A 140,537-nucleotide genomic window follows, 5' to 3' on the forward strand; every position below is an offset into this window, starting at 1 on the left:
AACTAGAGACAGGTGGTGAAGAAAGTGGAACTCCTAGCAGCTAAAGAGCCAGATGCTTTTCTCAGGAGTTGGTGGAGACCAGAGCAGAGCTGAAAGGACAGCAGATAGTGGATTGACCAGGTGGACAGAAACAGGAATGAATGCTAATGTTGTTCTGAGTCTGCTGGATGTGAAAGGCATCTGTTCACCGTAACCACTTAATCAGGTTTTCTGTGTAGAATTTTTGGAAAAAAAAGTAGAATAAATAAATAAAGATGGAAATCAAAGCAGATTTCAAAGACAGAGACGAAGTTGCACAAAGGCCGTCTTGCTGCTAAAAGAAAAGCGAACACGTAAACACATTTAGTTTAATTTTATTCATTGGAAAGCCTGGAAACCAGTGTCCCCGACGGCATCCACGCGTCACATCTGCCACATGTAGAGCAGTGTCGCTGGTGGGCAGCGCTGTTGGTACCCTACTTTTCACATTTGCAAAACGTGTTATGCAGCCAGATTTTTTGTGCACAGTCCAATTCAAATTATTCAAATCTATTTTTATGCATTCACACATTAGCATTCATTTGTGTGTATCTGTCAGCACTGCGCTGTTCAGCTGCAGTCTGGATGATAGCAAACTGATCACAGTGTTGCATCAGGCCTCGCCCTCCGCTGCTCTGATCTGTCAGGTTTGACAGGATAACTGGCACATGCTGATTTTCTTTATTTGAACGTGCGCCTTTAAATTCACTGGATGTTTCTTAATGTACGCCAGCAGAAGTGAAATAAATCATCGTTTCAGGCAGATTACAGCTTTAGAGGAGTTACATATGCATTGCTTAAAACATGGCTTTGTTTTAATGTGTCATATACATTCAGTGGCCACATTATTAGGTACACCTGTACAATCTAATGCAATGGAATCCAGCCTCTCGGCCACACTTTCTACCTTTTCAAAGATACAGAAGGAGAGTTACTAGTGAGCCCACCTGGCAGATTACACAATGCAATATACAGTAAAACATTCCCCTCTCAAATAGGAATTACTTAAGTAAAATACAGGCACATCAAACTTGTACTTAAGTACCGTACTTGAGTAAATGTACATAGTTACTTTCCACCACTGCGGACGTCTCTCACCTCATAATCAGTCATTCAGTGAAGAGAGTCTCAGGAGCTGTTCAGACATCCAGAGTGCTACATTATAGTCCACTGATGGAGGCTATAATTGCAGCTCCATTCATGCCCCAAGCACATAAGATACCCATAATTAGCATTCACATTCTCCCCATCCAAGCCAGCAGGAGTCCTCAGCAGATACATTATCACCTCACAAAGTCTCCACACACTGTAAATTTGCTCATCTCCAAGCTGGAAAGCTCTGTGTCCCCCGTGACCTCCCATCACCACTTTCTTCCCACTCTCACCTCCCGGGCAGCGTGGCAGTAATGTGTGCAAGCATGCACATGTGAACAGTGGGACTAATGCAGCCTGTGAGCAATGTAATACCTCACTAGGCAGTGTGCCAAATCAAGCCAGGATTACACCACATGCTCCCAGCAGTCCATTACTATCCTGCTAGGATCAGTCAGATCCAACCCCACTGACTTCTATAAATGAGTGTGTGTGTGTGTGTGTGTGTGTGTGTGTGTGTGTGTGTGTGTGTGTGTGTGTCTGTCATGCCCTCCAGCAGTGGAAGAACAAGTATGCAGATCTTGCAGAAGTAAATGTTCTGCATTTAAAAGTATTTTCATCGTGTTGAGTCTCAGTGTGGAGGTACAGCTAACTGTGATTATACGTTTGCGTGAAAATCATAACGAGTAAATTAAAGCTAATGTAAAATGCATGTGTGTGGCCACCTGAGGGCAGCAGAAACAAATTGCTTTAACAAAATCGTTGGCAAACAGTTGCTTATTTCCACATCTAGCTCTTAAACATGATCATTCATGTTTCTGTCCACCTGATGAATCTAAGTCAGAGTTCTCTCTCTTTAAGCTCTGTTTTTGGTCTCCACCAGCTCCTGAGGGAAATATCTGTCTCTTTACCTGCTAAATGCTCCACTATGTTCACAGCTCGTCTCTAACTGTGTCTGTCTGCTGTTTGCTGCTCAGCAGGTAGTGGACGGAGGCTTTTTACAGCTTTCCCCCTGAAAACAGCTGCCTGCTGTGGCTGAAAATGATGCCCAGACCACACGTACATGAGTATTTTTGAAAACAGTGTTTTTCCTCTTTTGTTCTCAAAAAAGTCCTGTTCTCACAAGCACTATTTTAAAAACATCTCTGTCCAAATGCAAAAACGCAGGCAGGAATCACATGTGTGGAGTGATGGTGAACTGGAGTTCTTCCTCAATGTCACACTCGAATATGAAGTTAGCAGAACCCAGGAAAGTGTGAGCTGGGAGTCTTGCTCGTGCTCTAACATGTCGCCCGTTTTGCTTTCATTGTACCAAATGTTGCCTCATGTAACGTTAAACAATCGAACAAACAAACGGACGAAGGCTCCCCCGCCAACACGTCGGCTCTGGAAACAGATTCTGTATGGACGAAAGGCCAAAACACACAGAGAAGGCCACTTTGAAGAAATACCCTTTTACAGTACAGGGTAGGTGTACAAATACTGATTATCGCCAGTTTGGATAAAAGTGTAAACAGTACGATATTTACCTTTAAAATTTCATGTAATACTGTGTAAAAAATACTACATTATGGGCAAAATATACTGAGGTGAAGCAAATATTATCGACAGTAAAAGTACTTAACGCATAAAAATTAGTCCCTGATGTTATATCATTACATTATTATTAATTTTGTAGCGAGTTAGTTAGCTAATTACAGCTAATTATAGCTCTTATAGCTAATTACTTCACACTGGAAGAAATTGAACCACAGCAAAGCTACGCTAGCAAGAAATTCTAACAAAATAAAATGCAAAAACGTCACAAGTGAGCAAATATTTCGGAATTAATTTCCTGTTGTATCTTGTAAAACTACCGAACAGTAATGTTAGCGAGGACGTGGTTGAATGCTAACGTCAGCTGTTGCCTAACGGTAGCTAACGGGTTATCAAAAATGCTGTTTGACCTGAAAACATGGCTGGATTTTCACCGTACGCTGTCATTGTAGTTCCTAATCAATGAGGAAGCTCATGATGTGAAATGATACTGATTTGTCAGATTCTCAGCACTTTGCTTCACTACAGTAGTTGAGTAAATGTACTTAGTTACGTGTGTGTGTGTGTGTGTGTGTGTGTGGACTGAAGGTGGTGTAGTAATCTGGTTTTTCATCCGCTGAAATCTAGAGAGGAAAAGGTGCACAGAACGGGATTATTATCTGGAGACAGGGAGGATGATGATGAGGGTGGAGGGTGACAAAGAGGGAGAAAGTAAAGAGGAAGAAAAGAGGGGGGAGAGGTGCACGAGATGAACCCGTGTTTGGAGGAAGCAGAGAAACAGGGACAGCGGCGGGGAGGGATCCTACGCTCACAAGAGGAAGCATGATCCCGCTGTGAAGCCGAGCTGCCGGGGCTATATTTAGCTTCTGTTGCCATGTGCCGGGAATGTGCATGGCAGAGGGAGACACACACACACACACACACACACACACACACACACACACACACACACACACAGTGATAGGCCCACACACACACAATAGGTTTATTACCGGTCATGCACCCCTGCACGTGTGTGTGTGATGAGTTTCGGGGATGCAAGTTTCTCTCGTGATTTCCGACATGAGATCATAAGTCCTCGTTAGATGTGAGGTGATGCATGTGATGCATGCGTGTATATGTGCACACACAAACCTGGACGTTCACACACGCTGACACGTGATTTTTACATCTTTGGCGATCACTGAAGGTTTTGGAGCTGCAGGGTCTATAAATCATTGAGGTCTGGATCTTTGCAGCAGTGTTCTGTGCGCTCTGATGAGGCATCGGTGAGGATGACGACGTGAGAACGAAGGATGAAACACCACCAGCCGTGCGTGCTGTCATACAGATTTACTCTCTGGACCTCTTCGGCTTGTCGGCACCATTTTGCCCCTTTAAAGTTAAATGCACATCCCTCTATAATCTGCTTTAGGACGCCACAGTGCAGCGCAGAGCTACAGCTCAGCATCTCTCATTGGTGTGCAGTCAGTCAAGAAACAGCCCAAGGTGTCGCCATGCAAACCCGTGCAGGCTGTACCAATGAGAAGACGTCGACTTCCTGTGAACTGCCTCTGATTGGCTGAGTTTATTTAAGTCCGTCATTGTGAATGTGTATGAACAGATTGACATTCAATTTGGTGAGTGCAGGGAAATTCAGATTACAGGCTGTTATGCGTGTGTCTGTCATCAGGAAGGCTTCAAATCATGTGCTCCGAACTGAGTCACGAGCAGAAGACATTGTGCTTTTACAGCCTGGCACTAAATTATATTAGAACTGCTTACAGGTTGAAGTGGACCCAGTTATGTAACGTCACAGCTGTGAGCGAAGACACAGGTTTTAGGTTCCAGAAATGCTGGTTTTTATTGACCTTTTATTATTTACCTCAACAGAACTGAACTCTAAGAAACAGTTCAACATTTCTGCTTAGTTTAGCGTAGCTTAGCTTAGCATAAAGACTGGAAACAAGTGGAAACAGCTAGCCTAGCTCTGTTCAAGGTGACCAAACCCACCTACCTGCACCTGTGAAACCAGAACTTCTCCAGAAGTAGGAATTTATCGTTCAAGTTTTTTATGGGAGCTGTAGTTTTTTTCTGCGCTCACAGATTAATCGTTTGTTAAAACCACAGCGGTTCAGTTTCTGCTCGCAGTGGAGCTCATGAAAGGATGCCGAATGACCGAGTGAATATGACAGAAACGTTAAAGTGAGACCTGAAAAGATCAACGTATTACAGCAGCACATTTCTGACACTGCTAATCCATGCAAATTTAGGTTATTAATAATCCAGGTTATTAATTAAAGGAGAGAGGATGACTTTCAATCGTGTTCTCGCCTCATGTGTGCGGTGGGACCAGATGAGTTTAATTCCAAGGTCATTAACGTCCTCGCTGTCCTCTGGAGACTGAGATTAGCATGTTTTTAATCTGATAATTTCACCAGATTATGTGACATCTAAAGCCTGCAGCTCATTGAGTAACCGTGCAAATGTTTACTATGATAAAATCTTAATCTTGGTCGTTTTAGTTCCTAACCCACTGGCTGTTTGACCTCGCAGAGCAACAAGCCTGACTGACGTTTATTTGGGCCACAGCAGCTCAATTCATATTCCAGCAGCAGTGTGATGACTGCAGACACTACTCAGGGCTGAGAAAGTCCACTAACTTCTCCAAATGCTAAAAAACAATAATTTGCTGTTTTTAGTTATAGATAATTCTTCTAAAGAGACGCCGATCATCCATCAATGATAAATAAAGACAGTTCACCAGTGGATGGCGCTAAATACAAGCGTGAACGGCCACCAAGACGCACTGTGATCCAATCACTCACAGCGCTTGTCGAGGTCACTGTGTGGCCACATATCTTTTGTAGTGTGAACGTTAATGTGTCCACGTGCGTCATCGATAAGCTCGTAACAGGAACACACCTCATCAGCGCAGGATGTGGTGGTTGTTTTGGTTAGAACGTTCAACAAGACTGGAGAAGAGAGCTGGTTTAGGTGGAGTACAAGGTCCTGCTTGGTGTTGTCCTGCTTTCTGCGAGTCATGAATGTCTTTGACGTGTCAATCTCGTACACGTATGTTAGTTCTTGACACAGTTTTGTTTTCTTAGCTAGCTCTTAGCCAGCGTGAAGCAAACATGGCAGCTCATAATAACTGCGTGGGGCCCTTGGACCCTCTAGCCAAAGTGACGTAGGCAGGAATGAAATCTGAACACAGGTGGTCAGCGGGACACCTTGGAGACAGCGTGATAGACACAGGTGTGAACGCCGATGTGTCTCCGCCGTCCACTTCTGATTGGATCACCCACGCTGATGCCAGGTGTGAACAGGGTCAATGTTACGTTTGTAACCTAGAAACTCTCAGAAAACCACAACTTACTAACAGGACGTCGATCCTTCCAATGGCCGGTGACAATAGTTCCACACTCTGCCGCCATAATGCTGTAATGGTCAGCTATTTGCAACAGCTGATCCTTTTTACAGCCGCGGATGCATCAACAATCCCAAACAAGGAAGCCATAATTACAAATTACCCTTACAGACAGTAACGTGCTCACTGCCATACACGCACTTCGAGCAAATGACAACCCTCGGAGAATTTCCCCCTGACTGCTTCTTCCTGCGGTTCTGTGGTGGCTGTACTATAAGCAGGAACGCGGCGGGTATGTCGAGCGAACTGCAAGCAGGCAGCCTCACGAGATCGCACGACTGTGGCCTGGAGATGGCCTAGATGTCTGAAAACAACCAACACAACAACAAAAATGACACACGCCGAAGGGGAAGCATCTGGCAGCCTAACGAGAAATCTCTGTAGAAATCAACACAGTGACACTTAGACGACCTTCTGAATGACACACGACAATCCGACGTCCGGTCCAACGCTTCCAGAGAACAACAACACATTTCCTCAAACCAGAGCAAAACCAGAGACCAAAACAGCAACAAAGCACGCAGCCAAAACCGCCTAATTAGCATGTGCAGTTAACACCGTGCACCGCTGCTACCTGAGGCACAAAACCGTTCACCAAAATAACCTGAATCAACCACAGCTGGTAAAGGAAGGACGCAAGAGGGAAAAACTGTTAATCCTTCATGTGTGACGCTCAACCACGACTGCAATGTGATAACCTGCTAATCGTTTTTAACATAAACTCAACTGAAAACAGCACAAAGTCAATAATGTTTCTCCTCATCAGATTTACTGGTTTCTGTAAATATCTGCTTAATGTGAATGTGACGCAGCAACATGTTTCACAGACTGAAAGATGTGGAACGCTCCAAAAACACCTGTTTGGAACATTCCACAGGTGAACAGGCTCATTGGTAACAGGTGAGAGGATCATGGTTGGGTATGAAAGAGCATCCTGGAAAGGCTCAGTCGATCACAGCGAGGATGGAGGGAGGTTCACCACTTTGTGAACACATGACTGGATGAAGGAGATGAACACACACTGGGATCAAGAGTACACAGCAAACAAAAAACATTTCATATAACAATGATTCTTAAGAATAATATTTATTTTGCAGAGCCAGGTGTATTTAGCCAAACAAACTTTTAAAGTTTTTACATTCACATGTTTCCTGTTGCAAAAAACTGAACAACAAACAAAAACACATTTGTAATAACAGACAAGAGACAAATACACTGAATTTCAGGAATAATTAGAATGAATATCATATCCAAAAATACATGGATATAAATAATAAAAAAGAATATCCTTTTACAGGTTTCTCTATCAAATAAGACAAGATTAGCATATTGTTTATGAATAAAAATGATATAAAGCAAAACTCTTTTTAGTGCGTTACACTGATATATTAGTTACCTCACTGTCACAGCATCATCACTGCAGGCTGAGGGACGACTGCAGACAATCACGCCATCTAGTGGTGAGGCAGAAGAGGTAAAATACAAAAAGAGCCCTCATCATAAACATGGAGGCACTCAATCTGAACACACAGCAGTATTTTTTAGTTTAGTTTGAAGCTGGTGAGACGTCTGTAGGTGTCGGCTTCACACATCTCCACAGGCTGGTTTTCACCCTCGTAAGAAGTGCTGATGAACCAGCCGCGGCACGTGACCGACTCAAAAGAGGTTTCAGAGAGTCCCGTGGTTCGCTTGAAGAAGAGGAAACGATCCATGTCTCCGTCTTTGCTGATCGTTTTCAAGTTGTCCTCACTGCACTCCTGCCACGAGACACAAGAAGAGAAATCCTTTAACGTACGGAAGCACTTTACTGCCAGAAAAGCAAAAAATAAAATAACCAAAAAAACATTTTTGAGATCAGATCAACAAAAAGTAAAAACGATGAGATTGAAGCCAAAACGTTGATTTATTAAATAATGACGCTGTAAAAAGCCATAAAAAGGATGTACCTCCAGATTCAGCACCGCTCTGCCGTCTTTCATAGAGCAGGAAAGGTGGAGGTTGCTGCTGGAGATGGACAGAACGACGGTCTGACCTCCACCAGCGGAGGAGCAGGGAGTGATGTACCTCGACAGCTTGAAGCTCACTGAGGTGCAGACAGAAAAGATCTCATTTAAAGACACTGCAGTGTTGTTCAGCAGGACGTTTGTTTCAGTCCAAACTGTAGAAGAAGTCCTGCATTCAAATCTTAAAACTACAGAAGTACTATCAGCAACTTGCACTTAAAGTATTAGTAGTAAAACTATTCATTGTGCAGTAAAATGTACCCCACCAGAGGGTCACCACATAAATCTGAGAGGTCGTCAGATGGTTGATGGGAAAGAAGAAAAAGTGCTGATACATTAAATACAATAATAGAACACAATGTCTTTAGCGTATCGTAGATCTTTTCATGGAAAATCTTAAAATATGCCATAAAGTACAACATCATAGTGCAGTACTTGAGTAAATACTTCTTGGACTGGTGGTCCTCGTACCTTTGCGTTCACAATGTCCTCCTTGCAGAGTGATGGCCTGCAGATTTAAGGCTCCTGATTCGTGGACGATGTCTTTCTGTGACGAGTCGCACAGCGTGCACAGCCTCACGCTGTTCACACGCTGGAATTTACCTTGCGTCACCGCCGTGGAGACGTTCTCCGACGTCTTGACAATCGTTTCTGTGGAGAGATGGAGGCCGATGTCTTTCAGAGAGAAGACGTGACGTGACGTCGAGGCTAGCTTCTGTTGTAGCCTTTGTGATTTTAAGTTAAACGATTTCCTGTCCAATCAGAATTCAGAGGCGTGGCAGAGCGGGCGCTTGTGTCATGGTAACTTGGTTTCTTCCGCTCTCTTCTGAATTCGTTTTTCCGGCTCTGCATAGAAACTCATACAGCGTTCAGTCGTCTCCTGCTGCCCCTCTTGACTCATCCATGTACTCTTCTTTTTAGCCGTGACATTCAGCCCGGGAGCGTCTGTGGTCATTGTTTTTTAATGATCTGTCCATTTGAACTGAGCCACACGCGTTGAGAAAGACTCTATTCTTAGCCGTTAATGTAGTTACAAATGTCAGTGGGCTTTTGATGAGGCTATTATTTCTTTAGGAAGTTCTAATCTCACGTCGGCTTTGTTACACAATAAAAGGAACTTGTGAAACACTGATGTGAAACCGTGTTTTTACCCACCGTCCACTACGCTGTCCATGATCACGCTGCACAGCTCACCCTTGCTCAGCTCCCTGCTGCTGCTCGTGAGGGGCCTTTTCATCCTGCTCACGGCCAGCATCAGGTAGGCGACACGCTGCATGGTCTTTGGGTTGTGGGAAACCACCAGGTCCAGCCCGTCATCGAGTCTGAAGACCTCATCCTGAACCTCCTGCAGAGAGAAGAGAAACTATGCATCTCGTCCTCCGGCAGGTGCTTCCTCTTAGCTGAGTCACACAAAGTCAAAGCAGTGACATTTAAACAACCCGGTGAAAGTAAATCAGTAAATGCAAATCGCACTGCAGCTCAGGATACCGGGCACTCACATGCATGTAGAACCTCACACACACAACATTTTCAAACACGTATTATTATTATATATTCTTGTATTCATACATACACGTGTCCTGTATACATGTATTCTTTCTGATGCTCACTTAAGACATCTGAAAGTGGCAGTGCATGAAAGTGAAAATGCGAATCTCTATAATGAACATGAAGTGAATTATGGCCTGAACGGCGTTCCGTAAACACCAATCATCTTACCTTCATGTTAAAGCAGCGGGATTCAAATCCTCCGTCGTCTAGTTCAGTTGAGCTGAAACACAGAGCAGGCGAATATAAAATATGCCTTTCTAAATGCTCTTAATTAGAACTTTAATGACACGTACCTGTAACTAATCATTTTTACCAACCCAACTGCTAATTTTCACCGTTTTTTGTCCCGTTTTGTTCACCAGCACATGTACAGGATGCTGGAAGTCAGAAGTGAAACACATGTTCCACACAGGCTTCAACTCTTCCCTTTTTAGAGGCGGTCGCTTGGCATTTTGGGCTTTTTGCAAAATATTTTCAGAAACGAATCTCGATATTTTCAGTAGGTAGTGAAAAAAGCATTTAGTTAGATTTCCATCATGTAAAGTCACTTTCTTGAACTTACCCCTCCAGAGCTTGACGCAGATCGAAGTCGCACATTGTCTTGATGTAAACTGTTAAAGAATGATTAAATAGAAGAAGTTAAGTAATTTAAATGATTTCTTTTTTCACAGAAGCTTCCAGCTGATAGCCTCGTCCCACCTGCGTGCGCCTCAGTCTGAGCTATCTTATAGCAGCAGACTCTCAGCTTCCTTGTTGTGGCTTCACAAACGAACTTCCTCTGACATCAAAACCACATGAAGGTGCACGCCGGCTTCATCGAGCGAGAATAGAAAATATGAGACGCACTGCCCACTTGACACTTCTGGACAGTAAATACGAGACAGTCGGCAAAACCTGATGTGATGATTCCTTAAATCAGCTGGTTTCAGAATCAGAACCAGCTTTTTGGCCAAGTATGTGAAGAACTTTGCCTTTCGGTTGCTCTCAGTGTCGCACACAATAGAAATCCAGACAGAAATAGACATCCAGATGAAAACAAGGACAACAAAGCTGAACAAAAGTGACATATAACCCTTATATACATACAAACAGGGGGGAAATAGGTGTGTGTATATATATGAATATAAGAACGTTTCATTCATTTTTCTGTCACAGGAAACAATAACGTGACACTTTCCGGCCGACGGCAGTGGATTTTGTGGGCAGAGATGGTGACTGTCGCTAGCTGGCATAATCTAATGCTAACGCTGAAACTCTACACAAGGAGTTGGGGCGTGGGTGGAGCTGAGGTTGGCCACATTACGCCTGGTCGCTGAAACCTAGCAGCTACCTGTCACTCAGAGTGGCCATGTCCATAATTATGTATAACTTTAAGCCTTAATCTAATTTAAATGAGTGATATAAAGGTTCATGCAGTGTAGTTGTCATGAATGGTGAAATTATCTGTAGAGACCAAAACACTTGCTTGAACCAGGATGTTTATTTCTGCTGTAAATCGGGATATTGGAGGTCTATGGGGATGGACTCATTTGTAGATTTTGGCCCTTCAATTTTGGAGGTTTCTGCTTGGTTTGGCTGCATCCATGAGTTTTTAACTACTGAACTAGCAGTGGGTAAATGAGTTTGTAGAAAGATTCTTCCTTTTTTGCTGAAGTGTAGCTTCTGATTCACTGTTTGTGAATAGTTTTTTTTACGGCGTGACACCGGAGACGTGATTTTATGTGGTTTTGTTGTGCCTGCCAGTAACATGGACGTGTCTTCCCATAACATGAGCTCATTTGACCCAGAAAAATACTTCCTCCCACCCCTGGGCTCAAAGCACTGGCAGGTAGTTGATTATTGCAGGAAAAATGTTGTATTGTGTGTCCTATTATTGTATTGTGAATACTTACAATACAGTACTTGTTGCGGTACATTAGTTGTGAATGCTGGTGTAAAAAGACACACTAAACATGAGATAACCGATAACCTTATTACACATCCAACAGCAGTTTCTAACCACATATGTCAGATACAATCACCTCCAGAAGGTTTACTCATACAGATGAAGAAACAAGATGGGGGGATTCCCAAGTCTGGTCAAGCTGTGAGGATAAACCATTCGAGGGTTGACGTAATTAAGATTTTCATCAAAACACAGAGTTTCCATACGTTAACAGGAAAAACATTCATCCAATAAGCACCTGGTGAGACGGTGTTTAAAAGGACTGTAAAGCAAAAGAGCAGAAGAGGAAATACGAGAAATATTCACCACAGTATTTAATCAATTCAGCTTCTCTTCACACCTTTTGATGAAACAGCTACACAGTACTTCCTACTAGCATCACCGCGTGTTTCAGGTATATTTGCATTGAAAGTTGAAAGGTCTGGTGACCCAAATTACAATAAATACACTTCTGGTTTCATTGGCCGAAGCTCTGTAAAGTCTGCTTCCGACCCAAGAGCGTGGAAGTGAAGGGAATTTCCTGCTTTCAGAAATCCCGTCTGAACACGAGTCTCGGCTCTCTGAGGCTGAGCTAAATGCTAACGTAAGCATGCTAACACAGGCACAGCGGCAATGCTAACGTGTTGATGTTAAGCAGAAATAATACTTAGCATGTTCACGTATTAGTTTTGGGTGTTAGCATGCTAACTTTACTACTTAGAAGCAGTACTGTCACGATACCAACATTTTCACATGGATACCAAAACCACGTTTAGCATCACGATACCTGATACGGAGTGCTTTCATTTCTAATTCTCTGACTGAAAGTTCCTTCATTTTATGACGTAGCTGTGTCCCGAGTCCACTTTCTGGCTTTATATTAAAAAAAACATCTTCAACAGCCCAAAACTACAGACTGTTTGATTTTCATTTTGAGGGTATAAACCACCTGTCGGGTGTTTTGTTTATCTCTCTTCTTATTTCAATCACTTGCAAAAATGACAAATTACACACACACTTAAACTTATATATAAGAGTTAGCAGTCATACACACTTTGCAGGGTAATATTTCTAATATAAGGTTATGTTACAGCTTTAGTTCCTTGTCAGTTCTTCCCATTGTTAACATGCGCTCACACACTCTCATGCTCACCCTTCACCCCTGATTCCACTGACCTTCATTCTCCATGTGTTTTTGTACTTTTGTCATCATTAATCTCAGACTCTTTGATCATTCACAGCCTTTCGAGTCTTTCGGTTGTGATAAACGTGGCGTTCTTTGGAGATTAGCTTGTGTTGCGTTCAAGTACGTGCTGATTAGCTGGTCTGGGTGTGTTTGTGTGGCGATCCATCTTTGTGGATACTCCATCATGGTGGTTGTTTGATTGATGCAACAAAGAACAGCCGTTGACCGCTGCGGGTTTCTGGTGGTGGTTGCGGCTGTAAGGCTGACATTAAGGCTCTCAAAACTGCAGTTTTAGCTGATTTGCTCCTGCACAGACTTCACATTATTGTCATGGACAGACTTACTGGACGGATGGATGCCCTGTCCTCAGGTATGACTCTAGATGTTTGGGCTGTTTGTCCAGGCTGCTCTCGGGGTAAACGAGCTCCTGCTGAGGCCTGGAGAGGAGGTTAGCTGTCACTAACAGTGTGCCGCTCTTTTCCTGCAGGCACCTGTTCGCAGCTTTAGTTCCTCTTCAGTTCTTCCCTTTGCTTTGTTAGCATGCACCTCTCCTCTCTCATGCAAACCCCGCTCGACTGACTCCACCGATAACAAAGCTCGTTTTCTCAAATAAATCATTTTGGCCGTTCTCAGCTTCCGTAGCACAGTGAAAATCTTGAAGAAAGCGAGCAAGAGCTCAAAGTGCCTCTCATCAGTCACTGTTGTACAGTAATTAGACTTGCAAATGTTCATGTGTGTATATGAAATTTGTTTGTATGTATTAATTACTTTCACTGACACGTCTGTACAATACAATCCCAGCAAAAAGGCCGGAGAGGGCATCCGGAAACGCTCATGAAGCTCGACTCTTAACTGCTCAGACCTGAGTCCTGGTACATACTGCTTCAGGAAATAGCCATAGCCTCGCGCTCTGAGTCTGACATTGACCAAACCTCTCAGCTTCTCCCAACTTTTTGTTTTTTTATGTAAAATACCAAATTAACTGCCAGCGGTTATTATGACTGTGAAGAGCAGTTTGCTTTCAGCTGTCTTGGCTGCGACTGACTCCTTCGGGATTTATTGTTCATCGTGGCAAATCGTGCTATAGTCATTAAAATCCTAACTTTATGCTGGTGAACCAAATGAATTGATTGAGTTTCTGATGCCATTCTAATCTCTGATCATTTTTGGAGTGCAATTTGTTTTGCTGTGGTTGGAGGGGATTTTCAGTGGTTAGGTTTGTCGGTTTTGAAGAAGACTGATGATGCAACGTTTTGGGAAAATCCATGCCCTGGCCTACTAGTGGTGCCCCCACCTTCCTGTACTTTTCAATGACCACAAACATAATTTCACTTATGATGGTGTGAAAATACGACAGATATACACAGTGAGTAGAGTTCAGCTTGCTGGGTTTTTTTTTTTTTTATCAGTTTAGTTGATCTAGAAAGTTAAATTACAGGTTCAGATCTGTGACATTTAGGTCTGTGTAGTAGCAGGAAAAGAAGACCATTGTTTGATAGCAGAAAGAAAGCTGACAGATTAGGCAGCTGAGGTGAATGCTGCTGTGGCAGGAAGTGGTGCCGGTGGTCCGCAAAAAGGCAAACAGGGTGAAGATGTTGTTGAATTCACTTGAACTGTCAGACATGTGACAGTTTCACTCGCCTGCGGGTGGATGGAAAATCAAAACAGAGAAAGGAAAGGCGGAAAAGCTTCGCAGAGCTGAGAAAGTATTTCTGATAATTCCTCACCACAAGCGACCCACGTTCACGTTAGTCATTTCACCCACCACCAGTCAAAAACTCACACTGAAAACTAGAGAGACCTAAACATGTCTCAACATGTCTCATCTGAAAAAACCGAACGTTTCTTTGTGTTGTGTAGGAATCCCGTTACTCATAGTGAGAAGTTGCCCTCGTTTTTAAAATTCAGGCATCCTCCACCTCATTCTTTACGAAGCCTCCTGCAGCAGATCAACACCTTTAATTCAGGGTTTAATTCAGTTTCAGAGAGCAGACCAACAGATATAGTTTCCATGTTTTTTTTCTGTCTTTCAAGCTGTTTTTCTCCAAACTTTATTCTCTAAATAACCATGTGCAGATTAACATAGATACTGTTGATATGTAGTAGTGGACGCAACAATAAAAGACCAAGGAAAAGTTAATCATTTGTTGCTGTGACAGGCTGCATTCAGTCATGTGAATTTGAATTCATTTACATGCACGAACATTATATCGATCCATATTTCTGGTGACAAATCAATACAACTGTGTGCCATGAAGTCTGTGTGTGTGTATGTATGTATGTTTATGTATATATATATATATGTGTGTGTGTGTGTGTGTGTGTGTGTGTGTATGTGTGTATGTACACATATGTGTGTGTGCGTGTCTGTGTATGTATGTATATATGTGTGTGTATGTATGTAAGTATGTGTGCCTGTGTGTGTCTATGTATGTATGTATATGTGTGTGTGTGTGTGTGTCTATGTATGTATGTATATGTGTGTGTGTGTGTATGTGTGTATATGTGTGTGTATATATGTGTATGTGTGTATGTATATATGTATGTATGTGTGCCTGTGTGTATGTATATATGTGTGTGTGTGTCTATTTATGTATGTATATATGTGTGTGTGTGTGTGTGTGTGTGTGCGCGTGTCTATGTATGTATGTACGTATATATGTATAAATGTGTGTATGTATATGTGTGTATGTATATATGTGTGTATGTGTGCCTGTGTGTGTGTATGTATGTATGTATGTGTGTATATGTGTGTATATGTGTGTGCGTGTCTATGTATGTATGTGTGTATATGTATGTATATGTATATGTGTGTGTATGTATGTGTATATATGTGTGTGTGTGTGTGTGTATGTGTGTGTGTATGTATGTATGTATATATGTGTATGTGTGTATGTATGTGTGTATGTATACATGTGTGTGCGTGTCTATGTATGTATGTGTATATGTGTGTGTATGTATATATGTATGTATGTGTGCCTATGTGTGTGTGTGTGTCTATTTATGTATGTATATGTGTGTGTGTGTGTGTGTGTGTGTGTGTGTGTGTATGTATGTATGTATGTATGTATGTGTGTATATGTGTGTATGTATGTGTGTATGTATATATGTGTGTATGTGTGCCTGTGTGTGTGTGTATGTATGTATGTATGTGTGTATATGTGTGTATATGTGTGTACGTGTCTATGTATATGTATATATGTGTGTATGTATGTGTATATATGTGTGTGTGTGTGTGTGTATGTATGTATGTATATATGTGTATGTGTGTATGTATGTGTGTATGTATACATATGTGTGTGTGCGTGTCTATGTATGTATGTGTATATGTGTGTGTGTCTATGTATGTATATGTGTGTGTATGTATGTATGTATGTATGTATGTGTGTATATGTGTGTATGTATGTATGTGTGTGCGCGTGTCTGTGTGTATGTACGTATATATGTATAAATGTGTGTATGTATATGTGTATATATGTGTGTATGTGCGTATGTATGTATGTGCGTATGTGTGTATGTATATGTGTGTCTGTGTGTGTATGTATGTATGTATGTATGTGTGTATATGTGTGTATATGTGTGTGCGTGTCTATGTATATGTATATATGTGTGTATGTATGTGTATATATGTGTGTGTGTGTGTGTGTATGTATGTATGTATATATGTGTATGTGTGTATGTATGTGTGTATGTATACATATGTGTGTGTGCGTGTCTATGTATGTATGTGTATATGTGTGTGTGTCTATGTATGTATATGTGTGTGTATGTATGTATGTATGTATGTGTGTATATGTGTGTATGTATGTATGTGTGTGCGCGTGTCTGTGTGTATGTACGTATATATGTATAAATGTGTGTATGTATATGTGTATATATGTGTGTATGTGCGTATGTATGTATGTGCGTATGTGTGTATGTATATGTGTGTCTGTGTGTGTATGTATGTATATGTGTATGTATGTGTGTGTATATGTGTATGTATGTATATGTATATATGTGTGTATGTATGTATGTATGTATGTATGTATGTATGTATGTGTATATGTGTGTGTGTGTGTGTGTGTATGTATATGTATGTGTGTATATATATATGTGTGTGTGTATATATATGTGTGTGTATGTGCGTATGTGTGTATGTGTGTGTATGTATATGTGTGTGTATGTGCGTATGTGTGTATATGTGTGTTTGTGTATGTATATATGTATGTGTGTGTCTATGTATGTATATATGTATGTGTGTGTGTGTATGTATGTATGTATGTGTGTATGTATATGTGTATGTATACATGTATGTATGTGTGCCTATGTGTGTATGTGTATATGTGTGTGTGCTTGTCTATGTATGTATGTATGTGTTTATGTATGTATGTGTATATGTGTGTATGTATGTAAATATGTATGTGTGTGCCTATGTGTGTATATATATGTGTGTGTGTGTATGTGCGTGTCTATGTATGTATGTATGTATGTATGTTTGTGTGTGTGTGCGCGTCTATGTATGTATATATGTATGTATGTGTGTATATGTGTATGTATGTATATTTGTATGTATGTATGTATGTATGTATGTGTATATGTGTGTGTATGTATGTGTATATGTGTGTGTGTGCGTGTATGTGCGTATGTGTCTATGTATGTATGTGTGTATGTATATACATACATATATATGTGTGTATGTATGTGTATGTATATATGTGTGTGTGTCTATGTATGTATGTGTTTATGTATGTATGTGCATATGTGTGTCTATGTGTGTGTCTATGCATGTATGTATGTTTGTATTTATGTGTGTGTAAGTATGTATGTGTATGTATATATGTGTGTGTGTGTGTCTATGTATGTATATATGTATGTAAGTGTGTATGTGTGTGTATGTATGTATGTGTGTATGTGATGCAGGAGTCACTATTTCTATTAGAGACCAACACTTGATAATTGATAGTGTGAAATAATGGAGCCTGAGGTCAGTTGGAAGGTGACGGATGAAGAGGAGGCTGAGGGTGTACGCCAGACAAGAGAGGCTGGAAACCACCGATGTGAACTTTATGAATTTCACGCACAGATGCTTCGCTGAACATGCACTCACGTGCTCGCCGCCTCGTTCTTGCTACAGTTGCCTACTAACATGCGAGTGAAATGACCTTGCAGGGTCCGCTGTGGACTTCTGGTGATGTCAACTGAAAATGTCCTGGTTTGTAAACGCAGAGAGGAGCTCAACACCAAAACCTCTCAAGGCTTTTAAAAGTTCGAGCATCCGGTGAAAGCAGAGGTTATCAGCGTGTCGCTGTGGTTTTGGTTTGTGCTTTGTTTGTCAAAGTAAGCTACAGAAACGTGTCAGTCAGCGCGACTTAAAGAGGCTCTAATCACTATTTAGCTCGTAAAATGAGAGTTAGAAACCAAAGCGAGACAGCGAGCGACGTCCCTGGAGGTGGCGATCAGCTGAGGCTGCAGCGTCGCTCGGCTGCACGGAGCTTCAGCTCTTCTTCCTGTTGCACAGAAAAACGTTCACTGAAGGTGTTTTTCCAGTTCTCTACCTAATCTACTCTACTGGATATAAATATTAGAAACAGGTTTAATCTGCGCAGATCTACCTCATAAAGTGTATCTGTGTATTTCGATGTATATTTAAATAATATGTAATCCATAATGTGGTTTGTCAACCTTCATGGGTGGCTGGAAAATCCCCTTTACTCAAGCACAGTGCAGCACAGTTAAGTACAGTTCGAGGTACTTGTACTTCACTTGAGCCAAGTACATGTTTCTGTGAAACACGTATGTAAACAGGAACAGAAGAGGCAAACAACAATAACACGTTTAGAACAGGATTGAGTTTATTTCCTAAGAAACTTGATTATTGAAAGTGTTAAATGCGATGGAGCCTCAACGCACCGAAAACCGGCAGCATTCCCAAAATAATACAATAAAGAAGGTGAGATCTGTACAAATGTAACCTGGGCAGAAAGAGGAATTGATTAGATGGTTTAGTCCAACTCTTGTAGTAACAGCGCTGTACCTGAAAACTGAGACGATTACCTCTAAACTACAACCTCGAATTATTTTCTATCTTCTGTCACTACACACCATCAGCAGCCCGACACGTCTCCATCAGTATAAGTAGCACAAAGCAATGATTATCTTACATTCAGTCTTCTGATACCATAGAAACAAACTTATTACAACAAAGCAAAATATAAATGAAAAATATTTACTCAGAATCACACAGTTCAAAATTTCTCCTGGAATATGGCAACATGGTCGAGAGCGCCGATGGTGAACGAATCAAACGCACCGACGTGGAATCAAAATGCAAAGAGACAGAAAACATGTAACACAGCTGAACGGCGAGGGTGTCTTCAAGTCTGGTTAACGCAGTACTCACATGCAGTACTGCCTGTATACTGAGAGAACACTGAATATACAGCTGCACACACTGTGTACATTTACTCATGCACAGTACTGCAGTACGGTTGTACTTTGCTTGAGTAAAGTATGTTTTCATGTGTGTTGTGATACAGTCTGTCCGTGTGGGAAAAATAACCAAAACGACACATTAAGGAGGAAGAAAAACTCCATTATTTACATTTTTTTGCTGCTAATGTCCCCCAGTGGTCGCTCACGTTACTGCAATGAAAAAATCCCCTGCAGCCCAAACAGCATTTTCCCCATAGACCCCCACTTTAACAGAAACGTCTCTATTACTGATGAATTATCATCAATATAAAATCCATGGAGGTTTGATAAATTTTCCCAAAACCAGAAGTATTTGTGTGATGTCATCTCAAAGTCTACAGTCATCATCTTGTCCTCCACCTCTTGCAGTGTTGTTGCAGTACGAAGGAGTCGCTTCAGGCCGGCCAAAGTACATGTGGACATGTGAGTACTGCGTTAAAATAGACTTGAAGGACCCCAAAGCCCTCCTCTAAAACACTGATTTATTTTGTTTATCCTGTCAAACAGCTCTGGCTCTGATATATTAATGTACAAATACGGGGGGGGGCGGGGGGGTTCTGACTTATTCCACATGTTTACACACATGCAACAAGGACCAACAGATGCTTCAAACACATGTTATCAACATACAACAAGGGTGATGGAGGTACAGTGAAGGCTGGATGCTTGCTGACATGTACTGGTGAAATATTCTGTCTCACTCACACACTGTCACACACACACACACACACACACACACGGACGTGAACATGTACTGGAATGTTAACAGGACTCAAATACATGGATTAACACTGACAGCGTAACCAATGAATCTGACCACCGGCACCATTTTACAGTTAATCTGACGTCCAGTTCCAGGGTTTTAAGTTACAGTGCAGGTGTCAGATTCACGGCGCCCTCTGCTGGACTGTGTTAGTTAATGTGGCCTGTGGGCTCTCCTCAAACGTACATCACTGTGTGTGTGAGTGGATCTACTAACAGGGGCCGTGCGCCAATCACAGCCCGATCGATCTTCTTCCTCTGAGCCACTGACCTCCATTAAAAACACCCCAGTGAGCCTCACTGTGCCTCGCCTTCATCACCACGAACACACACACACACACACCGTCCTGCAGCCACAAACACTCACTACAGCACTAAATGAGGATTCATCCGCCGCTGAAAATAGTCCCCAACAAAAACACACTTTGTCCTCCTGTTTGAAACACAAAACTATAAATTTGTGAGCTGTTTTTAAAGATTTACGTCTTCAGCAGGAACCAATGGGCTTGGAGTTGCGAGCCACAGACAGGAAGTCAGAAATGAGTGCTTCCAAAGGCGACCGGACTCATTTGTGGTTCTGGAAGACGTTCCAGAGCTTCACAGATGTTAAGAAACGTGTTGTTGGTTTTGTTTTTTCATTGGATTTGTGGACAATATCAAAGCAAGTGCTAATTACTTTCATGAACTTCTAAGTTTTTAGCTGTTTAGACTATAAAAGATAAGAATACAGCGAAAAACACTCCTCTCTATTTCCTACAGCCCAAACTTCAGATGTCCAAAACCCAAAGATATTTAGTCTGATATCACATGAGACAAAGAACAGCAGCAAATCAATGAATCAATTATCAAGAGACTCAAACACTCTCAGGTTCATCTTCAGGCCTTTCTGAGCTTCTGCTAACTTGAGCATCAATAGAAAAAGCAAAAATCACTCTTTGTTTAATCTTTTCTTCACTTTGGTTTCAAGTCCTTCACTCCTCACCTTCTAATATTAAAGTATGAAATAAGCATTGGCCGCTAAAAGCTCAAAGCTGAAATGATTGACGCACACACACACACACGCGCACACAGCAGTGTTAAGTGAGGGTATAAAAGTCTGGACGTACCTGACAGCTTGTAAAATAGCTTCATACGATCAACAGTGCACAAATTAATGTGCAAATCTGCTTTAACCAACTCAGATCTGTGTTTTTAGTGTCAAACGGACGGATGCTTCAGTACACACAGACAACACACACACACACACACACACACACATTAACACATGTAGCTTTGGCACCCAGACAGGCAAAAGTGAGGAATGGCAATGCAGAGTTTAGTACGAAAGGCTAAACCTGGAAGAAAGGCACCGCCAAATTAAAATAAAATGTATTTATATATAATATTTATATATACACATATCGTCCAAAGTGTATAAAACAACATAAAATAATAGTTTCAATGAAGAGCAGGTGGAGGAATGGGGATGGAGACGAGGAGTGTGGAGCTACATAACAGACAAATAAAATCACTCTCACTCCAGTCTCGTCCAATAACTACGTTCCAGCCATAGATGATTCATCAATAACAACAAAAAACTAACATCCCTGCCCAGTCGGAGCAGGTCTTTGACAGCGGGCAGACAGAACCGCACTACCCATGAGCCTCCTCTTCTGTGGAGCTCTCCTGGGCTCTGCTGCCACCTGTGGAAACCCGACCAATGAGAGGAGAGCGGGGGTGAGCGAGGGATGACGACATCACACCGAGGCAAAGCACACGCAGGGTGTAAAAGGGATGGAAAGAGGAAAGGACATCGACTGCTGACGTGAAAGATGGCGCAAGAGGGACGAAGAAGAGCCGCAGTTTTGGGGAGAGAAGAAGAACGTAATCCTCCATTCAAAACCTCATTGACTTTTCTATCAATTCTAATAATTACACATCAGCCTCAGACCGGAGTCTTCTTCAGCAGGACGCCGTGAGGCGCGCTTCACGTGCTCAGATGAGAACGACTGTTTTTAACAAACTCCATTTCCCATAAGCCCCTGGGCCTCAACGTCACGTCTCAACAGAAGAGTTTTATGGATGAAACCGCATCACGATGATGAGCTAGTATTCATGGGAATTGTAGTTTTTTCTGTCCTCACAAAGTCATCATCGTTAAATTTCTACTAAGAACGTCTGTAATGGAGTTACTGAAGCGAGAGAACAGAGGCTACACAGGAAGTGACATCATGACCTTGGCTCTCTATGCTTCCAGATGAGGAAACATGTTCAAAACACGCCGAGTTACATTTTCACATCCGGCGGCTGATTGTGCTTCTTTTGGTTTCTCGTCACTTTTGCGCCATCTTGTCGCCGCCTCTCTCTTTACACCGGAGGCGACGTGAACAGCAGGATCAGATCGGACATGCAAGTGAGGTGATTTCAGGGCAAAGCGGGAAGGAGGAATGACAGGGGGTGAAGAAACCGTGGTTACACAGCCTCACAAACACACACACGTGTACACTAACACACACGGACACACAACCTGATTCAAGAAATCTGTCGCGTGAACATAAAATGCGCCCGCTGGGGCCGCTGATGTTACGAGGAAAAGGCTAAAAACAGTCCGGAGACCAACAGCAGGACATTATTCCACGTGTGTGTGTGTGTGTGTGTGTGTGTGTGTGTGTGTGAGAGAGAGAGAGAGACTGAGTGTGTGTGTGCAGTCGGCCTCATGCCACAGACAGGCTGCATCCCATTTACCTCATGCACAAAAATACTAACAGTAGTTCTCAATGGTATCAAAGAATGAAAAGTTTACAGGGAACTCTGGACGGCCAGAGGAGACGTGGAGGCAGGGAAGAGAGAGAGAGAGAGAGAGGAAATCATTTTAGTTCAGCTGAAGGCAAACAGGAAAGTACGCATTCAAGATACTACAAAGAGGAGTGAAGTATTCAGAGGAGTGTGTTCAGCGCGACTGGTCATCAGTGATAAGTGTGAGTGTGGGGGTCCGCGGGCAGCTCAGACCCTCAGCACAGATACCTTGTGTGGTGTTTCTGTCGTTGAGCAGCTTGGTCTGGCTGTTGGGCAGGATCTTGATCTCAGGAGGATCTGGACTCTGACCGACCCGCGACGCCATGAGAGCGTTCAAATACTGCAGGCGTGTCACCTGTCAATCAAACGAGACGCAACAGAGAGGCAGAGAATTAGGGACGGTGAGGCGTCGAGCTGCACAAACAGGAAATACTCAGAGTACACGTGCAGTGAAAGTACACACCATCCGGCTCAGAGTATACATCCATGTGGTGGACATGTTTCAGAATGACAACACACACACACGCACAGTATACACACAAACACATGCACACACACACACACACACACCCGTATGAGCTGCAGGTCAGTGAGAGCTCGGACGGTGTAGTCGGGACAATAGCTGGACGGGCTTGTAGCTTCTGCTGACTCAAAGGGATCCCTGGGGGAGTGACGCTGGGTCGACACTGGAGACTGGTGCACTGTAAACACACACACACGCACGCACGCACAGAGTCAGCACTTTATCCTGCAAACCTCAGCCACCGTGCTGCCGACTCACATGAACCTCAGTCATGTAAACACAGGGGAAATTTATTCCAAACACATTATTTCTTGTTCCTTAAATAAAGAAAATAAATGAAAATCCAACTGAACTGACGTCACAGATATTATTTCTTTAATGTTCAATGAGGCGTTAATGTTTTCCCACTGAAAGCTGGAAGTCTAACGTCCAAATAAAACTCGTGGATGTAACATCTGTGAATAAAAGTGTCCTCAGATGACATAATCAACTACAGAGCCGAGACTAAAATCACAGGAAAAGCTCAACCCAGAATCTGATTCATCATGATTTGAACGTCTTCCTGCTGTGCTTCGTCTCACCTGAAGATGGCAGCGTCAGCGCTGACACGCCGTAGTATGTGAATGCCCCGTTCTCAAACTTCAGCCCCTCTTTACCGATCTCCACCTCCACGCGGCCCTGAGGACAGACAGACGGGAAGCAGGGACATCTTATTGTCTCTCTGGAAAGAACATGTGACCTGTAAGCCACCAGATATCAGCTATCATGAAAATAAATAACCCAAAATGTCAGATTTTCTAGCTGATGGAGGCCACAGTGTTGGGTGGTTAGGTTTGTTTTACTGAGATTTAAGTTGATTTTGTGTAATAATAATAATAATAATAATAATAATAATAAACGTTTTGTGACATAAGATGAAGTGATATGTTTGTTATTCAGAATACAGAATATTTTGTAGAAGAAACACGTTTGAGCTGCTGTAGTTTCCTCATTTCCAGTCCAAGCTAAGCTAAGCTAAGCTAAGCTAACAGGCTGCTGGCTGTAGCTTCATATTCCTCTTCTCCTCCAACTCTCAGTAAGGAAATGAACGAGTTTATTTCCCTAAACACAGAATTATTTATTTCTGAGAAATTTTATTGAAAGTCTCACATGTGTATTGAAGATGAATTAAAGAGTGACGTGCTGAAGTCGTCTCTTGTGTGCTAAAGTGCTTTTTGTCTGCTCACATCTCGTCTGATTGTTTGTGGGTCCTTTTCTTGGACGGTTCGACTGTGAACATGTGACTTACAGGCCGAAGGTGAGGCAGGTGAGCACGTACCTGCAGCAGCAGGATGAAATAGTCCACCGGGTGGTTTCTTGTGTACAGATAGTGACCCGCGCTCAGCCGGTTGTTTGGGTCAAAGTGCACTTCCTGGTTGACGCTGGGGTGACGGAGCAGGTGGAACAAGACCTTCTCAGACACGCGACCGGGGCTGAAGTGCTCCACTTCTGTGGGGGTCAAAGGTCAGAGACGCAGTGATGTCTAGACTGTTGACCTCAGATTGATATCAGCAGCCTCAGACAGCGAGCCTGCACCCGTCAGCTCAGCTCTAATGTGTAACAGCAACATAATCATTACGTGTGTGTGTCGTTAAACTGTGACTGTGTCATCGGCGCCAGTTACAAGAACAACAAAACTCACTCACTGTTTCCTCATAGACGTTCATGTAAAGACTGACAGAACACACACACACACACACACACACACACACACACACACCTCTGGACAGGAAGCGGTGTGTAGCCAGCAGGAGCTGCGGTGACGTGCGGATCTTGGGTTCTCCTTCAGGAGGCTTGAACAGCGAGAACTCCTCGTGGGCGCTGCGAGGCTCCAGGGGAATCTCCATCGCCGTGAGGGGACGCTTCACCTTCCTGTCCACTGCAGGAGGAGGTGGACAGTCTGAGCAAAGATACCAGACGCTAAAGCTACAACCACATGTTCAGACACTCACAGTAGCCGTCAGACTCGTCCAGGATCTCTGACTTGATGATCTCCTCGATGACGTCCTCTAAGGTGACCAATCCCAGCACCTCGTAGAAAGGATCTCCCTCCCCCTCGTTGTTCACCTTCTGGACGATGGCCATGTGAGAGTTGCCTGACAGATAGAGGAAGAACCACAGGTCAGAGCTCCTTCAGGAAAGAGTATTTGACTTTAGAGAGATCAGTCCTCATTGAAAGGTTCAGTTCAGCCATAAGTACAAAAATTTGTTTTCAGATTTCTCTCTCAAATCCGACAAAACGGTCAGTTTTACAACTTTAACAGCAGCGTCTCTTTATAGAAACAGGGACGGCAGAGAAAGACATGAGTTAAAGGTTTTCCTCTCAACAACAGAACTTCCTTCAGACTCTTCATGCTTTAACTTTTCTTCCACAGCACAGTAATCCACTGATAGCCGTCTGAACATCCATGAGTACAACGCAAACAGGAGCTGCTTACAGCTAATTCGGCAGACTTTTAATGGTGCAGATATATCCCAAAAATCCAGGGCTTAGCTGTAGCCCACAGCCAACTCCCTGACTCCATGACAACGTGAGGTGCTGGGGGCTCACAGTGTGTCATCAGCAGACCTCACTGTGAACAGAATTCCATTTATCTCCACAGAACTGAGGTGGAGGCAGAAAGTCAACAACTCAAACGTGAGCATATAAAAGCAAAACTGCCTGCGCGGCTCGATTGGTTAGTCAGAAAATATGTTTTCCTCAGTTTATCTGAATCAAGCCTTTAATAATCCCGACGGAATGATCCTGTTTCCACACTGATCACAGTCTTCTGGTCTGTTAAACACTGTGCTACGACTGCAGCAGTATTTGTACAGGACTGTCTCTACCTGTCACTACCTGTGCATCATGAACGGTTAGCTGCCTCCGTCAGTGTCTGCAGACGGTCTGAAACATGTGATTTCATGTCATGTAAAGGTCCAGCGTGCAGGATTTAGTTCCCTCGCCTCCCTCGCCTCACCCCTCAGTGAAAAACATTAAAGGCGCCAATGTTTGGTTTGTCCCTTCAGGGCTACTGTAGAAACATGGACTCTGGAAGAGGACCTGCTCTCATTCTAAGGTAACAAAAACACAAGTCTTATTTTCACATGATTATACTCTAATGAAAACTGTTAATATTATGTTCCATTTCTGCCAATAGATCCCCAGAAATCCTCCAAACTGGACCCTGAAGACCTTTAAAGGTCCCCTCATGGCACCGACCAAACCCCCAAACTCGGCTCTGTTCCTTAGAAGTTTCTTCCATGAAACAAATGCATCTCCACACCTTTGCCTTCTTTTAGGGTGCAGTATGCGTTCATAGATGGTATCTGTGGGGGTGGTCCTCACCTCTGTCTCCACCCGCCGCTGCTCACCTGCACCAGCGATGTAACACCTGCTTCACCAACATCCCATGAAAGGAAACCAGTCAGGCCTAAAATGATTTAGTATTAATCTGCACTTCCCAGCCGTAATTATATAATTAACTTAATTAATTGGACCTGGACCCGGAAAAGCAGCATAAAACGGACGGATGGATTAACCAGTGAAAAGGGATTAACTCGTTTGAGCCCATTGTGAGTGGATCAGAGCTCTGTGGATGCAGCAGTGATGGTGCAAGTCTGACGGTGCTGACGGAAACAAAAAGCAGTGAACGGCCTCCTGCAGCAGAATCCACCATCACAACAACAACAACAACAACAACAACACTGTGAGCTGCTGCTCTACATCTGTCCGCCTGCAGCCTCACGCAGACAGTTTAAGACCAACAGCGCCGCTCACAGCAGGTAGGAGAAAACACGCCGGTCAAACTGGACCGAAAACCAAATGAAGGAGGAGTAAAAGAAGCCCTCGCTCTGATGTTTCTGAGTCAGCTCACCCTTCTTGAACTCCTCCAGCATGGCGTCCAGCTTGGTGTCGTTGAAGACAAAGTGCAGCGGGTGGTTGTAGAACTTGGTGATGGTCGTCATCGGGGTGCAGTCGTCCGGGTCCACCAGAGCCAAGTCCTTCACGTAGAGGATTTCCACGATGTTGGACCTGGAAAATCAGACATGTTTAAAAAAAAGTTTTAAATGTTTTGGTGTTTTTCTGCCTCGTGGCTGCAGTGAAGAGGCTTTACACAAGTTAAATGTATATTATGGAGGGAAATAACTGCTTCACATGTGATTTATATGTTATAGGGACATATTAGTTTAGTATTAGATGCAAAGACAGTTTGCACAAACCCTTAAAACAAAGACGTGTGACTCATCAGAGGCTGCAGAAGGTTCAACCAAACGGTGTCTTTTTTCTTTACTTTTGGTGAGTTAAAAATGTAAATGATGCTGCTAAAACAGCAGAAAACTGACACATCAAAGAGACGCCTGATAAAAACAAACAGGCAGAAATAAGGAGAGGAGACGGACAGCGTCAGGTCAAATGTCAAACTTCATGCAGAAAGACGCCGTCTGGACACACGGTGGCGCTACACCGAGACAGAAAACAGCCAAAACAAGCTTGAAAATAATCATTTATGTGCATTATATGAGTGTTTTGAGCTTCTTTTTAAGCCAGCTGTTTGTTATTTATGTTAACATTCACACATCTGTCACATCTGTGCAAATATCTTTGCAATATTACATATTTTTTTACTGTGTTTTCTCAGTCTTGTCTGTAACAAAATGTGGGATTAATAAAGTTTTTTTTTTTATCTTATGATGATTTGTACCTACAGCACCTAAAACCTCTCAGATCTGCAGGTTAAAACTGAGAAAATGTTGGTTTAACGCTGACGAGCGAAAACAATCAGTCGACAGGAAATCAATCAATTCTGTGATTTTATGTTGTTCTTTAAGCAAAAGCACCAAAATTTAATGATCAAAACTGAATATTTGCTGGTTTTTCTTCTGTAATAAACTGAATATCTTCTTCTTTTCTTCAGCTGTCATTTTTTTAACCACCTATTGACATTTTATACCAAAATATTGATCAATTTTGAAAATAATCTATTTTTCCATTTATGACACGTTTGCAACCGACAACACAAAAACACAAACAGCCAATCAGATGGCTTAGTTTTGATTTAACTGATAAATCACTGTGTTGATCGCTTTGATCACCTCCTCCTCCTCCTCCTCCTCCTCCACCCACCTCTCCTCCTCGTAGATGGGCACCCTCGTGTATCCACTCTGCATGATCTCAGACATGGTGGAGAAGTCCAGGACGGCCGAGCTGGGCAGCATGAAGCAGTCCTTCAGCGGGGTCAGGATGTCCTCCACCGTCTTTGTGCGCAGCGTCCCGCGGCTGAACTCCTCCTTCACAAACTCGCTGCACAGACAGGAAGCGGCGTGATGAGACGGCGAGCTTTCAATCAGCCGGTGAGCTGCGTGAGATTCGCTTCACTCACCTGTAAGGGTCGTTGACGCTCGTGCGGATCATCTCCATGGCCCTCTCTCTGATCCCACAGGTGCTGACGTCCCTCCTCAGAGCCAGGTCCAGGATCAGCCCCAGAGGGCAGGACAGGGGGCAGGTGAGCACCATGCACACCTGGGCCAGCCAGGTCAGAGAAGGCGCCAGCTGAAAGCCGTAACCGGAGCACAGGACGTGAGGGGCCAGCTCAGCCACGAAGAAGATGAGGAAGCCGCTGGTGAAAACCGCAGAGACGATGGAGCCCAGAGCCCGGTACAGGAGCACGCCGAGGACCGAGTGTCCCAGCACACACAGGAACAGCAGAGAACAGGTCTGCACGAGAGGGAGGAGAAAAACACAATAAAGAGCATCTTCATCTCATTCTCAGCCTGCCGTCACGTGGCTTTCATACCTATTTCCTGCAAACTTACCAAGAAGTTTCCCCTCCTCCTGATTGGCTCCAGGCGCTTGGCGGCCCGTTTCTCCTCCTCGGATCCACAACTGTGCAGGACATAAAGCTCCACGGGGTCCAGCCACAGCAGGCTCAGGTTCACTGTCCTCAGCACCCCGCAGACCACCAGCAGCGCCACGATCAGCACGCCCAGACCCCACGGCGGGATGTAGTCTGCGGGCAGACCCCTGTCGGTGTTTACCCGCAGCCTGTCCGGGCCCGCAGATGCCCATCTCCCTCCGCTCAGCACGCACAGGTGGTAGTAGGTCTGCTCGCTGCCAGCTGCACCCGCAGAGATGTTCCTCTGCCGGACCTCCACCGTTATCAGCCCGCTGTAGTCCTCGTCCCGGTGGAACTCTTTCGTTGTCACCTGGAAAGCGGACTCGTGACGTTTGGACTCCTCCCCGCACGGGTCAGGCGCATCCCCGACCGCCCCGGCCGCTCCGCCAGCTGCCCCTGCGAACGCCACCCACGGCCAGCTTCCATTCAGATCAGTTCCAAAGAGACGGAGCTTGAACGTGGCTCCTTCTGGCGCCAAGATGATCCGATCCTTCATGCACACCAGACCCGCCGGGTCTTCCAGTCGCAGCCCCAGGACCAGCGGAGCTTCCTGGCTGCAGGCGCCGTACCTGATCCCGCAGAACAACAATATCATCAACAGGAACCGTAGACCTGCCAAGCTGGCCACCATATTGGATTTGGTCAGCCTGGCTGCGCGCGGATCATGTGACTGTAGCCCGCAGCGGCCCCGCCCACCAGGGTCGAGCCAGCCAAACAAATCGAACGATGCAACTGAGCTGCTTGGCGGCCATTTTGGTTCTGCGCACACAGGCGGAGCTCCGGCCCTACTGGACATTTTGGGGCCTGAATCTTATGTTTTTGTTATTATCGCACCGCCCCTTCACAAAACCAGCCAATTGGAGTCAGTATGTGCTGACAGCCAATAAAACACGAGAAAACAAGAAGGAGCTCCCGCCCATCTTCTGTTAGATTTCATAACAACAAATCATTCATCAGTCCAGGCCTCAGTATGGAGCTAATTCACTGAATTAATGCAAATGTCATCAGAATGTACAAAATCTGAAACAAAGCCTTAAAACAGGACTCACATGCATAACTGAACAACTTATTCACTGTAATTATTCCTCCTCTGCATACAGGAAGTGAATGCAGCTGAACCAAAACTAATCAAAATCCTCAACAGTTACTCCAGTTTTGCTCTTTTTTGATGTGAAACTCCCTCTTTGTGTTAATATCATCAGACATGCAGCCCAGCAAAGAAAATGATGGAAACACAAAGATTCTCTGTGACTCTGGGACCCCCGGCAGGGCTAAAACTGCTAGCCAGATAACAGCTAACATGCTTGCTAACTAGGAAAATGCTAGCACTAGTCAATCATGAGCGCTATGTTTCGTGTTATTTTTTTCTTTTCTGGGCCATTTTATTTTCAGGATTGTACTTAATTTTACTGAATGATATTGTAATATTCAATAACGAGAGGAAAAAGCCTCTCTGAGCTAGTTAGCTAATTGAGCTAGTTAGCTAATTCTGCTAGGCCGAAGGGGGGATGATGGTGAGTATGTGAATATTATATTTAGACATGGTGTGAATTCCCCGTTATGTATTTGTAATGCTGTTTTTGTTTTCCTGCATGTAGTCAGTGAAGTACCAGTGAATTTGTAAATATAATAACCAGCTTCCATATCCTGTCAACACTTCTCACATCGGTTCATAAGTCAATCCTGCACACCGAAAAAAAAACTCAAGTCCATAGCAAACTTTGTCCATGAACCAAACAGAGACACATTTTCTGTAGAGAAATATATCTCAGGTTTATTAACCTCATAGAGTTCTTCAAATGCCTTACAGTAGTTATAAAACAGTATGTACACATTGCTTCAAATCCTTGTTCGGAAGTGCTCCTCCTCCTTTAACAATTGCAATAAAAGAAAAAACTCACAAGTCACACATCTTACAGCCATGTCTGAATATTAAAACCTGCTGTACATATCCTATGGAAATAACTTCCGTAACAGAGTTTATGGATCCAAGGCCAAACTGCCTGGATTTAAAGTATTGTTGCATTCCTTTCCTGTCAGTACTTTTATATTCCAGGTCCTTCAATTATCTCAAATCTGCACTGTGACTCTGCCAAACTTGACAAATACTGCCTGATCTCTCCGTGTGCACAGTAAGTACTGTAAATATATCTGAAAAGGATGATAGTAGATGCAAAAACATGTGGTGGGGCACCATTCTTCACTCTCCTAACCTTTGTTTCTGCATCGTTCCACATGCACGAAACCTCAAACAATTCAAACAATCCACTTGTGAATGATACACAGTGTGGAAAACTCACTGGCCTGAGAACGCTGCGTAAGAAAATATTTAACCTTCGTACAGGTCTAATCATCACACCGCTGCAGGGCTAAAAACAACACTGCAGGGGTTACTGATAAGCTCTGCTCCCCTGCTCCAGTCCCACCATAGAAAAAGGTCTGAACAATAAAAACGGCTTAGCAGATCGGACCGGCAGGAGGAATTTCAATACTTCAGAGCGGCGGGAGAGGAGTCCAGATAAGGGCAGGGTGAAAAATATAAGAGGAAAAAGGAGTGAAAAGTGAGGAGGAAGTGTGGGAGGAGAGAAGAAAAAGGGGGAGATACAGAATAGCCAAGGATGATAGGAAAGGGGGAGGATGGGAAAGGACAAGCCAAGGATTTTGGCTGAGAAAGAAACCTTTGGTTATCACGTCTAACGACAAAAGAGGGAAGCTACAGAAGATAGAAGGAGTAAATTATTATTTGAGGTCAACTCTGTGCAATGTTTATTGCTATTTAATGCTTTCCTAGCAAAACAATGGAAATAAAACGTGAAATTACATCTCATCTCTCTTTATAAATAGAGCTATTTTCAACATCTCTGTCAGCATCACGCAAATACCCTTCATGTACAGAGTATTGACAGTAACAGGACACAAACAGCAATCAGGGATCTGAACACAGTGTTTCTGGGTGAAGTCACCCATTAAAAGCTGTGTCTTACAGCTGGAAGCCCGTTTCACAGAACCACACCTTCAGGTGCACGCCTATAACAAAAAACAAAACAATAAATACAATGTTTACAATAAATACAACATGAATAAGTAGAACAATTGTTTTCACATTTCCCAGTACACAAACTGGTAGTCACACGGCCAACCAGTGGCTTTGCTGGAAACCAGTTTAAGACCAATTGCTACATGAGACCTATATGAACCAGCAGGCAGGTCTAAATATTCTTCAGATAGAGGGTAAGGCTACGACGACTATATATTTTCATGTCATTTTTCCTCGTGGATGGTCCTGCTCATTAAAATCTACGTTTTTTACAGAGTGATGAACTTCTTCATGGCTGGACTTAACTGGCAGGGGGGCCCTGGGGTAAAACTTAGCTTCTGGGCCCCCATTAACCCCCCCGGCCCCAGGTTTACTGCGTGGTCATTTGGGAAAAGGACAGATATATTCTGCAACATGCAACATGTAAGCACAAAACTGAAACAAAGACGGCCTTAAAACTAGATTTTGACACCAGGATCACCTTTAAGACACCAAGGTAAGAAAATAAACTTCCCTTATCTCCTAAACAGCTGGGCTTTAGTGGTGCATATGCCCATTTTTTTAAATAAATCAAGTAACCACACACCAGCTGACACTCAGGGAACCTGGAGCTTTAGGGGGACCCCGGTCCACTTTGCTCTGCTGTTAATCCACCTTTGATGGTCTCACTTTGGAAATCATCCCACAAAAGGAGGAAATGCTTTGGAATATTCACTTTTCAGACTTATGCTACGTAACTCACGAGTTTAAAGTGTTTTCAAATCAGTGCTAGCTTATACAACAATCTTTTCAAATAAATCGCTATATCATCAACGAAACAATCCGTCTCGACAGTCACTTAAAAGGTTTCCGTGTCACTGCATACGTAGGAGGAAAATAGGTAGATTACATGCTAGCAGCTTTAACATGTGAGCTCACCCCTCACCCACAGAGAGTGAGGGGTGAGCTGCTACAGTCGTCTTCATGTTAATCTCTTTATCTCGTCTTCAGTCCACTGGAACACAACCAACGTCCTCTCAGTCTGCTGTCAGCACGAGTTCAACAGTTTCATTTATACACACAAGAAAATCTACTTCACATTGTATTAAGTGACGTATATGAATTAATCCCTGGTTTGGAATGTCAAACGGACACACACACCATACGTATGTACATTTGTGAGGAACGCCGAGCAGTCACAGGAAACAACATGAGGGTTTCTCACGCCATGTTCAGCCCCGGGCGAGGACAGGGTTAACATCACGAGTGTCAATCAGTGTGAAGACATGCGGTGGAATGTTTGTTGTCCATTACATCTCATCGAGTTATTGTGCTGTGAGGGTTTTCAGTGTTCAAGTGTCAATGCTTAACGCTGGGCTTACCGCGAGCTCAAAGGTTAACAAACACATGCGTGAAACACAGGTTAAAGGAACAACTCGACATTTTTGGGAAACACAGCTTTCCTGCTATCAGTTCCACTCTCGAATCCGTCCGTCAAATATGAAGCTACAGGAAGGAGATGGTTAGCTTAGCCTAGGTTGACGACTGAAAGCTGAGGACAGCGTCGAAAAGCGCCTCTAAAGTTCACTAATAAACACATCTCGCAGTGTAAAAATGACACCTGGTGGTGGTTTGCGGGCGGTTACATGAGGTTGTTTCCCGGCAGCAGTGACTTCCTGAAGATTACTAACGTGGGTGTTTAAACACACACTGGTAGGTGGACTATGCTAACTATTTCCACCCTTTATGTTATACTAACCGTCTGCTGGCTGTGGCTTCATATTTACGCAGAGTTTCTTTGCAAGAAAGCAAACAAAGCTTTCTGTAGCCTGGAGTCTTTTTGTTTGTAAAATAATCAAACACACCACAAGGTTTCCTGTAATGACTCCACATAAAATAAGAAGCTAAGATGTAACTGTTGGACAGTTTGGACTGAATTAGTATGGAATTTCGGACACGGCCCATCTCTTCTGCCTTTTCTCTCTGGGAGAGTTTAGGTAAAAAAAAAAATGAAGAAATTACAAATTTTTTCCAATTATTTCAGTATTTTTAGTATTTGCCGGTGACATTAGTTTGTTTTTTGTTTGTTTTCTTGGTCTGTTAGATAAGAACGTCAATGCCACAATCATGTATCTGTATGCTAACTATGGAGCTAGCATCTGGTTAGCTTAGTTTAGCACAGAGATTGAAAAACGGGGGAGCAGCTAGCCTGGCTCTGTTCAAAGTTTAAATATCCACCTACCAGCATCTGCAAAGCTCACAAATTAACATGCCCCATCTGCTATTTCCTACGCATACCAATTTCCCTCTGTTCCAGTCTTCGTGCTAAGCTAAGCTAACTGCCTCGTAGCTCTAGCTTCATGCTTAGCAGACATGAAACATCTCATCTTTCAGCAAGAAAGCTCATTTCCCAAAATGTGGAACTTTGCTAATGACTGCTCCATTATACAGAAAACATTCAGTTTGAAAAATGAAAGACTTTCCTTTTTATGACATTGGGGGACTCGTGAACTCAGCATTTCTACGGCCCTGCTCAGGACCAGAACAGTCCAGAGCCTCTGGGAGAAACAGTTTGGTCTGTTGTTTACGATCAGACTCATCGTAACAGGAGTTTTGTGCAGAGAATATGTAGAAATGCCCTTATTAAACTTAAACAGCAGATGGTATTTAATAAAAAACCGCCAACTGTGCTGCGAACACACTTACTACTGAGCTAAACTTCTTGTTATTTGGTCTTCATATCACTTGTGAACTCAAATTTGCGTGCTTAGACAAACAATAACTGAGTGGAAGTAAATAAAAAAGCCCAGAGAAACCTCCAACCAAGAGTTCTGACATTAGTCCACAGTGTTACGACGACTCCAGATCCGGTTTGGTCAGCTCTTCATGTCCTGACATTGTGAAGCTTTGGGAATGAGCTCTGCTGAGCTCTGTTCACAGTGAGGAAGATTGATTTATTTTCACAATAAAGTGAAAGAACTGTCAAGTGTTTTCAAGAACCAAAAAGACAAATAATAAATAAAATCTCTAAAATATGAAACAACAAATGTCAACAAGGTCCAATATATATATATAAATGAACAGAATGTAAAATAAATAATCTTGGAAATTAAAAAACTTAAAACACGTTGCCTTGGTCAAGAAGAAGGCCGGGAAGACGCCCACCTTCACATCACTGCTGACGTCAACTTAAAGGAGCACACAGGTGCTTTGCTTCAGCCATTTAACTACAAATCGAGTGTCCTTAACATCACTGCTGACTTTCACTGCAGGCATGAATTTTTATTTTCTGTCCTGGTTTGTGAAGCACTTTGTAACATCATTACTGAAAGTGCTATAAACAGAAAGTTATTATCATTATTTCTACTTTTCAGGCAGCCAATGATTTTGATTCATTTGTTGGGTATAAAAATCAATCAATGGGTCAGAAATTCATAAAGGCAACAGGTTACTATTTCTTCATTAAGTAAATATGCATTTAAATTGTGCGTTGATAAGAAATAAAAAGGGCCATTATATTTGCTGGTTAATATTTCTGTTTCCTCAGTCTTCAAATGGCAAATTAATAGCTGTGTTTTCAATGGAAAAGCATAATTTAAGTTTATGTTATCCTGTTATATTGCACCTTTGACATAAACTAACACGCCTCAAGCAAATTTCCTGCCGTTCTGAAATGAATGGAAACCAAAGGATGCCGTGAAGTTGGTGAAATACATCCAGAAATATAGAAAACTGCAGTATTATTTGTGAAAGTAGCCAAATGCAAAGTATTCACGATTTGTATTAAATGGGCCAAAACATGCAGAATCACTGCTACGGTTGTTTAACCTTCACTCAGTGAATCTGGTCCATTTGCTGGTAGTTGAATTGACTCACCGACAGCTCAGCACAACTGGAACAAACTAACTATTTATAACTGACTGAAGTTTCACTCTTTGGAAAAATAATGGAAACTGAGAGTCTGACGAAATAAAATCAGCTGAAGTGACTCCTCACTACAGGAGCTTGAGTATTTGAGGGGATACAGCACTGATGTGGACACGTCAGCTGGGAATGTGTTGATTTAAAGGGTCAGTTCACGTTAATTAAAAACAATTCTGTTTGTGCTGCTCAAAATATTGAAAAATAGCACCTGACAAACTAAAGTCAGACATTGTGGCTCATATGCACATTTTTCCACTTTGCAGGAAGAGCTAGCTAGCATTAGCAGTCCTTCTTTCATGAAGAGAGACAGCTAATGCTAGTTATATAGCATTAGCTGTCTCGTGAAGAGATGGTCTAGCTAGCATTATCTGTCTCCTTCATGAAGAGGGTACAGCTAGCATTAGCTGTCTCTCGTGAGGACAGGGTCTAGTTTCTACTTTAATTGCCCTCCTCCGCACACATACCGAACAAACCAAATCATGAACGTTGTCCCGGTAATTCTGGATAATCCACAGATCTCAGAAAGCTCAAAACCTGGAGAAATAAAACCATCTGCAAGACTGGACACCAGCTGAGGTCTGTAGAAAGTGTCTTTCTGTAATATGGGTGAACTGATCCTTTAAGAACACACACACATTAGCCTGTCTTCAGTTCTAATCATACTCACTAGCGTTCCCTGTCTCTGCTGTCTTAGTCGTCTAGTCTTGATCTTTTTCAGTGTTGGGAGGGGGACATGCAGGAAGGGGTCCAGGAAGATCTCAGCATCCCTCAGACAGAAAGTTCAGAAGACAACAAGCACACAGGGACAGGAAGTAGTGCGAGTGTGTGTCATGTGAGTGAGTGCTCAGGTAGTTTAGTTTCCCCGCGGGGACTTTAGTTAGATGGTGCTTTCAGTGTGTGCGTGACTGATGGTGTGAACGTGGGGGTGGGGGTGTGCCTGGGTGTGGCTGGCCCTGCGAGGGCCCACGCAGTTCTGCTGCTCACTGAGCAGAGTGGTGGTCTCTCCCGGCCCGTTCTCCGGCCCAGCAGAGGACGGGGACTGCTGGGGCTTGGAGGAGGTCTGAGCCGGGTGGGGGTTAAAGGTGCATGTCGCTGTGCTCATGGAGGACGGAGGGGTATGGGAGAGGGGGGCGTGGTTGCTCGGAGGGGGGGTGGCTTGGGGCAGAGACTGGCTCGGTCTGCGGCTGGAGGAGGAGGCGGTCTGGGGCGGAGCGGCGCGGCTGCTCGCCGTCGTGGGCTGAGCGTTAGACGACTGGCGCCCTGCAGGAGGCGTGGCCAGCGGCAGTGGGCAGCGGGTCCCGGGTGGCGTCACTGGGGGCAAAGAGACAGACGTGTCCAGACGGGTGTGGCTGCCCTCTGGAGACTGAGGGGTGCTGTCCAGCTTGGACGCCAGGAGACCGTTCTGGTACTGAGCACGAGTGATCTGAGGAGAGCAAAACCATCATGAGGACGCTCAGCAGCAGAAGACGAAGATGAAGACGAAGACAGACATCCGGCCCACTGTCAAAGTGAGGCTGGTACATCAATCATGTGTTCACAAAGTGGTGAACCTCCCTTCATCCTCACTCGTGAACGACTGAGCCTTTCCAGGACGCCCCTTTCATACCCAATCATGATCCTCACACCTGTTACCAATGAGCCTGTTTACCTGTGGAATGTTCCAAACAGGTGTTTTTGGAGCGTTCCACATCTTTCCCAGACTTTGAAGCGTGTTGCTGCATCAGATTCACAATAAACACTACTGCACAGTTACTGCATGAATCTGACAGTACTGCTGTACTTTTACTGCATGAAGCTGACAGTACTGCTGTACTTTTACTGCATGAAGCTGACAGTACTGCTGTACTTTTACTGCATGAAACTGACAGTACTTCTGTATTTCTAGGTAGGATTGACTTGAGGATCTGAGTACTTCTTCCACCTTGTCTAAATGCAGTAGAGCTGGCTGCCTGGTGGGGGGTTACCTTGACAAACTGCAGGTCTGAGAGGGCTCGTACGCAGAAGTCTGGTATGTACTGGAACGGCGTTCCCGGGATCTGAGTGATGCTGCCGCAGACGGAGCCGCTTTCCGGAGCGCGCTCAGTGCAGCTCAGGGACGCCGAGCGGTTGAGGTTGCCCCCATGTGACGGGGAACGAAACTCTGGGGTCGAGAGAGAAAAGAGAGTGAGAGGGGGAGGAAGTAAAAAAAAAAAAAAAACAAGAGACACACACACACGATTAAACATTAACAAAAGCAGAAAACACACCGAGGAACAACAGGAAAAAAAATGAGGTGAAAACGTGAAGAAATGAAGGTCGGTGGTGAGAGCATGAACACACAGCAACACGTCACACAAACACACCGCATGACAAACAGATTCACGTCGACACTGACTGATGGACGGACGAGATTAGAGTTCGTGAAGCAATGCGACAAACATGCCATGCGACGAGGCAAAGTGCATCGTTTGAGCATTTCATGGCTACAACACGACTGTCTGAGCTCAGAGGAGGAAGAGCTCTCATTGGCTGGTTTTAGTGATGTCATGGAGGGTGACCTCGGGGCAGGAAGCCATCCTCGTAATCTCGTTTGAAGGGTTGTGTTAGAGGGGAGAGAGCGTCGGCGATGATCAGAGAACTTCAGCTGGAGGAGATCGAGTGGGAGGAGCAGGAGAGAACATCTGTGCTTAAAGGAAAAGTTCGACATTTTGGGAAATACTCTTATTTGCTTTCTTTCTTTCAGAGATTTAGACGAGAAGATTGGTATCACTCTCGTGTGTGTGGAGCAAGCCAGCAGCTAATTAGCTTAGCTTAGCATAAAGACAGGAAACAGCTAGCCTACCAGCACCGCTAAAGCTCCCAATCCACATGTTTCATCTTGTTTTCTTCTTGCAGATTACACAAACAAGATATAAGCCTTTACCTTTGAGGCAGGCGAGCTGTTTCCTGTCTTTATGCTAAGCTAAGCTAGCTGGCTGCCGGCTTTGTATTTAAAGGACAGACACGAGAGAGGTGTCCATCTTCTCGTCTACCTGTTGGAAAGAAAGAGAGCAAAGCAGCGAATTTCCCAAAATGATTCCATTAACCAGAGATCTCCAGTCAGATCAGGCTGCTCCTCTTGTTGGTAGAGAGAATAAAATCTGACCACAGATCAGTGGTTAAAGGCGAGCAGGTGGTGACAGGGTTAAAATAGTGGGGGCCACGCCCAGAGCCGCATCCAGCAAGTCTGTCGACTCCCTACAATTCCCGCACCTGTCTGTACGTCCTGACACTTGTCTGAACTTTCTGTTTGCACTTCCCGCCACCTACCTGTACTTCTTGTCACCTGTCTGTCCTTCCTTTCTGTACTTTGTGCCACTTGTCTGTACTTCCTGTCTGCTCTTCCCGCCACCTATCTGTACTTTCTGCCACCTGTCTGCACTTCCTGTCACCTGTCAGTACTTCCTGCCACCTGTCAGTACTTCCTGCCACCTGTCAGTACTTCCTGTCACCTGTCTGTACCTCCTTTCTGTACTTTGTGCCACCTGTCTGCACTTCCTGTCTGCACTTCCTGCCACCTGTCAGTGCTTCCTGCGGGCTCGTACTTGCTGGATCAGGGCTCTGACGATGATGAAAAAAAGGAAATGGAGCGACTGGTTTAAAGAGGAACCCCTCCCCCCCGCCCTCCTCTGGCCCATGCGAGTGTTTACCTGGGAAACGAGAGAACAGAGAAAACCTCTTAAGAGAGAGGCGTCGTGGAGGGGGGGACGCCACTGATGGGGAGAGAGGAGGGGTGACGGCTGAGAGAAGGAGGGGGAGGAAGGAGCAGAGAGAGAGAGATGAGCTGGTTTATTTCTTTGTCGTTTTCGCTGCGTTTTTTCTCTTTGGACGCAGCCGTTTGTCATCTTTTCACTCCAGCTGACTGCAGATCTGCAGAATCAGCCTCTGAGGTGAGCCACTCACAGAACCTCGTTCAACTTTCACACAGTTTATCTGCTGCAACAAAAACAAAAAATCAGACTCTTTCATTTCAGGGTTTCAAGCATGAATCCAGAGGCCAAGTAGGACGAGAACGTGGGACTCAGAACCAGTTCTACGTAAGGTCCAGGTCTCCAGACCTGACCTGAGACCACACATCCGTAAATCTGGATCATTAAAAATGTAACTTCCAGCTACAAAACAGACCAATAATGGATAATTAATGCTGATACGAGTCTTAAAAATCCAATAAAGTACTCAGAGTTTCCTAAAAAAAGAAGTGTAGTCTACTACAGTAGCTTTAAATTCAGAGGAGGGTCATTTGTCCTAAATATTGAGAAATTTTTCATCTAATTTCTACAACTGATTTCAGTTAACTGCTTTTAGTAACTTCACAGCAGAACCTGCAAAAAAGCCAAATTTCTCTACAGGCAACCAATAATTTCCAATAATAAATGCAAAATGAATAATCATTTAAATGGAGGATTGATTTCCAACAGCTTTTAAAACTTTACTGTCATAACAGTTTCTGAACATTATTAGTAAAATACAAACAAATTTAAATGAGGTTTGGCGACGCCGTTTAAAGCTCAAAGTGGGCGTTCGGGATGAGAAATGGTCGAGTGTTTGGCGTTTGATGCTGCACATGCAGAAACACTGAGCTGCACATGAAGAACAGACAGCAGTTCATCGGGGACGCAAACAGGAAGGAAGACAGGACAGCAGGGAGGAGGAGGAGGAGGAGGAGGAGGAGGAGGAGGAGGAGGAGAGAAGAGGAGCAACATCAGCAGTTACGATGCTCCGCCACTAGGAGTCACCAGTGCTACAACCACAGTGCGTCAGGTTTACAGACACTGCAGCTGCTCAGGTGGGCTGATGTCATCAAACACCTGCCTCACCTGACACCTGCAGAGTGCAGCCAATGATGCTGCAGGAAGCTTCACGTCATTTAGAAAAAAAAACATGTTAAAATCCACCAAAAGTCTGCAGTTTGAGCTCTCAGAGGATAAAAACACCTGGATCAGGCGTCACCTGTCGGCTCCGACGGAGTCGCGTCAGATTATTTCTCACGTGGACGCAGTTTTTTAACAACGTGGAAGTTCACTGTTAAACGACACATCAGCTTTTACTGCAACGAGAAAAGTTTAACGCTGAGTTTGTGGAGAAAGTTTCTAATTTGAACTTCCTCTAATTAGAATTTCTGAGCCCTGAACAAACAAAGACAGATGGAATCAGCACTAATGTGGAAACAGATAAAAGGACATTTTTAACACTTTGAACATTTAATGAGCTTTATTTATTCATCCGTTTATAAATGATTCTTCTTCCCTCCATGAACACAGAGTGAACTCCAGGTGCAGCGAGGCCCATGAGGAGGGGCTGAAAGCAGGAGGAGCAGGAGGAGGAGGAGGAGGAGGAGGAGGAGGAGGAGGAGGAGGAGGAGGTGAGGAAGCTCGACGTGTCTTCGTGTGTTCATGAACAGTTTCAACGTGTGAAACAGTCCAATGATGTTTGTTCCTGTGTTCAGTCGTACGTCATGTGATCACGGTGACGTTTCACTGCGTTATTGATCATTTCTGATCAGTTTATAGGTTCCTCACAGGAGGAGGACACACGAATAAACAGTTAAAAATGTCCTCTTATCCAATTAGAGCGACTTCATTACTGTTATCACGGCTCATAAAGGAGCATCACATCAGAGCAGCTGAACTGTTCTGGTTCAAGATAAAGCTTCACTCCAGCACTGCACTTAGGTACAAATCTGAGGTATTTGTACTTTACTCTTTACTATTTTTTATACTCATTTTGTGTAGAATGTCCACATATAGTTGATTTTTTTTCTTTTGTATGTTGTATTTTTATTCTCTTCCACGTCTCCTTATTACTCCCCCGACTCGTCTGTCGAGCCTCATTAAGTTATGTCTCATCTGATAATGAGACACTGGGCTCATCAGTTCCTTTGTAATGATCATCTCATGACACCAAAGCTAACGACCAACGCAGATGATCTTCATCATCATCATCATCATCATCATCATCATCATCATCACAGAGGAGGCACAGAGGCGTCAAGTGTTTCTGATCAAACTGCAGGTTCATCCTTTAGAAATGAAACCAAATTATTACTGCATGCGTGTGTGTGTTTGTGTGTGTGTGTGTGTGTGTGTGCGCGTGTGCGCGTGTGCATGCGCTGTCTCACCCAGCGATGGTGAGCTGAGAGCCATGACTCCGTAGTAGGAGAACGGGCCAGTTTCAAACTTCATGTTTTCATTTCCAGCTTCCACCTCCACTCGGCCCTGAAACACACACACACACACACACACACACACACACACACACACACACACATATAAATATATACACACACAGGACATTTTGTTCAAGAAGTCCATTTATCTGACAGTGTATATTAGAGTGAGTGTGTGTGTCTGCGGCAGGTAACAGAAACACTTTAACGTCCTATAAATATTACATTCTGCCACAGGTGCTCTGCTCCAGGGTCCAGTGTCTGCTCACCTCTCTCACACACACACACACACACACACACACACACACACACACACACACACACACACACACACTCACACACTCTCAGGTGTGTGTTTCAGCGGTGGAACAGGAGCTGCTGGGCTCAGGTTGCTCGCTGAGTGTCTGAAGTCATTTTATCCACACCTCAGGTGTCGACAACAAAGCCTCCGAGCACAAACACACACTTTCAAACACGACTCCACACAACGATAACCAACACGCACACACACACCGAGCTGGAGGAGATGGTGCATGACAGACCAGGTGTGTGTGTGCGTGTGTGGACACACTTCTGTTTATTCTGCATTAACAGACGGACGCAAAACTCCAAATCACATTCACACCAACCAACGATCCCACTGATCACAGGGTGATATTTACGATCAGACCTTCGTCTTTGAGAGGAGTTAGACTTCAGTCATGTCCTCAGTACTGAAACATGTCTGCCTGCAGCTGCTTCTCCGACAAACAGCGTCGGCACATTAAAACGTGCTGAAAGCTGCTCAGGCTCCTCCTCATCACCTTCACTTCTTCTGTCTAAACACAGGAGCGAGTTTGCAGAGCGTCAGTCAGTCACTGTGAGTCTCTCGTGCCTCAGAGGAACGAACGCAGCCTGAACGGAGCTGAAGGTTGTATTTTACTGTCGACGGTGAAGCTAGAATCAGTCACTTCCTGTCTCCGCTGACTTCCTGCTGCAGAGGAGGATTTACTGACCGTCTGCTCTGCGTCTGAACTCCGCCGCCGCTGGTTTGACTCTGCTGTCGCTCTGGAGCTGATTTCCGTCGTCTCATCTGCTTTTCTTTTCCATCCTCGTTAACCCTTCGATCCCGCGTTCGTCTCCCTCTTACATAAGAGGATCTATTAGTGAAGGTCGTGCAGAGCGAGGAGCCCCTCGACGTTGACGAGGAGCTGAACTGAGCTGCTCGCTGGATTTATCCTCCAAAACAACACTTCACTCTCAGCTTCTCTGCATCTTTACGACTGAGCTTTGACTCCCGATCGACTGAGGACAAAGACTCTGGAATACTTGCAGGCTTTGACGCAGTTTATGTCCAACAAATAGTAATAATAATAACGATAATAAATGTTATTTATACAGCAGCTGTTATAAATGTTTTGGATCATTTTTGGGACCAAAATGTTGAGTCACAGACAGAAAATCAACCCACGACAACACTGATGATCAATAACAGACAAAACTACCAAACATTTGCTTTTCTCTGGTTTCATGAAATGAATTTATGTTAGACTACATGAACAATCTGAAGACGTCCCTTTGGAGTTAAATCAATGAAAGGAAACAGGTTTGATTAATTGATAATGAAAATAATCAATATTTGCAGCTCTCGGTCTCAATCGATGGTGTTTTCCTGATGTTTTGACCGAACGCTGAACCGTCGGCTGTGACAGAGAACAAACGCATCCAGGTTGTTTTTTAGTGAAATAAATCCACTTAATGACCTTAAGTCAGGTGAGTCTTAAAAGGTCGAGCCGCACGCGTGCTAATTCTCCTCCAGACCGACGCGCTGACCCGGGATAAACCCGCGCTCGGCGGTTAGAACGGGTCAGCCTGCATCGTCTAATCTCGCGTCATCGTGACGTTTCCGCCGACCGCCGCTGCTCGGCCTCCACGCCGGACTGTGAGCCGGGATGTTTCTTTACCGCCATCGTTACTGTTTTAAACCACTCGTCTGTTCTTCGCCACAAAGAAAGCTTAAAAATGTGACTTTAAACATCCACATTTTCCCTGAAAGTGAAGAGTTATTTACATTTTCATGAATGTTTCTGTTGGTTAAAACTACTTTTATGTTGTGTTTAATTATTCTGTTTCATGTATTACTTCTAATTTAATTCAAACTTTTGCTTTTGGTAACTCAAGTATATTTTGTACTTTTACTCATATTAAATTTTGAATGCAGGACTATTACTCTTGACGAGTATTTCTACACTACACTGCCTTCAGCTCTGGTGAACCAATCACTGCTGCTTGATGTAAAACACATCGCAGCACGGGGACGACACTCAAATAAAGATTTGCCTGTGTGTGCATGTGTGTGCGTGTGTGTGTGTGTGTGTGTGTGTGCGTGTGCGTGTGCGTGTGCGTGTGCGTGTGCGTGTGCATACCTGCAGAATGAGGATGAAGTAGTCGACAGGTTTGCCTCGTTGGTACAGGAAGTGCTGCGGCGAGCGTTTGTCGCTTTCGTTGAACTTGAGCTCCTGGATGACGTCTGGGTGTCTGAGGACCCTCAGGAGGACTTTCTCTGTGATCTGGAAGGGGCTGAACAGGCTCACCTCTGGGGGAGGAAGGGGTGACGGGGGGGAGGGGGGGAGGGGGGACATGTTTGTGTCTTCAAAATCAAGACCATAAAAGTGAACACCAAGGTCAGCAGGTATCAGTCCCACAGTGACCGGTGCTAATCCTCCAGAGGCCGCGGAGACCTGCTGTGAGATTAGCCGCCGCCTCCTCAGAGCTCACCTGTAGCCAGGAAGCGATGAGCCGCCAGCATGAGCTGAGGAGAGATCTTCACTTTGCTGTCGGCGTCGTGCTTGAAGGCTGAGAAGTCGGGCTTGTTCTTATTGGGGTCGACCTTCTTCCTGTTTCTGTTGTCGGCTGCAAAAGAATGACAGACAGCTGAGAGAGAGCAGCGTCGGCAGCGTTCATTCGCCAAGATGTCGCAGAGGAACAATTTCACACAGCAGGCGAAAACAAATTCAGGCTCCGCTGGTTTGACAAGAGTCCAGGAAATATCACGTTAGTTAAGGAGCTCTGGAGGTGCTGTTACCTTTGGACAGAGCCAAGCTAGTTGTTCCCTCTGTTTTCAGTCTTTACGCTAAGATAAGCTAAGCTAAGCTAACATCTGTAGCTTCATATTTAGCATACAGATATCTAACTCTCCAAAATATCAAACTGTTCCTTCAGGACTGTCATGGACTCAAACCCTTCCTTTGTTTATGTATTTACATTCTCTAATTAACTCTGAGGTCGTTTTTATTGTCAGCGGCGGAGTCCGCCATTTGAGCGCTGGACTCAAATGACCTTCTTACACATGAGAGATTCACAGGAAACGATCAAAAATGTGTCTAAAAAACAAGCAACAGTCATTTTGGGCATTTTGTCATCAGTGGATCAGTTTTAAAAATGGAGGGCAGTGAAAGAGGAGTTGGGCTGCGCACCCCCGACGGGCAGATCACCTGCACATAACCTTCACTCAGAAAGTAATAATCCTGTTTTGAGTTCCATTAAACGCCACTTGGTTATTCTGGATGCGGTCCAACGTCTTGAGGCGTGATCGCGTGTTTGTGTGCGGACTCACTGTAAAGGTCAGATTCATCCAGGATCTCCGACTTGATGATCTCCTCGATGACGTCCTCCAGCGTGACCAATCCCAGCACCTCGTAGAACGGATCCCCCTCCCCCTCGTTGTTCACCTTCTGGACGATGGCCAGGTGGGATTTACCTGCAGAGGAGAGAGATCACCTGAAGGTTACAACCAGCCAGGAGTGCAGAGCTGAAGGCGTGCATCAACATTTCATGAGTTTAAAGTCCCCACATGCCCAAAAACTAGGCTGCTTAGAATTCAACTGCCGGGAAAGTAGGCCAGCATCAAACTCCAGGGAGGACAGAAGTTGGGCTTGATGGGAAGAAACTTCGGCGGCCGGCCTTCAAACAGATCCGGCCCCCGCTAGATGAAAACATCCTGTCTTGTTTTTCTGTTTGGGAGGCGGCGCAGCTTCAGTGACGCCGCTGTTCGATCTGTCGGTGGATTTATCCCGACTGCTGGGAGGACAGATTGATGCCTTAATATAGCACAGGCTGGACTAAGAGCTTTGGAGAGAAAAGAGCTGGAAGAACTGCCAAAACGAGATAAAGAGGAGGGAGAGGCAGCAGGAGGGCTGAGAAGAAAGAGGGATGCGGTAGAAAGAAGAGAAACGAGAGATTAATCTGCTCCCGGCTCTGTTCTCCTCATTAAAAGACCGTTTGCTTACGTTCGGGCTCAGCGTGCTCGTGAACTGCGGCGGCGAGCTAACAAACAAACCTGACGAGGCGTTCGCGGCCGAGTGCAGACACGTTATCTGCTGATCAGGACGTAAACCTGCCAGGTGTCGACACAGCAGCAGCGTCTATTTCTGGCCTCTTCGGTGATGCATGTATGTGCAATGTGACTGCGTGCAGCCCAAAGTGGCCAAAAACGTCCCTGGAAGGCTGCACGAAGTCAGCCGTCGAGTCACGTGACGGCTGCGCTGCTGAAGAGTCGCTGACACTATCTGACCACACATAAAGATGACCAAAGCAGTGATGACATCAGGTCACGTTCAGCTGCCTTCAGTGCCGCAAAACTAAGAACCTGCATGACATGAAACAAACATGAGAGTCATCCTCCATGTTTACATCAGCCCGGCGTGCGAGCGGTCACCAGCTCACACGGGAGCAGGCCTGCTGGCATCACAGTCACAGCACTGAAGCCGGCAGCCAGCGACACGATGACTCATCCTCATCCTCATCCTCATCCTCATCCTCAGCCGCTCAGACGGCAGAGCGCTGACCTCATGCTAAACTCTCCACAGAAAGGTCAGAGGTCACAGTCACTGCAGGGTCGCTTTAAGGCAGCAGGACCAACACTATGAGGCTGAAGTGACAAGTGAGCGAAGAGCTGAAACAATCCATCAATCGATTGATTGATTGATCGATTAACAGAAACTATTTTGATACATTTTCAAAGCCTAAAATCCAGCTATCAACCTCCTAAAATGTGAAGTTTTGATGCTTTTCTTCATCATTTGAGATCAGAAACTGAATGTCTTTGATGTTTTAGACTGATGGTCGGACAAAACAAAACATCTGAAGGTTTCTGACTGATTTCGTAGATGATTAATAGAAAGAATAACTAGAAAATAACTCAGAGTAATCAATGACGGAAAGCAGAAATGTCAGCAGCTGTCGACTGCCCGACCTTCGAAAAAGTTCCTCCACTTTAATCATTTATCACCTCTCCTCCAATCAGAGTGCGTCCTTCACTTGGTACCTGACAAAAGTTGGTATTTTGGGGATTTTTTGACTGCGTATTTTTATTATTCCACCGTAAAATTCTTATCTTATCTTTTCTTAAGCAGGAAGAACTCAGTTGCTGATGTTTCTCCAAATTATTTGTTTAAAACGTCGCGGTCGTCGTTATGAAAACTGAGGTGGGCTGAGAGGTGCAGAATGAGACGATGGACAAGGCCGTCATGATGCCTCACTGTTTACACACTACACCTCACACACACACACACACACACACACACACACACTTAAGTGTCTGCAGCGATCAAAGGCAAAACTGAGGAAGCTAAAAATAAAATGCTTTTCATGCAGGTTCTTTGGTTTTTGCAGATTATGGAGCGAAAGGCGCATTAATAACGTCTCTGTCATCAGTTATTCCATAAGTCTGTTTGGACATGAGCTCCACTGACTATTGATCACCTCTGTGATGTTTGATGCTGAGCGCTGAAACTACGATACTTCGTCTTATTGGTGATGAATTAATGATGCGTGCTATAAATAGGCACAGCTGAGTGTAATGACGGCTTCCCTTCACTTTTTCATTGAAGGTCTGGTGAAGCTGATGTGCAGACGGATGATTAAAGGCGTTTCTGCACATTTAGAACACACAGCCGTGCAAACACAAGGCCAATAAAAATACTGCATTTTCTGCCTCTGTGCCACGTTTTACTGCTTTTGAAGCAAATGTAAAGAAAAGGTCTGATGCCTTCAAACTGCATCATTATCAACATAATAAGCTTTAATCCTGTGCAGGTACCACACTGCTGTGATACCGGCTTTGTGTTCACGGTGTGGGTTTCGGCGCTGAGATTTCCAGCACTAATCCTGTGCGCCTGAATGTGCAGATTTTCATCCCATCAAACGTGATTACACAGCAGCTGATTTCACTGATTAGTTCCTGTTGTCTGGCTGAAGATGATCGCCGGCGAGCGTCGATGTGGAACAAAAACCTGCTGCCAGATCAGATGAAACGCTCGTGTCCAATAAATAAAACGCAGCATTATGCAGCACAGTGATTCTAAAGTCTGAGTCCAAACATAAAGAGGGTCACATGGTTTGTCTGGATAAACATCCTGATATGTGCGTCTGTGAAAATATCACATTTGTTCGATCTCTCTGCTTCTTCACGTGTTACTTGTATTGAGTGTCAGCAGGACATTTTCTCTCCATCGCCTGAGACGAAATAAGATCCAGCTGTGTCTCCTGGCTGTTAAGTGTTGAAACAATTAGACAAAGATGAGCAGCAGCTTCAGCGCGGGTCATTTTTCCTGGTTTTCTTATACGAGAGTAAACTGAGCAGCTTTAGGTTTTGAGTGTTCGGACAACAGAACGGAAACAAAACCCCGTCCAGCACCTCTGAAGAGCACGAATCAGCACGGTGCCTCTCGTTTGTTCAACAGCAAAGTACTCATTCAGCCTCTAAGCTAAGCTAAGCTAAGCTAAGCTAAGCTAACCAGCTGCTAGCTTCATCTTCAAACACATGAGCGCAGAATCAACACCCTGATGTAACTCTGCAGGAAGGTGAATGAACGTATTTCCCAGAATATCAAACTATTCCTTAAATCTGGAGATTTTCTAATGGGGCCTGGTGTCAAAACCTGTTTTGAATATATGAAAGTACTTTATTCAGTACTATATTCATCTCACGCTCTCTGCTCACAAACACTTTCCATGCTCATGTTGCAGAAACCGGCAGCTTTTACTCTGCAGTACACACAAGAAGTTTTCTTTTCTTTTCACCACTTTAAAAACTCCTTTTTCAGTCATGATGCTCACCTGGTGCAGATTCTTGAATAAATTACACCTTTTACTTCAGCAAAAGCAGCAGTACCACAGTGTAGAAATACTCTGTCACAAGTAAAAGTCCTGCATTCAAAACTTCAAATATCAGCATCAGGAAATACTTCAAGCACCAAAAGTAAAAGTACTCATTATGCAGAAAGGCCCTTTTCAGAATAATATATATTATCTAACTGGTTTTCCTCTCTCCAGTGAAAACCACGTATCTCCAGATGTGTTGAATGTTTGTTGAGTTCTTCCTTCATGTCTTGAGAAAATTCTCCTCCTTCTTCAGCTCAATAAACTCTTTAAAAAGCCTCTTGGATCAGCTGAAAATGCATCGTCAGCCTGTTTTTCTGAGCTCGTCAGACTTTTTGGAGATACGTGGTTCTCACAGGACGGCCACACTGCAAACATATGATGGTCTTCTAGAATCTGATGCATTGATGAAGATTAAAGCACCAACAGGATATAAAGGAGTTCAATGAGCTGAAACATCTACAGCAGAACATGAATCCACAGACAGCAGATAGAAACACACAGGACGAGTTTCACTTTGATCCTGAAGGTTCTGAATGCAGGACTTTTACTTGTGGTGTGGTAGTAGTACTTTTACGTGAGTAAAGGGTCTGACAGCTTCTTGCAGCACCGACCACAACTGAAGCCAACAGTCCTGTTAGCACCAGGATCAGAGGATGAAATGAGACACAGTTGTGTGTTTAAATGGAGGCTGGGATGTTTCCAGCCATCAATAGCTGTGATCAATGCAGACCCTGCTGCTGGGGGGGGGGGGTCTCTGAGTGTGTGTGTGTGTGTGTGTGTGTGTGTGTGTGTGTGTGTGTGTGTGTGTGTGTGTGTGTGCGTGCAGTGATGGCTGCAGGTTTGACACACCTTTCTTGAACTCCTCCAGCATGGCGTCCAGCTTGGTGTCGTGAAACACGAAGTGCACCGGGTGGTTGTAAAACTTGGTGATGGTCTTCAGGGTGGTGCAGTCGTCCGGGTCCACGAAGGCCAGGTCCTTCACGTACAGGATGTCCACGATGTTGGACCTCTCGTCGTCGTAGACGGGGATCCGCGTGTAGCCGCTCTCCATGATCTCCGACATGGTGTTGAAGTCCAGCACCGCGTCCGCTTGGATCATGAAGCAGTTCCCCAGCGGCGTCATCACGTCCTCCACGGTTTTGGTCCTGAGCTCCAGGGCGCCCTGGATCATGTTGAGCTCCTCTTTGACCAGGTCGTTGTAGGGCTCCGTCACTTTGAGCATCTCCACCAGCTTCTCCCTGTTGTACACGGTGCCGATCTCCTGGCCCAGCAGGACGTCCAGCAGCTTGCTGACGGGGAAGGACACCGGGAAGGTGAGGAACATGAACAGCTTGGTCACCAGGATGGTGTTGGCTCCGACGGCCAGCCCGTGGCGGGAGCACAGCGCCTGCGGGACGATCTCTCCGAAGATGACGATCCCGATGGTGGAGGCCACCACGGCGCCCAGACCAGACCCGATCAGGTCGTCCAGGTGGATGGTGAGGGTGGTGTTCACCAAGACGTTCCCCAGAAGCAGAGAGCAGAGCAGATAGTTCCCTTTGCTGCGGATGGGCTCGATTTTTCGTGCGTATTTCTTCTCCTTGTCGGTGCCACAGCTCTGGACGATGCGCAGCTCCATGGGGTCCAGCGCCATCAGCCCCAGGTTCAGGCCGCTGAACATCCCGGAGAGCACCAGCAGGCAGGAGACGAGGATGACCTGCAGCCACATGGGCAGCAGGGACTTCTTCTCCTCCACCACCAGCACCCTGCCATCGCTGTCCCCCAGCAGCACCCAGCCGCTCCCCTCCGCGTCCGGCGTGCACAGGGCGTACTCCTTCTGCGGCTCGCTCTTGCGGAGCGGCTTAATGTGCACGGTCAGCAGCCCCGACGTGCCGCGACTGCTGACGTTCATGAAGGTCCCGACGCTGATGTCCTTCGTGAAATCAGCACAAGTCCTCTCCGGCGCGTCCATCATGCCGCTGCCGCCCCGCGCCGCCGCCACCGCCTCCTCCTCTTCCTCCCCTTCGTCCCCCCCGCCGCCGTCCGTGAGCTCCGTGAAGCGGATTTGCGTCCAGGTGCCCGAGTGGAGCTGCACCCCGTAAAACCGGAGCTGCACGGAGCTCTCCTCAGTCACCTGGATGACACCGTCGTCATTGGTACTGGCCGGCTTGTCGCTCCTCTCCAGCCGCATGCCGAGCACCTGACTCCCGCTGCTGCCCCGGCCGCCGCTGACTCCGGACCCCGCCGCAGCCGCCGTCTCCGTCCGGCCGCCGACGGCGCTCCACAGGCAGATAATGACAGTGAGAATGTAACCCTGCTGCCCGCTCCATTCTGTCGCCATGTTTGTTTCACTGCTCGGCGACCTGAGGGCTGACGTCATTTACTCATGTCCGAGCGGCTCCGCCCCCCGCCGTCCATCACACACACCCCCGTTATCACCGCCTACCGGACGGCGACAGGTAGAGCTAATAAACAAACACTCCCTTCTTGCCTTCTCACACGCTTCGCCCTCCGTTACTTAGATGCAGCAAGTCAAGGGAAACAGCCCCAGATTATGCGCGTCCCCTGCGTCACCCTGCGCTCACCCCCACCTCCCGCGCCTCCCCCACCTCCCTGCGTGGCAGGCTCGGGGCAATGCGGCACACAGCGGGTGGATGCTGCTGCCGCTGCTGCGGCCAGCGGTTTCTCATCCAATTGTATCCGGAGCCAGCTGCTGTTATGTAAAGGCACATGGCATCTGTGCACCCCGATCACCTCCCCCGTCTTCTCTCCCCTCCTCCCTCCTCATCCTCATCCTGCACCATCCCGCATCCCTCTGGCACAGAGCCCGGCCGGCCTGCTGGCTGCAGACGCTCCGCATTTTCTCCAGAGATGAGCCCTCTGCAGCTGGGCTCTGATCTGTCTCCACAAACACCACCACCACCACCACAACAACAACAACAACAACAACAACAACAACAACCACAGAAACTGCGTGTCTTTGTGTAGGACTGTGCGTTGTCTGGTGGCAGAGACCTCTGACCTTTGTGTTTGTACATGAGGTTAAACTGATCATGTGTCCTGTAAACTGCTTTTAAGTGTCCATTAACCATCTTTATTTGTTATTAGGGCCTGATGTCCAGTGATCAGCCGTTATGTAACGCGGCCTGTCTCAGTCTCCTCTGTGCTGGCTTACTCTGCCACCTCGTGGTCAAACCAGTCCAAGTCATTCTGGTTTGAGGAGAAGCTGAAAATAACTGCAGTTCTCTCAGAAATGCACCAGTGGAATGTACTGCTACTGAAGTACTACTGAGTTTTACACATAAATATTTATAATCTATAATTGAATGCACAATTACAGGTGACATGTTCCCGACCTGCTGAGTTTCTACTTCATTTAACATATTTTACATTTTCGTTAAATCTTACAGAGCTGCATCACATAATACTGACAGACTACATAAAGAAAGGATGTGAAGCTTCATCGTGTTTATGATGAGGATGTTGAAGAACGTACAACAGAAGACAAAACCTCGTGCCATGAACAGACCTGATCCCCGCAGAAACCTTCTGCGTGTTACTGTAAGTACAAACTGACAGCTGGGAGTTAAACGCAGTGTTTTTGTAGTTGGGTTTGGTTCAGAGGCTCCTGCAGTTCAAAGGAGGATTGTTGCTCCACTTTTATACTGATATCTCTTCCTGATCCCATCCCAGGTCAAACAGTAGTACTTTAGAGTATTAGAAATATAACTGAAGTATAGAAAAGTCATTAGAAGTACCCTTTTACTGTTTGTGCTTGAAGTATGTTTGATATGTACTTTTTAAAAAGTGTACTTCTAAAAAGATGTCATTAGGTTCTACTTAAATGTATTAAAATTAATATACTAATTCTGCAGTACTAAAAGTGATATTTCAAACTACTTAGAAAAAGTGTACTTAATTGTAAGTGTATTATAAATTGTACTTATATACTTAATGTACATACACATAGTTGATAGCTGAGTTTTATTTTTTATTCTGTGTGCGTTTTATCTTGATTTTTTTTATGCGACTACTTTTGAATATCTGTATACTTTGCTGGCTGTAATAAAGTTTTCCCTTATCTTATCTCTTAAGTGTACTTTTAAAAAGTGTACTGAATTACAAGTTCTTTTAATAATTATAAAGTGTACTTGTGAAAACTGTACTTACTTTCAAGCCCCTTGTAAAACACTGTAAGCATGTTTCATTAAACTGTACTTCAATTTCACATCATTTGAAGTATATTTAAGTATATTTCCAACACATTGGTGATATAATATACTTGTACTGCAGACGTGCTTTGAATACTCATGAATCCTGATTTTGATCAGTATAATGTTCGTATTACATATTTTCTGCCTTCACAGAGTGCGTTCACTTGTCCTGTGCGTTGGTTTGGACATTTCATAGAAGAATTGGTGACTCGAGCAGAGGGGGGAGGTTTAGCGCCGCCTGGTGGCCCCTGATGAATCAGCTTCACAGTGAATAAAGTGCCATTCAGTGCTCCTGTCGTCCAAACAAACTGCCTCTGCAGGGGCCTGATGTGCGAGAAAAAGCCTCTAAGGTGTCGTTCCTGGAGGAAATGTGCTGCAGGCTGCTAGATCAGTAACAAACATCTGCTCCTTATCAATACACTGATTCAGCCTTTATTATGAGTAACTTTAATATACAGACAAAATGTAACTGAGTTTTCATAAATTAAAAATAAATCTTCTTAATTTACAGCATGAAGTCAATCGTCACAATGACTTCATCAGTGTTTTAAAGGCTGGATTTGGATAATGTGAGATTATTATCAGCATCCTTCATTTCAACAGATTATAGAACATCAGTCATTTTCACAGCGTCACTATTAAGGCCAAATCAGACACGAGCAGCAGAATTATACAATCATCAAACAGAGTCTGGCACAGAGCTCCAGCTGACCAATGACCCCAGAGACTAACTGTCCTCCATGTGGCCTCAGTGTGTGTGTGTGTGTGTGTGTGTGTGTGTGTGTGTGTGTGCGTGCGTGCGTGCGTGTGTGTGTGTTGTCCTTCATGTTAGCTTAGCACTGAATCTTCAGTCACACGTTGGGACGATTCAGATTCTCACAGTCTTTACATTTAACTACAAAAACTGCATCAAGCTTCAGAGAGTGATCCTAAATAAAATGAAAAATGATGAGCTTATACACTTAAAGTGGTTCTGGTTTGAAATGCCTCTTCCAAAATATTCTCTGTCATTGTTGTCCTGAACTGAGAATCTGTGAATCTTCACACATGGCTGGATTACCTGCCAGGAAACGGTCCCAGGCCCCAGACCAGCAGCTGGTTGGTTAAACATCACGTAGAGGAGAAAGCTGGTTTCTGTAAACTGGGTGGAGGATTACAGAAACCTGCTCCAAACATGCAGAAAGTTGGGTGTGGTTACATGAAACCTGGACACAGATGGCAGCAAAATGTTGCTTTTCAGCCTGATGCTGAGTTACTCTGTCAGTCAAGTCACCATAAACTAGCTGCTGCTGATGCACTGAACCTAAAGAGACAGAGGTTTGGTGGTTTTAGTGTCCACAGCTCAGTTCTGCCCCGGGGCCCCACAGGGGGTTAATGTGGCCCCGATGCAGAAGCATTGATTTTGCTGTCAATGATTGGAGAGGCTGTCACGCAGGGATCAGCACGCTCAGAGATGGACTTCATCACTGCAGCCTTCGGTCTCCTCTGCTGTGAGCACTCTGCATCGGTCCGTCCGGGGGAGGGAGGACCTCCACTTTGTAGCTCACCCTCTTGGACTGAAGGATGCTGTAGCTGTTATCAAAACACAGCACGTCTGCGCAGAGAGAAGGACACAGTTAGCCACAGCTAGCATCCTGCAGGAGTCTAAGTAAATGGTTCATTTTGGGAAATAAACTTGCAGAGAGATAGACGGGGTGGACCGTTAGCTTAGCTTAGCATAAAGACTGGAAACAGGGGGAAACAGCTAGCCTGGATCTGTCTGAAGGCATTCCCACCTCATCTATCTAAACTGGTTGGATACACAGGAAGTGATGCAGCAGATAACAAACAATCCTCCTCCTGTAACGCATGAACTCACAGACTCCGGGCTCAGGGCAGGTGAGGCAGCCGTCCTCAGGGACCAGGTGAGCATTGTAGCGTTCGCTGGGCAGAATCTGCAGCATCTCAGCCACTTTCTGACCGCCGCCCTCTTTGGTCCGTCTGTACACCCCGAAACCGATATCAGCTCCATCGCTGGCGAACCACCACCTGAGAGGAAACAGGGCCAAAGTTCACGGGACTGAATTAACAAACACATTTTAAATCATACCTGTAGCGTTTCATCAGGACCAACACGAGCATCGCACCCAAACCACCAGCCAGAGTTTGGAGCTGCACATTTCCAATGCAGGACTTACTTGTAGCAGAATACTTTCACAGTGTAGTATTTGTACTTTTACTGAAGTAAAGGATCTGAATACTTCCTCTAGCACTGCTACATAGATGTTACTCATGTTTTGGGTTAATTCGACCTCAGAGAGGTCTCTCCTGTGATAGAACTCAATTACAGAAATCCAAATGGACTCATTTGGGATTTGGGAGGTGCACTGCTGTTTCTAAACCAATCACAGGTCCCAAAACAGGAAACGAAGGTCATGGGTGTTCAGATTTTAAGCTAACTGTCTCTCAGCGTTGGACCCCTACGAGAAGGCTGCTGGTTGTTTTGTACCTCAGAAGGCTGCTGGCTGTGGTCACATCATATTCCAGCTGGTGGATGGAGCCGCGGCTGATGGTCACGCTGGCGTCGTAATCAACCTTCACCGAGTCCTGGACGTAGTACGACCTGGGAACCGTACCGCCGTATTTGAGCTGCAACAATGAGCACATCATTTCAGTCACGATCACTCAGAGAGACAACGCTCACCGGCCGCTCCACCGAGCTGGTCTTCACTCTCACCATGGTCCTGCAGCGAGGGTCTCCATCAGGATCGGTCAGGGTTCCTCCGTAAACCACAGGAAGCTGCTCGGGGTCGATGTGTTTGCGTAACACTTCCTGCCAGTTACCTGTAAACAGAATGCCGTACAGTTTAGTTAAAGGAGCTTTGATGAAATCGGTCCAGACAGAAACATCTCAGCAGCTGCTGGACGGATCACCATGAAACATGAGGACCTTCATGGCGTCCAGAGGATGAATGAAGTTGTCTTACTTCCTAAAACGATGATCTTCCGCCGCGTTTCCTCACACAGGAAGTGTTTGATTAGGTTGTAGGCCATCGGAAACATTTTGGGAGCTGCAGCGAAGATGGAAAATCAGCAAAGAACTGAAGATTAAACCCAAGATCACAAACACAACCTGGAACCAAATGAAAGCTGCAGACAAAGAGCCTCAAATGTACCTCTGATAAGAAACACTCTCTTCAGCCCCTCTGGATAGTTCTCCTCAAACATGGTGAGGATCTGCAGGAGTCATGATGAGATGCATTTGTTTAAGGTGCATCAGCTAAAAGCAGAAACGTGGTTATTACGACGTGAGTGACGACAAACCTCTCCATAAGTCTCAATCGCAGGTTTCCAGATGTGTTTCAGTCCGAGTCCTTCACAGTCATAGATCAGAGTGATGGCTTCAATGTTCTTCCCCAACTGAGACAGAGAGGAAAACATTTTTGTCAGAGAAGAGGAGGAGGAGGAAGGAGAGGAAAGAGGAGCAGAGGAGGAGAATCTGATCCAGACCTTCTCAGTCTGCCTCCGACACTCCCGCTGCAGCATCTCCGTGTGTCTGATCTTCGTCTTCAGGAAGTCCTGCTTGGTGGCCGACAGCAGCAGACCTTTAGGATCCAGAGGGCCGATCACGTCGTACCAGATGGGACTTCCCTCTTTGTCGTATCCACACATCCCTCCAGACACATACTTCTCAATCACCTGACGGCCACGCGAAGGAGAGGAGAACACACCAAGCTTCTGTTATTACAAGGACCCATGTTCAAAAAAACACGTCAACTGACGAAGAAAGAAGCACATTAAGCAAACGTTGTCACCAGTTTGACCAAAAGTACGCAGCATTTAGAAAAAATGTGAGAAAACACAAGCGAATCCTGAAACGCTGCGAGTAGCACTGACAACATCAGAAGCTGTTTCCAGGGGACAATAAAAGGTGTTGCACACGGCTGCCTTTAAGTTGCAGTGTATTGAGCTCTCAGGGCCACCATACTTTTCCTGTTTCGTCATCCCTCAAATCATAAGGGCAACTATAAAAAATGGTATTTAAGAAGCATTTTTCGTCACAGGTAAATATTTTATTTTGAGCGGTAAAATTCTTACGGAGCCATGAGAGAAAGTCGTGTAAATGTCTGGAAACACTTTGCTTTGTCGACTTTTGAATGTGGGACAAACAGAGCGTGAGCACCTCTGGAGGAGTCCAGTCAGATATGATGGTGTCCACTTTCATCTTCCTCCTGAACTCCAGGTGCTTTCTGATCATGGTTTCAGCCTTCTGGACGTTGAAGCTTCGGGCTGGGAAAAAGAAAGAAAAACTCCTGATGAGTAGCGATAACATTTAAAGGGACATTAAACCAATTTCAGCAGTGATGGAATGTAACTAAGTACATTTCCTATAATGTATGGATATTATATTCATTACATTACAGGCACAGCGCAGAACAACTGCACAACTGCACAATTAACCCAAACAGTGACACAAGAACTGCAGGAAGTTTGTTTAAAATGAGCGATTTGGATGAATTTTGAGCAGATTATTTCCTGTGAATCATCAGAGATCAGTATTCCTGATATTTTCTGGAACCTTTATGCAATTCTCTGTCTGTCTCATGCATTTTTGAAGTCATCCTGTGACGAGGCTCATTGAAGCTCTGTGACTGTAGCTTGTCTCCACTTAGGTAGTAGGTTTTCTTACACCCCTTAAAATCCAGAAGGCCTCGACCCCTGTCAAGCTTTGGCGACCTCTAGTGGGGTCATGACCCCCAGGTTGGGACCAGATCGATCCAGTTTGCCTGTTTTCAGTCAGAGCGTCTGAGGTTAACAGCTAATGCAAACATTGAAGTCCTCTATTGATCCGAACCTCCCTGAACTGTGGACCTCGACCCAAAACAAAACGTCCTGGATCACAAAAACCAGCTCAGCAACAGGAGCAGGTGATAGATAACATGAGGAACCGACTGACACGAATCACTGCAGTGAATCAGATGATTTTACTACGACAAGAGTTCCCCGTCAGATGACTTTATTTGTACTTCAGCTTATTTTTGCAGGTATGAACGTGCTACCTGCTACAAAGAAAAAGTACTTCATTCAAACCTCTGCCGTTTTACTGAGGGTCAGTTTTGCGCATCGTTAAACAAACATTTACTGTGGGATAAGATCACTGAGCTGAGGCGGTCCAAACCCTCCAGGCCGGTCGATGGTATGTGCTTTCACAGGGGCACGGGGGGAAATTATAGGAAATAAATGACTAATTAACCAAGAGAGCACTGGATCAGTTATGAAGCTTTTGTAAGAAGACATAAATCTCTTCTTAGAGAGAAAAAGTTCAGAAAAGATCAGAAATAAAGCAGCCTGACTTGATCTGCTGTGACCACTAGCTCACAGTGGCTAATATTAGCCAATGCTAGCGAACAGAGGATGCTCCTGTGTACCTGATATCACTGTGTGTTTGATTCTTTCTACTGTGTGCTTTAGCATTTACCATTAATCAGCTGTTCAAATACAAAAGAGTTCGTTATTTCGGGAAATTGGCCAGGGTTAGCCTAGCTTAGCATAAAGACAGGAAAAAACTAGCTTGACTCTCTGTCTCTGCTGTTTTTCTCAGCCTGGTGCTGCCACTGCTATTACCTTTGGGCAGAGCTAGGCTAGCTGTTTTCCACAATTTCCAGTCTCTATGCTAAGCTAAGCTAACAGGCTGCTGGCTGTAGCTTCATATTTAGTGGAAAGACATGAGAGTGGCATCAATCTGCTCATTGAACTCTTGGCAGAAACCGAATAAACACAAAAAGTCATAAGATCCTCTCAGCTGCCACTTTATTAGCCACAGCTAACGCTAATGCAGCTAACACAACAGTCCTTCTTCTATATGAAGGCTGCATTGAATCACACACACACACACACGCACAAAAAGGTGTTTCTGTTGTTCAGCCAACCATCACTGATACAAAAGGGGTGGACAAAATAATAGAAACACCTGTCAGTATACTGTAATTCGGGCACAAACTGATCGGACTGTTGAGTGAAGAGAAAGTGAACGTTGGTGAGAAAGCTGTTGGTGTGACTCCCACGTGCACGAACACTGTGCGTTCTCCGACTGGTTTTATTGTTCACTCTTGGTTTTAACTGCTGTTAACAGACTCTCAGCTCCATCTGAATCACTGGACCACAGAGACCAGGCGGACACGCCTCGCTCGCTTTAGTCATGCAAATTCTGACTTAATTGACATTTGAGGAATCAGTGACACAACGCCTGAAGTGATCTGGGTGGAGTGAGTCACGAGTGACTCAAAAACCTGCGATGAGTTCAAGTCCGTCGAGGTGAAGATGGCAAGCGGTCGTGTTTGTTGGCCCATCAGCTGACGCTGGAGCTGATCAGGTCAGATAATATGAACGCAGAGGAGCGGCCATGACGGTATCAAACATTTTGTTCTTACTGTCTGACTCAAGCTTGTCCTCATTATTCTGGTTGTTTTTAGTAAAGAAATACTTCACTGCTCCACTGCTGCAATTCACCTCAATGTCGTGGTCACAACTTAAACTTCTGCCACACAAAATGTGTTTTTGACTTTAATCTTTGTCTATTTTTTTACTCCAAATTGTCCAGTCTTTGGTTTACATGCTGTATAATCTGGGCTGAGGGGTCACAGGTGACTTAGTCTTAAAGGGAAATGATATAAAGAGATTGAGACACTCTGAGTTTTACAGAAAAGGATCAAATGAAACACAAGCCGAGTCTCTATCATGACGTCCTCTGACAGGTGTCGATACCGCTGCTCAGGTATTTCCTCACAGCCGTCCACTGAAACCGGCTGCAGTGTCAAAATGTGGGAACAGGTTTGTTTGAAGCAGCTTAAAGAGTGCGAGCGGCGCCTCGGGCGTTACCTCCCACAGACGTCTGACACACTCTGAATGATGGCGGCTGACACACAGCCGCAGTGCGTTCAGAGGGACGTTAACTGTTGTGTTTCCCGCTCAGTGTTTACATCACTGCTCTCACATCCTTTACTCAAGTAAAAGTAGCAGTACAGCAATGGACTGTGAGGAGTTTGGAGGGAAACTGGTAAAAACACCTGGTTTAAATGTTAATGATGCATCATCTGAGAAGCTGAAATTAGCCAAAATGGGGTAAAAAGTGCAGTATCTGCCTCTGAGATGTGGTGCAGTAAAGGTATAAAGCAGCACAAAACTACTTCAAACTTGTACTTCAGTACAGTTTTTAGTGTGCAGTATATATGTCGCTCCTCAAATGAGAGTAAACTGTTGTTTGTAGTGAAAACACTCATGTTGTATCTGATGCTCTGAGACTGAAAATGGACGAATCAGTGGACAAAGCTGGACGGAGATGAAAACGTCTCATGTTCTTCGTCTGTTACTTTTGTCTTTACACTGAAATTATCTGTCATTTCTTTGTCTAATCTGTCTCTCCACACAGAAAACCCTCAGCGAGCCTGTGCAGGTTTCAGGGTGTGTGGTGGTTTCTGCAGGTCTCACCTCTGAGCCAGCGGAGGAGGTAGTGGTCGTGCTGTGCAGGCAGGTCTGGGAGGATGTCCTGGATCCTCCCCCGAAACTGGAGGCAGAGACACAGGTCCACATTCAGGGAAATACACTCTGCTGTGAGTGTCGGATGAGAATATTGATTCCACCATCATCCCGGTTAGCTTAGCTTAGCATTAAGACTGGAAGCAGTGGGAAATGAGAACCAGGCTAGCTGTTCCCCTCTGTTTCCAGTCTTTGTGCTAAGCTATGCTAAGCAGCTGCTGATGGAGCATCAAGGTGTTTCTTAAAATATCGAACCTTTGGTGTGACCTAAAGTTAAGAGCCGGCCAATCGATTACAAGACTGACTGAAAAATGATCAATAACTATTTTAATAATCAATCTTTTTATAATTTCTCAAGCCGACTGCTCCTGGTTCCAGTTAGTTGGTGTCTGATTTACAGTCTTAAGCGACACTAAGTTCAGTCCTGTATTCAAAATTTTACTTAAGTAAAAGTACACAAGTATTACTAAAGTATAAACATGTGCTCTTCATACTGTTATATCACTACATCATCTATATGATTGGTTTATTACTGTCTGTTGAGGAAAACACAATAATTCCCCCTGAAATGTAATGAAGTACAAATTAGGATAGAAGTACTTCAAAACTGTATTGAGTACAGTACAAGTATTCAAACAGAGTAAATGTTCTTGAAACCACTGAGGTCAACAACATGAACACACAGCTGAAGTTACCATAGGACCAAAGTGTTACCACAACAAGAGCAGCCTCAGATACAGCACAAGAAACAAGTCCCTCATCAATACTTCAGACTCATCAATGCTCTGATTGATCGTATCGATCTGAATGTTTTACCTCCGTTAAGATTTCATCCTGCTTTGGGCTCAAGTCTCCAACTCGTCCGCTCATGTCTGCAGAGTCGTGTTGCTCCAACGGAGGATGTTTGTGAATGAGGTGAAGCTCAGAGAGGAGCAGGTAGAGCAGAGGAGGCCACGCCCCCTGCGCGCGCGCGCGCGCGCGCGCGCACACACACACACACACACACAGAGGCAGGCAGGAGCACACACACTAAACGAAATGAATGAACAGAAAGATCACAAACATCTTTTCTCATAAAACTCATTTTATTCTTTGACGAGCTCTTCAGATACTGATCAGGACCCAGATACCAGGTTCACCAAAATAAAGCTGGTGCTTATGAATAAATAGATGATTTACACAAAACAAGACGTCAAAAAGAGTCGCAGAGCAGAAGAGAACTTCTGAAAAAAAAAAAAAACCCACCTCCAAAGTTCAAAGAATAAGGTGGCGTTTTCACTCTGTGGAGATGGTTTCAGCTCCTCTGCACAGCAGGTGAAACATGTCTGAGCATCAAAACTCACATTTCACCCTTCAAACAGGCCTCGGCGTTGGTGTCGAGCACTTTTCTCAAAGCCTGCGTCACGACCTGCTTCACACCGAACCCGCATCCACACGGACCACCTCCACCTGTCAGGGGCTCCTGCTGGCTTTCTGAACGTCTGGAGTCAGTGATGGATTAGATCAACCGACTAAAGGGGGACCGAGAGGCTGCTTGAGTCCAGAATATGATCAGTTTATGGGAGCCTCAACACTGATTCGAGAGGGTCTGCAGCCATGCTGGCAGCTCTGGAGGCTGTACTGACATACAGCTAAATGCTAACATTAGCATGCTAACATTAGCTACGTAGCTCCAAGCACAAAGTGCAGCTGAGGCCGGAGGGAACATCAAGTCTGACTAAATCGACCGAACTACTGATTACCAAACTGACTAAAATACATCGTCAGCGTAACACCGGCACCTGTCAGCATGAACACGCAGTATATAGAGATTTAATATGGAGTTCATAACAGCTGTAAGAAGATAAAGTGTTTATCAAGACGTCTGTGGGCACCTTTCACTGGAGGCTGGTGGATAAACACAAAATTAATGACAATTTAGTAAAATTATGTCTCCATATGAAACACTGACAACCTCTGCATCAGTAAACACTTTGAAATGTCCTCACAGCTACACGTTCTTCACTATGTATTAAATGTTTATATACTGCTAATGTCCTCTAAATATCTGGAGCTAAGTGTTGCTAACGTCAGTGCGCTCGATGTCTCAGGAGGGCTGAACCACAGGATGCTGGACGTTTAGCCTCTCATACACCTGAGCCTCCCCACCTGTCAGGCAGAGCTACAACCAGGTCCAGCCGGCTGTGGTTCAGCCCTCTCTGGACGACCACGACCGGGATTCACGTCCAGTAGATGACGCGTAGGGTTTATCCTGTGGGGATCGTGAACGTCTGTGTAAGATTTCATGGGGATCCATCGGCTGACATCTCTACAGCCGCGCTGCTAGCACGGCTAAAGGCAGACAGAGGGGGCTTTGGGCTTCTCTGGTGGTCAGCCAACAGCTAAAAACAGCCTGTCAGTCAAACTCAGGGCAAAATGAAGCAAACAGAGAGCAAATCAGCTGATGACAAACACGCTCAATTAACCTCTGAGATGAAACCACAGCGATGATAAGAGGAACATCGAGATAATTCACGACAACGCGGCCGATCGACAACTAAACGTGGAGGTTTAAAAGTCACAGAAAATGTTCCGTCACCACGTTCACTTGTTTCATTTGATGAAAAGACGAAATAAGGATCTGTGGATTATTTCATTTGAGGTTTATTTCTGAGTAACGGCCGCTGAACGTCAAATCTCTGAGCGTGAAGACACACGAGAAGTAAAATCACTTATTCTGACTTCAGATTTGTACACCTTTACCTGCACATTCATCTTTACGCGTTGCATTCTGGGATTAGATATTAGATAATTGTTGAATTAGTCTTTTTTTTTTCCCTCTCAGTGCTCAAGGAACCTGCTACACAAACTGCACAATGAATGTAGCCTACGTCCTATCAAAAATATGAACTCTTAATCTGTTAAAACTTTTATACCAATGATTCCAAAAATAACTCTTCATCATTAAAAAAAAAACAAAAGAAAACAGAAATCTCTGCGCGCACAGTTCATCCTTTACACATTTGGACGAAGCCGACTGGAGGTGAGACGCAGCTTTGACCAGCCGGCCCTCACCTGGCTGAACCTCGCCGCTCACCTGGCTGAACCTCGCCGCTCACCTGGCTGAACCTCGCCGCTCACCTTTGACCTTCACAGCTCTCGTAGGGAAACTGGCAGTTCTGATCGAGGCTTAAATTTGGTGGCTGGTGAAAAACCGCAGATCTGTCTGCTCTAAAGTGCCTGAAAGCTGCTGTGAAAGTTAAATAAGTTTTGAAACATGAAACCAGTCTGACGCTTTTCACCGTGAGCTGAAGTACTTCCTGTTTTCAGGCTGCAGCGGAAGGTTTTTAGGTTTCTCTTCGATATTTTGGGAATTTTTTTTTTGAGTTTTTTAACTTTTCAGTCCTTTGCACAGAGCCAGGATAGCTGTGTCTGTTTCCAGTTTTAATGCTAAGCTAACTGTAGCTTCATATTTAACCGACAGATATAGGAGTGCATCTGTCTTCTTCTCAAACTCTTGGCAGGAAAGCAAATAAATGCTTTTACCAAACTGTAGTTATTTCTTTTAAAGTTTCCATAAAGTCTGAACACTGACGGTAATGAATCTTAATAAAAAGGCGTGAGATGATGGGTCCCGTCAGCTGTGCAAAACCTGATCATTTAACTGAAATGATATCCTGAAGTAAAGAAAGATCATTGGTGTTTGAGTCAGAGCTGGGAGAAACTGCTCAGCTGCACGTTGACACAGTTGAAGTACAGCAGACGCGTGTTGGCAGAGAGCGACGGCGGCGAAAAGAACAGGAAAACGTTGGTTTAAACGAACTTGAACAGGATGCTTTCCACATCGTCCAACCCTGATCACGGCTGGAACTCCAGAATAAACCCGTCACATCACCTTTAGCTCAGTGAGCTGTGAGCGAGGAGGAAGATCTGATCTCCAGCACGACACCACGGGCCTCACGCAAGAACCTTCGCATGAGCAGATCTGACCTCCAGCGTCACGCACGACGGCTTTAAAAGGATTCATCAAGATTCTCGTATCTAGAACTCACGAGCGATCTGAGTCCAGGTGAACGTCCTCTCTTATAAACACCACCTGTGTCATATCCTCTCATCCCGCTGCAGCTCTGACATCTCTCAGCCTCTGGTTTCACATCAGGACTTTTCTTCAGCTCTACTCTGACGACATCAGTCACGATCGATACAACCCCAAAAATGGAGCTTTTAGCAGTCTGTGGATGTGGATTATGCTAATTAGCACGAGTTGGAACACGAGCAGACTTCATGGGGAAAAGTTCTTGCATGAGGCCTCGATGTCTTCCTGCGCAGGATCATATAAACCAGCACGTGAAAGCAAAGCTCGGTACGTTGAGATGTGATTTTCAGCTACGAGGTTCATACAGCAGCACCTGATCACACCTCTGAAGGACTGAACACTGCAGCCGCTGACGTCCTTTGCTTTAATATCATTTCATTCAAGGAGCCCGTATTAAAATAGAATAAATACATCCAAATGAGAGACATGTCCATCGAGCGTCTGTGGGAGACATTCACTGAGGTGCTCCGAGCTGACGGCGGGGAGCCTGGAAGGCAGAGCAGAGGAAACGGTTTGAGACGTTTGCTTGTATTTGGTCGTGTTGTCGTATTCCTTGTTTAGTGTTTGGCTTCTTGTATTAAAGCAGCTTTGGTGAGCACGAAACACACGCGCACACACACACACACACACACACGCGCGCGCGCACACACACGCACACACACACAACGGTTCCTTCACAGAAAACCAACAGATCAGATCAGTTGACGTCCGTCTGAGCTGCGTCCCAGCGGCCGCTCGTCCTCTGATTGGCTGCGTGTCCGACTGTGCGACGCGAGCTGAGCGCTCAGCTCCTCTTTCTGTGCTCACCCACGTCTGTTCAGTGGATTTCTGTCTGTGCACTAGATGGTGTGTGTGATGTAGAAGGTGAACTCCATGTCCATGGCAGTCTGTGGGACGCTGGCGCTACCTCCGTGGATGACGGGGATCAGAGCGCCGTCCAGCTCGTTCATGTAGCGCTGAGGGAGGAGCCGTCCTCCACAGCCAGCCTGGTACTCCACCTGAGAGCGAACACACAGCGAGACACACCTCACCACACCCGTCTCAGCGCCACACGGCAGAAACTCTAAAAACTGCCTCACAAATGTTTAGTTTTACCATATCAGGCTGCGTGGAGATGCGGAGGGAGAGCGAGTTGATGCCGCTGGAGCTGAGGACGGCGAGGTGAGGCGTCAGAGCGCTGCAGGCGGCCGAAGCCATCTCCTTCTGAAACACGCCGCAGGACGACAGCACCGACGCCAGGCTGCAGTCCGGAGCCTTGAGCTGGTAGAACACCTGCAGGGACGCCACACATCATCCACTGGACTGTCAGCTGACTCCGAGCCTTCACGCCGCAAACATGGTGTCGAGACTCACCTCAGTGCATCTGATGGTCTGGCCGTCTGACTCGAACTCGGCGTCCTGCAGCACCCTCACGCTGTGGACTCCATCCAGAGGCCTCCCATCAACCCCGCTGGTTTTGCTGCAGACGAGCGTTAAAGTCCATCAGAACATAAATACACAAGCACTTTAATTCCTACAGCTTTAAGCCGCCATGTTTTCATGTGAAGCACCAGACTGTGTGTCTCGTCAACAAAGATTCCTCCACGGAAATCTGAAGACGAGGACTTAAAGGTTTTAAATATAACTTCCCTTTTGTGTTGTGCACTAAAAACAGCATCTTTGGAAGATAAACTCCAGCTCTGATTGAGTCACATTAGCTTAAAAATAAACGGCAGCAAGTATTTTTACACAGCACGAGGACTTTGGATTTGGTCCCTCATCTCTTCCACTGTTCAACAGAGATCCTTTACTGGCCAGCAAACATCAAGCAGAAACGGTTTGAACACAGGAGGACAGACTGGAGCTGTACACATTTCAAAGAGGACAGAAAAAACACCTCAGAAACGATGCTTTTTCCTGTCCTTATAGTAATTTTTTTTTGACTGTTGCAACCTTATCAGCCCCTGCTCAGTGCTAATACTACTACTACCACCACTACTACTACTACTACTACCACCACTACTACTACTACTACTACCACCACTACTACTACTACTACTACTACCACCACTACTACTACTACTACTACTACTACTACTACCACCACTACTACTACTACTACTACTAATACTACTACCACCACTACTACTACTACTACTACTAATACTACCACCACCACTACTACTACTACTGCTGCTGCTGCTGCTGCTGCTGCTACAAACCTTGCTGCACAAAGAGTTACTTCATGTATGACCAGCTGGTTAAGCATGTGTGTGTGTGGCATGATAGTAGTGCTGTGGTGGACAGATTGCACAAGAATGTGCAAACAGTGTGTGTGTGGTTTTGTGTGTGTGTGTGTGTGTGTGTGTGCGTGCGTGCGTCCGTGCTGGGTGCAGTGCCGTTACCCCGTGTTGACGGGTGAAGTCCAGTCGACCCAGCGGACGGTGACGTTTTCTCTGACCTCCCCTCCGTCGTTCCTGCCGCAGGGAATGTGGAAGTCCGTCTGCTCCCTCAGGGAGGTGCGCAGAGACTCCATCGTCTCCGGGGGGATCTGCACCATCAACCCATCTGACACACAGTCACAAAGTCCAGTTAGGGTTCTTCCCTTATTCACAGCCCTGATGTGAAGAAGTCAATGAACGAGTAACTTTACCTTCAACGATGCTGGACTTGGCGATGAAGCCTGAGGAGGCTTTCAGGGCTCCATTGAACACTACAAAACTGGCTCCCGTCACTGTAACCACACACAGACCAGCGCAGGGTTAGTCCAGAGGCATCAATAACCATCGCAGCTCATCGAAGACGGACGTCTGGGCAGAGTCCTGCTGTCTCACCTGTGCGGGTCTTCCCCGGCATGCTGTTGGCCTGAGTCTGATAGTTTCCCTCCTCATTCTGGAAACACACCAGGTGAGAGTCGGCCTCAGAGCTGAAGCATGCTCCAATACTGATGACGTGCTCGTTGGATGCGTTGACCACCTTCTGCATCTGTAAAACACGCAGAACTAATCATTGCTGACAGAAATGAGGCCTTTGGTAGCACTAAGTCGATGAGATGACGCAGAAAGCACAGGCTAGCAGCACGATGCTAATGCTAAAAGACTGATTTACCTCAAACTCAAAATCAGCCTTTCATGTTTCTGTCTCTTTTCTGCAAGACAGCCAATGAGTTTATTTCCCAAAATGTTGAATTCCTCCTTTCCAGCTGCCTCACCTCGTTGAAGCTCCTTTTGGGAATGTCGATGTAGCTGTGGCCCATCTCCATGTGGATCCTCAGGCCCTCCACCACGGACAGACTGTACTGGTAGTTCCTCAGGTCCTGAGAGGAAAACAGAGATCCTGAATCATGTATTTCAAACTGGAAGCTCTTTTCATGTTTGGCCACTAGGGGGAGCCAAAGAGCCCGACAATGTCTGCTGCTGTCACTACTTCACTGTCAGAGACGACACTGAAGCTCAGGAGAATCTTTATTGAGCTTTTATCATAGGAGGAAAACCACATGACTGAAGACGTGAAGCGTCAAACGTCTCTGCTGCTGCAGGAAAAGCTTCATTCAGCTCGACTGTTTTCAAAGTTTTGCAGCACCTCCGAACACAACGAGCATTACAGGGTTGACATAAACACGCAGGGTTCTTGGTGCTGTGCTCTGTCTGCAGTCTGGAGGCGCTGCTGTAAGTTTAACAAGTCACCAGATGTTACTGAACTCTGCGTTTGAAGCCCCGAAGCTCTGAATCTTTTTGGCACAAACAGAGCGAAAGCCCCAAAGCTGCATAAGACTTCATTACTACTAATTTGAGAGCGCAGTCACGCCTCCTCATGAAGTCAGTGAGGGAGCTCAGACTCAACAGCTGTACGAGCCGAGCCAGCTGACAGCGCTGCCACAGGACACAGCATTCATCTCTTTAGAAGAATCGTGTGATGAACGTTTATGTTTGAGTCCAGATTCATGTCTCAGAGCTGCTGTGGATCCTGAGGAATCACTGGATTTTTCTGTGGTAGCAGAGCTTAAAAACTAATTAATTATTTACAATCTCACTTAAGGAAGAAAGCTTTGACCCTTGTTTGCAACCCGACAGTGACGACGGTCTGAATTCTTCTCTTTTATCTTGATTTCACCACAAAAGCCTTCGGTGTCATTTGGGAAAGAACCTAATTGTGAGGAATGATTAACAGCAGACGGGAGCTTCTCAGCCACCTGATTAAAAGCAGTTTAAAAGACGTGGTTTCTGTGGGATTAACGCTGAACAACACGACTTAAGCTGTGAATTCACTTCAGACCGACGGCAACAAAACATGTGATTGAGTTTTAACACTTACAGCCAGTAAATTCATGATGGTGTGTCCCGTCTCTCGATACACCGAGTCTCGAAAACGGACGCTGGTCAGCGGAGTAGGATACACTGAAAAAGAGAACACATTTTCACTACAGAAACCATGAAAGAAGAAAATTACTAATAGCTGATCAATAGCTTGGTGACTCACTGAAGGTTTGCTTTAAAGCCAGAGAATAAAAACATGATGAAATATTTCATTTTTCAGTCAAAGATCATTTCTGCTCAAATTATTCTGGATAAAATAACAGATTTCAGATCACTGAAATGGAGAAGACGGAGTAAAGGAGACGGCATCAGATCATTTTTAATTGATTAATCATCTCATCTCTGATCGGTTCAGACCACAAAGACAGGAAACAGCTAAGTGCCCACCGCTGTACTCAGCTCCGAGCCGGAGGAGCAGCCGGAGGGGAAAGACTTTGGCCCAGGGCACCTCCAGCTTCTGGATGAGCAGGCCGAACAGGAAGGGCTGAGCGGGGAGAGTGAGGCCATCCAGAGGCTGACAGGTGTGGGAGAAGAAGAGCATCCCGGCGTGGTCCTTACTGCCCAGAAAGCTGCTCGTGAACGTCACGTTATCCAGCTCCTCCAAGAACTTCCCTGTAACAGACGATAACGATTCGGTCGTCTTTCACCAAACACGAACACGAACACAAGGCTGGTGTGCTGCCCACCTCTCTGGGCTTCCTGGTAAATGTTGAGATAGAGCGTGAAAAGGTCTTTTGGAAGAGCTTTTTCTTCTGGCAAACACTCCAACAGAAACACCAGCTCTCTCTGCCCCAGAGCCTGCAGCCCGTTAGAGCCGAAGCTCCAGCACTGCCGACCGCCGTCTGGAGGATGACAGGAGAACACGGAGTTAACAGGGACCAGGTCTGCGTGAAGACACGCCCACAGGCTCAGACATGTTCCACTCACATGTGACCAGCTTGACGTTGACCAGCAGGTTGGCGTTCAGAACGAAGGTGAGCGGTCGAGGTCCCCCCTCCTCTAACAGGTGCAGAATCTGGCAGGGAGCAGGACTCTCCTCGACCAAGACATCTGAAGAGGAAACACAGCAGCTCACACGCACGCGATGCAAAGCAATGCAGCGAACACCAAACGCTGCAGGTGTCGTCTACCTGCTGAGGCAGTCTGACAAGCTGTAGGTGATGTTTTCATACAGCTTTATTCACACGTGATGGGACTGGGCCCTGGTGCACGAGCCGGAGCAGAGGGACTGCTGGGATCTGCTCACAGCTGTGCCTTCATGTTTGCATGGATCGCAGTGGGAAACATGAGGAGACGCCTGATTATCACTATTTTTGGCCTCTTTTGTGAACAGCTTGAGGGGAATTTTTACAGGCTGATCTGACATGAGAAGAATCTCCCCAACAACATAAAACTGTCTCATTCACGGTGTTTTATTGTTCATTAAACTGACTTTAGTCTCTCTGAGCACTGGAGATGACACATGGGACGCTTCTCACAGCCATCCTAATCATTAATCTGACGGCACTAATCTCAGACTGAAGACATAAAAGTGCCAACACATTTCATAAACAGCTGCATGTCGACATGAGCAATAAAACCATTTAAACCATCAAACACAGTGCAGTGAAAACACACCTCCTGCCTCGTCCTCTCCCGTGGCGATGAGCAGAGGAGGCAGCTCGTCCTCGTTATCTGGGAGCAGACTGGGAATCCTCTTCACCGAAGAGCTGATTCCAGACAGCAGGGCGTAGTCCCAGGGTCCGGACACCGGAGGTCGGACCACCTCTACGGCCCCGGACGCTTCAGGGGTGGAGGAGCCACCGACTCCGACCTCTGACCCGGCTGAGCCAGGCTGAAATGAGAGGGTCGGTCACTGTGGTACACTTCACTGTAACTCACTGCTGCTGACAGTGTTAGCAGTTAAAAATCTGTCTGAAGCTCAGTGAAGCAGCCTGTTAACCAGAGCGAACAAGGTAAGAACGTCCTAAAAACCAACGTCCCGCAGAATCTGGTGTCTCTCTGCCTGTGTGGTCTTACTGTGGTTTGGTCTGCAGGGACACCGCTGAACTCCTGGGAGCTCCGGCGGCTCGTCACCGACAGCTTGGTCGTGTCGGCCACCTCTCCGTTGGGCAGGATGCCATCAGCGAACCACACGCGCTTCTGTTCACGCGGACAACCTGATAACACAGAAAACGGAAGTTTTTCAAGGGTAGAGCGGAGGAAACGAGGCGAAGGTGAAGTGCAGACTGCGTGCGGTATTCAGGAGTGATCATACTGTCGTTGTTTGGGTGTTTGAGAACGGACACAGGCACCATGACGGTCGGTGGAGGAGAGTTCAGCGTGCCGGCGGCACGAGCCTGCTGCAGGGGGGGGATGGTGCTGCAGTACTCAGACGGGACGTTGGGGTTTGGACTGGGACCCACAGGACTCATCATCCGCTCCAGGGCCTGAGCTACAAGGAGAAAGACGTCACAGAGGTGAAATTTAGGACAAATTTCAAGTTGATTAAATCAGTTTCACCTCGTGTTGACTCAAATATCAGTTCACCGTTCATTTTATGATTTTAACGTTTTCAGTGGTTCTTCCACTTTTCATCCGGCGTCATCATCAGGTCAAAACTGTAATTCGTCCAGGACTCTGGTTTATGACCAAACAGCTGAAATCTAATCACATTCCCATAAGCCTCAGCTGTTCTTTGTTCAGTGCTAATTTGAAAATGTTCGGATGCTGACATCCTTGTAGCAGTGCTCAATGCAGAGTTTTGTTGTTAAAGAGTTCTGCCTCAGTTTGTCATGTGTGTAAACATAAATCTAGATGTTTCAGCACAGCCTCAAACAGCGGCCACTGATTAAACCAGCGAAGAGTTTGTTTTGATTTGCTTCTTGCAACTTCCTCTGATTCTGCGACCACTCGGAAACCGCAGGCAGCTGCTGTTAGTTCAGACAGGCTGATCACACACTGACTGACGGGTGCAGAATGGAGAAGAGCTAAACTAAACTCGTGGCTAAAAACAACACACACTTCAGCTTCTGCAGGATGTGAGTGAACAAAGCGGCTGATACGAAGGCTGTTTGAGATCTATGTTACAGCCTCCAGTTAGTCTGGCTTAATGCAGCAGAGCAGCAGCTCACTTCCAGTCTCATGACCAGAGTCTGATTCCTTCATTTTATCTTCATCAAAACTGCTGTTTTTCTCACGTCTTTGTCAGAAAAGTTTAGACACACGAGGTTTTTCCCTCTTCACAGTGGACAGGCGGCAGAAAACAGCTGGTGATGTCGTGTTTTCATGGACATCAGGATGAAGACGCTTCTGCATGTTCACCTTCTTTTCAGATTGTGAAGACTGAAACTCTGCCTGAAGCAGCTGATGATGATGATGACGAAGGTGATACTTTTGCGTCGAGTGATCAGATGTCAGATCGGATAATGTCGACGCAGAATTGGAGCATGAGCGTGACTGTGCTCGCTGGGAGGGAACAAGCTTCACAGAAAAGCTGCACATGGCGTAACGGCCGTGATGCGGTGACCACAAGGCAGCGGCTCATTACTGTAATCACTAATTTGTGTTTGGGAACTGCCTGTGTGTACCACAGCACAACGCTGCAGCATCGTTTTCAATGGGAGGACTTGAAAAAAGAAAAATCAGAAAGGTTTAACAATGAGTGACAGCTCGGCTTCACCCACAGAACGTGATACAGAGCCGATTACAGCGCATGAATGAAGGTTACTGCGAACGGGACAGACATGAGTTGGTACTTCTCAGACGCTTTCTCAGCCTTCCGGTTGCACTCCCAGAAAACGCTGATGTGGCACTCGTCTACATTATATTGATTAAGCATCACAGATCTTTATCGATCTGTTGTGTACTGACAACAAGTACAGAGCGGCTTACAAGAGCACGGGAACACAGCCCCGTCAGGAGGAAGCACACAGCAAACACACGACAGCAATTCAGACCGCTGTCAGTGGAAAAACGCCTCTTAACAGCCACACAGCATCACAACAAGGTGTGTTTTTTTTTCCACCTTGTTCTACATGAAAGGGTAACAAGGTGACTGCATTTTAAGTTTGGCACTAATATACGCCAATATTCCTCTGTGGACACATTATAAACACGACAAGAGACAACCAAAACACAGCAGCAGCGCACATTAGCACAATAACAACAGCGTACTCGTTAAAAACTCAAAGGCATCTTACCTCATCATCCCCTCTGCTAAAACTCAACCAGTCCACATCACTGCGAGTCTATTCCTCAGCCTGACTTTAGACACTCCCATCACCGCTTCGCCTTTCCTCGCTTATTTCCACCCGTCTCTGTCTGTTGTTAGCCGTAACAGCATGTTAGCTTCGGGCTGGGGTGTGTGCAGCGAGCCTCACATGCTGCTCACCATACTGACATGAGAGATGGAGAGTAAAGGAGGAAGGAGGAGAGAGGAGGGAGGAGAGAGGTGACGGAGAGGAGAGAGGGATCGCGTCACACCGCTCGAGCATCCATCGGCCACAAAAAGTGGATCACCTCCTTCTCTTTCGTCTTATTATAGACATCGTGTGTGAGCATCACATGCCTACTGCGTTAGCTGGATCCTAACACACACAAGCACGCACGCACACGCACACACACACAATCAAGGACAAATGCCAGTGTCCTGCTATAACTCTCCTCCCTCTCTCCTGCCCGCCCCATCCATCTCCCCCCTCCCGTCTCTTTCTCCATGACCATGCTGCAGTCTTTAACTATAAAAAGGTGCCTCCCTGAGAGCCGACGAGTCAACCACAGACACAGAAACATCAGACTGTGTACGCTGACAAACACCGACACGCTCTTTGTGTTCGTGAACAGACGCGATTCTTTAAATCAATGCTTGAATTCTTGAATAGATGCTCAGAAAGACGTGATAAAAGCCTCTGAGCCTCTTTGTGCGGGACATTTTTGCTGCTTCGCGCCTTAAATATTCATCAACTGCATAATGAAAATGTTACTGATGATATTAACTTTTAATGACAACTACTGAATTCAGTCTATTTTCGGATTTGAAGATGGTGGGTTTAGTCTGTTCCTGTGAGGGGATGAAAATACTCACGTCATTTCTACCCTCTTCATGTATTCACCTCCACACAGAGGCACCAAAATCTCTTCAAAAATGGGGACAAACATTAAAGCTGCATTAGCTGTGAACACAATCCTGACGCTTATTTACACACCGAGCAAACGCAGAGCAGTATTAGCATTCATCTGAAGTCATGTTTCTGGTCATCTGATGAACATAAATCCAATATTTACTCTCCTTTGGCTCAGGTCTGATCGGCGCTGTGTTTTTAAAGCTGCCTGCTGCAGCTGGAAAGAAAGATGAGAGCTGTGACGGTGAAACGAAACAGTAAAGCTGTGGCTGTAAAATCAAAACAAGCAGCTGAAAGACACTAAAATGCCATCGTTAAAACAGAAATATTGATCAGTGCAGCTTTAAAGTGGCATGTGTATCCATCTATCGAGCTATTTCTACCTGATTCTTCACTTTAAAACCTGCATTCATTGCTCAGTCAATTCTCTATCAGCAAGCAAAAGCTACTCACAAGTTTTTAGCATCAACAAAATCAGCATATTAAGAAAGGCCGTCCAAAACAACAGTGTTCTCCCTGCAGGAGACGTGACACACACGAATAACTCGAGCACAGGAAACAGCTTTGTCCCATTTCAGAGGTCTGTCAACAATCAAACAACAACTAACAGCTGATCTGAAAGCAGGTGGAAAGAATAAATCATCTCCATTGTTTCTTGAAATGACTCTCAGCCATCGAACGGCTCCTGAGTGACGTGTTTCTGTTAACAATCATCCTGCAGATGTTAAATGTTTCCCTTTCAGAGCTCTGAACGCGCAGCGCTCAGCCAGGAGCTCGCCTTCGCTCACATGACCGCAGACATACGTGGAAGTGAGCGGCGGAGACAGATCTCAGACCAGACCAAACGAGGGCCTTACCTCTGTGTATGGTATCAAAGCAGACGACACACACGCGAGCCTCCTTCTCCAAGTACTTCAGCTTACACTTCCTGTTGCAGCACACGGCGCAGTAGACCTGCCACAGCGGAGAGAGGACGACAGTGATGGACGGGGCGTACTACGTGCACAGTACATTTACATACATACACGACAATTTACAGTATATTCCAACATGTTTGTCTCTCTGTCTGGTCTCCTAAGTGCAGGTAATCCTGATGTGTACAATAACACATCCTCCACAGTCCTCTCTAATGCTGTTTTAATCACTGGCCGTTAAAGGACTTAGCTCCATCTTTAGGACACACGGCTCAGTGGGGATCTATAGAAGAGCTGGAAAAAGAACTGCTGACTCATCCTCTCTGCCTCCATGAATCCACTGCGCTATATTTGGTCCTGGGACGTAATCTGTTTTATTGAACTGTTTGTGAAACATGCACACCTCATGGGCACTTTCATGTCACGTAACATGTGACACGAGCGTCACAAACCAACAGAATTTCTCATTTCAGTTCTTCAATCACACAGTTTGCAGAAAAATCAATGCAAAAAAAACACGTCGGTAACATCCCACTAAGGCCTGTGCTGACGCCCACTGCATCTGCTACTACTATCAGTCATATTTCTATTACTGTCACATTCACAGTATTGTTATGTACATATACTGTTTTGCATAAATACACCATATACTTATATACTGTATAGCTTGTACTGTTTTATTAGTAGTCAAATGTCCTGTGCATACTCCTCTCTCTCTCCCTCTCCACCTCTCCACCTCTCCACCCCTCCACCCCCCCGGTCGAGGCAGATGGCCGCCCACCCAGAGCCTGGTTCTGCTCGAGGGTTCCGCCTATTAAAGGGAAGTTCTTCCTCGCCGCTGCGGCCAAGCGCTCGCTCACGGGGGAATCGATGGGTCTGTGTAGATTACAAGTAGGTTCCTGACCTGCTCTACAAGCCCAGTGTCCCCAGACAATCTTCTGTTGTGATTTGGCGTTATATAAATAAAATTGGATAATTGAAGCTGATTAGGAAATATTAGGACACACTGCCTGTAAACACACTGACAAAGTACAGTCCTGTCAGTAATATAAGAACCTTTAAAATCACAAATACAGACACAAATGGTTCTGCAAATGCTGAAAGCTACTGTTTCATTGTCCTGTTACTCTGCTGCTTTTCCTCATTTCACATGACTGTAATATTTGGGGGTTTTGGACCGTTCAGGTCGGACAGCTCACCTTCCCGCAGGCTCGACAGTGATGCCGCCTCTTGGTGAACGTGAACCTCTGGTAGCAGTTCATGCAGTTGGGAGCTTCAGAGTCTGGAACCCAGGCAGGCTGTCTGCTTCCCAACTCCTCCACTCCCTCTCTCTTCCAGTTCGCCGGCCTGGCACCGTCTGTAGGTGGCTCCCCAGGGTAAGGTGGGGGCTCTGAGAGCTCGTCGTAGCCCACACTGTACTCCTGATGCTCCTGATGCTCCTGGTGCTCCTGAGTGGCGTATGCAGGGCTCAAATCCCTGACGTTGGAATGCTCCTCTGTAAGACTGGTGTTTTTGGGTGAACTCTCTTCATCCTCGGCCGGAGGAGGAGTAGCCTGCTCCTCTCCCTCTTCTCCTGCTGGTGGAGATCTAGCAGTTTGGCAGTGTAGCTGTTTAGGTCTTGCTCCTCCATAGGAGGGCTGCTGATCGGGGCTACTGCTGTGCTGGGACTGGAAAGTGTTGCTGGTCGAAGAATGGCTGACCCCAGAGGACGCTTCTGGCTCTTCTTGAGAAGGTCTGCTAGAGTCCTGCGATAGTGATGGAGCACCAGGGTTTAAACTTCCCTCTACAGACACACACATTGTTCTGTCACTTTCTGGAGAAGCCAGACCCTCCAGATCCTGACCACAGCTCCTCAGCTCCCCGTCCACCGGCCTACCCTCCAGATCTCCATTTGCCTGAGAGAGACTCTCAGGTTGAGTGAAATCTCCAGAGCTGCTGCAGTAAGAGAGCCCACTGCCCTGCTCTGCTTCTGCGTGTGCCTGCAGGAATGCATCTAACTCCTCGTCTGTCACCAGCAGCTCAGCCTGGTCGCTCTCCGGCAGGTACTCAAAGCCAAACTCAGGAGGATCAACCGGGCTGGGTTCTGGGCGATCGCAGGAGGCGAGGTCTGCAGGAGGTGCAGCAGGAGCAGCAGCAGCAGGTTCATAAGAGACATGCTGTCCCTCTGGTGACGTCCTGCCCTCTAAAACCTGCTGGGATGCAGAAACTGATGAGTCAGCAGCCTCCTCTAAACGGGCCCTGTCCTCCCTGGCTTCCAAGGCCGACAGGGCGTCTGCTTCTGTGCTTTCAGAGACGTCTGCCTCATCACACTGCTCTGCGGCTTCCCCACACTCATCTTCTGTGGTCTTCTGGTTCACCAGAGCTCCACACATGGACACCGCTAAGGGCAGGCACGATAAGCCAACCGCTTCGCTGTCTGGCGCCCCTGACTTTGGAGCGACAGAAGACTCCGCCTCGCGATTCTCCGAGGCTTCTTGTGACTCATCCTCATTGTTCACTGAGGCGTCTGCTCCTTTCATGCTATCCACGGGCAGGGCGCCCTCCTCCTCACAGCGGTCTGAGGAGTTATCCACAACTTGGTTTGTGCAAGCCACCTCGTCACAGTCCCTCTCCTCATCGTCAGCTGACTCAGCGGTCCTTGGTGACGGTGAATCTTCCGTGGAATCAGAGCTCCTCTCCACAGCGGCGGGAAGAATGACGTCCAGCAGGCTGAGAGATGAAGAGTATTCACCGCTCTGCTCCTGGATGTCTAAACCCAGCAGCTCGTCCTGCCCTGCAGAGGCTTCATCCTCCTTGCTGTCTCTACAGACAGCACTTTGGTTTTGCTCCTCTCCATGCACAGTGACCAGAGGGCTGTCAAAGTCCACAAGCAGCGTCTCCTCCTCCTCCATTTGCTTTTCCGCCATGTCCAGCTCACTGAAAGCATCGTGGCTGTTGGCCCTGACCAGGATGGCAGAGCTTGTGTCATTCACGAGGTCACACACCGGCTTCAGAGCTCTGTCTGGGCAGGGAGGGGCGGAGCTTTTAGCTGGCCTGCGATCCACAGACGAGAGAAGGTCCACTGTGGTGAGAGGCTGACCTTTGACCTCTGCGTCATCAGCGCTGCCGTTGTGACTGCTGGAGCGGTCGGGACAGCTGGTGGCAGAACCATAATGAAGAGAGTTAAGGTCAGGGAGGTTCGGCGGGACAGTGGACGCCTCTGAGGACAAACACTGAGAGCCCAGTGAGGAGAAGGGGTAGACAGAAGGCTTCAGGAAAACAGATCTGCATTCAAGTTCCTCTGTAGGAGAAAAAAGAACAAGTTAAACTCAGACAGGCTTCAAAAAGATCACTTAGATTTCAAACTGTATTACTGGTTCTAAGCAGAAGATTAAGAATTAGACAGAAAACAAGAAGCTCATGAGTCCAAACGTATGGATCAGACATTTCAGCAGTCTGTTTTACTCGAGCTGAGTTAAACCGTCAGCAAACGGTTCAGTTGAACTGAAAGCCAACTATGACAATAATCATCTAAGTAATTATTTTAGGCAGAGACATCCAAAATTTAACACTTCAGCTTCTAAAAAGTGGAAGTGAAAAGATTTGGTGCTTTTCTCTGTTCTGTATGATTGTAAATTAAATATCTTCTGTTTGAGGACTTTTTGTCTGACGAAACAAGAGATTTAAAAATGTCAGCTTGAATCTTGAAGCTCAATCGAGAAAACAATGAGCACACGGATCAGTCGTTTCATATCGTTCTTACCAGTGTTGAGCTCGAAGTCGTCAAGCAGTTTGTCCAGATCACATACAGCTGCCTTGAAGAAGCTGTCCATGCTGGGCGAACACAAAGGGCCCTTTACCCCCTCAGTTCCTAAAACAGAAAAAGAAGACATGTTGTAATGTCCCCGAAAAAGAACGTATTATTCCTGACACTGTCTTTTCTTCTAGTCTAATATCTTTGCTCTTTGGGTGATTGTGTAAAAATCTCCTTAAGAGCAAGAATCTAGGTCAGTTCATGACACATTAACCCAATGAGACATTCTCGTTTCCTCATTCGTCACGTGACAAAGCACACTGTATGTCTTCATGTCAACGGCTGCACGAATGAACCAAACCACAACACAAAGTCAAAAATCTAAAATAACAGTTCTACCAAATACATGCATGTGAAAACCTGACAGCGAAACCACTTACTGCACCTTATTAATGCAGGAGTGCATGAGAGGAACTCTTCCAGGACGCTGACACAACCTGGCTTCAAAGTTCCAAACCACACCTTAAAACTGTATAAATATTTAGTAGAAGTAGATTGATGATGATAAACAAGCACATACACACGTACACACTCAAACTGCTGTATCATGCTGCTCCTGTTGGTCTACACGTCCTGTTAGTGAGACATTATTATAAAAAACACTTTGCACAACAGTTCTACTTTTTTTTACTTCAAGCCGTTTTATACACTCACATCTGGTTTGTGATTGTAAGGAGCTTCTGAGGTGACCAAACAACAGGAACAGAAAAACACAACATCTGTGGTTTAAAGTGCATCAGAGAGGAAAAGCTGCCGTCGTCCTCACAGACCAGTTTCACAGCAAACATGCCTGCATCATGTGATTTTCTCCATCACTCAGCACGTTGGTATTACTGCCTCCTGTCAGCACCAGCTCATTAAGTTCCTTCACCTGGGTGAAGAGTGTTTCCTGCTTTAGCTTCCAACTTTTAAAGAACACGCTCGTTTCATTCTCTATATTCTACCATGCAATCTGCTCATTCCCTACAAAAGGTTGAGGCTTTTTCCATCACCTCATGACTTCGCCTCTCCAGGAGTCTCCAGGTATTAGATGGTCCCCGCAGCTCGTCGGCTGAGCAAACTACAGTACAAGAACCATGAATGAAAATGAAGTCGTGGCAGAGGAACACCTGTGTTTCTGACACCTAATGAAAACGCTACGATACAGCAGTCTCAAATGTCCTAATCTTAACATATGTTCAACAACACAAGGGATATTAAGGGAAGATACCTGCACAGGTGACTCACAGTAAGAGAAATGTGCAATGATAATGTGTTTTTGTGGAACAGTGGGACTCCAGCTAACTGTCTGCAGTAACACTCAGTGGCAGAACAACACCACCCGCTGTGCTTCAGCTCTGGCTGTGCAGATCATTGTCTGTCCCACAATAACACAAAGAGGTGAAGGATCAAATGAACCTGAAGATGCCTGAAACAAAGTCTTACCACAGATCTGACACCCCCCGTGTTTAAAGCTGAATTTGTGGAAATGGAGTATCAGAGATGGGTTATTATTAGTGGGAGTGAAAATGGGTCAAATTTTGGAGAAGCACATCTGCAGCGTGGTTGAAAATAGCTCCCTGTTTGAACTGAGGACAAACATCAAATACTTTCTAAAATACACTGGATGAAAGGAGTCTGAGCGGCCATTGCCAAAAACCTTCTTTCCCAAAAATGACAAGCAGTTAACCTTTAAATGCATACTTTACACACACAGTGTTTATGGTACTTTACTTGCATTCTAGATCATCCGGACACTAGAAAACAGGCCAAAAACAGCATCTGTCGGATGACCTCTGTGTTTTGATCAGATGACAAATTTGACTTGATTTTCCTGCAGTTTCTACAGTTAACAAAGCAGAAAAGTACTGCAGACTTCCACAGAGAAATCACCTGATGTGGACTCTACAGCAATGTTAACAAAGACGCAGCAGTGACCCACCACACCAAGGACACCGAAGAAGACACTGCAGACACACCTCCTTTTCCACAAGTCAATGTGAGTTAAGGCAAACAAAGTACATTTTCCGTTCCTCATTCCTCAGTAACTCTCTTCGCACTGCTGTGGTAGCTGTGTGGGCTAAATGTGGATGGGAATGAGGAAGTCTGACTAAATACACACCTTACGGTTAATTATCATAAATCACAACATACAACAATCACAATATATGTATTACCAGCTGTTAGCCACCTGATATTTCTACATCAATCAAAAAATGATTTTAAGTATTTCTCCAACTCTCAGAAAAAGTTACACTACTATCACCTGAGGTCAGGTGACAGACAGGACCTGACAGTGTCTTAACGAGCAAAAACTACTGAGGCATTGGTGGAAGAACAACTCATATATTTGTACTTGAGTAAAAGAAGCACAGCTGCTCTGAAAAAGTACTCAGGTCCAACATTCACTTCAGTGAAAGTACACAACTATTATCAGCTGAATGTACTGCAGGTAAAAGTACACATCGAAGGGCATAGCAGCCCCTTTGGGAGCCATATTAACTGCATATTTATTATATGTATTGTATTACTGATGGATTCACACAGATCTGGTTGCAGCTGGTTGTGGTGGAGCCAGTTTAAGCTTATATAGCTTAATTTCTACAGTATGTTATAAATTGATTACATAAATCAGATTTAAAGTCATGCAAAGGAACCACTAACAATAAGTGTAATGTAAATAAAATAAATGTAATGGAGTAAAACAGTACAGTACAGTCTGAAGTAGAAGTTTAAAGTACATTGAAATAGTAGTACAAGTCAACGCTGTACTTAACGACAGTCCTTAATTAGATCGACTTAATTAAATTTCCCCTCTTCGTATGGCTGTAAATTACATTACTGGAGTCACAGCTGTCAAAATGTGTGACCCTGTCCAAAAACTAAGAGGTCACCGTGTTAAATACCTGCCATCACCATCCGGTGTTACCTGTTAACTTGAAACAGTCGATGTTTACAGCTGAAATCCCAAATGAGGTCACAGGATCTGAAGGGTCACGAACACCGTCGTAACACCGCACCAAGCTACGTGTTACTGATATAATTCAACAATTTTATGTCATTTCTGTCATTTAAATGGCGCTTTGCTTAACGCTGACGTTAACTCACATCACATTTCACAAGAATCAACATAGTGTACGACAAAAAGCAGCTTGGATGATATTCCTCAACGGCAACATGAAGGCGAGACACGAAAGCCTTCACAACATTAGCAAACAAGCTAACTAACCTACATAACGCAACAGTGAGCTAACGTTAGCAGGTAACGTTAGCAACAAACATTTCAGCACAACAAACACACTTTACACTTTGATTTAAGTGTTAATTACAGGGTTGCTTGTCCCTGACTGTTTCTGACTCTTAAATGTCAGCCACCACTAAACAGCCTGTTGTTTGTCACCTGGAATTAACGTGACTAAAACAGGTGTAGCTAAAGTTACCGTTAGCCTTAACGCGTTAGCTGGCTAATGCAGCTAGCTTACTGTAGGTTAACGTTAACCTGGTTTGCTCCTGAATTCCTCACCAGCGCTGTTTTATTCCATATTTCCGGCGTCGTCCTCAACAATTGTTCTCATCTTCCGTTTTAAAATAGGAACCACCGTCTCACGCTTCATCGCCCCATTGTCAAATGACACAGTCAAAGTTGCTGGAGAAGCTAGCTTGGATTAGTTTGATTGGAGATGTGTAGATTCTTCACTCAGGCGGCCATCTTGAACAGACTGTCGGGAGGTCAGAGGATCCGTTCAGCGTTGGGAGCCAGCCTGCCGTGTCATCCGTCCCTGCACTAAACTGCAATTATTCGGTATAAAAGTCGACATAAGTGGTGGTAATTCACTGCTTTCAGGCAGCTGTGTTCATTTTTACACTGACATTGTAAAGGATGGCCCCACTGACTTTTCTTTCTGATGCTATATTGTTGTAAACACACCTTTCAAATAAAGTGTTTTCTTTAAAAAATGTCAATGACCATCATGTTCATTAAATGGTTTTTGTACTCAGAACTAATGCACTCACATACAGTACAGTACATGAGTACTTATAAATACCAAGTGCAATTTTGATGTACTTACTTGAGTGTGATGATACTTGAGTATCTCATCTCTTTCATTCACCTGTGTGCTCACCTGCATTACAAACACCCACATTTCTATATCTGGTAACTTCATTAGTTAGCTATTCATATATTTTCCCCACTGCATTCTTTTGAAAGTACATACAAAGACCTAGACAAGGCAGTGACATCCTACTTGTGGCATCACTGCTTCAAGAATCAAACTTACTTTGCTGCAGAGCGAGCCGATATGAAAAAGGTCATTTTAATTATCTAGCATCACAGTTTAGAGATGTATGGATTTGTTTCTATCGATGATGATGATGATGATGATGATGATGATGATGATGATGATGATGATGTGATTTCTTTCTCGTAAAGCACTCAGGTGTGCAGCAAGTGGGCACACCTTCAGGTGCAGCACAGCAGGCTTGTGAGGCCACTGAGTTCACAAGGGGGCCTGTCCAGAGGAAAAAGCTTTGGACACCTCATGGAGAACACATGCACGTGAGTTTCCGAGCACTTATTTGAAAAGGGACCCTGTCCAACACGAACATGTTTGGACAGTACCACAGCAACAGCCCCCCGAGCCTGCACCTGCCGAACCACAGCATGTTGATACGGTCAAGGAAACGTTTGACTGGCCGTTTGTTAGACCTAAACTGCATGAGAGACTGCAAGAACTGGACTAAAAGTTAAAGTCAGAATGGAAAATACGATCGTGTGCGATGATCACTGCAAATACAGAACAAGTTGAAATGTTGTAGATTTTAGTTTATCGTTTTTACACAGGCTGCAGTTCGTATAGGATGCTTAAAGAGGTTTTTTTTAATTCTCTGTCAACTGATGATCTTCAGGAGAATCCTCTAAAGGGATTAAATCAAATCATTTTGCACATTTTCCTCGTGAAGCGATAATTGACTTCATCTGACTGTTCTTGTCCTTGCAGTAACCGTTTAGTACCACACGGAGGCAGCAGTGTCCCGTCCTGTGCCGTTAATCCCTTCATCAGATGCTGCCGCACAGTGTTCTGCCAGTTTCACGCATTTGCATCATCCGCCAGCTGTTCAGAGTTAAAACATCGTTGAAAGTGACATTCACATACTCGAGACAAAAATACTTTCTGAATACTTCCGCAATTGACGTTTGTACCATTACGGTTTGACTTTGATGACAGCATATTTACAAATATAAGAACTTTTTTTCACGTAATTTCACTATTTCGACAGTTCAACTGTACATACAGCATATGACTAATTTATTAGGTACACCTGATGGTGCAATCCACACCTGTTTAGATTGTATACAAGTGTAATCTATTACAATCTAATGTAACTTTGTTTTTGTCGTTGTTGCCTGATATAAAGGTGTTAACTCATAGTGATGGCGTTGGACTGGACTGTATTATATTCAAAGACGTTTCTAATATTCTGTCCCCCTCATCTATATCCTCACTCATCCATATAGTACACATATACACCATATACCGCAGAAAATAATGTAGTTAATATGTAGTTTAAAATCCTGTTATCGCTGTTGATAATAATAAAGTCTTCATCAATCTAAATCAAATCAAATATTGCAGAAATACTATTGAAACATACAGTTTGGCCAATGTACAATTGTGGGACAGTGCTTGAAAATAAAGCAAGACAGATACCATTATTGACATCATTAAGAGTAGGCAAAATAACAGAAACACCAGCCTGTATACATCCTCCAAAATGACTACACAGTTGAACAAAACAGCTTCAACAAAAACAGAACATATCCTTCAGAAATTACCTAAACGGCAACTGAGTGTATTTTTGTCAGGGTGAATTTGTTTTATATTTTTATCTGTTACCAGTAAACATTTAGGACTTTGCATTATCATTTTATTATTATTCATGAACGTGTGTCATTTGTTTGATTTCAATCCGTTCAAATTCAACAAAGTAAAACAAACTGACGTCTGATCCTGAATCCAACACTTCGCACTCGGCCGGTAGGTGGCGGTAAGACACCGGAACGCCGGGTGTCAGCCACCTTAAATAAACATCAGAAGAAGTCGAATAGGAACGGAAAGAAACAGGAAGAAGACGAAGAAGACTAGATCGGCACCACAATGGCTTCGATGAGGAGACTAAGCAAGGTAAAAAAATCCCAAATTATTGGGTTTACACCACTTTGTTATTGTTAAAATAACGTATTTCGGCTTCATGCGCGTAGCTACAGGGCCGTCGACCGAGAGAAAATGTCGTGAACGCAAGTGTTTGTCGTTAATCTGTCCGACAAAATGAAAGGATAACGACGTCCGACAGACTGAGAGGTAACTAGTTAGTTAGTTGGAGACGCCTGCGGGGCGTGACTCAGCACTTAGAGGAAACTGCCGGATTCAGCTCGAAGTCGTACAACATGTTTTCTTTGGAGGGGGGGGCTCATGAAACGGCTTCACGGTGAGAAGTGGAGCCGCTGTTTTACGCGCTGTCACCGTCTGAAGGCGGACGCGAAAACATGGAGACTTTGGGGTTGGGACGTGACGTCAGACCTAAGCTGGGCCACCATAAATCATCAAACTGCAAGGAGACCAGTCGACGGTCAATAATGTCTCATAAATGTTTAGCTGTGCTTTTAAAACTTCTTTGACTCGACTGTAATGGACGGTGAGTGACTTTCTGTCCGCGCTGCTCGGAGCCTCAGTCGCTCACTTGCACTTTCGTTGAGCCACAAAACCATTTTCGGTTTTGATTTGTTGAGAGTGAAACAAAAAGGCGTCTGTGGTCGGAATTCCCCTCGTGAAAATGGCAGCGAGGAGTCGTGTCACCACCTCCCGAATCCCCCCGAGAGACTGGTTTTACGGCTCAGGTGAGCGGCAGTCACGTGTCCGCTGACGGGAAGTGGAACAGTTTGGGCTGATTTCCTCCAGAAACCAGGACCAACTCACTCTAACTTCTCACTATCGATTAATCAGCTGATTATTTTCTCAGTTCCATCACTTGGTTGATAGAAAACATCAGAAAAATGGCCACCACAATGTCTGACAGTACAGAATGACATCATCAGGTGTGACCAACACTCCAAAACCACAAAATACTCAAATTACTATAATGTAAAACCAAAGAAAAGCAGCAAATTCACCTTTGAGTAACTTAAACCATTGTTTGATTTTCATATCAGAGCAGTTTTTGTGCTTTCTCCATCGCTCAGTGTCCAGTAATGTCCGTGGATGAAATGTCATCAAGGGCCCACACAACAAAAAGGCTTCATCTGACCACTATCCCTAAATAACAATTGTGCATGCTCAGACCTATTTTCACCCCAAAATGTCCAATATTTAGCTAATTTGACAGGTGTATGTAAATTTATGATCACAGCTGTACATGGTCTGACTGCCTACTGTTGGACATGCTCACTTTCAGCAGGTCCTTACAAAAAAAGGCCATCACAGATAAGATTAATATACAAGGATATGCAGCCCACGTCGTTTAGGGAGGAACTGAAGCCAAACAGGAGTATGAATGAATGTGTTATCATCATAAGTAGTGACATATCAATCTGATACTGATACTGGATATCTGTGTTGGTATCAGTAACAGCTGGGCACGAGAGTGTTCAGTTTATGTTGACGTCTAAGGAGACACAAACGTGCTGACAGCCATGGCAAGAGGTTAAAGGTCAGCTGACAACAGTTTCATTAGATTGTACAGGTGTACCTAATAAAGTGGCCACTGATAGTAGTGATTCATGTTAACTCTGAGAGTCAGTCGGCTCCCTGTAATCTTTGGTTTTATCCAGTTTTAAAATAAATAATGTTTTGTTTCAGGAGCTCGATGACATCCGCAAGTCTGGGATGAAGAATTTCTGCAACATTCAAGTGGATGAATCGAATATTTTGAGCTGGCAGGGGCTCATCGTTCCTGTAAGTATTGAATCGGTGCTAACAGAACTTGAAAATGTTAATAAAACGTATCAGGGCCACTAAATATTTGTCCTCCTGATCTACAAACTTTGGTTTTCTCTAAGGATAACCCTCCATACGACAAAGGAGCCTTCCGGATTGAGCTCATCTTCCCCGCTGAGTACCCCTTCAAGCCCCCCAAGATCACCTTCAAGACGAAAATCTACCATCCCAACGTGGACGAGAAGGGCCAGGTCTGCCTGCCCATCATCAGCGTCGAGAACTGGAAGCCAGCCACAAGAACTGACCAGGGTGAGGCGTCCGCTTGCTGCTGCCAGAGCAGAGGACGGGGTGAAACCATGTGTTTAGCTGCTAAGCTGCGAACGTTAGCGTGCTCAGCTAACCGGCTCGGCCGAGCTTTACTTTAAAGGCAAAGGAGGATTTCCCACGTTATTACAGGTTAAAGCTCATGATCGCACATCCACCGTGCAGCATTTCCCTTCTCTGTGGAAGCTGTTCCTGGATGCTATCAGATGCTAATGCTAACATTAGCCGCTCTGGCTTCCTTTGTAGTGGATTTGGGGACTTCTACAGTCCAGCAAGATAGTTCAACATTTCCAGAAATTATCAGTCAGACCTAAAAGTGAAAATATACTAACGAGCCAAACAGAGTTATGTGAAAACAAAGAAGGCTTCTCGTGTTTTTCCTTCTAAAACGAGGTATAACCAGCTCTACGCTCTGATTTAAGAACAATGCCGTTGTCAGCTGGTGAACCTGAACTTTTCGCCTCATCAGCTGCACATTTCAGACCCTTTGACTGCTTTTAAAACGGTGCTTTTCAGCTGATTCATGGAGCTAACGTTAGCTCAATTAGCTATAACTGATAAAATGTGACTGACTGGTTGACAGCTGTTTTGTAAAGTGCATTAACCGTTAGCTCGACTCGCTGACGTTCTTGCTCCTTCTCTCCCGCAGTGATCGATAGTCTCATTAATCTGGTGAGCTCCCCTCAGCCGGAGCATCCGCTGAGGGCCGACCTGGCGGAGGAATACAGCAAAGACCGCGCAAAGTTCATGAAGAACGCCGAGGAGTTCACAAAGAAGCACAGTGAAAAGCGACCCGTTGACTGACGACACAACAGCGGCGCTCGCAGCTGTCGGCCTCCTTTCTGTTTCCTGTTCGAAGAGCCCACCCTGACTCTCTGTTCTTACCCCCAGACGACACAGAGATGCCCCGTTCTCGCGTTCGTGCATTGTTTTAGCACTCTCCAACCACTCCTTAATAGAGGCTTGTGTTTCTGTTTCACTTTGCCAAAAAAGAAAACAAAAGGAAAAAAAAAGCAGGACTTTTTGGTGAATAGGCAGGCTCCGGCCTCTAGGTGTCAGCTTTTGGTTGTTTTGACTTCTTTCTACTGATTTCTTTTTAGAAAAAATGAGAAAATTACCGGAGGTGGCATCCTGGAAAGTAAAATATCCGAAAAAAATGAATAAAATGCTGCTCTGCTTACTTAAATGTTGAATGTTTTTCTCAGATTAATCATTAGCTTCTGCAGACCTGTTTACAGATGTTAACTAAAGCTCAGCGTCTCGCGCTGCTGACTCCCTCTGCGCCTCCTTCACCTCCTTTGGCTTCGTTCCCCCTTCAGACACACTGTGCTTTGTGAAATCACCTGTTGGAGTACATGGAAATTAAAGTTTGTTACTGATGCAGAAGTCCACATGTAAACACAGAAGTTTCTGGAAATGCAACAACATTCACGTGTCCTTGGAAATGTTTTTGTATTTTGAGATGTTGAGGAAAAGTCTGGTTGATTAAAGTCCTTCCTCCTCCGTCGCGTCCAGGAAAGCGCAGAGTCACTGAGCGTCATGTTATTTGTTTTGCAGATGGGAAATCAGATTAATTTCTCGCGTCACTTCGTTTCTTAACTGTTAATTTATCTGTTTTATCACGTTCACACCTGGAACACAAACAAACGTGGCTTTAACGTTTTAACCTGCAGCTTTGATTCGTTCGTCTCTGCTCACCATACTTTTGTATTGCTCTCAGCGTTTAACCTACAGCTCTGATTGGCTCCTGTATTAACACGTGCTGACGAATCATGGCGCGCCAGCAGACTCCACGCCGTTACTCACTCCAGGCGACACATCCAGGTGGAGGACAGACGGTCATGAACGAATAAAGATGTGCGATGGATGCTTTAATCAAACCTGAATCTTTGTGTTTATTAACGTCTGCGTGTTCGTCTCGGAGCGAACGTCCAGCTTCCAAAGTACGCCAACGTAGTATTAGTACTGCAACATGAAAAACGTTCCCATCAGTGGTAGCACAGGTATGTTTCAAAGTGCTCCAACCTGGGGGTCGGGTCCCTCCAAAGGGTCACCAGATCAATCTGAGGGGTCGTCCAACACAGTGGAGGAAAATAACTGCGTACATGTACTCAGTACTGTCCTAAAGTGTAGTTTGGAGGTATTAGTACCTTTCTTGATTATATTTTCTGCTACTGTATACTTGTACTCCACTACATTTCTAACTTTGGTTATGTGTGGAGTTCTGTGTGTGGATTCAGGTGATTAATATCAAATTTAAAGCATCTAGTTAATGCAGTATTACAGTTGAAGGTACCACAGCAGTATATGAAGTAATTAAAGTGAGTTCCACCTTCACCAGCTGCAGCGTTAATGAACACATTAATGACTCAGTCATAATAATCCAGTAATACATATTATTCTGAAATGGCTCATTCTGCCCTTTCAGAATATTTTGATGCTAATACTTTCACACTTCTTCAGTACTTCAGTACTTTTACACTAATCACGCCATTAGTTTTAGCCTTTGTTTCCTTTATCTGAACCATCAGACGGCTGTAAACATTTAACACGACATCAGACAAAGCTAGCCAATCAGGTCAGGCCACAGGGGTGATGGGAACTGGACAATGAGAAGCCACAGACGGCACGAGGGGTTTGATACTGTTGGCTTTATTGAAGTCAGGGTTACAGTGAAGACCTTAACGTGAGGTAGAATTCTCCCTGACTGCAGTTCATGTCTAAGATTAGGTTTCCCTAAAGATTTGAAATCTTTGCAGGAGGAACAAAGAAAGCACCTCCTCTGATGCAGCGGACAGATGTCGCTCTGAGGTCTCCGCCGGCTCGGCCTGGGAGCGAGCGGCGGGCGGCCCTCCTGCCGACACCGGCGGCGTCACGGCTCCGGCTTTCATTTCCTGAACTGAGCGATGGGAGCCGGGACTTTGATGTCCTGCCCCTTCTCCAGCCTCTTCTCGCACTCGATCAGGTAGTTGACCCCATCGATCAGCAGCTGGACCAGCTCCACCTGAAAGCACACCAGCAGGTTTTTATCACCAGGAGCTAAAAGTGAACCACAGACTAAAGCCAAGTGTGTCACAACTGGAACAAACGACAGGAAAAGCCTTTGGAGTGGTTTTTCTGAGTCTGTGGTGCTGAAAACATGGATGACCTCAGGCTACCAAACAAAAACAGATTGATCCTCACCTCAGATTTGCCCAGACGGTCGTTGTTGGAAATGTCGAAGGTGTCTCCGGTGGCGGCCGTGTCCACGCCTCCTGTGCCTCTCTTCTGCAGCCGCAGGTTGTCGAGGATTTTGGAGAAGCGAGAGTCCTGCAGGGCGATTTCAAGCGTTTGTAACTCGTCACCACAGAAAACGTCTTTTCAGTGAACGTTGGTGTGACGTTCAGTGCACGTGGGTTGTTTAGAGTTTACAGAGTTTGAGAAAATCACCAGAAATCGATTGTATGGAACAGTCTCCTGCATCAGATGGAGCTGAAAGAATAAATCTGGTGATATTTGCTTTACTGTTGGCAAATCCACAAAAAGACCAAAACCAACAGTGTGATCGTTGGTCTCCCAGGACTTTCTGATTTCCTGACTCCTGACTCTGAAGGCAGCTGTTCACTGCAGGCTTCACCCAGTGCGACGCTGTGGCTCAGAAAAATGCAGAATATGACCAGACTGACCTTTTAAAATTGCTCAGAACATCTTTGATCCCCTGACAAATGTGGAGGAAAATCATGTGTTTGAAAGCTCCAGAGCAGATGCTAAAGGGGCCTCATGGTGAGACTGGATTTGTCAGCTGAGCTTAAAGTTGTGTGTGTGTGTGTGTGTGTGTGTGTGTGTGTGTGTGTGTGTGTGTGTGTGTTACCTTGCTGAGTTTGGGCAGGCGGACGTGCACGCCCGCCCTGAGGCCGGTGCCCAGGTTGGAGGGACATGTGAGGATGTAGCCCAGACGCTCGTTCCACATGAACTCCCAGCCTCTCTCCTGGATCAGATGCTCCACCTGCAGGTCATCACATGACAAGAGTTAACCAGTAAGAACGCAGCTGGCCTACATGAAAAATTCATCATAGTGAAGCAATTTTTAAGCTGAGTGATGTTTCTGAGCGGAGCACTCTGTTTCTGCACTTCCTCCCTCATGAAACATTTACCAAGCTGATTCTTAAAAATGCTTTAAATCATGCATTGCACCGACAGCCACCGACTGTCAATCAGTGGGACGGCGTGAAACCGATGAAGCTCCCTCCTCTTCCTCTTCTCAAGTCTTAACTTGGCAGCCACACAGTGACTCTAAGACTCAGCTGGCCGCTCGCAGCACAGCGGTGCTTAAATGTCAGCATGCTAACGTCCTCCCTTTGAGCCATAAAGTTAGAGCATTAGCATGCTAACATTTGCTAATTAGCACTAAACCCGCAGCAGAGGTTGACGGGATGTTGTTCAAATTTGGTGAAGAACTAAAGAACGTGGACACATTTAAGCTTTGGAGGAAAAGGAGACGTTAAAGTCTGATCGGACTTCATGACATTCAACCCGATGATGGCTGAAATATTTAACCTTAAACAAACAAAAACCTTGTGGTAGCGCTGGAGAAACCGGGGAAAACCAGAGTCATTAGAATCCATCTCCTTCAGTCTGGACTGACCTGCTGACGCTGCCATCCCAAAGCAACGCGGCTGCTAGCATCGCTAACAGCTGCTACCGTCTCTGCATCATGCCTGTGATCGTTTCTCCGGCTGTACCTGTTTGAGTCCTCGGCAGAACCTCTCGAACACTCTCTTCATGTTGCCTCCCTTCTCCATGGAGATGACTCTGGTGTGGTCTTCCTCATTCACCCAGATCAGGAAGGTCTTCTCATTGTTGTGCCTGTGGAGAAACAGGTGGAACCCTCCTTTCATTACCTGAGATGACTCACTCTGACATTCATGCAGGATTAATCTGTGCTACAGTGCTGTGAGGGGACACGTGTCAGTAATGGACAACACACCCAATGGGAAACACAGAGACAACTTCCTGTTGGTGTGTGCGTCAAAGGCAGAGAGACACCTGAGTGCTTCACCTGAGCCTCACAGACAGGTATTAAAGACATCGCTGACACAAATCAGGGCGTGGACGTTAGAGTCTAAACGGTCACACAGCAGACATGCAGGAGGGCTGAACAGACCCTACCAGATGCCCCTGGCGTCCGGCCAGTCTCTGGCCATAAAGGCACACGTCAACAATGGAGAGACGGGCTTGTCAAACAGGAAGTGGTCCTACAGGTGGGAGGTAGAGACAGGTGGAAGAAGAAAACAGAGGAAGGAGGATGTTAAAAGGACTTCGAGACAATTTACTGGATATTCCTCTGGTGGCGAGGAGAGAGTGAAGGTCAGGGAGGGCTTCACAGACCAGGACCAGGACCAGGACCAGGACAGGAGGGAGGGGACACGTTGGTCTTTCATTACTTGCAGCGCTAACAGGATCAGGATGGGATCTCACTAAACTGCTTCAGCCTTACCAGATCCCCCTGGAATCGGGCCAGTCTCGGGCCATGAAGGCCGAGGTGAGCAACGGAGACACGGGCTTGTCAAACAGGAAGTGATCCTTACGAGGCGCGGCGGGAAATATTCGGAAGAGGAAGGTCAGTAAAAGTGAACCAACAATCCGGACCGGGCGACACTCGTCTTCAGATGACTGCTAACTTAGAGTTTTTTCTGCAGACAGGGAGTCCAGTAAAACTGCTGGACCCTCCCTGAACAGCATGCGGGTCACACTGTTCATAGCTCATAACAAAAGGCTGTTTTTATGAGCATCTTTAAATATGGCATTCGAAGAGAGACAGAAACACGGCTGTAACTCACATCAATGAGCTGCTGCTGCTCCTTCTCCGTCATGTCTCCCAGGCTGTAGTAGCGTCCAGACAGGTCCCCCTTCAGGCCGGCCAGGGCCGTGACCACCACGCGCTCCACCTCGCGGCGCTCAGCCCTCGAGCAGGCCGGCGGGAGGCTCAGCCCGCGGATGCTGCGGCCGGTACGGACGCGAGACGACAGGACGTAATTCTCATCAAACATGCCGCTGGTTATCTGCAGGTCGACACAGGCAGGAAAGAGGACACTCGTTTATACGTGCGGGGACAGAGGACGGGTGGAAGGATCTCGCAGTGATGGGGGGAACGGCGTCACACCTTAGAGGCATCCAGGTCAGTGGGGTGTCTCATGGCTCTGGGGTCGTAGCCGTTGTGCCTGTCTTTGATGACGGGGTCAAAGAGTTCAGCAAACACCTGCAGGGAACCGGAGACAACGTCAACGGTGCAGCTTTGGTTTCACACGTTCAGGAAAATCGTAAAAAATCATGTAAAAATTAGCAAATATAGATGAAACAGGAGGTGGTGGGCTTCCTCGGCCCTGAGTCTTGTCTGCAGGCTTCCTATTTAGGCTGCACAAGCCTCAACAACCCTCGCTGCACTGCTAGCTGCTGGCCACTAAACTCATCAAAACTGTTGGCAATTAAGAGAATATCAATATTTTTATGAACTCAGATCTTCTCTCATCAGGAGTTTGACAGCTGGACAGTCAGAGGACACTGTCAGACTGTTTTAATGAGTAAATACAACTCAAACTGTAAAAGTATGGTGCACAAAAATAGGATTTCAGAAAGTTCCCCTGTGGAAATAATGCCCTCGAGCAAAGTCACACACGTCCAGACACAAACTGTGACCTTTGACCTCTCTTACCTCATAGCTCTCCTCATCACCGGCCACGCAGCCCACCGTCTTGATGAAAGGGTGTCCAGGGTTGTCGACCCCAGTTTGGATGCACTGGTCCAGGGTCCAGTTGTTGGGGGTGACCTTGTCCCTCAGCTTGGCATAAATGGCCGGAGTGAGAGCCGAGGCCATGCAGTTGTTGTGTTTCCTCAGGTCAGGGAAGTCAGAGCTACAGCAGAGGAAGAAATACAGACGATTTAAAGACTAACCTACAGCCTCATGTCTCCGCTTTGCACTGCCAACTAGTGGTGATTATGTGCTTTTTCAGCAACCTATGCAGCTGTGACGTAGCGTAGCACCTTAGCACAAATTTGCATAGTCACAGAGGCCTTGTTCAAGGGCATACAGGCGTACACGTGTACAGGTAACACGGAGCGTCACCTTAATTAGCACATGGCCTTTGCTGCTTTGTATGACGAGCACGAATCTGCAACAACAGCGATGGACTGCAGGTTAGTTTACGTTTGGTCAGCGCTGTAAAAAAAAGGTCTCTCTGCTCAGATAAGATAAAGTGTAATAGCACCAGTCAGGACACTATACAGCCTCTATATGTATAATGTAAATGTCTTTTCAGACAGGCGGTGGGAGACTGAGTGTGTGGGGGGGCGACTGAAACCGGAGAGCGTCAGCGATACTGCCGGCCGGTGCCAGCGTGGCTGCTGTACCTCGTGCTCTTTCATACTCTCACATGTTCACCGGCACAATCCTCAAAGTGTCTTTATGGACACTTTGAACATTTTTTAACACGTGACTGCGTCCAGCAGCCTCGTTCCTCCACTGCTGCCGCTTTTCTCTCGGCCCTGTTGAACACAAAGCAGTGAGTCAGTCTGCTGACATGTGAAGCACGCCGTCGCTTCGTGTTGCTGCTGCAGATGATTGCAGAGCTCCGGCTCCTCACTGACTCATCAAGGTCGTCCGTCCACCGCTTTCACAGCAAACTGAGAACCAAGCCCGCCACGTATCTCCAGGTGTGCAGAGTGTTTGTGCTACACTGAAGGATGAAGTGTTCCTTTAAGTCTTGAGAAAATTCTTCTTCCTCAGCTAAATAAACTCTTTAAAAAGCCTCTTGGATCAGCTGAAAATGCATCGTCACAAAGCTGAAAACAGCCTGTTTTTCTGAGCTCGTCAGACGTTTTGGAGATACGTGGTTCTCACAGGACGGCCGCGCTGCAAACATGCGATGATCTTATAGAATCTGTTGCTTTGCTGTGAGGTAAGTGAGGTTTAATGGAGGACTCTTCCTCACAGTGCTTCCTGTGTCTGTGCTGGTGTTGGCCGCTCTCACCTGGGAGGATACAGCTTCTTCTTGGCCTCGGCGACCAGGGAGTTGTTCTCGCTCAGTAAGAAGCCAGACGCCATCGTCCCGGCGCCCAAACTGGCCAACAGCACAGCCGTGTTGCGGCGTGACATCAGACGCGTGAAAGAGCTCGCCATCTTTCTGCTGGTTTGCAAATGTGTCCAAAAGCAAATGAGCTGAAGAGGAAAAGAAAAGATGATGATGATGATGATGATGATGATGATGATGATGATGATGATGACGATACACACAGCAGAAGTGAAACACAGAACAGGTATTCATAGCATCGAGCTAGCGTTAGCTGAGATGAACATGCACATTTCGTACCTCCAGTGTTGATATTTTCAGTCGCCTTCCTGCTCTTTTCATTTTAAAACACACATATTTTACATACTTCTGATACATTTTTCACATTTTTCTATTGTACATCTTGTTGTTGTTTTCGTCTACGGTTTGTTTTTATTTACCAAAACACAGTCAGTTTCTCTGTATGTGAAAACCTGCTCTGCATCGCCTCACTTGTGCACGGTGTGACCCCCCCCCCCCCCGCATTTTTTTTTGTTTAATACAGTAACAAGCTTAGAGCAGGAGGGGCCCTGGCAGATGCTCTTAGCCTCTTAGCATTAGCACCATCTCCCACCCACAGGATGGGAGGTTTCATATGTCCACTAATGCTCCAGTAATGAACAGGTACCCAGGAGTCCGGCTTAAGCTGGCGGGACAGACTGGGACGTCAGGGACGCTCTAATGCGCAGAAAGAAATCAGTGTGCAGTGACCTCGTTTAAGTTGACATTGAGTGTTTTCTAAATGTCCGTCTGAATGGACTTGAAATGTAAAACTCAATGAAACTGCTGTGACTGGAAGGTCACAGAGTAGCTTGTCTTTCACAGAGGTTGGGCTGAGTCCACGAGACTGTGTCTTAATATAGAGGGACGCTGCGAGGACGTGAGCACTCTGTTAATCCTGGTCAAAGCAAAGATGGCTGGTCAGTCGCTTCACTGCGCTCAGCTGTGAACTGAGGAGAAGCACGCTCACACGATAAGTCACTGGATTTCTTTTTGCTGGATTCACCCACTGACTCCTTTCCTGTCCCTCTGTGGAGGTTAATGTCTCTGGATTGTGGACTCTGGTTCAGAGGTAACATTATTTATAGATCACTGGAGGCCAGCGCTGCCAGGATCCAGTGCCAAGGAACAAGCCATCTCCGGCTGGCTGGCAGCGCAGCGACATTCTGAACGAGTCACAAGACCAGACCCCCGTCAGGCCAAGTCAGCAGGACAGAGGGACGGACGCGGGGACGAAGGCAGGTGAACAACTCGGACGTAAGAACGAGAATCAGGACAGAGTTGAAATGGAAAAAGGTCAAGTTCAGACAGCCGTCGGGGTGTTCTGTGCTCTGGAGCTGTAAGGCCTCGGCCGCTCACTGACACCGAGGATCTTGGTCTTATGGTCGGGATTACAGGAAAACCAGCACAGACCTCGGATCAGCCTCCCCTCCCCTGACCAGCGTGACCTTTTAACTCTGACTACGTGCAGGACGTAAGAGCAGCTTCGTCCTCTCCAGAGGACACAGGCGAGTTAACGCCTCCTCAGGTACTTAACATACTGCATTAAAAAAAAAAAAATCTGTTTTCATGCAGTAAAAAGCTGCTCAGAAAAATTTTTAACTGCAAATCTTTCAAATTCCGAAATCGAATCTTTTCTCATGTTTTGTTCAGCTATAATTCACATTGAAGTCTTCATCACATCAAGCTTCTATCCACCTTTTCTACTTGAAACACTTTGACTTTTGAGACTTTAAACCCCCCCGAGATTAATTAGAAATGTCAAAAGCATGCAGAAAAGACAACATCAAAGGTCAAGATGGCAAACAGGTAAAGTTCAGAACAGGTGCCAGTCGACAAGAGGAATAAGGAAAGAAGGTACAGTACCTGGAGAAAAGCTGCTCTGCCTTCTTGGTGAAGGTCTCCTGTTTAAGAGCTTTTCACTCTCCTCTCACAGGGGGCTCCACCCCCCCCACCCCACCCCCACCCCCACGTGGGATTAAAAACTGGAGGCCAATCGTAAGTTCAGACAGAAACCCTGATCAACCAATGGAGAGCCACAACAGCACCGAGCGCTCGAGCTGAGCCATGATTAACCATGACCACCGAGGGTCCAATATCAGCGACCAGTTTGACCTTGATATGTTCAACTGCAGCCACACACACACACACACACACACACACACACACAACCTCTTCCCAATACTCTACTACTGACACACACACACACACACACACACACACTCTGTAAGCTTCTGTGTCGAGCTCTCAAAGACACGAATAGAAACAATTTGATAACACACAGCAAAATGAAACAAACTGCAAATACAAACAAGACAAACGAATAAAGAAAAAACAATCAAATACAACAAAATACAGACAACACAAACAAAATCTTGGTATTTGGCTGTGTTTCCTGTATTTGGTTGTGTTTGGTCCTGTTGTCTGTAGTTGGTTGTTTCTCTGTATTTTGCTGTGTTTTGTCGTGGTTTCTGTATTTGAGGCACATTTCTGCAGCTGGTTGTTTTGTCTGTATTCGGTTGTTTTGTCTGTATTTGGTTGTTTTGTCTGTATTTGGTGTTTTTTGGTTGTGTTCTCTGTATTTTGTTATATTTGGCTGTGTTTGTGTGCGTCGTCTGTATTTGTGGCCTGTTCGTTTGCTTCCACTGGTTTTCCTGACGCTCTGTGCATGTTGGGAAATTGGTGAATGTGTTTTCTTCATTTGCTCGTGTTTCGTTGATTTGCACGTTTTATGGAGTTGCGGTGTGTCGTCCTTCTCTATCTGCCATAAAAACAATTTGCAACTGCATTACAGTTCACATTTTTTGCTTTTATTGTGTGTAAATATCTGTACATTGCACAGAGAAATGAATGTATGGAAAATACAACAGCAATGTCAAATGACAGTCATGTATGAAAGCAGGGGTCTTCTACACTAAAGGGTTTTCAGCTGAGGACGATTCCTGTGCCAAAATAAACCAACGAACCTAATCAAACTTATTGACAGTCAACTACAGGGACAACAGTAACGTCAGGGAGGGGACATCATGCTATATTCATGCTATGAGTTTAGAGTCTAGAGACATTCTTTACAAATCAAAAGTGCAAATATATCTACTAATACAGTCGACAGGGTTTAAAACATGAGCATGATTAAATAACCACATTGACACATTGGAACTAATAATAATAGTAACACGTGTGAAAGAAGCTGGACTGTCGGATTTGTAGCGTGTACGAAACCTTTTAGGCCGATTCTCTTTAAAAAGAGCAGAAATGAAGATGATGGAAAATCTGAACGTTTTGTGTACAAAATGAAAATTAAAAAAACTGAAACGACGTCATTAATGGCAAAAACGCCTTTGACTGTAAAGAAAAGACGAATAAAACCATTCTTTGAATTTGCAATAACCATATTTTCAGATGTGGAACGTGTGTAAACGATGAAGACTGTTGCTGTAACATGCAAACGCGATAAAAGAACGTGGAAACAGAAACCTTTAGTGTTAACAGACGAGTGACATGTGAAAATGATGAAGTCGAGCAGACACACAGCCGAGTCAGGACGTGGAAGATAACATGTGACCTGAACTGCAGCCGTTCAGGAAACCCAGCGTGCCCTTCAGGTTCACTGTGTGGAAATCAGCTTCTGGTAATCATTGAAATTAGTTTGGGAACACGCATCGCTCCTCATGATCACCACATCAACATGCAGAGACGTGCAAAGCTCGACAGGCCGGCCGCTGCCCAGTCGCAGCTGCTGAGCTCTGATTGGACGGCAGCTGTACGGAGGAGGGGTTAAGCGAAGGGTCGATGTTTTTGGTTTTACAGCCCGACACCTTCACTCAGCAAACCCGCGGCTCAGCTTAGCCTCCGGGAGCCCGGACAGGTTAATCGTCCAATAATGTAAAACTCATCTGACAGCGTTTATGTGCAAGACGACAGAGGCAGAGCGTTTGGTGTTGACAGAGTGATAGCAGCAGCAGCAGCAGGTTACGTTCCAGAGCCATGTTTAGGAGCCAACATGGTTGTTTTTCTACAGTCATGACTGTACGATCGTGTGGCAGAGTCGTGCTCGTCACACGGCGCGTTCTGCTCACCAAATACACACGAGATGTTCATTCAAGGCACGTTTTCTCCTGAGCGTCCTCGGCACGAAAACGGGCTTCGTTTCATCAAACGACCCGCTTTGTGACGAAAGAATCTCAAGTTGTGTTAATTCACGATCGGCGCTGTAAGATGGAAAATATGTGTGTGTGTTGGTTGGAGTTAACCAGGTGGTACTCGGGGTTCGATCTTCAGTGAGAGCTCATAGAGGGTGTCTTCGTCCATCACTAGTGTCTTATCCAGGAGGAACTGCGTCACCTGCAGGGGAGGGACCACAGAGACGACATGTCACGTTTTAACGCCTTCTTACTGCACGACTGATTTAAAGGTAACGCAGCAGAGTGTGAGACACACCTTGGGCTGGTGCTCTATCCTGTAAGGTGCTTGCTGGAACTGGCGAATCTCGCGGATGATATGAGAAATCTGAAAGAGCAGAGACAGAGCTGATGGAGAACGTGGTTCACTGGTCGTCTGCTAGTTATTTTGCATTCGCGCACATACGCAGCGACAGCAACAGATTTATATTGAATATTTGTGGTCATTTTTGACACAAAAGGTCATAGTTTTGAGGCAGAGGCAGACAAAAGGTCATGCCAAGATTTCAGCTACAGCGAGCTAGCTTATGATGCTAACTTAAGCCTTTGGCTTGTAAAATAAGTCTTAAATGTACGCTTGGTGACTACGTACATGATGTATAAGCTAAAAGACTGAGGCAAAGCTAACAGGCCCCAGACAGAAGGTGAAAGAGGAGGAGAATGAATCTTTACCATCCTCATCTTGGAGAAGTTAACCAGGCCCTCCTCCGTGAAGTTGGGCGTCCCCTCCTCAATGAAAGCCAGGTCGGTGAGGTACATGCCCAGGTACGGGACACACGGAGGGTTGCAGCTGCACACATACACACACTTCAAACATGAGACGGTCTGTGAACACTAACCGCTCCACGTGTCTCTTTTAATGAGCAGTACCTACTTTTTCAGTGTCTCTCGGAGATTCTTGAACCTCCCCTCTGAGGACACCGTCTTCTGCAGCCTGTCCATGAGCGCCTTCGTCTAAAAAACACACAGAAAAGCCATCAGGACGGTTTTGTGTGCGGAGAATAGCTTTTACTTCCCACAGCAGTGAAACTGATTCCAACCTGTTTGCAGACTTTGGCCCAGGTCTTCTTCAGCCTGTAGATGGCGCTGCGGTTCAGGGCGGAGGTGATCTCCAGCACTCCGTTGTAGTTGTTGAGGCAGCGGCAGATATCGGCCACAGCGAGCCACTTCTCTATGGAGCTGGCCCTGGAGCCCACGTCGGTGTGGGTCATTATCTGAGACGCCACCAGGTTGCTCATCTGTGGCGAGAGGACGAAAGGGAGACGTCCACGTCACTGACAAACTGGGATTTTTCAACTTGTGAGCAGATATTGTAAACTTTATCAGGCACGCCTCCTTAAAGCCGCAGCAACAGAACACCTCTCTAACAGGTTCAACACAAACTTTAACCTTCATGGAAGAGGATTTAGGCTCCATTCATCAAATTTTGACACCTTTGCCTTTTAAAATCAATCATGTAAATAAACTCTGTTGACTGATGAACTGATTAATTGCTTCATTAGCCTAAGGTTGAACATATCGTCCTGCTCTGGCACACGGTAACATGTGATGGACAGTCTGCTGGGCCTCACATCATTGAAATGCTGGCTGGTTTTCATGATGTACGGCGTCCTCTCCGACTTGTCGACCTTCATCCAGCCCTGACCGAGGAACTCCCTGCAGGATCAGAGACAGAGTCAGACACACAGTACGGCCCGTCCACATGTGCTCACCTGCACTGACCAGCAGCTACACTTCAGCCTCTTGTGAGTACTTCCATCACCACAGTCAAAGTGCCTGTGGTCTAACCAGCGTGTTCAACACCTGTTAAAGGTCCATTTATTCTGAACGTCTGGATCATATTTGAACAGTATTTCTTGTACAAGAGTATCAGAGTTAGTACTTTTTACCACAGCAGCTGTAGCTGCAGTGTGATAGTTGGTAAATAAATAACAAATAGAGGAAAGTTGGTGATGTTTGATTTTACAGGAGTTTAATTATTGACTAATTTAATAATTTAAGGAATGAAAAATGTAATTCAGTACTGGAATAAAACATACAATATAAACTCAGGTAATTATTCATTTATTATTGGGGAGTTGATGCTTCACATGTTGCTGTTGGGTGCTGTAGGGGCTGCAGCTCCCCCTGCTGGCCACAGTGGAAATAATCATTCTGCCCTGTTAAATAATCTCTGATAAAAATAATGTGAACAGTTTGGCTTCAGCTGTTTATTCTGTTGTGATCCACGTATCATGAACAGAGTATTTATTCTCTCAGTAACCATCACTTTATTCTATAGTTCTGTCTTTGGAAACAGTCTCTCGGCTGCTTCTTGTGATGCCGTGTGGGCGTGCGAGGTGAGTACTGCGCTGGATGAAGTACTCACTCGTAGGGAATACTCCTGAACACAATGTGATCCAGCAGCGTGATCTGTTCTGCCAGCTCCATGGCTGAGAGCGACTCGAAGCACTCGGCCTTTGGACTCTCCGCCTGGAAACACACGCCGACACTTTGTAGGACAGAGTTTCAAAAGGCGCTTTCAAAGATCCACACAGACACCGAGTCAAGTCCACAAACTGGGAGTCCACCTACGACTGTAAGACTGGGCCGTCACAGAATTCACCACAACACACAGCAGCTACTGGTGGGCTTCATGTGAGCATTACTCTTACCACGATGAAGTGCAGCAGGGGACAGCTTTTCTGTTCCACAACCAGGAGACACATTATTTCAACCACTGCTGACAATCTACATCAAAATCCTTCCTGTTTAGTACTTTGTGATGGTAACAGCTGGAGGTACTGACCATCTGCAGTATGTCCTCTATCTTCAGCTGAGCGTCATCCTGTTCTTCTTGAGAAAGGGCACTGAGGAGCAAAACACACATGAACAAACATTTAAGACACTTTGGTGTAGCTGTTTGCAGCAATAAGGACATTTTGCTGCTCCATTATTGTGTATTTCATATGAAAAGTTCCAGGACTTCCTCTTTTATTTATTCAACTTTTTGGACTAACGTTCATGACTTCAACTCCTCCAGGATGAATATGTTTATATAGTATTACAGCATACTATTTATAGTATTATAATATACTATTTATAGTATTATAATCCAGCAAAGACTCCAAAGACACCTCTCAACAAATCAGTACATGATACGCAGCAAGAGAAAAAGCATCATGTGGACAACAGATGTTAAATATGTGGGATGTGTAACGAGTGACAGTAAACAACAGATATGTCAATAATTAACCAATTAAGTAATTAACTAATTCAATGGATGAATCTTTCCATTAACTTGACATAGAAAATGAATCTTGTTTAAGAATTCTGTGGCTCCCAAAGTTTCTATTTTCATTGTCTTTAATTTACAGATCAATGGGTGGATGGATGGATGATGAATGGATGGATGATGAATGGGTGATGTTTTGGTGCAGGGGCTCTTTGCACCTTAGTATGTTGGTGGTTGCTTTCCTCTCCTGTGGCAGCAGGTCTGGATCTCGTAGCACCTCCTCCAGGAGTCCGATGACGCCCATCTTCAGCTCCCCGTTCATGTCAAAGTCCTGATGGATGAACACATTCAACACGTTTACAGCTGAGTAACAGCTAGAGGTTATAATTAGAGTATTTCTGGTGCTAACAGAACTCACTATTCTTTGTCAGATAACAAAGATTTTCCTGATTTTAAATTAAGTTTTTCATAGATTTTTAATTTTCTTTCTTAAAGAATATCAAGGGTTTTGTTGCCAAACTAACTGCTGTTGAGCCCACATACCCTCATACTACCCACATGGACCCAGAGGAGTGTTTATCAATAGAACTAAATACTAAAGTTCACTTTTCAGGCTGCAGCGTCCACGTACAAAAATAGCATCTTATATAATCTTAAATGAAAACGTTCGTCCTTTTAGTGTCCCTGGGGAGGAAGCTGACCTTTCTGCATGCTTCCTGGGTGGGAGAAAAGACATGCAGAGCAAAGAGCACGTCCATCAGGGGAAGGAGTGACAGGAGGGGAGACACACAGGAGGTGATGGCAATGAAAACACACACAACAACAGACTCTGTCAGGTGTCCTGTCCAGGTTCAGGTCTTCTGGGATCCATACAGGATGCATGTAAGGACTTGTTCAGGAACTGTTAAGACGGTTTTGGACAGTATGGAAATGGTCCCACTCATCAAGTGGTAAGGATTGTTAGGTATGTGAGATTTCACAGGTAATGGACTCACCTGGGAGTGCTTGGAGACCCAGTGTCGGAGCACATTGAGGACTCTGTTGGTAGCAGCTCTCCGGATGATGAATTCTTTGTCACAGGCTTTCTCTGAGTTACTAAACCCTGGGAGATGAGATGAAGGTTTAAGCTAAGAATTTTAAAACGTCTGAGGTCATTCTCGCCCTTTAGCTACCCGTAAAAAGCAATTCACAACCGTTCCCTCCCACAGCTGTGTGTCTTTTGACCTTCGTGGCTTGCCGTGCTCACCCTGGGAGCTGCTGTGTCCAGCAGCAGCGGTGGCGATCGCAAATGCTGAAGCTGGCGACATTGTGCAGCGAGAGTTCTCCCCCGATGTTACTGAGGGAACCAGAGACATTAAAAAAAAATCAGCATGAAATACGACGAAGGGGAACTGCAGCACATGCCTGCTCTGTGTGCTCACGCTGTACCTCCTGTCTGCCTGTAGCGGAGATGCCTCGGCGTTGAAGGTGAGCGGCAGGGAGACATGTCGCCCGGCTCGCTGATGGATGGTGATTCAGGGATGAATTTGTCCAGAGATACTGACTCCAGGACAGCTGTTAGAGGGAAGACAGTCACACCTCAAACATGGCTTCTGTGACATGATGCAACATAAGTTCTTACTCTTCTTCTTTTACTGCTTTTGTGCGTGGTCAAGTGTCCCAACTCAAATACAGCATGGCGGTGTTAGAGGGCCTGAATTTCACTCATTCAATATGTCGTTTTCCTCTTAGGAGGCACTCCGGCTGCCATGTAAGAGCTCCGTTTATCTCTTCATTTTCTTTCTCTCCTCCCCAATTTGCTGCCTGTGATTTTCTGACCTAGTGCTCCGCCGCTGTTTTTATAGTGAACAAGCTGTCAGCTGGAGCCAGATGGTGATCTAAGAGCACGATTATTCCTCCGTTGGGTAATGGTGACCCATTTATGTGTCTCATTCCCTCGTCTGTTTGGGTTGGCAGGCCACGATCAGTGATGTGTCGGAGTCAAGGATAATATTAGTGATAAATAAATCGTATTCATGCGAGAGGAATCTGAAGCCACTTTGCAGCAGAGCTAATGCTCAGAATAAAGTGAAAGAAAAAAGCTTCCTAAACTCGCCGTGTTTTTAAAGCACATTTCATAACACTACAGCAGAGTGTGAGTCGACGCTGGGGCGTGTGCCCACACATGTGCTGATGTTCATACGGGCCTGACAGAGTGTGAATCATATGCTTTTGTGTTCCAGCTACATACCCCTGCGGATGCTGCGCCTCAGCTTCCCACAGAAGGCGTCGAGGCGAGGCAGCTCCCCGCTGACGTCCTCCCCTGCAGCTGGGCTCAGCTCTGGGGAGCTGGGACCACGGCTGAGGTCCAGCGGGGCCTTGGTGCAGATGGGGGGCGGCGAGGACACCCCGGAGGCCTGGGGGAGGCTGGGAGAGCGCGTGGCGGTGGGTGGAGGGGAGGAGAAGCCAGAGGGGGGCCTGGTCGAGCCAGGAGGAGGGGAGGAGATGGAGGGACTGTGGCTGGAGGTGGGGGAGTTGGCTGCAGAGGAGGAGGGGGTGGTGGACAGGTCCAGGGCTCCTGCTTTCCCACTGATCGGGGAACTGAGGGAGAGTTTGCGGCAGTGGACAGGGGAGGAGGTGCGAGAGGGGATGGAGAGAGGAGGAGGAGAGGAAAACTTGCGGCACAGCCTGGGGGATTTGTTGTTCAGGGGGTCGGTTCCCCACGAGCCCTGGTTGGTGGCGAAGAAGAGCTCCAGAGACCTGAGAGACAGCAGAAGAGTTAATCTGCAGATCCATCTCTGTCAAATGTGGCTGCAAGTGAATCAGCTGTCCTGCTGACGGTATTTACTTGGACTGGTCCAGTGCAAGCTGTGTGATCTTCAGACTGTAGTCAGGACAGAGGGACATGATGGACAGACGATCGCATGAATGTTGCTCAATCCTGGGACAGTGACAGGAGGAGGAGGAAGAGGAGCGCATGGCAGGGGTGAAGAAAGGAGGCGAAGAACGAGGGGAGCAACAGAAAATGTGGAAATGGAAAGATGGAGTGAAAACAGGAGCCATGAATGAGTCGGTTACATGAGGAGAGGGCGATGACGGTTCAGGAACGTACCCAGGTGGGACACTCAGCGACACGTACCTGACAGGTATGGAGGTGAACGGCTTCTTGTAGATGTCAGCCAGCTTGTCGATGACCACGGCAGCGGTGGTGAAGATCCTGTACGTGTGGAGGAAGGTGTTGAGGAAGTCGATGGAGAGGAACCGCAGGTCTGTCAGGCGCTCCAGCAGACGCTCCACGCTGGCGTATCGGATCTGCGGGACCTTGCAGGAGTTGAGCGTCTTGCTGAAGCAAATGTCAACGTCGTCTTTGTGCAGTCGAGCGTCAGACCTTAAAGAACAAATGACACGTTAAATCAATGTTCAAAGAAAAAGGCTGGCAGTATTTTATTTTGTTCATCAATAAACCACATGAAAAGACTAAAACCAACAACGTCTGACTTCCTGTCTGTGGCGCTCAGCTCCAAGCTCATTGGCTCCTACTCCTAAAACAGCTGCTCACTGTAGTTTTTAAAATAAACTGCAGTGTGAGTGTTCATGGTGATGAAGGAACATGTCAGCCAGTGGAACAGTGAGGATCACTGATGTGTGTTGATGGAGCTCTACGGCTCAGAGGAGGAAGATCTATCAGGCTGTGATACACAGATCAAACGTGTTAGTGGAGTTTCATTACACCTGTTAACTGTCCTACAATCTTCAGCGCTTCAGTTTGAAATCTTGCTTTTTTTATACACTCAGACCACCAGAAATCCATTTTTCTTACTTGATCATGTGTGGCACAGAAACTTTGGAGTTCTCCTCAAACACGCTGGTCATCAGGCCGTTACATCGGATGTTATCAATGCACTGAAGCGGAGAGCAGAGAAACATTCAGTTCACTTCAAATCACCTCACCGAACCTCTGATGCAGCTTTAAACGGTCGGGCTCACCTGGCTGATATCGCTGGTCCACGCAGCCTTTTCCTGGCGGGACGGAGCCAAGAGGACAACGGAGAAGGACTGACCGTCAGGAGGCTCCACCACTATTTTAAACTCCAGGTGGTTGAAGCCCTGACCTGCGGCGTTGTCTGCAACGGTAAACACGCGGTCCACGACTCAGTCAACAGCAAATGTTAAGGAGCAGGACATCTGGGTTCGATCTGGTGCAAAGATACTCACAGTCCTCATCGCTGGCGTCGAGTTCTTCAATCAGAGTGCACTCGATCAGGGACAGCGTTCCTCCTTGCTGTTGGGGGAAGTCAGATTTTTATTTACTTATTCTATTGTTCAGGTGAAGCACTTGGTGCATTTCTCTTTCATTACACAGTATAATGTTTACGTCAACTTGCATTGATGTAAGTTAAACAGCTTAATTGAGCAGCCTGTCCGGACGGTTATTAACTCCACTGTGGACAGGTGGGGCTGACCTTGAGCAAGTGAAGCTTTCCTCCAGATGTTCGAGTACAGATGAGGAAGTGTTTGGTAAACAGGAAACACTGTCGCTCTCCTTCCTTCCTCAGCGAGAGGGAGCCCAGGCGGACCTTACTGAGCATGCCGCGCTCACTGCTGGACGGCAGCTGGATGAGGGAGCCTGGACGTGGAGTCACAGTGAGGAGTGAGAGAAGAGTGACGGAGCAGAGGAGGCAGGCATGCAGGTGTGGCAGAGGAGGCTCACCTTGTCTGACGAAGGTCTGACTCGTGTCGAGCAGGATGTCGCAGCCCTCCACGATCATCCTCTCTATGGCCAGATTCTTCCTGATGTTCTCGGTGTCACTCACTTCGTCGTGCATCATCCTGACAACACGACCAATCATCGTTAGCGTTGACAGTACCGCCATCTTTCACCACACATCAATGAAACGTGCACGCACTCACTTCGACAGCTCCTCCAGTTTGGACTTGGCAAATTCCAGACTCTTACGCTCCACATGCTCGTGAGGTGTGTGTGCCAGCAGCTCATGGAGAGTGATGATGTATCGTGGAATCTAAAATACAGAATAAAAAGTTTATACATTTATAAAAACATCACAATGAGACGTTTATCTGCAGCTGCTTTCTCTTAACATCAGCGGATGTGAAGCAGGAACACGACCTGGAACATGGGATACGTGAGGAACGTCTCCAACATCCGGCCCTCACAGGCAGCGTTGGACTCGTACTGTTTGAGCAGTTTGTCGAAGTCTCTGTTCTGCTTACAGTTTGCCAGAACCTGCAGGCTGTACTGGTGGTTACGCACAAACTCCTGGTAAATGTTCAGCATGGGCAGCAGGATGTCAAACAGGTCGGCTGGGTGAGAAAGAAGAAAACCTTGAGATGATGAAGCAAAGCAATCAGCAACCATTAGCATTTAGCTCAAAGCACCACCGCTTCACAAAGACATCATTAGGTGAGGTGGTCATTAGGTGACCTGCCCCGCCTACCTTCACCCAGTTTTCCCATCAGCCCTGAGTCTGGGTTTAAACCTGTTTCTCTAAAATCATTTTAAAAAGACCTGCAGTAACATAATATATATAATAATCAGCAAACCTTCTGAACAGATGTGACTGTCAGCTCTGCAGTACTCACCCAGAACTAGCGTGGGCCAATTAGCAATCCGAGCTTTAAGACCTTGATGGAAGATCTCATGGAGAAACATGATGGTCTCACTAGAGAGACAGAGAAGTGGTCTCAAATCACTCTGAACGTGTTTCCTACTGCAGGAAATTCAGAGTTAAACACACTGAGAAGAAGATGATTGTACCTGTTGAGGAATATGCTGCTGACGTCATCGTGGCTGATGGGAGGTTTCTTGGAGCTGGCGGCCATGCGGAGCGGCCTGAGGAAACAGTTCACCAGGATGGAGAGCTGGTGGACGTATTCTGTCTCTGCTTCCACCATGTTGAAGACAATCTGGTTGCGTTTTCTCATACTTTCAGCATGAGGGGAACAGATGTAGTCCTGGACGATGATCTTCCACTTCCTCCGGCACAGCCAGCCACGCATGAAGCTTTGCACCTGCACGGCCGGAGCACACTAGGTGTCACTCTTTGGTCCTTTTTCTTTGTTTTCATGTTATTATGTGAAAGCAACATTTACCTTTTTGATCTTTTTTATATCTGGGTCTTCCTCCTCTTGGTTGCTCTGGTGAGGCTGCATCCTCTCCTTGGTTTTGTTCAACACTACAATCTGACACAACAACAGTCTCCGTGTGCTTACACTGGCACAGAGGTTAAAATATTCATGACACCACTTCGGAGGTTCAGAAAAACAAATACTTCGTCGCATGATAAGGAAGTAAAGCTCTGGAGTCACTGGAGCCCTGCTGTGCTTTAAGTTAAGAGACACATGCGCTCTAAGCGAGCGTTTTCCCATCATGCCAGATGCATTTGCATGCTTTGATCTGCATGTGCTCCATCTGAGCGCCTGTGCACATGCACGCCTGTGCGACAGTACGTGGATTTATGTATGCACGCACACGCAGATGTGGATGCACTCATGCATACCTCAGCTTTGAGCCTCTCGATCTCAGTGTCCTGGTCCTCCAGCTGAGTGCGAAGCTGATTGGCTGCGACCTTCTCGGTCTCCATGATCTGGACCAGGTGGATGTACTTCTGCATCAGGATCTCACGCTCGATGATGATGTCAGAGTAACTAACGAGAGCATGGGAGGAGGACAGGAACAGTGTTTGAAGTTGAGTGGGCGAGGCGCTCAGCACAAACACTGAGCTTCATCTGCCCATCAGAGAGCTTCACAAACTGAGCCTCAATAAACAACCTGACATCATGTGTACATACATACAGCACACAGTAAAATGTCATCATGCAAGAATAAACAGGTGGTTTGATGAGCATCGTGTTTACTAATGAAGGCTCAGATGAAAAAAAAAGGAAAAACAGCAACAGAGAGGGAGAGAGCAGAGAAATAGAGGTCGAGTGGCGAGATCAAGTCTGTGATGTAACCAGTGTAGCAATACAGCACCAGTGTGACCTAAATGTGAACCGCTGCGAGCAGAACACGTCCACACACACACACACACACACACACACACACACACACACACACACACACATTAAACAAATATGGGATAACACGTGGTAGTTATGTCAAAAAGCAGAGACAGTTTGAGTCTCCAGCAGGTTATTAATTCATGAGTGTAGAATTACTGTATGTTGAGCACGCAGGACTCTCAACTACACGTTAGAAAATGAGAGGCTGTATTAACAAAGATCACACTGACAGAGGTGGAAGAAGTATTCATATCCTGGTTGAGTACAAGAATCAGCAGTAAAAGTACCGTCAGTGCAGTAAAATGTCTCCTGTGATTCTGATTCGATGTGACGTTACTAGTTTGTTCATACTGAAGCATCAATGTTAGAGCAGCATTTACTGTTGGAGCTGCTGCAGGTGGAGATACTTTCAAATACTTAATATTCAGTTAGCTAGTTCAGTCCAGTGGTGCCCAACATCTTTCTCACCTGGCCTGCTGGATGAACTCCACCCACTCGTTGCAGTCCGACTCCTCCTCCGTCCGGAGCTCCAAAGGTTTCTGTCCATCGTGGCCAAAAACGACCAGGAAGTAATGCTGCAGCAGAGAAAAGAGACGCAGAACATTCACTCCACTACATTTATCTTTAGTTAGCAGATTCGGATAAATAATACAAAACATAATCAACAAAGAAATGATGACAGAGTAAGATAACTCTTCATCGATCCCTGAGGGGAAATCCTCAAACTATCCAGCAGGATATAATTAAAATGAGCTCCACCTTTAGCTGCTGCAACATCAAATAGATGAAGGGAGGCAGAGCCCAAAGGCACTACAACAGCTAACAGGAAAACTAACCCAAACCATGTAAACCTATGAGAAAAGCTGATTATTGGGAGATTAGATTGACAGTTACCTTCTTCAAAATAACGATGAGTGTAAATGATGTTTCCCAAAGCTCTGAAAAGCAGGATGTACTGTCACTGACTATTAATAACATAATAAAGCAGCGGGATTACACCTTCTTACACACAATGTTTTATTAAATAGTCATACATTTTAAACAGTCTGTCACATCAGATATACATAATGAGATGAGGTCTAATTCAGCAGCCTGACTTATTAAAGGGAAAATGAAGCAGAGACTATCGAGTGTCATTTATCCATCATCGCTTTAACGTTCAGTCATGACACTTCCAGTATTCCTCCATCACTCAGTCGAGTCCATTTAGACACCAAACAATCAGAACAGAAGCCTAAACGTCCACGTCACCAACATAAACACATAAATCGACGCCACAAGTTCTGACTCAACCTCAAACTTAGTGCTCAGGACAAAGTGTGGAGCCACGGCACTAACAGTCAAAGCAGCGCCGATGCCAACATTTCAATCTTGGCATCGTTGTGAGCTCAGTGAGGATCGATGCTTCTTGCTGGCATCGTAGCTGCTGGAGCAGTAATGCTGTTGCATTATACTGCATTACTCTGCCCTCTTTGAGCTGTTACAGTAACTTGATCTTTGCAGATCTGCATGTGTCCAGATCAAGACGTGCAGAACTTTTGTTATTCGTATGTGTACCAACAAACACTCAGCAGCCGTTAGCTTGTAGCTGTGGAGCTCCTCGCTGGTGACTGACCGCACTGTCATCAGCTCAGCTGTGACTCACGGTTCATTACTCTCCCCTTAAAGGTGCACAGACATAATCTGATCATAGTCTGATAACTCTGTCACACATAGCTGCCTGCTGAGCTGTTTGCATAGGCCTAGTTTAGTACCGAGCTGAACCTGAGCATAACAGACTGAACGTACTACTGACCAGAAATCAGTTCAAACATCTTGGCAGCTACAGGTAGGTACTGGTACTCTACTGAACCCTGTTTTTGGCCTATATTTGGCAAATTGATGCCATTGAAAGTCTGGTGAATTAGCTATTAGCAGATTGCAGCGTACCCATTCAGACAACCAGCACTCGATTAAAACTGAAGAAAACTTAAAAAACATGAAGCATCTTTTTTCTCTGATTTTTAAGCAGATTTACGGATGTCATTCTCGATGAACATCAGAGATAATGATTTCCTCAGGAAGCACAAGTCACACTGACTCTAAAAATACATGTTTCATGTCTGTGTGGTATGATTTGACTGAGTTATGACTGAGAAGGAGATCGCTTTCTGACTCAAGTTCACCTCACGCAGTGTCTTTGCTTCCCCTTCAACTCTCCCGCTCGTCCTTGGAGGCTTCTGGCTTTCTCTTTTGACTGCTGAATGTCAGTGTCTACACCACATAGGATAGCTTCTCCATGGTTAAAATGCCTTCCTGAAGTTAAATAGCAGAGAATATTTCATTACCCACCTCCCCCAATTCCATCCAAACGAGGTGTCAGTCTGATTATCAGACTAATTTATTAGCTGTAGTGGATCATCTTGCTCAAAAGACAAAGACAGGTTGGTTTTCATGCTGAATTATAATGAAAACAGACACTTTGGAAAAAAAGGCTGGTATTATAACAAATTAGTGATATGATTCAGGATCATCGCTGACTGTTAACTTCCTGTGGTCTGCTCCTGATCGGGAGGTGCTAGTACTCCTGCAGCTCTGCGAAAGGTCCACGAGGCCATGATGCATCTGGGTCATTAACCCACATGGCCACCATGTCTTCATAGCACCGTGTCCTACCACTCTGTCAAAACACATTAAGAGCGACGAGCCGTCATGTCACAGCAGGTTAGATCACCTCCAGCATCGCCGCACTAATATCAATGATCTAATTAAGTGGTTTACATGAGTGGCTCTGACAAGTCTGTGGATAGTAAAATGATAACGTTGAGAAATGACATCACCTTACTATCAAACGTGAAGCAATCACAGCAACACACTGAAATTTCATGGCAGAAAAACATAAGCATGTATGTCCAAGACGCTGCGACACAAAGCATCGAGACAATCTGCCACTTTTCAAGACCGCAAATCCACCGGGCGAGTTTCAGATGTGCAGAGTCTGTCTGTGAGGGACGACGCTCCATCCAGCACAGAGCAGATCGAGCCAAACAGGAAGTCAAAATAAAACACCCTGTGCAGACTCCCGATCAAACATCAATAACAAACGCAATTAAAAAGCAGCTAAACCATTTAACTACGAATCCTCCTTAACCATGGTAGAAGCACAAGTATCAAAGAAAAATTACCAAATCAGCAATCAGCATGTGGAAGACGGAATAAAAACGCACTGCATACGAAACATCACAGAGACGCACCCTCGGCGTTATCACAACTCCCTACAATCAGACTGAAGTCAAACCATAAACTAGCATAACATGACAGAAAAGGTCCCAACAGGAACGAAAAACCTGCATCACAAACATCATACACAACGATTAACGGACAACAAAAATCAATTGGACATTTTCATGTGATGCAAAATACTGTTGTAATAAGTCAGTAAAACATTTGCCAGCAGTTACTGAAACTTGCAGGACTTGTTTTAAAGAAATGAAGTTATCATGATTAACATCTCCTGCTGCAATATGTAGGTTCAACAGGGACGTCAGTCATTTTAATCATCCATCCATTTTTTTTACACCCACTCATCCTGTTCAGGACCACTCGGACATCATAATCAGGTATACGTCATTTAAACAGTACATACATGCATGTGTAAATCTCCTGAACTTGCTGGCTTTGATTTGCATGTGTTTATGCATGAGTACCTTCCTACAGCCTGTACGTTTCTGACTTTCAGAGTTCATCAAGTAAACTACAACGGCTGCATGAGTAAACATGAAGCTGTGCATAAACCACTCAAACGTGGACCCACCCCTCACTTTGAGACACTGGTTAACCTGCCAGAGGACTGAACTGGGTCCAGTTTAGCAGATACATGCTGATAAACAGACATTTTTTTCTGTGTTCTCAGTACTTTTTGCTGAAGTGAAACGAAGACATACATCGACAGCGGTACCTCGCTGCATATTTATTTTTACATCGTATCATAACATCTGAAAATATACGTGGCTTTGAGGCTGCCTCGGGGAGAAAGTAGGCCTGTATAGTAATGATGTAACGATAAGCGGGTGAGAGACACTTGCTAGCGTGTGCCGGCTACGGACCAGAGAGAGGCTTAAGGGCTTGTGTGTGTGTGTGTGTGTGTGTGTGTGTGTGTGTGTGCGTGTGTGTGTGTGTGTGTGTGTGTGTTGGGGGTTTACATAACCATGGAGGCTTGTACGGCTCCTCGCATTGCTAATGCGGCTTCCCCAGCCACAAGCCTGCTTTAAGCTGGAGGATAACAATGAGAGACAGACAGACAGGGAGACAGACGGGCAGGGGGAGAGACAGGCAGAGGCAGCTTCGAGGCCGGTCCTGCACTCAGCATCACTGCGTCCAGTCGCTGAACTCGGCTCGTCTGTCCGCCACGCACAGACGCCAACATGAGAGCCGTTACCTGCAGCCAGCTCTCAGCGGCTGAGACTCAGCATCGCTTACACAACAACACGGCTCGCAGGATGATGCTGCTGCGCTTGAATCATGCGCTTCATGGACTTCACGGACAGTGTGGACTCGCTCGGTTGGCCCACTGTTAATTCCAGCAGCTTCTGCCACAGTGAATCTGTGCTTTGTTCCTGTTAGACCCTGATTCTTCTCCTCCTTTATCTTATTTCTATATGAGTCAAGTCTTTTCCATCCACTTGCTTTTACGCCCATTTTCAATTTAAGCTTTAAAAAACCTGGTAAAAACAAACATTTCTATTGTTTTCTACATTTTTCTGCCACAGTTTTAGGTTTGATGGGCACTCTTTTACTCTTCTACAATGACCTGACGGCCCCACCAGCTCTTTATCTCCATGAACCAACTCCTGACATTCACACTCGTGGATGTGATTTGTTTCCTTTGCTGATTTGGTGAGATTCTGTTAAAAATCTGGTTTAGTTTTCATTTCTCCAGTTACTTTGCTGCACGTGTTGTTGGACTGGATGGCAGTGCTGATTTCTTTTAACGCCATTAGCAGATGAACGTTTCCATTGATCGAATGAAACGTCTCAACGTTTCCTGGAAGGATTAACACAGAAATTTGCACAGATGTTCATGGTCTCCAGAGGACGAATTCCAATAACTCTGGTGATCCCCTGACTTTTAATCTTTGTTGCTCTCAGTCAGTTTGTAAAACAGACGACGTATCTTGGATCTCCTCTGCAGATGAACTCACTGAAGGTTCACATCTTCAACACAGGGTTTGGTGAAAAGGACGTAAAGTGTTTTGTTCCACTCAGGTGGAAAAACCTGCAGCAGGAAATGAAGATAGAGTACCTCATTTCTTTACCTGCAATATTAAATGTGAAAGTGTACATCTTTAAGGTTAACCAGGTGTGTCACACACCCTATTCCCACTAAAATCACGACTCATCGAGTGCTGGTTTGTTGCCTCTCTTCATCCTCTCACCACTTTCATTTGCAGTTTTGTAAGTTTTAAAAGTTTGGCTGAATGTTTGGGTTTTGTTTTCATTGACCTACACACACACAGAATAAACGACTGTCACTGAACCACTATAACCACAGCTTCCCCGACGTGTGACTGTAAGTTGGCTGTGAATGCTTTTAATTTATTGATTGTTTTGCTCTTATGTAACTTGACAGTTACATGCACTGTGCTGCTTAACGATGCATTTCTTCAACCTAATGAAGTCAGAGTATAACTTGTATGTACTGCACTCAGAGACAGACAGACAGATCCCACTCAGTACAGTAAAAGGCAGGCTACAAATAGCACAGGTAGCAGCAGTGTGTAGTAGAGTCTGTGGGTGAGGTGCAGTTGTGTTGACTTGGTATTCAGACAGTGACTGCAGGCAAAAGGACCAGCAAGGATGCTATTCTTAGTCGAGCACAGCAGCATCCCAGAGCACCGCCACATGTTAGCCACAAACACGGATACAGACAGTACTGCATGCTCACAGTCAACACTACAGAATCCTGCTTTAATATTCAGGAACACCTCAATGAGAGTTGACACATTAATCCTTGGTTTTAAATGAATTATTCTCATTTCAATGCAAAGTGTAACTCATTCACGCATTCATTATTCTTAATATCTAAACCTCGTCGCCCCTGCTGTTTCTAGTGGATTTTAATTTTTCTCCATGTCAGCAGACCAAACTGGAAAAACGCTTTTCACAGACCGACCATGTCTGAAGATTAACGCGTGTAGATTTGTGCACGGCTGATTTCTCTTGTAAGCTACAAATCAGAAATTTGTTTCTCTTTGAAATAACCGACTCAGCACGATACAAGTGAATGCACAATAACCACAACTCACTGAGCTGCATCAGCTTTTAGCACGGCTTACTGTATGTTTCCACTTCATTAGGCAGCAAATCACAGCAGTAAATGTTATTATCACTCAGTCCTGTCATATTTAATAGCCTATTTAACTCATCCTAGACTCTAATGAAGGGGGGGTGTTACAAACAGCATGTCCACAGGTTAAACACTGTCAGAAACTTGTGTAAAGCTGTGAAACCTACATGTGCTGGTCTCATTTCTTTTTTGGGTTTTTTTTAGCCTTGATGATTGCAACAGCTGAAGGTACGACAGGAAAGAGAAGAGAGAGAAGGGATGACACGCAGCAAACGAGCCGCAGGTGGGAGTCGAACCTGCGGCCACTGCAGAGGACTGACAGCCTCAATACACGGGGCGCACACCCGACCAACTGAGCCCCTGCTGATCTCATTTCTATTATTTATTGTGTCATGCACATTCAATTGCAGAGCCCATATTGACTAATATGATGCCAAAAATAAAGCTGCAGCAGTGAAACACACTTCTGACAATTTACATTCCACCACAAAGTACGTCAAACATTCCTACACTTTCGTGAACTAAAACTTCTTTTCACAATCATTCAACCAGAGGACAGAGTTGTCCTTAAATCATCTGATAACTGACGTGAACTTAATCAGAAAGGCATTTAAGCACACAAAAGAGCAGTGAGTTAAACGGCAATGACAGACTAAAACTCCCTGATGCATAATGAGGGTTAAACTAATATGGAAGCAAAAAGCAGCAAAAACAATTTACACTAGCAGCGAACATTTTTTGAGTTTACTAACCCAAAATGAGAAGTGGAAATTAAGCAAGTTAAGTGTAGTTTTTTGGATGCTTAGTTACGTAGAAACGAGAAAAGAAATTGTGCAAAGCAAAACTGGAAAGATGTAGTTGAAGGATACGAGACTGCGCTCACCAGGACAAAAGAACATCGAAGCATATTCAGTCTATTGAGATCAATATACTGATCACAGCCATGTTAATGAAGAAGGTTATTATGACCACACTCAGCCACAGATACAGGCCATTGAATAATTAATGCTGCAGAGTATCTGTGTAGAGAGTGGACATCAAATGATCTGCGTTATCAGTTGCACCCGAGTGCTTTGATGCTCTCTGATGTTTCAGCCTGACTTTAATGTTGCTCCATTAAAAACCTGCCGTACGCTCAGCCGGCCGTCACAGTCACAGCCTTCACCGGCTGGACATCAAACACTGACCACCGCTCACTGAAAACGTGCATGTTGTGTCTGCAACTACTTTCAGAATCGATGAACCGTTCAAGGATTTTCCAGGTAAAAATAAAGAATTTCTGTTTTTGAATTGCTTAAAAGCTGCAACACCAATGACATTCCCACCACTCTGGGTCTAGCATGCTGACATTAGCATGTAGCTCAAAGCACAGCTATGCCTGATGCCACGCTCATGTCTAACTTAAACTGTAACTGCGAGCAGCCGAGTGGACAAAACTGTTCACATCAGGCTCTGATTTGTAATTCCACACGAGAGATATTGAGAATGATTTCTCCCACTTGGTGAAAGGACAACGGACACGTCAGCAAACTGCAAACGTACCACTGCCAGCAGTTACATCGAAGTAAAATCAAATATTAATACCATCGATTCAGCTCATTTTATAGGAGCGATACGCTGCTTGTGTCAGGTTTCACTTGCTACAAATGCTAAAAATACAGAACACAACAAAAGCAGCTAATTTAGCCTCTGCACACCTTCGAGTGTGGCCACTGAGATCAATGACAAACACTTCACTCAACTATATCCTCCACCAAAGCGCGGCCTCAGTCTTATTCACTGAGTGCTCTGGAGGTGTTGAACGCAGCCTGACCGTACTGTCCAGTCTGCTGACTGAGGACTAAACAGCAGCTACAGTGCAGACAGGCCTGCAGCCCCCCGTGGCTCTAACGCCAAGCTGTCATACCGCATGGTCGCAGCTTAACAGCACTGTCCTCTTCACTGTGTTCAGCTTCAGTTTGTGTGTGTGTTTGTGAGAGAGAGGGAGTGAGACAGTTTGTTAGTAAAGAACAGATGATTGACTGAATGTTCGTCCATCGAAATGTGTCCGTATGAAGGAGAAACAGCTGGTTTCATTTCAAAGAATTAGATAAACTAATCATGTTGATCACCCAAATAAAATGAACTACTGTATCAATGAAAGTATGTTTAAAAAGTGCAGATAATATGGCAAAAAAATTAAAAATGATTGTCCTGAAATGATCAATGAACTCATTAAAACCAACATTTTCTGTTGCCTCCAGCTTCTCAAGCATTTTTTCTTGATGTACTTAAATATGTTTGTGTTTAAGACTGAAGGTCCAACAAAAACATGTATTTTGAGGACTTGTGGCTCTTGGAACTTGTGTAAAGCAAAATTTTGCTATACTCTCACATTTTATAGACGAAACAAATAATCAATTCATCATAAAAATAATTGACTGATGAACAGATAATTACAATAATCATCAGTTTCAGTCATGAATGAATCTAAGTCAATCATCTGGACTGGTATAAAAATGGTATATATTTTCTTATTTTAGGTAAACTCGAACATCTGCAGACAAGCAGCCGTGTGAGCGTTGGTGTTAGCTGCTGGGAAACGGAAAAAGCAACAATCAAATACCAACTCAACTGGGAGTGATGGGAGCGCACAGACGTACAGAAGAGCAAAGGAAATTCAGTCAAACTGAATGTTTAGAAGATAAAACTGACGGGGCACAAGTATCATTTGCAAGACCTCAGGATTTGCCTCTTATCTTACGCGAGGCTGACAGACTGGAGACGGGCTGAACCGAAAACATTAGGGTGGGGACGGAGGCTTAACCTTATGTTTCACTTTCTAAAACAACAAAGCTCTCCACGGGATTATTTGTTTTTCTCTGAACCCTCCCTTTGACTAAACAAGGGTCTGCAACCATACTAGCATGCTGCTAGTCTCTGGGGGAACTACTGCATGCCTGTGACAAAAGGCTGTATAACCTTCAGTGGAGTGAGCTGAGCAGACATCAGGAGCCAACACACCTCAGTCTCCAACATGACTGCAGATGCTCAAGGTGCATAATGGGTGATACAGGCACCAGGTTTTGACAAGAAAGAAGGATCTGTGGAATAAAAAAGACGATATCTCTGCTTTGAGCTGACAGGCTCATGTTTAACAGGTATATTGTTTACCACGCTAATGTTTGTCAATCGGCTTTAAACACAAGGTACAGCTGAGGATGATGGGATGTCATTAGCTTTAAATCTTTAAGTGTCAGACAAATGAAAATGTTGACAAAGGCTTTAGGTGGAGGATCATTTGACTCAGCGGCAGAACAAGTTAACATGTGACTCGAAATTTGAGTTACAGAAGAACTTCATGACACATTTCAAGCCCCAGAAAACTTCTTTTCTTACTCAGCTTTTAACTATTTCCTGCCAAAGTTGGAACCTTTTTGGTTATTTTCTGTGACAGATTTCCATATTTGAGTTTTTAAATCATTGGTATGAAGTGGATTTGGGCTGAGCTGGGAATATGTGATGTCACCTATGTCCTAACAGGATTTAGACAGATTCAAATTATACTTTTCTACAAATATTTTGCATAAGAAAAATCTGCATTCCTGCTTCCTAATCTTCATACAGTCTTTGCAACAGAAATGTCAAAACACAAACTCAACTCACAATAAAACTGATGCAGAGAGAAAAAGACCGAAGCCCCAAACAATCGGACGGCAACTCTTCAAAATTTAGCCTCGGCAATCGTCGAGTCAGCTCGTGTTTCCACGGATCGTCGCCGCACCGGAGCACGGGAGCAGATTAATTGTTACCACGCTAAAACTGCAAACACACACGCCCGCGTTTTCTGCCTCTTCACACACAGCATGTGAAGTCACGACTGAGTCAGGGTGTCACAGGTAGCAAGTGTCCAGCCAGACGTGACAGATTACCTGCGTATCAATGAGATTAAACTGATATAATCCAGCTTGAATAAAAAGTGAAATAAACTGTGAGCAGAGAGGATCTGTGGGCCCAATGTGTAAAAGAGAACGAGCCTTTAGCCACTGGTGTACATTATGGGATGAAACACATCTTCACACCCTGCAGCAGCAACACTGGAATATGGGTCATTTAAAATTAGCATTAGCTTTCACAGAACAAATATTCTTATGAGGGTAAACTGTCTTTAAAACTAAATTATCAATAGAAACCTTCATGTCATTGCAGAGGACTCTGGGACGTTAGAGCTGTATGAGAGACGGAGCAGATGATGGGACGAGAGAAGAAGAGTTTCTGCTGCAAAACATTTAAGTTTTGTACATCAGACATGTTCAAACTACATCAGTCCCTCGCACACGTTAGCAGCACGTTTCAGGCTGAAGCTTCCAGCAAAGAGGATGAACAATAAGAAAAATCAAACCAGTGGACCTCGAGTGTAGAGCTGAGAAGATTAGTTGGTTAAAAAACAACTATTTGATCATCTTCTGTTATTTTTAAGCAGAAATGGAAAACATTCACTCATCCCAGCTTCTCAAATTTTAATATATTGTGATTTTCTTCATCTGTGATGATAAACTTAATATTTTTATGTTTTAGACTGTTGACCAGGCAAAACAAGACATGAAGACGACACAAATGGTCTTTCTTCTCTATTTTCTGACACTTTAACGATCAAATGAGAAATCAAGAAAATAACCTGCAGACAAAATAATAATAATAAAAATAACTGTTAGTTGCAGCCCTGCATGAGTGGAGATTATCATAGATGAAGAGTGCTCACTGGACGTTGTGTTCAAGGACATCTTTGAGTGTCCAACAGAAACAGAAAGATTGTTGAATTGATATTTTTTGCAGGAGTGAATTTCAGACAGGTGAACAGGATGCCGTCCTCTCAGTCTCCTCATGCAGGTTAAAAAGAATCATTAGAACGGATTAAAAATAAAATGTTTTAACAAGAATGTAGAATATAAAATCCTGTTTAGGGCTGCAACCAGTGATTATTTCCATTAGTGACTAATCACACGATTATTTCCTTGATTCATTCACGAATCATTTAGTCTATAAAAAGTCCATCCCAGTTCTCAGAGTCCGAGGTGATGTCTTGTTTTTGTCCAGCCAACCATCAAAAACCCAAAAGTTTTTCAGTTTACAATCATATAAAACAGAGAACAACTGAAAACCTTCATATTTGAGGAGCCGGAAACAGAAATTTTTGCCCTTTGTCACACACACCGAGCATGTTTTAATTATACTAACTTTAGTCATATATCATGTACAGACAAACTTTGTTAAAACTGTGAATTATTCATATTTTCAGTGATTTATTTTGGCAGACTTTTAATTAAACAGGCCCCAAAAGGAGTCGGGATAAATGACTGTAAACAGACGGTTATTTCTAACATTTTCTGATGTATAAATAGCAAAAACAATATTTCTGACAACCTTGAACTGTTCTACAATATATTGTCAGTGATCATTACTAAATATTTGTAGATTTTTTTTGTAGGTCTCTGTATTTTTTCTTGTATTTTGGCTTCCTGGCAGCTTTATACTTTGTTAAATTGATAAAATGTGAAGTCAGACTTGCAGCTGAGTCGGTGTCTGCGGAGTAAAGACTGTTTAAAAGATGAAACACAGACAGAAATGAATAAGAGCACAACCTGAGACTGGACTCTACATGTAATTAATGACAAATGAGGAAACGTTATTTCCCAAATTAAAAACAGCAGCCTCCACCGCTGAATTAACCCCCCTCCTCTCCCGGTACAGTCGCGCGGGACGCACCTGCTGTTTCTCCATGGGCTCCTTGCTGATGGCGGAGACCTTGGGCGCAGGTGCCCGCTCGCATGTGCATCCCTCCAGCAGGTATATCCCGGAGGGCCTCGTGCTCTGGTCGTTCTCGAAGTAGAAGAGCACGTTCTGGTAGAGAGCGAAGTACTTCTCGGTCCAGCGGCTGTTCTCCGTGGTCTTCTTGCTCAGGAAGCCGCGCTTGGTGCCCTCTTTACGCGCAACCACCGACAGATACAGAGCGTGGCCCTCATTGTACCGCACGCCCTTCTGCATTTTATGTTCACCCGGATTTTGTTTTTATTTCGGTGCCAACTTCAAACAGTAACCCGGGGCATCACATCACATCACTGCCGGGCTGTCACTGCCGTTATTTTCAGTGGAGGCGGACCGGAGAGAAAGCGGTCAATGTCTCGGTTTGCAGGGAGAGTAATCCAGGCTTACCATGGTAGAAAAAGTTGGAGTGTCCGCGGCGCAGCGCACATCGCGCTCACCAGCTCGCCACAGTGGGGCTTTAATGCGGGCTTTCCTTCCGAGCAGAGCCGCGGAAAACACTTCACGCTGCTTCCATGATGCTCCAAACTTTGGCGAGGAGTTACCGAGCGGTTTTCTGTCCGGGCGGTAAAAACGTATCAAAGCTTATCGTTCCGTCAGCAGCGCCAAACAAAAATAGATTCAGGGAACAGACGGTGAAAACAGAATCACGACGGAGATCAGCGGTAATCGGCTTTGACACCAACTTAAAGAGACAGGTCGCCGCAGCCCGCCGCGCCCGGCAGGAGCGCACGAGCCCAGAAACGCCCAGAGTGCAGGTGCGCAGGAGCGCGTGAGGGAGCCAGAAGTTTACCGGACAGGTGTGCTGTGGTCAGCTGACCTCCAGTCCACCTCCGCCGATTTAAAGGGCATGTTCTCATTTTTTTCCAAGTCCGTCTTAAAACAAAACTCATGCGTTTTTTTATCTTAAGATTTGAGAGGAAATTTCTGGTTAAGCGCTCCTCAGCTGTTCAAACTGGACACAGAGAAAGCGCAGGGTGAGGTCGCAGGTTCTGGTCCAGCAGAGAGACTCAAAACATGCAGAAGATGAGTGAAAACACAGTGTCCGCACAGCTGGACCACGAGACTGGAATCACTTTGGGACCCTTAATCCACATTAACCACCTCATCCACAGTGAAATGTTTTCATCTGCAGACCAGAGTCACCACAGGCCAGAGCTGGCTCATGATTTTACCATAAAGGATATTTAAATTGCAGCTGTAGATTTCAGATTTTGGCTCATGAACCTGCGTCTCCTTCTGAATTTTATAAATTAATCTTCCAAAATAAAAGCCTGTGAGGACTAATTCTGTTCACAATGAAATCATCATAGGGCTTGGCTGTGATAACATACAAATATCACATTTCTAACCGCGATTACACACACACACACACACACACACACACACACACACACTTGAAAGGTGGACAAAAGCAGAAGTTTCTATTTTGGTAGATTGGTGTTATGCTTCAGATGATGGGTGTTTTTTTTGAAACGGTCATTCAGCCTGAAAGCACAAACAGATGCAGTGCTTTAGCAGACACTCTGTGTGTCTGTGTGCGTGCGCGCGCGCATGGAGACAGATGTTACAGTATGCGTGTGTGCAGATACGTGTGTTTCTGAGCTAAGCTGCCACAGTGTTTGCCTTCACTTGTGTTCACATCCTGCAGGCTGCTGTATGTGATGTGGGAGGGAGGGGTATTAAACCTGTGTGACCCCCCCACCCCCACCCTGCAGTCACAGAGTCGGGTCAAGGTCCGGCTGTGGTCGGGGTCAGAAACATGCAAAAGTTCATGGCCTGTGGTCATCATATAACAGATAACACTCACACTCACACCATCAAAAGCCACAGTTTAACACACACACCATGCCAGTTTAATCTGTTAGGAAGCTTAGTATCAGTTTACTGTGATGAAGTCTGACCTGACTCTGTAAAGACACTGGTGGAATGTAACTAAGTACATTTACTCAAATACTACAAGTACTTGAGAAAGTAAAAGCACAACTTTAAAGCAGTACTGCAGGACTTTTACACGTAAATGAACGTCCGCTAGCCAGGCGGGAGAAGGTGTTTTAAATGAGGGCTGCCAGCTGAATACACAAGAGGACATTTATTTCAGTGCAGAATATGAGCTCTGTGGCTAAAACACACAGCTGCAGGCTAAGCTAGCAGCCCGCAGGTGGACCATGGGAGAATTCATGCGTCCAGTCTGTTGAGACAACTACCTTCACCTTTACACTCATATTACAAACCGTTAGAAAGCTAAAATTCACGTGAACCCACTGCTGCAAATTCAGTCACAACAGGAGGCACAATAAAGGCTAACAACAAACAACCATTTTTAAATGACTGTACATTAGGCAACTCACCGGTTATGCTCAGATCCATAACACTCCGACAAAAACGGTCTGGAAACATCCGCAAAGGTCCAGACGATCCACTGCAGTAAAGCTATTTAGTCCAAAACATGATAATAATCCACAGAAAGATATTTTCTCCTTTCAAACTCGTAGGCGATATGTCCGTCTTCTGTGTTCTATTACTTCCGGAAACATTCAGAAACTGGCGCCATTTTTCCTCCAGTTACTTGTTGGAATTTTTCCAGCTCACTTGACCAATCACGATCTGCCATTTGAAGCCTACGACCCAGAGAAGCCAATAGCAGTCTGAGTTGAATAGAAGGGCCGCCTTATCTTATTGAGCAACAGATTTTGCAGATGACTGACACTTTGAATAGCCAATTAAATTCTACACACTGTAATATTCCACCCAGCGGGTTATTTACAGCACTAGCACCTCAAATCAACCATTTCAGTGCATGCATGTAGTCCAGTGAAGTTACTTTGGTTATTCCTTAGTTTGCCATTTTAGGCTAATTCTGCTCATTATTTTCCCCATTAACTGACTGATTGTTTGGTTTGGAAAGTAACGACACGTCACCATGTTAGTTTAGTCCAATCCACAGTCCAAACCTTCAAATCATCATATATAAATTAAAATAATTAATAATTAAAATGACTTAGATTATTATAAAAAAAAAAAACATTAATTATCTGTCAATGAAATAATCAGTTGATCAGCTGTTTCAGCTCTACTTGTATATATTGTTCATTTAAACAAAATATCGCATTTTATGAGCTCTTCATTCTGCATGTAAAAATCTTCATTCTTAGAATAAATAGTAATTGTATTTCCCTCTGTATTTAAGTACACTACTTGAGTAAAAGTGCTCAGATATGCTCCTGTTATTAACCATAGCCACAGTCTCTCATTGTGTATTGGAGATGTGCAGATATTGTAGAAAGATGGAATTTTAAGACCATCTGAATGAATTCCAGGGTTTTGTGGGCAAACAGGTTCCTCTGAAGTCTAAACCAACGGGTTCACCACTGAGGTAGATTAACCTCATCCTGTCGTGTCCCATCAGTTCCAGAGCTTTAAAGGCCACATCTGATGTCCACAGGCAAACGGTGGAAATGCTGACAAATGAAAAAGTCTCATTGCAGCTTAATATCATCAGTGGGGCAGAGGAGGAGGAGGAGGAGGAGGAGCGCAGGGAGGAACAATCCTGCGAGGTTAAAGGAGAGGACAAGGACACGTTGCATCACAGCCAGACTCACACTGCTCACTTTCCACCGTTTCAGCCTGACAACCTGCACGTTTACAGAGCAGTGCGATCGCTCCGCCAGCTGTCGACAGCAGCATCCACCAAATACTCCAGCTGCTCCTTCCCAGAGCAAGAGGAGGCGCTCATGGTGCTTCTTTCTACGTTTAGTCCACTAAATGAGCAACTAAAAGGGAACGTTTTGAAGATTTGTCCTTTAAAACATGTTGGATAAGATGATGAACTGCGAGCGGGTCAACCCTCATATTTGAGACGAGGCAGGCGTCTCTACAGCTGATATCTCCAGAACTCTGCAGCCCACATCAGAACAATCCAGATTTCAAGCAGAAAGATTTGTTGGCCACTTGGGGGCAGCAAACACAACACGGGCGTATTATCAGCTCATAAAGTTGTTGTGGTGAATATGTTTATAACAGTCTGCTGCTGCTAAGGATCCTGATGAGAGACTGAACCAAAGCAAAGAAAAAAAAACTCCTTCACACTGATTCTCTGAGGATTCTTCACAACCAGCGTCGCCTTTCACTTCACATGTTATTTGATTCATTTCTAATATAAAAAATCCAAATTAGTGCAGATTTGAGGTAAATAGCAAAGTGTTCAAATTAAACTTTGAAGTCGAATAACATGAACCTTTAGTGTTTATAATGTTCACTTTAATAAAGATTAAGTTATCTTTTTCCAGATTTCAGTGCGATGGAGCAAATCTGAATCTGCGGCAGTGAAGACATGAACAGTTTTATTTGATTATGAGCGAGTGATGGGGCGCAGTGGGTGGTCTATGTGGACATAAGGGGCTTTAATAACAGCACTCTCATCTGTAGATATAGCCAGCACCGGATTATAGAGGATTACTATTACTGCGTGTCTGCCACCATGACCGCTGCACATAAATCACCAAACATCACTGATCAGGATCTGCATTGTTGGACTGCTTTTCTCCGCTGCTGTTCATAAAATCTGAAAGGCAGTTTTCATCAGAGTCTGTTGCAGCTTTTCTTATTTAACACTTTATTAAACTCACAGCTGCTTCTGTATCTGTTGATGCGATCTGCTGCCCTGTCGTGTTAACGCTGCAGTCCTTCAGTCTGGTGGTCTGCAGGTGGAGTTTTTGTCATTTTTCTGGGCCATTCATGAGAACAGGATTATACCTCTGAGCAGTGTCCTCTTTGTCCTACTGTGTTTTACTTCACCTTCAACGTCATGTCTCTACATCTAAAATAAATGGTGGAGCATTAAAGGGTAAATATGTTAATATTTCCATCCGTTTCAATCAGACAAACCTGTTGTTTGAGGGCAGTTTGGGTCTTTTCAGGGGCATTTCTGCCTCCTGTGTTTCCCCTGTGATCAAACAAGTGTCAGGTTATTTAAAGGAGAAGCTAACAGCAGCAACAACATTAAATAACTGTTCTGACAACAGAGACTGGCAGCATCAGAAAGGGGATATTGTTAGCTTAACTTCATGCAGTTTGTTCCCGATTAGCATCTGAAGCCAAATAGTCTCGGCCGACGTTTCTAATGGCAACTGTGTCAGATGCCTCTCAGTGTGAAGTCTAACCTTCACGCTCTCTTACTGCTATGAATCAGCAAGATTACGTGAAAATGTTGTTTTAAATCCACAACAGAGTGTGTCTGCATGAATATTCTAAATACTAAACACATCACAGAGCTTCCATGAAGGCGCTGGAGTCAGCTGAGGACTCTTCATGTCCCGCTTTGTTCACAGGAAACTGGTCTCTTTGTCAAAGCAGGAAGCCGCTTTAGATCTGCAGCTCTGAGCACTGAATCTATAAAAAATCTCCAAATACAAAACTCAAAGTGTTCTTTCCCTGAGAGGGCAATCAAGCAGGTGCCTGGTTAGTCATGATGGCTAAACATACAGTCCCGTGGGTGTCTCCTGTTTCCAGCTGAGAGTACTTGTCCACAGTGCTGATTTACATGAGAACAGAGAGAGTGCAGGTAATGGCTGCTGGTTTCGCTTCACATTCAGGACTCGAACGCTCTGCAGGGCTGAGCTGGGCAGCAGCTCTCAGCTTTTTATACCACAGAGGATCGTCTGCAGAAACAAAGAGCAAACGTACGAATCATTAACTGCAGCTGTTACTCATTTGGCAAGAAAAGCAGCTTCTCCCAAGAAGCCCTGAAGATGAAGCAAGAACAAAACAGAAATAAGAGAATATTGAAAGAGTCTTAAAGAGACTTTCACCCAGATGTAACGTTTCCAAAGCTGAGCAACAGGCAGTGACGAAGAACCGTTCAGATCCTTCGCTTAAGTACTACAGCAGCACTAAATAGAGTATTGTCAGTACTCAGTATCAGCAGTAAAAGTACTCGTTCTGCAGTAAAAAAATGACCCAAGAAGAATAAAAACCAACTCCTAGACATCTGAAACATGACAAGGAGTCCCGACTTTTATGATCTTATTATTGTTTTTAATGTAAAATCGTAATTTGAAAAGGAACAAATGACTAGAGATGAGAGACAAATGTAATGGATTAAAAAGTACAATGTTCCCCTCTGAGTAGAATCAAAGAGTAAAACAGGATAAAAGTACCCCAAAAAATTTACTTAAGTACAGCATTTGAGTAAATGTACTTAGTTTCATTCCATCAGAGGTACCAGGTGATAACAACCACGGTTGTGCCTTTGACAACATGATAAATAAATGTTTACAGTGTTTACAAATGAGCGCACGGCTGAATGAAGTGCAGCAGTTTTAAACCTTCATGAGGGAGGATTCAATGCAGGACTGCTGTATTAGACTGCAGCAGTCTTACCGAGGGGTGCCTAATAAACTGGCCACTCAGGTAAACCTTCTGTCATGTACATCACATTGTCGGACGCTGACATCTTGTGGTGGACGTATGAACTGCGCCGTGAAGTCAGTGTTTCTATGGCTACAGAGAAGTGATGGAAACCCTGTTTCATGGTGTGGACAGTGAACAGCTGGGTTAGAGACAGTCTGGACAGACCAGACGAGGAACGCTGCTTTTTAATCATGCAGCAAAGCATTTTATTCCTGCAGTTTGATTAAAGATCATCCGTCAGGTTCAGTTCACTTCCATGATCTGATGTGTGCTCTGCTCAGACTAACAAAGTGATTGATTGATACTGCAGCAATTAAATCCCGTGCATGCGAAGCACATGCACAGGATCCCATTCACACACAGGTGCACGCACACTCCCACACAGGCACGAAGCACAGTTACAACATGTGCCGTCACTCGGCATCCTTGATGGTTGTCATGGGGATGTCATTGATAAGGTGGACAAAATAATTTTCCTTTCTGCGCCTAATAACCAAAGGAACTCCTGAGAGGCGGCTTCACAGCTAACAGGCCTTTGCTGAATCAGACCTTTAATGAAAAGACAAAGGAGGCGCTGGGTTGCCATAGTGCTTCACCTTGTGCTTCCTCTGCTGTCAACCTTCCCTGTTCTACGTCTCTTCAACCCTCCACAGCTCTGCTGCTGCTGCTGCTGCTGCTGCTGATGATGATGATGATGGTGATGATGAGGATGAGGATGGTGATGATGATGATGATGATGATGATGATGATGGATTAACCGTTTCTGAGACCTGCCTGACGACAAGCCTGGATCACTCTCTCTCTCTCGCACACACACATACTTTGTCTGAGGAGCAAACACAATCTGAAAAACCTTGACTGCTGCAGCTCCTGCCTCCTCTGATTCACTGCCACACACACACACACACACACACACACACACACACACACACACTCTGCCACACATCAAGTCCACACTGCCTGGTCACAGAGGACGTCAGTCGTAGATCCGCAACAGGGGAGTAAATGTCTGCAAGAGAGGACTGATCACAGCTGACGGCCGGTGAGTAGTGCAGACGCACAGCAGGAAATTTATCACCAACAATTCTTCAACTTACATTTTTCTTATCGTCTCTTATCTTTTTGACAGAATCTGGTTTCTAACTCTGAACATATGGATGCTTTTAAGCTTTGTGGTGGCTGAAGAAGTGATATTTAACCCTGATGCGTTGTGCTGTTTTTAATCATTTCTAACACATTTTGTGTCTTTGAGAGTGTGTTACACAGCTCTGACATGTGCACCCTAACACACACTGGCAATGAGCATATATGCACACACACACACACACGCACACGCACACACACACATGCAGAGTGATGTCAGTGGGCTCTTGTAGAGGATGGGTGTCGAGCTGAGCTTGTTCAGGTGAAGTGGAGTTCGGTATCCTCAGGCTGGTTTGCAGTCTGCAGGCAGGGTGCAAACAAAACACTGCATCATACTGCACAACAGCAGCGTGTGGTGTGTGTGTGCGGCGCAGCTTTTAAGTGTTAGTGTGAAGGAAATGTAGTTTTTATTCATGCAGTGCCACATGTTAGCAGACCTGAACCAAAGTACATCTGAATGTGTCTTCTGTCGCGGTTACTTCATGCACTGAATATCGACCGTAGGGCTGATTCCAGATCCAACATTTGTGTCAGAGTCTGTTCTTGTTTCCGGAAGGAAAATTAGAATAAATCAATCGGAGCAAAAACAGGAGAAGAGCTGAAGTCAATTCTGTCGTATTTTACCTGAGTATTTGCATTTTACGCTCATCTCCTACCTACAAGAGGAAAGTATTGTATTTTAACTGCACTGCCTTTATCTGACATTTACTTTGCAGATCAGTATTTTAAAACCTTAAAGAACACTGAATGAAACAGCTCTTATCTGCTCCACCTCAACCAACAGCAGCATTAAAACACTGTTGACATGCATCAGTAATGATGATAGACACACTAACAACATATGCCTGATAAAGGCCATTAATAGTGAGTTAGTTTACATATATGCTTTAAGTAAAGTTTGCTGATAAAATGTTAGAATTTCTGACAAAAGTACAGTTTTGAATGCAGCACTTTTACTGTGACACAGGACGAGTGAAAATTTTGACCAAAAAGACAAGAATGCAGCAGAGTTTACCAGGATACAACCAAAGTGTTTCAGTGAAATGTAGTTTGCTGCAGTTCAAAGAAGGCACCAGCACGGTTGAATGCACACCACCTCCACGTCATCTGTCAAACATGGTGCAGGTGGTGTTTTGTCTTGGACATGTGTGCAAAGAGCTCACTGCCGACGGAGCTGCAGGAAGAAGAAGCAGAAGAAGCCAGAGCGTCTGACCGAGGACGGACGGCTACAAACATGGCAGAACGTCTCAAGGCCAGGCGTGATTGATCGTTCGATCCCTGGTCCCTGCAGTCCACATCAGCGCAGAGTGAATGTGTGTGTGAATGGGTGAATGCTGGCTTGTGTTGGAAAAGTGCTTTGAGCGGATCTTCCCTGAGTGTCCATCTCGTTTCTTTCAATGCAGGTGACTGAAATCAGGGATTTCTTTTTTTTAATCTGTCCCTTGTGTTAAATCACTCGCATACTTTCACCCTTTAAATACGACTTTACTCATACTGAACATAAAAAATAATTTTACCTTGCTTCAGTGATGTAGACGTGTACTCCAGAGGGTGTCAGTCCCATGGTGCGTTCCATTTGAACTGGGAAGTAGGAAATTTCCACTGGAAGTCGGATTTCCAAGTCAGAAAGTTGGAAGAATTTCACCAACACTAAGCTCAAAATCCAAGATGGCTGCTTCATGCATCAACAGTACTGAAAGCTGTAGTAACCTACTGAGTATCAGCACTCCTGTCTTACATGTGTCTCAGTACAATCAGTTACTGATGCGTTGTCATCAACTTGTTCTGCTAATGATGGCTAATAGTGGCTAACCTGGCTCGAGCTGGTCAGAGCAGGCACAGCAAAGGTTTCCTGGAGGCGGCCATCTTGGTTTTCTTACATCAGGATGTGATACACAAACAGTGCGTGTTCGTACAATTAATTTGTTGTTGGGTTTGACCTTTTAATGATCAATTTTACGGACAAAAAAAGAGAATATCACTTTAATCCTCTTGTTTTCCTTTAAATCAGATGTACTGGAGAACAGACGCTGGTTAAAAAACATGAAACAGTGTGTTGATTTATTACCAGGTGGAAACTGAAGCATTGCTAATAGCAACACGTGCTATAAATACATGCTGAGTGATCACCACGTGATTTCAGCCAGTGCGGACTGAAGGCCACACATGTAATGAAGTAACATACAGACATACAGTATAGGATGCATTTAAACATGTATAGTCGGACATACTGCAGACATGATCTGTCTGTGTAATGTCTGACTGACGTGAGAACTAAGTATTTTATTATTATATTGTATTTTTCTATCTTTTAAATCATTTTAAAAAGAAAAAGAAAAAGATGGCTATAACTCTTCTTATGATACTTTATGTTCAGAGTGTCATTCATCGTCATTACGGCACCATTTTGGTTGCTACAGCAGATATTGTTATGCCCCCACAGTAACGCACAGGCGACTACTTTGCATACCGCTGCAACATACAAAATAATACCTTTCCTTTTCAGATGTAAATCCTTGCCGTGTTTCAGTTTCATGAGCTGTGACTCACGCAGGAAAATGTCATGTCACTGTCTGAGACACTGCTAACTGCCACCTTATGTGGCCTAATAGAGAGAAGCAAGGACAAACAGTACAAAGGCTGATAGAAAGTGGCTGCCTCTGCTGGTGCTGCGGAGGACGAGCGCATGAAAAGGAGCCGCTGAATGGATCCAATATGCAGCAAAAAGGACAAGAACTCCATATGTTCTGCTTTCCCAAACCGCAAAATTCACATACAAGTAGATTTATTGGTAAAGAAAACGGAATATAGAGCAAATTTTTTATTTGAATCAAAGTTTATTTATTTTGATATTGAAGCAAGATCAGAATTGGTTGATGCATGGCAGAAATTCATGTACAGTATGGATGTGTGTGTGCATGTGTGTGATTTAGGAGAGGATATGGGATTTTTGTTTGTGTTTGTGTGTATGAAGCAGATGCATATTTCTTTTTAAGGAAAAAACATTTATGCACAAACAATACATATTGTATAATAGACAGATAAGGGGTTAAACAAGGAAAAAGTTGCCTCTGTCACCATTCCTGGGTGAAATGAGGAACCCTTTCAATTTTATTTGGGCCCACGGTGTCCCAGAAACAGTCCACAAAACAACACAGCCCTCCGGAGCAAGCTAACACTGTTGGGCTAACATCTACCTGCTACCTCAATTCAACTGCCAGAAGGCTAGAATCTTGAAGACATGGCTTTGGTATGGTACAAGCTAATTTAGCCAAGTTAGCTTGCCTGGCTAAGCTAGCCCTGCTGAGCTTAGTAGCATCTTGCGGGCACTGGCACCAGACAAGCATCCTCAACTCCTGTTGTCATTATTGGCATCATCATTAGCCACCCCAGAATGGCAGTAGACTTAAATTGAGTAAACATGCGGAAAAAAATTAGTAAAGGAAAAGAAAGCAAAAGGAACAAAGACAAGAGATAACAAGTGGAAAAACGAGAATAATAAAAAGTAGGAAAGGAAGTTGTTGTGTTTGACCTGAGAATACACATTTTCCTGATGAACAACTTTCCAAAGGTTGCCTTTCTTATGCAGAATTTTAAAAGTATTTGTATTTTCCACAGAAACTTGTCCTACTTTCCTCAAAACCGCCAGCAGGGACCAAGAGGGATGGAGGGAGAAGGCTGTAGTCCCGGGGTAGCTATGGATTCCGGTAACCCCTTGCTAAGAGCAGTCTTCCTCCGTCGTCTGCGACTGACACGACTGCTCCTGGAGGGAGGCGCTTACATCAATGAGAGCGACAGCCAAGGCCAGACGCCCCTGATGGTGGCCTGCAGGACCCAGCATATCGATGCCCAGAGCGCCAGCAGGGACAAGCTGGTCCAGTTTCTTCTGGAGAAAGGAGCAGACCCCAACATCCAGGACAAGGAGGGTCGCTCTGCACTGATGCACGCCTGCCGGGAGCAGGCTGGCACTGAGGTGGTGTCTCTGCTCCTGGCCAGTGGGGCGGACATTAGCCTGGAGGATCAGTCTGGGACGTCAGCGCTGGTCTACGCAGTCATGGCAGGAGACTGGAAGGTTCTGAAGCTATTGCTCGACACATGCAAGGCTAAGGGGAAGGAGGTGATCATCATAACCACTGACAAATTTCCATGTGGGAAATTGCAAGCCAAGCAGTACCTCAGCATGCCTCCTCTCTGTCCTTTTGATCAGACGGACAAAACAACATCAGCTGCTCCTGCATCTCCCTCTGAAATTCAGCTTATCACCTCCCCTCAGTGCACCTCCTCTTCCTTATGTCCCCCAAAGCCTGTATTCTCCTTTAAGGAAGCTCAGTCCTGTGGTGTAAACTCACATCCATGTTCCCCGTCAAGGCTCCAAAGGCTGGGCCAGGCGGCGCCTTATGGGCTGCAGCAGCACCTGCTGAGGTTGAACTCTGAGCCCTGGTTAAAGATCCCAGCGTCACTGCTCGCCCAGCAGCCTCACATAGCCTCGTCTCAAGAAAACAGCAAAGACCTTGACCAAACTGAGGACATCTGTCTCAGAATTCCCAAACTGGACGAGGACAGCAGCACAAATTCAACAACTGGCACCTTCAAATGGCATGAAGGAAGACTGGTAAGGGACAAAGAACAAGAGGGAAATGAAAAGAACGAATGTGTCAAACACACAGGACAAAAGATGTCCTTGCCAGGTCTCCTATCATCCCACTCTGCCTCCCACCCTAACCTCCATTCTGTAAACCTTGGAACAGATTCAATCACCTCCTCTTCCTCCTTTCCTGGTGGCAAAAATCTCGGCCCACCACTTCACAGCATGGCTTCGTCCAGCCTTCATAACATAATCCAGAGACGCAAGCTTGGGGCGGACATCTACAGCTCTGACCCCCAGCTGGCTGTGGACATCCAGCATCTCCCTGAGGACTCCCAGCAGAGAGTAAGAGACCTTACAGATGGTAAGAGGCTGGCACCGCTGCGCTGCTCCAGCACACTGGGCTCCAGGGAGTCACCCCTGACCTCAGGCCCAAACAGGAGAGTTCTGTCTGGGTTCGAGCGCAGAGGGTCTGGGGCCTTCTTGCTGGACCACAACTCCCAGGCCAGACCTAGATCTCTGCCACCTCTGACCCTCAACTCAGCCAACACCCCCATCCTTAATGTTTATAGCTCCAGTGCTGGAGGTAGTTTCTGTGAGAAAGATCCTGGCCTAAAAACGTTCCTCCCCTCTGCACCTCCTGGGCACCCCAAAGAGCTAACACGGAGGATGCTGCTGAGGAGACACTCGATCCAGACTGAACAGTTCAAAACCACAGCTTGAACTTCAAGCAGGAGGGAAGAGACGTTCGTTAGTGTGTTTCAGTGTGAAATGTTTTGTTGTGTGATGTGATGCAACCAAAGAAGAAAACAGAATATCTTCATCGATGTAACATGAAATCTGCAGGTACCTTCCTCTGCTTTGGTGTGCTGTGTGTTGTCACTGTGCATGTAGCTTCAGTCTGTGTGTGTGTGTTTTTTTTACACCTCCTTAAAGCTGCTTTAAGAGGTTTTGGCCACTTGGGGGCAGCAGAGCAAACAGACAACACATCTGATATACTCTCACCACAAGTCCTTTCAGATAACATGTTGACAAACAGTTTATGACTCTGGTCTCCTGAGAAAATACTTTGTTCTTCAGCTGCTAAATGTTCCTTCAGCTCATCGCTGGTGAGTTCACTCAGTGTCATGGTGGAGACGCACTGTGTAGCAGGTTTATCCAGGCTTATTTTTTATGGAAAACAGGGTTGATGAGAGCAGAATTCAGGTTGAGAAGCTACAGTAAGCTAAAGCTAAAGAGCAGAATTAAAGGGTTGGTAATTCTCTGTGGATTCATTTAACATCATCATGACCATTTCATCCATTGTTACTATAATAAATATTGATTAGTGCAGCTTTAAAGACACTATCTGCATAATTTTACAATCTCTGGCATTGGCGCCCCCAGTGGTGATATCAAAAAGTCACTGTGGAAGACATCAACAACACTGCTTCATTTTCTTCTTCTCTTCATTTTCATTTTTCTTTTGAATTGTTTTTCGCTCATTATTTGCACAAGTCGAGTCCCAAATACACGTCTGTGAAAATTCAATGTCAGCCACAACGTTTACTGCGTAAGAACAGCAACAAGATTGTGTAATAAATGAATTTATTATAATAAAAAGGTATCACAACATAATGGATTCACTTTGTAAAAGCACATTTGAAGGTGTTTGTCTGTTATACGATTGATAAAGAAACACACCAGAACACACACAAGAACTTACTTCAATAAACTGCTAAAAACATTAAAAACATCAGTGATTCCCACATATTTACAAGCTTATATTAAAAACGAAGATTAAAAGATGGTAAAATACAAACATATCTTGTCATTGTAGAAAGAGCTATTAAAAACAAACAGGGCTTATGCATCGATGTGTATTCACTCCACGACCAAGTGGCTCAACTCCTGAACGATTTCAGATCACAGAATAAATACATCTAACAGCTTCTGTGGCAGCGTAATACAAACGGAGGTACAACACAAAACAGACTTTGTTTTCTTTGCCATGTTTCTCATCAGCTCAGACAGCCTGCGGAAACTTCCTTTTCTACAGTCTGTCCTGTCAGCCTCAAACAGCAGCCAATCAGATTTAGTCCCTTCCGTCACCTGGTGGACAGGCGTCGAATCCTGGTGGAGCTGCTCAGGCCCTGCGGTCGTAGTCGCTGACCCTCTTCTTGATGTGGTTCAGTTTGGACTTCAGGTATTTACACCTGCGCTTCTTCACCTGGTAATCTGGAGTCTGCGGCGATGACGGGAAGTTCATGAGCACAAAAAATAAGACGAGAACGAGTTAAAAATAACGTGCTGTAGTACTGTAATTAGGTACTTTTACTTAAGGTGGGTATTTCCATTCTCTGCTACTTTATATGTCTACTCCATATCTGATACCTTGACTATGTGTGGTATTATTAATCAGCAAAGAAACTGATAAATATGATACATTTAACATTATAGCTTAAGAGAAGATAAACTTTATTGATCCTGAGAGAAAACTGAAGTTACTCAGCAGTATTTAAAGTAAAAAAAAAACACCTCAACCTTTATCAGCTGCAACATGAAAGTCATGAACACAATAATGCATCAATAATTATAATACAATAATAAAGATTATTCAGAAAAATGAGCACTTTGACTTCCTGTACTTTAAGTATATTTTGATGCTGCTGATTTGTACTTAAGATTTTGAATGCAGGACTTCTACTTTCTTCTACTGTATTTCTACTGGAGTACTTCTTCCACTTACCTTTTTCATGTTCTTTAGCCTGTTGTATTCATCCAAAGCATCCTGTTAAAGAAAGCATCGACGGTTTATCAGACACACATTTCAACATGAACCTGGAACATCAAAATCTCACATTTAACAATATTTTAGTGGAAAAATTATCTTATATCTCTAAAACTTAAAACTTTTGGCCACTTTGAGGCCAGAACAATAAGCTGTAAAGAAATCACTGACATATTGTCGCCTTATAAAGTTGTGATTTGAGCAACACGATCATTTATTTGGACTCATTGATTCTCTCTTTTAGCTCTGTTTTCGGTCACCACCAGCTCCAAAGGGAAACATCAGGCTTTTCAGCTGCTTATTTGTGGGCCGTGAAACCAAAATAAAGAGTTGAAAGATGGTAAAATGCTCTGTGGCGCTGAGGCTGATCATTCTCTGTACAAACGGCTCCTTTCACTTGGCTCTCACCAGGTACTGTGGGCTGCCCTCCTGCAGGTCGTCCAGCTCTCTGTCCACCTGGGACAGGTTCTTATTGAGGGCGTCCAGCTCCGCCTGCAGGTCTTTGTACTCCTGGTGTTCGCGGTCAAACTCGCGCTTGTAGTCGCTGCGCTCCTGCTCGTTTGCTATGGGAGGAAATTCACTGTAGAAACACAAGAGGACAAAGAGGAGGCAGAAAAAAAATGTTTTTATGAATCTTTCTGGACTAAAGCAGCGATCCTCCCTCATGTCTCTCCGTTCAGGTTGTTTTCTGTCAGAAACACGCTGAAATAAATGATTTTGTGAAAAAGACTTTTAACTAATTAATACTTTTCCTCAGAGCAAAACACAATATGGTCATCAGAAAATATTCCAAATCGGCTCCACTTTGAATGCTGCTTACATGTTGATGCACAGGAGAAAAATATCCCACCTGTCAAAGTCGTTGTCGTCCAGCTCGTCTCCTGACGAGTTGTAGTCGGTGTCGTAGTCTTGTCCATCAGCGCGACGCGGCCGGCCCGCACGTCTCTTTTTGGGCCTTCCGGCCGAGCTGGCGACCTCCGAGTTGGTGCTGTAGGGAACCCCGTTCCGCAGAGGCAGGTCTTCTTCCACTGCAGGCCTGTGGGGGCAGCGGCAGCCACAGGATTCATATTGTTAGATTAATTTGACAGAACTAATTCATTACTGACATTAGGAAGACCTCACATTGATTGTAATTGTACCCAAAAGCAAAATAAATTCTGCCAAAAACTGCTGTATGTTTGGGAGATCTGTCCACTCTTCACTTCCTGATGAGACGCAGCAGGAAGTAAAACACAGATACGGTGATTTATGATCTAGCAGTTCATCTCGGATGAATAAACAGGCCAACAATGACTTCCTGTTTCCCTCATTGTACTTTGTTCCCTAATCAGCACAAAAGTATGTCACTTCATTCCAGTGATGCAGGAAAAAGTGATTCATGAATTTCTTCATGAAACTGGGAACATTAACGATGGCATGAGAATAAAAAAAAAAACAAAAAAAAAAAAACAGACTGCTGAACACTCCTGGTATCCGTCTTCTCCTTATAGAAAAACACATAACCTGCTCCACATTTCTGCATGAGAACAAGTTCCAGCAAGTTCTTTGACAGCAGCAATTTGAAGAACAGCCCAAAGCTGCACCGCCACTCTAAACTACACATCAGCTCTATACAGCATGTACTGGACACTAATGGACCCCAAAAACAGCTAAAAGAGAGTGAACACCGACTCCAAATGAACCTGTCATTCCTCGGTGTAACTCTCTCTGCTGCCATCTGCAGTGCACTGATACACAGTACACACAGTACACACAGTACACACAGTACACACAGTACACACAGTGTCACACCGTCACTGCGGTTCATCACAGTAGCAGCTGCGCTCTGAATACTCACGGCGGCGTGTAGCTGTAGGGGGGTTTGTCATAGTTTGTGCTTTCGTCGTCCAGGTGACTCCTGGAGCTCCTCAGCTTCTCGGAGTAGTTAGACATCGGGAGCGCTTCAGGGCCAACGGACACATCGTTCACCTTTGGGAGGGAATTCACACACATTTAGCACGGGAGTGTGTTCGAGCTGAAAGTAGTGAACATGTTTGGGACGAAACAAGACGTTTAAGAACTTCAAACACAATTTTCACCATTTTCTCATATTTCATAGACCAAACTCTTCATCAGTAATGAAAATAATGTTTAGCTGCAGCCCTAAAACATATGACTTCCAATATTTGTTGTACCACAACAGAAATCCGATCTTTGTATAAGAAACAGCTGCACACAAATAACGCAGAGTAAGTCGACGGGCGACTCCCTCCAACAAACCTGCTGGATCTCCTCCAGCTCTGGTATGATAAGCCTGAATGGACTTGTCCTCGAAAATGTGAGACATAATCAAGCTACGCCCTGCTGCACGCCTCCAAAACAGCATGTATGTGCTGCAGGTGGCTGCAGAAACAGACAGAGTCCCACAAGCTCCAGTGAAAGAAATGCCTCTGGTTCCCAGTATCATGTTGCTCCTCTGCTGACTGGTGGGCTTTACGTTTAGAGCTCCGGTCCGACCTGTTCTTCCTCTTCATCGCTGCAGTGAACTCAGCTGAGAGGATTTTTGCTGTGCTGAGTGTCATCATGACTTCCAACTATTAACAAAATGAGTCACCTCCTCATCGCGACTCAAATATGAGAGCTGTTGCAAAACACTCCTGAAAATAGCTTCAGAAAGGATGATTCAGCGGGAAATGTGAAACCTGAAGTTGGAACTGACAGTCAGGATTCTCAATTCCTCCGACTATACGACATGAAACTGTCACCTGTGCCACACCTTGAAACCAGGCATGCTGGGAAGGAGGCACTTGTTGCTCCACACTTCCCCTCCCCCGCTCATAAACAAGCGACAGCGACCGAACAGGCTGAACCACTTCAGCTGACACACACTCGACGGCTGCACAGGTAAGCGCTTCACCTGAGGGAAGCTTTGAGGATCAGCTCTGAGGTCTCTCTCAGGTCTGGAGCTGCTTAATCAACAAGTCTGTCCACATTTAAATAACTGACAACTGACAGTTTAAGCTGTCAACCAATGATCACCGTCTGAAGATTTTTCTTTTCATTGATGCATTTTTTTTGTTGATAAAGTGCCAGAAAGTAGTAAAAAAAAACACGTTATGATTCCACAGACTATCATTTCTGACAAAGACAAGCATCACAGCCTCCTGTAGGAGCAGCAACTGTGAAGCAAATCTGCCTTAAAAATCATTATTCAACCATCAAAACTGTCACAGATGAATTTCCTGCCAATGGCTGTAGCAGCTCTGCAGTGTTAAAGTGAAACACAACAATCAGAAAAAGAAGAAGAAGTCTTATATTATTCACTTCCTCATCAAAACCAGACACATGAATATTAAATCTAGCAAAGATCTGCTGCATGATGGGCTTCAGGAAGGTGGAACATCTTTAGACTAAATGGTTGATTAATCGATGAAGAGAACAACATGAACATTAATCCTCAGTGAATAAAGCTGTTTGGTCTGTGAAATGTCAGAAAACAGTAA

At 45.1% G+C, this 140,537-nt stretch overlaps 10 protein-coding genes across 19 annotated transcripts in view; 2 read left to right on the forward strand and 8 right to left on the reverse strand.

The window, feature by feature from the left end:
* Positions 1-7,439: 7,439 nt before the first annotated feature.
* il1b (interleukin 1, beta) lies at positions 7,440-10,290 on the reverse strand. Of its 3 annotated transcripts, none has more exons than XM_076758530.1 (6): positions 10,172-10,290; positions 9,778-9,986; positions 9,214-9,403; positions 8,530-8,709; positions 8,002-8,138; positions 7,440-7,812 (listed from the first exon to the last, which is right to left on the reverse strand). In XM_076758530.1, the coding sequence occupies exons 2-6, from the start codon at positions 9,781-9,783 to the stop codon at positions 7,597-7,599; spliced, it is 729 nt and encodes a 242-aa protein (XP_076614645.1). In that variant the 5' UTR covers positions 9,784-9,986; positions 10,172-10,290; the 3' UTR covers positions 7,440-7,596. The 3 variants fall into 3 exon arrangements, with proteins under 3 accessions (XP_076614645.1, XP_076614643.1, XP_076614644.1); XM_076758528.1 differs by having other exon boundaries at positions 9,778-9,829; positions 10,172-10,263; XM_076758529.1 differs by lacking the exon at positions 10,172-10,290 and having other exon boundaries at positions 9,778-9,829; positions 9,903-9,956.
* An 8,242-nt stretch (positions 10,291-18,532) lies between these two features.
* On the reverse strand, positions 18,533-29,943 carry cnnm3 (cyclin and CBS domain divalent metal cation transport mediator 3). Of its 3 annotated transcripts, XM_076757913.1 has the most exons (12): positions 29,068-29,780; positions 28,635-28,969; positions 28,379-28,555; positions 27,129-27,286; positions 25,224-25,367; positions 24,992-25,150; positions 24,551-24,720; positions 23,814-23,910; positions 23,280-23,410; positions 22,938-23,064; positions 22,659-22,724; positions 18,533-21,616 (listed from the first exon to the last, which is right to left on the reverse strand). In XM_076757913.1, the coding sequence occupies exons 1-11, from the start codon at positions 29,776-29,778 to the stop codon at positions 22,675-22,677; spliced, it is 2,259 nt and encodes a 752-aa protein (XP_076614028.1). In that variant the 5' UTR covers positions 29,779-29,780; the 3' UTR covers positions 18,533-21,616; positions 22,659-22,674. The 3 variants fall into 3 exon arrangements, with proteins under 3 accessions (XP_076614028.1, XP_076614027.1, XP_076614026.1); XM_076757912.1 differs by having other exon boundaries at positions 18,533-22,724; positions 29,068-29,781; XM_076757911.1 differs by lacking the exon at positions 22,659-22,724 and having other exon boundaries at positions 21,434-21,616; positions 29,068-29,943.
* Positions 29,944-30,894: 951 nt separating this feature from the next.
* Positions 30,895-52,062, reverse strand: cnnm4a (cyclin and CBS domain divalent metal cation transport mediator 4a). 2 transcript variants are annotated; one of them, XM_076757664.1, is made up of 8 exons: positions 50,264-52,062; positions 45,867-46,010; positions 45,029-45,163; positions 44,677-44,846; positions 42,224-42,320; positions 39,756-39,845; positions 38,052-38,227; positions 30,895-37,510 (listed from the first exon to the last, which is right to left on the reverse strand). In XM_076757664.1, the coding sequence occupies exons 1-8, from the start codon at positions 51,771-51,773 to the stop codon at positions 36,965-36,967; spliced, it is 2,868 nt and encodes a 955-aa protein (XP_076613779.1). In that variant the 5' UTR covers positions 51,774-52,062; the 3' UTR covers positions 30,895-36,964. The 2 variants fall into 2 exon arrangements, with proteins under 2 accessions (XP_076613779.1, XP_076613780.1); XM_076757665.1 differs by lacking the exon at positions 39,756-39,845.
* A 1,962-nt stretch (positions 52,063-54,024) lies between these two features.
* On the reverse strand, positions 54,025-62,087 carry sec14l7 (SEC14-like lipid binding 7). The gene is made up of 11 exons (XM_076757679.1): positions 61,939-62,087; positions 61,075-61,150; positions 57,770-57,876; positions 57,097-57,285; positions 56,911-57,006; positions 56,763-56,823; positions 56,574-56,657; positions 56,324-56,430; positions 56,096-56,235; positions 55,466-55,635; positions 54,025-55,201 (listed from the first exon to the last, which is right to left on the reverse strand). The coding sequence occupies exons 1-11, from the start codon at positions 61,990-61,992 to the stop codon at positions 55,071-55,073; spliced, it is 1,215 nt and encodes a 404-aa protein (XP_076613794.1). The 5' UTR covers positions 61,993-62,087; the 3' UTR covers positions 54,025-55,070.
* A 2,398-nt stretch (positions 62,088-64,485) lies between these two features.
* On the reverse strand, positions 64,486-83,004 carry zfyve16 (zinc finger, FYVE domain containing 16). Its single transcript, XM_076757677.1, has 18 exons — positions 82,804-83,004; positions 79,251-79,358; positions 76,708-78,788; positions 75,452-75,548; positions 71,750-71,926; positions 71,512-71,651; positions 71,110-71,326; positions 70,420-70,542; positions 70,179-70,334; positions 69,880-70,104; positions 69,491-69,573; positions 68,388-68,492; positions 68,011-68,161; positions 67,830-67,910; positions 67,582-67,744; positions 66,551-66,656; positions 66,293-66,469; positions 64,486-66,195 (listed from the first exon to the last, which is right to left on the reverse strand). Exons 2-18 carry the CDS (start codon positions 79,318-79,320, stop codon positions 66,037-66,039), a joined length of 4,311 nt encoding a protein of 1,436 aa, XP_076613792.1. The 5' UTR covers positions 79,321-79,358; positions 82,804-83,004; the 3' UTR covers positions 64,486-66,036.
* Positions 83,005-85,374: 2,370 nt separating this feature from the next.
* ube2l3a (ubiquitin-conjugating enzyme E2L 3a) lies at positions 85,375-89,418 on the forward strand. Its single transcript, XM_076758847.1, has 4 exons — positions 85,375-85,465; positions 87,137-87,232; positions 87,337-87,523; positions 88,188-89,418. The coding sequence occupies exons 1-4, from the start codon at positions 85,439-85,441 to the stop codon at positions 88,340-88,342; spliced, it is 465 nt and encodes a 154-aa protein (XP_076614962.1). The 5' UTR covers positions 85,375-85,438; the 3' UTR covers positions 88,343-89,418.
* Positions 89,419-90,180: 762 nt separating this feature from the next.
* On the reverse strand, positions 90,181-97,549 carry ckmt2a (creatine kinase, mitochondrial 2a (sarcomeric)). Of its 2 annotated transcripts, none has more exons than XM_076757755.1 (10): positions 97,489-97,549; positions 95,545-95,732; positions 94,230-94,428; positions 93,681-93,776; positions 93,358-93,579; positions 92,687-92,772; positions 92,260-92,383; positions 91,389-91,523; positions 90,722-90,847; positions 90,181-90,542 (listed from the first exon to the last, which is right to left on the reverse strand). In XM_076757755.1, the coding sequence occupies exons 2-10, from the start codon at positions 95,691-95,693 to the stop codon at positions 90,426-90,428; spliced, it is 1,254 nt and encodes a 417-aa protein (XP_076613870.1). In that variant the 5' UTR covers positions 95,694-95,732; positions 97,489-97,549; the 3' UTR covers positions 90,181-90,425. The 2 variants fall into 2 exon arrangements, with proteins under 2 accessions (XP_076613870.1, XP_076613871.1); XM_076757756.1 differs by lacking the exon at positions 92,687-92,772 and adding an exon at positions 93,015-93,100.
* Positions 97,550-98,410: 861 nt separating this feature from the next.
* rasgrf2a (Ras protein-specific guanine nucleotide-releasing factor 2a) lies at positions 98,411-122,775 on the reverse strand. Of its 4 annotated transcripts, XM_076757758.1 has the most exons (29): positions 122,090-122,775; positions 110,488-110,594; positions 109,515-109,662; positions 109,108-109,197; positions 108,773-109,026; positions 108,598-108,677; positions 108,125-108,318; positions 107,908-108,017; positions 107,708-107,826; positions 107,460-107,623; positions 107,212-107,278; positions 106,984-107,120; positions 106,817-106,899; positions 106,136-106,384; positions 105,845-105,937; positions 105,248-105,756; positions 104,446-104,571; positions 104,264-104,353; positions 104,013-104,119; positions 103,236-103,348; positions 102,592-102,652; positions 102,458-102,487; positions 102,172-102,275; positions 101,375-101,459; positions 100,844-101,041; positions 100,678-100,757; positions 100,476-100,593; positions 100,063-100,131; positions 98,411-99,966 (listed from the first exon to the last, which is right to left on the reverse strand). In XM_076757758.1, the coding sequence occupies exons 1-29, from the start codon at positions 122,366-122,368 to the stop codon at positions 99,871-99,873; spliced, it is 3,960 nt and encodes a 1,319-aa protein (XP_076613873.1). In that variant the 5' UTR covers positions 122,369-122,775; the 3' UTR covers positions 98,411-99,870. The 4 variants fall into 4 exon arrangements, with proteins under 4 accessions (XP_076613873.1, XP_076613875.1, XP_076613874.1 ...); XM_076757760.1 differs by lacking the exon at positions 105,845-105,937; XM_076757759.1 differs by lacking the exon at positions 102,458-102,487.
* A 6,679-nt stretch (positions 122,776-129,454) lies between these two features.
* On the forward strand, positions 129,455-135,973 carry ankrd34ba (ankyrin repeat domain 34Ba). Its single transcript, XM_076758593.1, has 2 exons — positions 129,455-129,599; positions 133,319-135,973. The coding sequence occupies exon 2, from the start codon at positions 133,365-133,367 to the stop codon at positions 135,006-135,008; it is 1,644 nt and encodes a 547-aa protein (XP_076614708.1). The 5' UTR covers positions 129,455-129,599; positions 133,319-133,364; the 3' UTR covers positions 135,009-135,973.
* oclna (occludin a) overlaps positions 135,858-140,537 on the reverse strand; it is a 6,844-nt gene continuing 2,164 nt past the window's right edge. Inside the window, exons 5-9 of the mRNA XM_076758597.1 lie at positions 138,893-139,023; positions 137,906-138,091; positions 137,464-137,635; positions 137,014-137,055; positions 135,858-136,509 (exon numbers count right to left, since the gene is read on the reverse strand). Coding sequence (XP_076614712.1) covers positions 136,411-136,509; positions 137,014-137,055; positions 137,464-137,635; positions 137,906-138,091; positions 138,893-139,023 — 630 coding nt within the window. The 3' untranslated portion in view covers positions 135,858-136,410. The remainder of the gene's footprint in view (positions 136,510-137,013; positions 137,056-137,463; positions 137,636-137,905; positions 138,092-138,892; positions 139,024-140,537) is intronic.

The sequence above is a fragment of the Chaetodon auriga genome, chromosome 19, assembly GCF_051107435.1.
Source record: "Chaetodon auriga isolate fChaAug3 chromosome 19, fChaAug3.hap1, whole genome shotgun sequence".
Lineage (NCBI taxonomy): Eukaryota > Metazoa > Chordata > Actinopteri > Chaetodontiformes > Chaetodontidae > Chaetodon > Chaetodon auriga.

Coding starts and splice junctions, on each gene's coding strand:
- il1b (XM_076758528.1), bottom strand. CDS start 10,206: ATGTGCGACTTCGATCTGCGTCAAGCTCTGGAGGG. Junction 9,404..9,777: donor CCCGCTGCTTTAACATGAAG/GTAAGATGATTG, acceptor TTCTCTCTGCAG/GAGGTTCAGGATGAGGTCTT. Junction 8,139..8,529: donor AGGACATTGTGAACGCAAAG/GTACGAGGACCA, acceptor TCTGCACCTCAG/TGAGCTTCAAGCTGTCGAGG.
- cnnm3 (XM_076757911.1), bottom strand. CDS start 29,943: ATGTCCAGTAGGGCCGGAGCTCCGCCTGTGTGCGCAGAACCAAAATGG. Junction 27,287..28,378: donor CCCATCTACGAGGAGGAGAG/GTGGGTGGAGGA, acceptor CTGATTTTCCAG/GTCCAACATCGTGGAAATCC. Junction 23,065..23,279: donor CTGACCTGCAGCTCATACGG/GTGTGTGTGTGT, acceptor TTTGATTGACAG/GTGACACGCCTGCAGTATTT.
- cnnm4a (XM_076757664.1), bottom strand. CDS start 51,773: ATGACGTCAGCCCTCAGGTCGCCGAGCAGTGAAACAAACATGGCGACA. Junction 46,011..50,263: donor GCTGGAGGAGTTCAAGAAAG/GTGTGTCAAACC, acceptor TCTCCTCTGCAG/GTAAATCCCACCTGGCCATC. Junction 38,228..39,755: donor TCTGTTCTCTCGTTTCCCAG/GTAAACACTCGC, acceptor TCTCGACCCCAG/AGTTTCGTTCCCCGTCACAT.
- sec14l7 (XM_076757679.1), bottom strand. CDS start 61,992: ATGAGCGGACGAGTTGGAGACTTGAGCCCAAAGCAGGATGAAATCTTA. Junction 56,431..56,573: donor GAAGATCATCGTTTTAGGAA/GTAAGACAACTT, acceptor TTCTGTTTACAG/GTAACTGGCAGGAAGTGTTA. Junction 55,202..55,465: donor CTGCCCTGAGCCCGGAGTCT/GTGAGTTCATGC, acceptor CTCTCTGCGCAG/ACGTGCTGTGTTTTGATAAC.
- zfyve16 (XM_076757677.1), bottom strand. CDS start 79,320: ATGGACAGCTTCTTCAAGGCAGCTGTATGTGATCTGGACAAACTGCTT. Junction 71,327..71,511: donor TCCCTGCAGACCAAACCACA/GTAAGACCACAC, acceptor CTCTCATTTCAG/CCTGGCTCAGCCGGGTCAGA. Junction 66,657..67,581: donor ACTTCACCCGTCAACACGGG/GTAACGGCACTG, acceptor GCTCGTCTGCAG/CAAAACCAGCGGGGTTGATG.
- ube2l3a (XM_076758847.1), top strand. CDS start 85,439: ATGGCTTCGATGAGGAGACTAAGCAAG. Junction 87,233..87,336: donor GGCAGGGGCTCATCGTTCCT/GTAAGTATTGAA, acceptor GTTTTCTCTAAG/GATAACCCTCCATACGACAA. Junction 87,524..88,187: donor AGCCACAAGAACTGACCAGG/GTGAGGCGTCCG, acceptor TCTCTCCCGCAG/TGATCGATAGTCTCATTAAT.
- ckmt2a (XM_076757755.1), bottom strand. CDS start 95,693: ATGGCGAGCTCTTTCACGCGTCTGATGTCACGCCGCAACACGGCTGTG. Junction 92,384..92,686: donor CCGGACGCCAGGGGCATCTG/GTAGGGTCTGTT, acceptor GTTTCTCCACAG/GCACAACAATGAGAAGACCT. Junction 91,524..92,259: donor TCTGCCGAGGACTCAAACAG/GTACAGCCGGAG, acceptor GATGACCTGCAG/GTGGAGCATCTGATCCAGGA.
- rasgrf2a (XM_076757758.1), bottom strand. CDS start 122,368: ATGCAGAAGGGCGTGCGGTACAATGAGGGCCACGCTCTGTATCTGTCG. Junction 108,678..108,772: donor AGCAGCATATTCCTCAACAG/GTACAATCATCT, acceptor CTGTCTCTCTAG/TGAGACCATCATGTTTCTCC. Junction 100,594..100,677: donor CTCCGAGAGACACTGAAAAA/GTAGGTACTGCT, acceptor GTATGTGTGCAG/CTGCAACCCTCCGTGTGTCC.
- ankrd34ba (XM_076758593.1), top strand. CDS start 133,365: ATGGAGGGAGAAGGCTGTAGTCCCGGGGTAGCTATGGATTCCGGTAAC.